Source organism: Balaenoptera ricei, chromosome 10 (assembly GCF_028023285.1).
Source record: "Balaenoptera ricei isolate mBalRic1 chromosome 10, mBalRic1.hap2, whole genome shotgun sequence".
In the NCBI taxonomy this organism is placed as follows: domain Eukaryota; kingdom Metazoa; phylum Chordata; class Mammalia; order Artiodactyla; family Balaenopteridae; genus Balaenoptera; species Balaenoptera ricei.
This window is the reverse complement of record NC_082648.1, coordinates 90274648-90418826: the sequence shown is the minus strand read 5'-3', so window position 1 is coordinate 90418826 and position 144179 is coordinate 90274648. Positions and strand designations below refer to the sequence as shown.

The 144179-nt window shown below is 46.2% G+C and overlaps 1 protein-coding gene across 1 annotated transcript; it reads left to right on the top strand.

Annotated features, from left to right (window-relative positions):
• Window positions 1-50219: 50219 nt before the first annotated feature.
• NUAK1 (NUAK family kinase 1) lies at window positions 50220-119525 on the top strand. Its single transcript, XM_059936812.1, has 7 exons — window positions 50220-51180; window positions 80553-80673; window positions 96571-96722; window positions 99318-99383; window positions 110083-110202; window positions 111991-112123; window positions 114933-119525. Exons 1-7 carry the CDS (start codon window positions 50926-50928, stop codon window positions 116084-116086), a joined length of 2001 nt encoding a protein of 666 aa, XP_059792795.1. The 5' UTR covers window positions 50220-50925; the 3' UTR covers window positions 116087-119525.
• The last annotated feature ends 24654 nt before the right edge of the window (window positions 119526-144179 follow it).

Genomic DNA, 144179 nt, shown 5'->3' with positions numbered 1-144179 from the left:
CAGAAAAGACAACACCAAGAGGGCCAAGTGGGCCTCCTTTTCTGTCTGTATTCACACCTCATCTTTCCCTGTCACATGTGACACCTAGAAGATTTTATACTGAAGCTGCCTGGCTGGCCCAGGGGTTCATACATAATGGCCTAGAGCGCTTATTCTTTCAACTCATTAATATTATTGTTTTATTGAAGTAGTGACTTGAGAATGCTAAGTCTGTTCTTTATGAACACTGGCTTGCTTCAAGACCAGGCATCTGGGTCTGGCTTGGAAAAGAACTTGAGCGTGAACTTCACAGACTACACACTCAGTTCCTCCTGGATTTGCTCGCTGGACTCCCCAGTGTATCGGGGAGTCAGTCCAAGAACTTGATAGGGTTTGGGTTCTGTTAGGCTTTTAAAAATTATTGTTGAATTCCCTGGCAGTCCAGTGGTTAGGACTTGGTGCTTTCACTGCCATGGCCTGGGTTCAATCCCTGGTTGGAGAACTAAGATCCTGCTAAGCAATGTGGCCAGAAAAAAAAAAAAAAAGAAATCGCTGGTGGTGATGTGATGGCCCCAGAAAAGAATAGAGGCTTTGGAATCAAGAGCTATAGCAACTCTTATCTGGGAGGATGATTTCATTTCTGTGTTCCTGCCCCACCATCACAGGGCATCAGAGCTAAAAATGAAATTATTTAGTCAATTGAATCAACAAATGGCACCTTCCATTCGTCCAGGCACCAGACCTGGAACTGGGGTGCAGCAGTGCACAAATAGAGATGACATATTTCTCCCGTCATTCCTTCAATGATTATTTACTGAGTGTACACTGAGGACCAGACCCCGGGTTGGGTGCAGGGAAGGCAGCGATTGATAAGACACAGTCTCTGCCTTATAACCTAGTGGATAAGAACATGAACTGGGGAGTTCAAATCCCAGATCTGCCCTCTCCATAGCTGGGCGACCTTGGGCAAGTTGATCCAACTCAGTGTTTTAGTTTCCATGTCTGTAAAGTAGGGATAATAGTAGGACCTACCTTATAGGGTTGTTGTTATTAAAATGACCTAAATGTTAGGTCTTTGGAATAGTATCTAGCAAGTGTTCAGTAAATGTTAGCTATTATTATTAGTAATAATTCCGTTGTTTATCTAATCAGGGAGACAAATAGGCCAAATCTTACAACGTGATACAATCTATAATGAATGAAGGGTTAAGGAAACATAGAGAACAATAAATTCTGACGGATTGAGAAAAAGTTTCATATGAAAGGGGATTTTCAGAGGCGGAAGTTGGGTTAGGAGGGAGTGGGGTGGAACCCTCAGCAAGGGGAACAAAGTGAGCAAAGACACAGATGTTTGGGAACTCATGATGTGCTTAAGGAGATCAAGAGTATTTGAGAAGGAATCATAGGAGGTGAGGTTGGACCAACTTTGTGGAAATAACCTGCACTCTGGAGCCAGGCGGACCTGAGTTCCAATCCTAATTGTGCTACTTACTGCCTGGATGCCTTCTGTTAAGTGATTGAAACTTTTGGGGTCCCTGCAAAAGGGTAATACTTTTGCCTGTGTCGTATAACCCGTGAGAGAAAAATGGTGTCACCAAATTGTCCCAAAGAATCTCTGTCTATTCTTTCCTTCTTGAATTCTGTGGAACTACAGACCAGTTCAGAGTTCTCCTCAATGATTTCCAAATAGCACCCCCCAAATCAAGCCTGTGTTCACAGAGTCCTTGTAGCCACCCAGAGATGTTGGCCACATTCTCCTTTTCTCTCCGGCTCTTGTTGAGTTGTCTGCTGCTGTTTGCACTGCTGCATCTGTGCCACTGGAGACTCTTAAAGTCTTGCAGTTATGTCAATAAACATCTTCCTTAATGACTTTCAATGCAGCCCCCTTGTTTCCGGGTCTCAGGCATGAGTCAGAGAGAGTTTGGGGACAGGACCTCGTGCCCAAAATCAACCCTCCCCCCATAACACTGGCCTATCACTCTGGACCCTCTCTGCTGTGCTTTCAGTCTCTTTCATTGTTCTTAAGCTGTGTGTGTGTGTCTGTGCACGCACACATTCACATGTACACACATCCTGAACCCATTTGGTGGCTTGGAAAAGCCCATAAATCCCTTCTCAGTGTCAAAGTCATAGATGCAGCTAATACTACTGTGGTTTGCTGCCTACACTCTAAATGAAAAATATGTTACATTTCAGTTCTAGGTTAGTGAAAATAAAGATGCATGTTTTTCTTCTCCAAATTTTTGGACTCCCTGAGTTCTATTTATAGGCACTTTGGGATATGTGGACCCCAGATGTCCCAGATATATATTATGCTGCATAATAAGCTACCTCACAACTTAGTGGCTTAAAGCAATACTGTTTTATTCTGCTGCTGCACATGGTATGAACTAGAATCACTTTGTGGTGACATTTGTCTTATGACTAGTCTGATCTGGAGGCTCCGAGAGCTTAAGAAGAAGTTATGAGTCCTCTTCAAAGGCTAGACCAAGAATTGGCATGGCATCACTTTCACTGTACTCTACTGTCAAATAGTCACAGGCCTTCCCAGAGTCAGGGGAGGTGAAATAGATCCCACATCTCAATGGGTGAAGTGTCAAAGGATTTATGGTTATCTTTCATCTGTCATACCAGGTGACAGTAAAATCTTTGCTTTTTAAAAATCTTTGCTTCTAAAGTGGTCTATTTCCTAGGGGGCTCCCTGGTCCCTCATGCAAATCAACTTCTGCCAGGCTAGCCCCATAGATCTGCTGAACAAGCCACACATGTCAACATGTTAGATTGAACAAGACTTAAGTGCCTTTGTTGCAACTCCCTTACATTCCTAGGACTATGCAAAGATCAAATGTGATAATACATGTCAAGTCCCCAGTATAGTAAGTAACTCATGGTCAGATAATGTCAATTCCATTCCCATTCCCTTTCTGTTTTGACAAAACAATAGCAAACACTCTCAGAATTCAGAGAAGGAAGGGTTCATTTCATGTGGGATATCAGGAAAGCTGCTGCAGGGCTTAACAATAATAACTAATATTTATTTGGTGCCTTCTTTATGCCACATCTTGTGCTAAGTGCCTTACAGGCTCATCTCATTTAATTGAATCTTCTCCGAGTCGATGAAGCAAGTATTCTTGTTTCCTCATTTTTCAGATGAGGAAACTTAGATTCAGAGACATTAAATAACCTGTCCAAATCACACAGTAATCAGTGATTGAGATGAAATTTGAATCCAGGCACTGTAATTATAGAACCATGCTTTAACCATCGTAATATATTAGTTTTCTATTGCTATGTCACAAATTATCCCAAAAGTTATCAGCTTAAAACAACAATGAATATTTAGTATCTCACACATTTTATGTAAGTAAGGAACTCAGGAGCTATTTACCTTGGGTGCTAAAGTTCTCTCATGAGGTTAAAATCAATGTGTCAGCTGGGGCTGTGGTTGTCTGAAGGCTTACTTGAAGCTGGAGGACCATGTTCTCAGATGGCTTGTGCACACGGCTGACAGGTCTGAGCTGGCTGTTGGCAGGAGACCTCAGCTCCTCACCATGTGGACCTCTCCAGAAGGTTGCTTATGTCCTCTCAACATGGTAGCTGACTTTCTACTGAGTGAATGTTCAAAGAGAGATCAAGGTAGAAATTGCAGTTTAAAAAAAATGGCCTAGGGCTTCCCTGGTGGCGCAGTGGTTGAGAATCTGCCTGCCAATGCAGGGGACACGGGTTCGAGCCCTGGTCTGGGAAGATCCCACATGCCGCGGAGCAACTAGGCCCGTGAGCCACAACTACTGAGCCTGCACGTCTGGAGCCTGTGCTCCGCAACAAGAGAGGCCGCAGTAGTGAGAGGCCCACGCACGCGATGAAGAGTGGCCCCCGCTCGTTGCAACTAGAGAAAGCCCTCGCACAGAAACGAAGACCCAACACAGCCAAAAATTAATTAATTAATTAAAAAAAAAAATGGGCTAGACTCAAAAGTCACACACCCTTTCCAAAAAAATTCTTTCGGTAACATAGGTCAGCCCTACTCAGTGTGGACGGGAACTGCACAAAGGTGTGAATACCAGAATATGAAGGTCATTGGGGACCATCTTGGAGGCTGGCTACTACAATGTGCTCTTCAACACAGAGAAGGTATTCAATAAGATATTTCACATCTTTGGAATGGTATTGATGGAAGTGTTAGATTTTTGAGTTGGATCTAGAAGGCTGGACATGTTAATAGAACTGATAGGAAGTATGAGTCAATCCTTTCTCTTTGCTTCTTCACCCCTAATCATTACGTCATTGTTAACTGATATCGTCAATATTGTTGTCATCATTATCATCATCATCAGCATCATGGTCATCATTCTAGGGAGGTCCTCGACTACCTTCACAGCTATTTACAATCTATGATTTTAAAGATAGGGACAGATGTATATAGAGGCCACACGTGTATAAAGTTAAATCTATACTGTACAATGCAAAGCAGCGGTTATTTTGGTGGAGTGGGATGGGTGAATTGTGCGCTATAGCAAAGACCTACTCATTTGCCTTCTGGAAAGCCAGTCTCTGTTGAGGCCTAGAAAAGGAGGGACTTGGTATCTTAGCTGAGGGCTCTGAAGGAAATATCTTAGCAAACCAAAGTGGGCTGGCCCCAAATGCCCTTGCTGTATGTTCCCTTGGCACTCTGAATCTGTAATTTCTCGTGTAACAGGATGTTACATTTGACTTTTGGTGTTTTGGCAAAGTACCCAAGGTTGAGACCATCTGTGTAGTACATACTAATAGATTGTGAAATCAGTTTTTGTTTAAAACAATTCTTAGCTCATCACCCACATGAGCTAAGACACATGGAAGACAAACAATGGGGTGGGAGTGGGGATCAAGGAAGAGAGACTGGAGAGTGAGTAGTCAGAGTGGGGAGAAGAAGGGGCATGCTTCTCTCTCCTTCCTTGGAACCAGATGCAGAGGACTTCTGAGAATCACTTGGAAAAGTCCCTGGCATTAAAGGGACTTAGTGACTGGTGCACAACTACCCCTGGAGGGTCTAGAGAGAAAGTCAGACTGGAATTGACTTGATGAGAAAGAGAAAGAAAGGGACTTCCCTGGTGGCGCAGTGGTTGGGAATCTGCCTGCCAATGCAGGGAACACGGGTTCGAGCCCTGGTCCGGGAAGATCCCACATGCTGCGGAGCAGCTAAGCCTGTGCACCACAACTACTGAGCCTGCATGCCACAACTACTGAAGCCCACGTGCCTAGAGCCCATGCTCTGCAACAAGAGAAGCCACTGCAATGAGAAGCTCATGCACCGCAACGAAGAGTAGCCCCCACTCGCTGCAACTAGAGAAAGCCTGCACGCAGCAACAAAGACCCAATGCAGCCAAAAACAAACAAACAAACAAATAAATAAATAAAAAAGAAAGAGGAAGAAGGGCCACGCTGGTATGAACAGTCCTCCCAATGGCAGTGGGAGCCTGAGTATTGTCCCGAGAAGGAGGAGCCAGACTTGACTTATCTTGAGAGGGGTCTCCATCCAAGAGATCCCTCGTGAGGCACAAGGTGACTCCAATAGAGTGTCTGAATAGGACAGATGGCTGGAAGTGAGGGGTTGAGAGGTCAGCTGGGGAAGGCATGGCCCATATCAGGGAATTACAGGAGGCCAATTCCATCAATGGCAGAAGGGAGTGGGGAGGAAGTCCTTGTGGGAGAAAGAACCAGTGTTTGCACATCTGCATTAATGAGGACATTCGACCAGTACAGATGACCCTGGCTCCATACGACCGTCTCACCTTCTTTACGTCTCTCACCTCTCCTTCCTGCCAGTGAAACAGTGGGTGGGGAAGAAGGGCAAGGATCAGCAAAGGAGCCCATTCCATCCCTTTCCCTATTGCAGCTTCCCAGCCTGAGCCAGTACCAAGATGAGGCTGGGGGAGGACTTTTTAACTGGATGAAAGATTGGAACTTTGCCATTAGACTAAGTGGGACTTTATAAATTACCCAGAACGTGAGATTATTCTTTAATATCTGAGAGTGGCCAGAATAAATATAGGATCCATTGAAGATACCTAAGATTTCCAAGGAATAGGAAGATAGAGCAGGTTTGAAGAGGCAGTGATGAGAAAATCAAGTTGCTTTTGACAGATTTCAGTTCATTCAGGAATCTGGTTACCTTTTAAAAGATGGTTCTTTTCTGCTGCTGTTTAAGCTCTATGAGGGCAAGAGTGCATGTTAGTCTCCTTCACTGTGGGATTCCTAGCACCAAGGACAGTGTGTAGCTCACAGCAGGTGTTCAGCAAAATTTTGTTTAATTGCACTGAATGGAGTTGAACTCAGGGTGTGGGCAAGAGTTGGGTGAATGCGATGCCAAATCTAGTGATTCAGTGGGAGAGAAAGAAACCACCTTTCCCCCATTTAGGATCCAGCGAGGAATGTATGATACGATGGCAAGAGCGCCATATTGCAAGCCCTGGGTTCTAGGCCTGATTCTGCTGCCAGCAGGCTGGTTACCTTGGGCATGTCACTAGAACTCTCTGGGCTTCAGTTTTCTGATCTGGAAAATGAAGAGGTCAGTTGGATTGGCAATTAGATTCCAAACAAGGCTGTACATGAGAATCATTTGGGGTGCTCTGTAAACACAGATTCCTGGACCCTCTCCTATCCTTGTTCCAACTGAGGGTGGTGGTATCTAGAATAGGGTTCCAGATTCTGAAGGGTTTCCTAGATAATTCTGATATACCAGTCAGCTTTGGAACCACTAGCTAAGATGATTGCTAAGGTCTGTTCAAGCTATAAGGGGTCCAAATCGCTTACCTTATCTGAAAAATGGGAAGATTCTTAGTATCTGCCCCAAGGTTGGTATGAGATTTAGATGAAATAATACATGGAAAGAGTTGAGAGCAGCTTCTGGCACATGCTACCTACTTAGTAAATCATATCTCATGAACTATAAAAACAGAGGTTTGCCAGTAGAGTAGAACTGTCAACTTTAAAATGGGTTTTAAGCCCACAAATACAATGCCAAATCTTTTCCTGTTTTCCTTTTATTTTCTTACACATTTCTAGCCTGTGCCATACCCTTTCTCCCTCTCATGTGTTTGTAATTATTTTCTCTTTAAAATGTTTTCTCATCCCATCCAGCCACATCCCACGCTTGTAGTGTGTTTTGCCTTACACTGAAATTATGGACATTGCTCACTAATTTTCCAGTTCTCAGGGCAAACTCCCACCGGTACCTCCACCCCAGTGTCCCTGAAATGCAGTGTCTTAGAAAGTCCCTGGCATGCGAGGCAAGTCTTCTGTAAGTTGAACAAGAACCGAGGGCAGTGGGTAACTTTGCTTTCACGGTCAAGTCCTGATGGACGGAGGGGTGGCTGTTGTCCCGCTGAATGTTGATCTTGGTCGTGCTCAGCTTCCCGGCTGGTTTTCATTGCATCCTGACTTGGCCCAAGCCAAACATTTTGTGCTGGGCCAGCAGTTGTGAAATCCACAGCAGATCCAGTGGTATTGTGTGTCTATTTTTAGACGCCGTGTCCTCAGGGCCACAGAGAATGGGGGTTCTGTGGTATTTTGCTGCTTCTCTTGGGCCTTGCTGTCAGGGACCTGACCTCATTTTTCTCTCACCATCGGTAACTGACTGCAGAACCACCTCTGGATTTCTCCAGAACCATCTCAGACTTTCTCCCTGCACCTTCCCACGACTGAGCTGCAAGTACACTGCCCGACTTCTTGGACGGAAATTAATTCTGGCCTAAGGCACTGCTCCAATACGGTTTTCTATAGCTGAAGAGGATAGGCCAAAGGCCAGCATATCCTAAATCCCTGCAGGTCCCTTGCTTTTGATGAGCTGTTAAGGAAGGGGACGATTGGAATTGTAGAGAGTGGGGTTGGGTAGGCTTATTCCAAGGTTTGTCAAATCCAGTACAATGCAGGTGGTGGAGAAGGTGGCTCTCACCCACTCCCTCTGTTATCACCCCTTGACTTACTATCACTGTAGCACTTAGCCAATCGCACTGTTAGTTGCTTGAGAATTTGTCTGGATTTGCTAGGAGCTTATAAACCACTATGGTCCAGGCACTTGGTGGGAACTCAGGCAATATCTGTTGAGTGAATTTGGAATAAACTACATGAGGAGTGGGTCTCATCGACCATTTATTTCCCATTTCACACAGGATTTGGGGATGGTAGGGACTCTATCCTATCTGTGAACGAATGAATTTCAGCATCTATGGCTTTGGAGTCTGCCAGGTGTGGTTTCAAATGCTGGTTCCACAGCTGTGTGGCCAAAATCGATCAGTTTCCTTTCTGAGCCTCACTTCCTTATCTGCATAATGGAGCTAACAGTATCCGCCACACAGAGCTTATCTTGAGGGTTGGATGAGCTAATGTACCAGTTGATGAAAAAATTCGGTAGAGAGAGACCCTTAGAACTGATGGTGACTCTGGGAGAAATTAAAATAGAGACAACAGAGCTGGAGGGGAGACAGTAGGAAGAGAGGCAAAGATACAGTGAGAGCCAGTGAAGGGTATAGAATGTATCCATTTCCCTCAGCTGGTAACCATTACTGGTTGCATGGTCCACCCTCTCTCTCTGGATCAGAGACTTAGAGGTCCAGCTAGGGAGACTGGAGAAGGCACCTGCCTCACTCCACTGGGGGAGTCCCTGCTGGAAGTGATTCTGGGACAGGACGCAGGTCACTGGGTCCAGTGGAATCCCAGGACATTGGGAGGCTGAGCACAAACTCAAATGCCCCGCCCAGATCTGGAAGATCAGTCCTGGTGACACCAAAGTAAATGGGTTCTTCAGACTGTGACTTCTTCAAAATTCTTAATGTCTATGGTTAGTGTTTGAAATATGTTATATGGAATATTTGGCTGTTCAGAAGTCTAAGATAGTACCATGCGATGATAGGGCTTCTCTTATATTTTTTGTATCCTCAGAGGTTCTACAAAAAGGAATTAGGGAGGGGAGAGAAGCATGTCACTTCAGAAATATTTTTAAAAATTCCTAATTACCCAGGAAAGCTAATACAATAAAGTTAACACATGTATCAAATCGATCAGTGTCTAACACCTTCTAGATATTCAAGAACTATTACTTTTTCTTCTCCTCTGTGGCATTAAAAGGTGGTAAAAAAAAAATCAAGTCACAATAAAAGGAAGGAGCCCCAAACCCCCAATTCCAAATCTAAATCCATTTTTTAAAAATGTTGCAGAATTATAACTGAGGAACAGCTCCTATTAGTCTCATGGCAGAAAGTAACAGAGCGGTAACTGAACCACACGATGGCTCTAAAAGCTTCTGCTCAATGGTGGCTCTGTCACATCTGCCCACATTCCATTTGCCAAAGCAAGTTTATGGCCAAGCCCAACATCAATGGAAGCACCAAAAGCTGTGTGGCAATGGGCAGGGATGTTTAATCTGCTTACGAGAAAGGCAGTGACTGATTGGAACAGTAACAGGATCCACTGTCATGACTTTGGAGGTGGGACTTCCCTGGCGGTCTAGTGGTTAAGACTTCGCCTTCCAATGCAGGGGGTGCGGGTTTGATCCCTGGTTGGGGAGCTAAGATCCCACATGCCTTGCAGCCAAAAAACCAAAACATAAAACAGAAGCAATATTGTAACAAACTCAGTAAAGACTTTAAAAATGGTCCACATTAAAAAACAAAACAAAACAAAACAAAAAAACTTAGCACTTCTCTGGTGGTGCAGTGGTTAAGAATCTGCCTGCCAATGCAGGGGACACAGGTTTGATCCCTGGCCCGGGAAGATCCCACATGCTGTGGAGCAACTAAGCCCGTGCGCCACAACTACTGAGCCTGTGCTCTAGAGCCCGTGAGCCACAACTACTGAAGCCCGAGCGCCTACAGCCTGCGCTCCGTAACAAGAGAAGCCACTGCAATGAGAAGCCCGCGCACCACAACGAAGAGTAGCCCCCGCTTGCCACAACTAGAGAAAGCCCGCGTGCAGCAACGAAGACCCAACACAGCCAAAAAATAAATTAATTAATAAATTAAAAAAAAACCTTGGGAAAAAAAAGACTTTGGAGGTGATTTGATTCAAGCACTTCACTTGACAGATGGAGAAACTGAGTCCCGGATTAAAGTAACTTGCTCGCAGTCACGTGGGTCACCAGTGGCAGAGTGAGGGCGAGGACCCAGGTCTCTTGTGTCCCAGTCTAGAGCTCGTCCCTGCGCCCCAGCTGCTGCCTTGAAGTTCCACTCTGGAGAGTGAGGTGAGACGTTCACAGTCCTCTGTTCCCTTCCGCTCACTCGCACAGTATGTTTCTCTGCACTGATTGCTGGATGGTGGTCAGGGCAAAAGAGAAAACTCTCCAGAATCATTATCTGAGCTGGTTTCTCCCAGGCATTTAGTGAGAACAGAGAGCAGGTTAGGGGTGATCAAACAAAGTCTAAGAAATTATAATTCTGGGGATCGTGGAATGGGGAAGACATCTGGAGTGGAGCCACGGGGCCACAGTCTACCCGCAGCCAGCAAGCAACATGAATGAGAAGTGAATTTTGGTTGCTGTAGACCACTGGAAGCTTGCGGCTGTCTGTTATGGAAGCCTGTCTTAGAGAAAGTGGGTTAGTACAGTCTCTAGCTTTGAAGTTCTGGTCTTCCTGCCTCCAGTGCAGGAGCCTCTTGGTCATTCCCCTCCGAACAGATGGCATGCCCATTCTAAAACCAGATCTGATTGTATCCATTGGGGCTCTTTTGGCTGCAAGTTCAAGAAAACACAACTCAACAGGCAAAAGACCAAAAAAAAAAAAAAAAAAGAAAAAAGAAAAAGGAGTTTAAAGTTTATTTAACTGAGAAGTCCAGGATAAATTTGGCCCAGCTTTACCCAGAGGTGCAATATTATCATGGGGACTCCATGTCTCTCCATCTCTTGACTCTGCTTTCCTGCTTTCTCATTTTTTGCTTTAGTTTCAGGCTTTCTATGGTAGCAAGATAGCTATTTTAACCACCTTCTCTAGGTTTAAACCCTTCTAGGTCCAATCTAGCCTAAAAAGGCACTCTTTTATCAATAGTGCTTGCACGAATCCCAAGAGTCACTTTGAGTGGAACAACTTGGGTGAATGTTCCTGAAACAATCCCTATGAAGTCAGGAGGATAGAATTATTGTGATAAGCTTACCTCTAAATCAATCACTGTGGCTTGGGGAATTCTGTGCTCTGACTGGCTGGGTTTGGGTCACATGCCCTCCCTCTACCTCTAAGAGTTGTAGACAGGTGGTTCTCCTAAAGAAATCTGAGCTACTATTGCCGGGAGAAAGGGGATGTCTGTTGGGAGGGAAATCAGCAAGTGAGCATTATACTCACTATGTCACTTGTACGACAGTGAAAAAAAAATTACCCCCCGTCTCCTATAATTTTCAGGACCAGATCCCAGCTTTTTGATCTGGTCCTCATTCACTTTGCTGACCTCGTCTTCCTCCCCATCTTCAGTAAATCCTTCCCTCTTGGCCAGGTTCACTTCCTCAGAAGTCAGGAGAGGTGCCTTGAAGCCAAATGAAGACGTGTCAAAGTAAGGTTAGGAATATTGGGTTTTTAAAAAAAAACAAAGTTTTGGTTAATTAACACTTTCAACACATGCATGAGAAGTTCAATGGGGATATAATCATTAGAGGATTTAGGATCAGAGGCCTGAATCTGGGGCCCTCTGTGATGGTGACGCCAAGGTGAATAGGCTTCCGACTACACTCTCAACCTCTGAACAGCCTCCCTCAGCTCTCCACAGCTTAAGAGGTCCTCAGCAGCCTTGCCAAACAGCTATTGTACCTGAAAAGCATGTGATTTTCCAAATGCTGTTTCCCAGGCGGAAATGCCTTTCCCCTGCCCCTTTCTTTTGCCTGCTTTAATTCATGCCCTTTAAATTTCAGCAACTGGTCCTTTAAAAGACCACACCTGCATCCCATAGTCCAAGGGCCCTTAATCTTTTAATGCCTTGGACCCCATTGCAAAAAAAGTTAGTGATATAGTGATCTATATGCTTCTTATTAATGTATTAGATAACAAGATCCAACAGCGAGTCTAATAACTACCATTGTTTTGATGTCGTGATGCATAAAAGTGTTATTTCAAGGTTTCTGCCACAAATGAAATGTGATATGAGAATATTTGGGATTATAATTCATGGTAAAGTCACAGGTACCACTCATGCCACTGTGGTTTGTTGCCTACACTCCTAATAGAAGGGCCTTCTTCATTCCAGTTAGAGGTTGGTGAAAATTAAGATAAAATTTTTTTCTTGTCCAAGTTCAGGGAGCCCCTAAATTCCATCGACAGACTGCAAGTTAATAACTCTGCCTTAGTCTGATTTAGATGGCCCTGACCTAAGATCTGGAAGCATTTTGTCTATGTCTCTGTATCATGTATCATGTCTCTATATCTTCTGCTCTCAAAGCTGGACCAAGACATACGGGCATCCTCAAGCAGCCCATAACCTGCCCTCCCAACATATACTTATAGGAGTGGTGGGGGTGATGGGGGAAGATGGAAAGAGGTTGGACCTCTGCTGGCAGCCCTCAGCCTCAGCTCCTGTTGCCAGCCCAAACTGGCATACTTCATCCAATAAAATCCCTTCCCTTCTTAGAGAGCAAATCTAGTGCTTCTAAATTGCTGTTTGCTGAGCTTGACCCTTGGAGGTCCAGTACTGGAAGAAGTGCTAGAAGCCTCTTTCTAAAGAGACAGTTTCTACACTTTCCTGGTATTCATAAAATCTTCCCTAAGGAGCCCAATGCCCACCTTTCCTCCCTGATTAGGGGAGTGGATGGGGAAGGGGGGCAGTTAAAAAGATGCTCAAGCCAGTCAGATTTTTCTTTATTTTCTTTGTTACAAATGTTTTACCACCTAGAGCAAGTGTTTAGCTGGGTCTCTCTCTTAATGTGGAGGAATGGTAATCACCGACTAGTTGACTGTAAGTTACCTGAGGACGGGACCCAGGGCTCTGTGTCCCAGTTTCTAGTATACATTAGACATTCAATATTTTGGGAAGAAAAACTTCTATAAAAAAAACAATGGTTAATAAAGTTTAAGATGTCAAGAATGAGAACCTAAAATACCTGATCCTTGCTCAGTCCTCAGGCTTTCATTCAAACATTTTTATTCATGAAACCAGTCTTTCTCCTTTATTGGACTTTCTTGCTCTCTCACCCTATACCATGTCCTAATTAAGCGATTTTGCTTTATAACCTGGCACCAGGAAATGACATGAACCACAGACCTCCCAAATGAACCCCTGCTCCCTATATTTTTTGGGTGAAAGGACTGACAGACTCTATGGAGAGGCCGAGAATACATTCATTTAACAACTGAAGAGAGAAGAGAATACAGGTTTTCATATATTTTCTTTCTTACCACCAAAGGTTAAAAAATAAAAATAAAAGGGCTGTGAAGCTTGTGCACGTTCTTATCACTGGGCCCTTTTGCTCGGGCCCTGAGGGCCTCCAGCCCAGTTGTATAGCCATTTGGATCAGATTTAATTTGGTGACTCTTTTGATGTGCCACTTGTATTCTAGGCAATCTATTGGTTTCTTCCTGGAGCCACCTGGCTCACCAGGTGACGTGGCTTTAGTTATAGAGTTTGGTTTATGGAGGTTTTGGGAGTCACAGATAGACCAGACTAGCAGGTAGACCAGAAGTCCTGGCAGGTGGTTGGTTTGTTCCTCAAGATATTAAAAAATTTGGGAATAAGAGGCCTATTTTTAGAAGATAGGATATTTTACATTAAAAAGTCTGAATTTCCTGCCTCTTTTGGAAAATTGGAAGGTCTGGCAATACTGGGTTCACTGTCTCATGTTCCAATACCTGGCTGGTGTTGAGTAGTAGCTGCTGCCACCACTGCCCACAGTAACCCTCTGCCTTCTATGTTTAAAACGCTTCAGGCTTCCCAGTGCTTTCAGGTTACAGACCAACAGTCTTTCCAGGGCCCACAAGGCCTGAATAGCCTGACTCCTGCCTACCTCCCTGTCCTCATCTTGTGCCAGGAATAATAACAGGAAACATACATATAGGGTTAAACGTATGCCAGGCTCTGACTGTCCTCAAGACAGCCCTGGGAGGGAGGTACTTTTACTGTCCTCACGTTACAGGTGAGGAAAGTGAGGCACAGAGAAGTCAAGTAACTTGTCAATAACACACAGCTAAGAAGAATCAGAGCTGGGATTCAAGCCAGGCAGCCAGCCCCTTGGAGTCGCCACTCCCAACCACTGCAGTGCCTCTCTTTGCATTCCAGTCACATAGTTCCCTCCATCACAGGCTTGTTCCATGGGTGTTGTTACCCTGCCTACCATGCTTTCCTGCCCTTCCCCAGCCTTCTGGATTTTTCCTCATCCTTCAGTTTCAACTCAAATGCCACTTCCTAAGGGACGCCTCTAGGTGTCTGAATCCTCAGAACTCATAGTTTTGGTTCCTTTCCTCTTGAGCAGTGCTCTCCGATAGAAGCTTCTATGATGATGGAAATGCTCTCTATTTGTGATGAGCAGTAAGGTAGCCACTAGCCCCATGGGCTGGTGTGACTGAAGAACTGAATTATTCATTTTGTTTACTTTTAATTAATTCAAAGTTGAATCAAAATAGCCACTTGTGGCAAGTGGCTACCATCTTGGTTGGCACAGCTTTGGATTGTTCACCTCATGTAGGAATTACACTCTCTCACCCCTGCTGGTTTGATCTGCGTGTCTCAGTCCCAGACCATAAGCTCCATGAGGGTAGACATGACTTCCTTTGCTTCCCACTGTATCCCTGACCCTATAGTCAGTGCCTGGCACATCCCAGATAATGCCTGAATGGACAAACTTTATAGTTCTCTTCTCTCCACCAGAGAAGAATGTGCTAAAGAAGGGCAGTCTGAAACCCCCAGGCAGAGGGTGACTTTGCAACAGTGTGGACGCTGGGGGCAAAGCTGCATTTGAACCCAGGCTCCAAATATGAGCTCTGTGAAAATGGAAATTTTCCATTAGGAAAATGGAGATGGTAATAATTGCTCTCTCAGAGGATTGTGAGGCATGCTTGAACAACTGCTGATAATAATAGTTAAGATTTCTTGGGAGTTTATTGCCATGTCTTCTAAGAGTTTTCTACGTATCATTTCACTTGGTCCTTTCAGTGAGCTGAGGCACGGAGGGGCCGGGTGACATGGGGACAGGGGGGTGTGGCACGGTGGTGCAGGCTTGTTTGAGCTCACCTGTTCCCCTCCCCAGCACTCCCTCTTAATCATCAGGTAAGAAGCCCCAGCTCTTGGTGAAAATCCTAGTGTTTACCTGTTGTCCACCTCCCCGCCCCCATCCTTGTGCCCTCCTCCCCCTCCCTCACCCCCCACCAGCTTCTCCCTGGTCCAGCTGCAGCAGTGAAGCCCCCCTGGTGGTGTGAGCCCCTTCTGGGGGCAGCTCTGGGGTCCAGGTGGCTGAGCCCAGCAGAGCAGGAGGGCTCCTCCCTCACAATGGCCCCAGAGGCCCTGGGGCTGGGGACAGGCAGGGTGCCAGCTGTTAGTGAATGGGCTGGCGCCCCGGCCAATCTCTCTGCTGCCCCTGGTGCTGCCCCCGACCTTGAGTGGCTCTACTGGCCGCTGTGAGCCTGGTCCAGCTGTGAGAGGTCAGCCCCTCTATCCTCGGGCAGGGTGGTTTCCATTTAGGCTTGTTGGAGGCTCCTTTCTGAGGGATTCAGACTGGGAGGCTGAGAAGGGGGTGGGAGGTGGAGTTGGAGGGAGTGGGGAGGAGGCAGGAGAGAAGGGGAGGAGGGAATGAGTTTTGTGGGTGAGAGGTCAGCTCTGTCCAGAAACCAGGGCATTTTGGGATTTGTAACCTCTTGGGCAGCACTTTGCAACAAGACTAATGGTAATAATAATGAAAGTAACACTTATCAAGCACTTGAAACCCTTCAAAGCAATTGTTCTCTGATTTAATCTCATTTGACAGATGAGAGAACTAAGGAACCCAGAGGTTAAGTAACTTGCTCAAGGTCACACAGTAGTTGATAGAGCCAGGATTCCAACCCAAGTAATTGGACTTCAGAACCTAAGTCTTTATGAAATAATAAACCCAGATTACCTCATGTGCATGTTGGGAGACCCAAAGATTAGCTATCACGTATACCCTGTTCATGGCATAGCTGGAACCTCAGAAATCTAGAGAGGCGGAGTCTTGAGGATTGCCTCAAGGTCATACACGTGACCGGAGATGGAGCTGTGTAAGAACGTAGTCCTTAACTTCTACTTCAGTCACACGTTAAAAAAAGATCAGGACTCAACTATGCTAAAACAACCAGAATTCCACCTCCCCGGTGACTTCAAATAGAGACTCCAGTGAAATATTTCCAGAAAATGTACCACGAGATGCTCTGTGAAAGAAGAGTCCAGAGGTAGATGAAGTCTGGGCAGTGTCTTGCAGAGATTCACAGTGCATATTTGTTTACCAAAGGCAAACTCTCCATCACTTGATCATGGAGTTTTGGTAAAATGTTTGATTCAGTGGGACTTACAGAGAAGGACTAGCCACAGCTCAGGTTGGGAAGAAGGGGGTAGAATTCAGATAGAATTGGGAGGGCATATGGTATGGGGGAAAGGCCATGGACTTCAGAGTTGGGCAGACTTGGGTACAGATGTTTCGTGTACCACCTGTGTAATGTTGGGCAACTCCTTGGAGACTGTTATCTCCGTTGGATGAAAATGGCTCTCAGGTCTGTGTGACCAGTGATAGCTATTAATACTCTTAAAATAGTTAACAGCAGTTCCAAAAGTGTATTAAGAGAATGCAGATTTTTTTTTTTGGAATTAAGAGGCATTACTTGACAAAAGTTTCTGTGGCCAAATAAGTTAGAAAATGCAAGGGATGCAGATTTCTTTCTGCAGAACTTCTCGATGCCTTTAGTTGAGTTCTTCTTCAACTCCATCTCTAGTCCTATTTCTTAGGATTCCCAATTCTGATTTTTTAAAAAGGAACATGACTTTCCTATTTATGTTTTGATAACTACTTACCCTTTGGGTCCTCTAAGTCTTAAAGTACCTGGAATCTTTCGTGGTACTCTGAACGTTAACTGGTAAGGTATCCTGAGCTGAAGGGATGATTATATGTGTGTCACACCAGGTGTCATGGGGGACAAAACCAGCATTTACTGAGTGAGGGCTTACTATGTGCTGGTTAATTTACACACATAACCTTATTTATTTCTCACAAAAGTCATATGCCATTTTATTAACCCCATTTTATAGACTGGGAAACTGAGGCTCAGAAAGCTCAAATATTCAAGGCAACCTGTATAGTTTATGGCTCTGCTGGGCTTAAAATCTAACTTCAGGCTGACTCCAGAGTCCGCATGCTTGGAGAGGTGGTATGAGCGCGGACTTTAGGGATGTCAGAAAATAAAAAGTAACGAAATAGAGAAATGAGAAGCTTCTTGGGCAATGAAGTGTAAATAGAGGAGCCCTAGGGGGAAAAGTGAATTAGCTGGGCCACATGCTATTCTCTGGCTAAATGCTGGGGCTAGGGAGATAATTGAATAAATAAAGAGCTGGGTCAAGTTTCCTAAAGGTTGACAAGCCAATAAAATGACAGTCTTCATCCAGTTTAAGGGATGGAAAATGGGGCGTAATTGAAAGAAATTGGCTATTTCTGCCTTCTTTGGCTAAGCCCTGGACCTTACATGTGTTCAGTTTGGATCGATTGTGATTTTCCTGCCCTGTTCTAGTCTTTTTTTTTTTTTTTTTCTTTAATTTCTGAAAAATGATCTTGGAGCCAGTTTCTGAGAGATGACGTTTTCATTCTACATGGGGTTGCTTTAATAACTTAATATTACTTATTGTCATTTGCAATAATCCCTTGAATATTGGAAATAAAATCTTTAGGGGACAAAAAAGCTTGCCTTCTTTCTCTTTTGGGACTAATGATTGTTCTTCTTAGAAGAATGAAATGGAACTCGGGAGAACGAAGCCTAGAGAGGAAAAATGGAAAGTGAGCTAGAAGCCAAAGCATTTGGGGTCCACTTCTGGCAGAGCTAAGTCAGAGTTAGGACTAGAGGCACCACTTAGCTGTGTGACCCTAAGAAAGTCCTTTTACTTATCTGGGTGTCAATTTCCTCATTTGTCAAAGAGAGGGTTGAACCAGGTCATTTCTCGGATGCCTGCCAACTCTAATATTCCGTAACTACGAACTTCTTGTATCTGCACGGGATAAATAAACACATGGTACAAACTCAGGACTTCTGGTGAGATCAGTCTTGGGGTGCTGGGTCTGGGAGGCGTGTTGGGAGTGGCGGTCTGTGGGAAGACAAGATCTCCTTCATGATATCAACCTCAGAACATTAGAGGTGTTCCCCCAACTCTGTATGCTATGCCATACCTTGCAAAGACCAGGTGGCACAGTGGTTACAAGGTGTGAATCTCAGCCTGGCCATTTTGCTAGCTGGGTGACTTGGCCCAGTGACGTCACCATACTTTGAAAGAGTATCCCAGCGTTTGTGATATACAGATCAGCCTGGAAATCACTGGTGCCACTCAACTCTTTAGTGTTTTCCACCTCTAAAATGGTTTCCAGTCAGTTATTTTCTGAACCTGTGAAACTGAAATAATAGAACTTATAGACCATAGACTCGTAGTGAGGGTTAAGTGAGATCATGTGACTAGTGCCCTGCACACAGTAAGTGCTTAATAAGAAAGCAGTAGCACAAGGTAGGTGCCCAATTAATGCCTGTCTACTTAACGTGTGTGTATTAGCGCAGCTGCCTGCTCCTGTTTAACCCCAGGTCCTTTCTGTACCACACCCTCCCCCCCAAATGCCCTTCTCCCTCGATGCTGTCCCTGTTGCCCGCTCTGCTTTCTCCTTTGAGCCTTTATTCCAGAGCAGCTGCCTCTTTCTGGGCACCTGCCTGTTGGCCTGGTCGTTTGGCAGGGCCAGGGTTGTTTGGCAGAACCCCGCATGCTCCGGTTCTAGGTCCTCATTGTCTGAGACTAGAATTCTGAAAGTCAGGTTTTCTTTTAAATAAAACAAAGTGTTTCCTCTTTATTATGAGAGCAATTAAGCTTTTAACTGATCATCTGGAAAATGGGAGAAGAAGAAAAACTTAAATCTTCATCAGCCTAAAACTGACAGCCAAATGTAGTGACTGTAATATCATATTTTCTCACTTTCTTTCTGTCTACATGAAATGTGTTTGAACATAATTGGGACCATATAGTATATATAATTGTGTGCCCTTATTTTTCCTATAACATTATAATAAGCATTTAAGCTATTATCACAAACTCTTCTTAAGTGCACTTAGTAAAGGGCATCTAATACTCCATCAAGAGTGGTGGCCCATCATTTCTTTAACTATTTCCTTTTTGTTCATTTAGGAGATGTCTGTTGAGGGCTTACTCTGGGTCAGGCACTTTGTGAACCATTAGACATTTAGGTTGTGTTCATTTTTCTAATAGTGTACATAGTCCTGGGATGAACAATGTTCTACATAATAAATTCTTTTTCAAGTTTGAGATGATCTTCTTAGGCTAGGTTTCTAGAAGGTGGGGACAGTTGGCTGTAGTTAGTGGAAAAAAATCATAGGTCTCTGAGTCAGACAACTGGGGCAGTATCCCAGCTCCATCCTTCAGTAGCTGGATGACTCTGGACAGGTACATTCCCTCTCAGAGCTTTGGTTTCTCATCTCTACTATATGGGTTAGAACACATAACCTATCCTTATTGTAAGGATTCAGAGGTAAGTACTGAAATAACGCCTGGTATGTAGTTAGTATTGAACAACAATCACCACAACAAAATATATCGTGTTATTGAGTTTGAGGGTACGAACATTTGGGGCATTCTATAGGCTTTATAGGTCAAGGCATCTCTTATTTACTCTTCCCAGCTGTCATCTCATTTCAGCTAACCCTGGGCCTGGGAAGATCTTAACTAGGCTCCTCTCTCTCTTCGTGTACCTAGGAACACCTCTCTGTGAGCCCATAGGGAAGGAAGTGGGCTTTGAGGTCTAATCTACAGAGAACCAAATTCTCTGCCCCTCAAACTGTCTCCCCAACTGGCCTCCCTTGGTGCCAATATCTTCACCGTGACGGGGACTTCTCTGGCCCAGAGGCAAGAGCTCTGGCCTTACTACAAGAGGGTGCAGTCTGCAATCTGTCTCTGCCCTGGAAGGTCCCAGGAAGGAGCCTCTCTGAATCCAGCCTCCTCTAGCCTGCTGAAGCCAATGCTCCCTTCCTTCCCCCCAAAGGTGAGAGAAACCAAAGGGGTGCATGTAGGCCCCACCGGTCCGTATCCTGTCAGTTGAGTCTGACGAGGTTTCGCTGCAGAATCCCTTCACCTGCTCAGGCACCCAGCCTTCCACTCAGGTCCAGCTGACTTTCACCCTGTAGAACTCTTCCCCAGCATTGCCAGATCTTCTGATTTTTAAAAGATAAGCTCAAACGTCTGGGTTTAAAAACACAAAATAATCTCCCAAGTTTGAAATGTTAGCAAACCCTTATTTTTCCTTCAAGACCCTTTCCAGCTCTCACCTCTTCTGGGGGGTCGTCCCTTGTCCTCCGGTCTCCTCTGTGCCACCCACGCCCTCTGCTTCTCTCTACCATCCTCATATCTCATCACCTTGTGTAACCTCTCGTGGGATGCTTCCCCGTCCATCTCTCACACTTGACCCTGAGTTATTGAGGGTGACCACCTGGTCTGACTCATTCACTTTCCCTGGGCCCAGCACAGGGCCACGTACAGAGAGATACTCAATAGGTTTCTAGAATGAATCGATGAGTCGGCGACTGATGAAGACCTGAAGCAAGCAGATGTTATCTTATGAGGCAGAACTTGCAAACCCAAGGACCAGGTTGGTAGAAACAACAACAAAAATCCTTGAAGCTGGCTGCATTTAAGACAACAGGCACCTGGCTGTTTGTAATGCGAACCATCTACCTTCTGCCCTGTTATGTGGGTTAAGCACACTGCCCCACGAAACACACCGGGGGCCACTATTCTGCCATCCTGACACATCCCTATGTGGCGATGGATTATACATTATGCTCTGTAAACCAGCTATGCGCAAGTGCAAAGCTGAGAAAAAGAAACAGTATACAAATGACATAGGTTGCTAGAGTAGCCAGGATATTGGTGAAGTTCTTGCCATTAAAAATGTATTATGGGGACTTCCCTGGTGGTGCAGTGGTTAAGAATCCGCCTGCCAATGCAGGGGACATGGGGTCGATCCCTGGTCTGAGAAGATCCCACATGCCGCGGAGCAACTAAGCCCGTGCACCACAACTACTGAGCCTGCGCTCTAGAGCCTGCGAGCCACAACTACTGAGCCCGCATGCTACAACTACTGAAGCCTGCGCGCCTAGAGCCCATGCTCCACAACAAGAGAAGCCACTGCAATGAGAAGCCCGCACACTGCAACAAAGAGTAGGCCCTGCTCGCTGCAACTAGAGAAAGCCTGTGCGCAGCAACGAAGACACAACGCAGCCAAAAAGAAATAAAAAAATAAATTTAAAAAATGAATTATGGTTATAATGAAAAGTTTGTTTAGTTGGAAAGAATTTTGGTAGTGAAACATGCAGAAAGGTACAAAGAATATTACAGCAAACATTCATGTAGCTGCCACTTTGAACTGCTGTTGACATTTTATCTTTTTTTCCCTCAAATCTTTTTATATGAATGAAATTTTAAAATTACAGATACAGTGAAAATTCTCTTCTGCCTTCTTTCTCGGTCTACCTCCTCTACCTCCTTCTTCTCCCCACCTTACCCTCCTCACACACCACAGGCGCCGATATCCCTCGTTTGGTGGGTCTCCTTCCCACCTTTTTTACAGTTGGCAATGTCGTTTAGAATAATAAATAAAAATGAGAGAACAAAATCATTTTGCCTTTCTCTGTCCAATACCTATTCTTTTAGATACCAGGATGAGAGGCTTAAAAATCTCAGTTTTGGGGACTAGAATATTCTAGTAGACATCACTAGGAAGAGCATGGTTCTTAGACCTAAGAGATGCTGTATAAGCAGTGTGGTATGTTCAATGGGATTAAATGTGTCCAGTGCAACCAGAGAAATGACGATATATTTAAAGTTTACAACATGGTGGGTACTTTATTATTTTTTATTATTTTTTATTTTTTTGTCTGCACCATGCAGCATGCGGGATCTTAGTTCCCCGACCAGGGATCGAACCCATGCCCCTGCAGTGGAAGTGCAGAGTCCTAACCACAAAACCCCAGGTAAGTCCCTGGTGGGTACTTTAAATATGTAATCTCATTCAATCTTTCCAGAAGCCTGTGAGGAAAGTATTTCATCCCCATTTTACAGAGAAAGCCGAGGCTTAAGGATGTGACGAGATAGCCCATGCAACTCCACTAACAATCATAGCTGGCTCTGAACCCAGGTCTGTCTGACTTTAATGCTCCTGTAGATGGCAGCTGAGTGACACAGGCTGTGAACGGATTCAGGCCTACTGGCCAAGGTTCTTGTTCTCATTAAATAGAACTTCCACTTGGTTCTCTGTTTTCTTTCACTCACTCAGAATTTTTCTGAAAATTTCTCTCCTTAGGGCAACATTTTCCATCACAGAAGGTGATTTGTTTTGGAAATATTTGAGTAAAAACAGCTCTGTATTTCTTGCTTTCCAGAGAATGGAAAAACACATGCTATTCAGTTGTGTTTTGAATAGCTACTTTGAGAAACAACACGCAGACATTCACATAAATTATTTCTTGTTTGTTAATCACCCCAAATGCCATCCACAATGTTTCCAATGAACAGCTGGGAATGTGAGTTAAGAAACTGAGTGATTTCTTAACATATTTACTTTCCTTATGAAATCTGTATCCTTTGCTTTAGAAAGATAAATGTGTTTGTGATTTCTCAACTTGGAGTTATTTAACATTTTCCAAGGACCATCGGACTTCCAGGTGATTTTGAGGGGCATTCAAGTAGACATGGGATCTTCAACTTAAAAATCTCATAAGACAGGCAGAGGTATAGAAAAATATATGAACGAATAAATGGCTAGTATTTTGCAGTTAAGAAAGTGTTCACATACAGTATTTCGTCCACCATCCTGGAGGGTGGGGGAGCAGACTCTTATTCCCATTTTACAGAAGAGGCAGGTGGGACGCTCAGAGCTTGAGTATCTGGATTAGGTAACGTGACCGGTGAGGGGCAGAATTACCCCTTCACCCAAGGTCTCCTGAGTCGCGGAGCCATGCTCATCCCCCAGGGAGACAGAGTGATGCGGTTTGAGTCTTGATTCTGACGCTTACCAGACAATGTGCTCTGAACTTCACGTCTTCAACTGTAGAAGGAAGAACTAGGAAGCCTATAACCAGAGGGATGGGAGAAGAGTCAGTGAGCTAAGGAGAGACTTGAAAGAAGATGTCTTAGGTCAGGCTCACCAAGTAGTCTATGCAAAAGGGGAGTCAATAGGAGCATCCTGGGGTGTCTCATGAAAACCAAGTATGAGCTCTCTTTCTTTTTCTCTCCTCCTTCGTTGCTTTTCTTCAATCCCCAACCCCTCCCACCCCAATGGCTTCTCATATCTGCTTTTCACTCTGCCAGTCTCTTTTCTTCTTCCTTTCCTCCCTTAGGCTTTCTTGGTTTCTCTGGACACGGGACATGCAGTAGCTACCTCAGCTCTTACCTGTCCTCTTGGTTCAAACACCAAGAGAGAAGAACCAGAATTTCTGAGTACCACTTACACATTTTAAAAAGACAAGATCTAATTGGCTTAGCTGGGGTCAGGGTTCCTGGAGAGGAGCCATGGGGCCATGGGGCCATGGGTCAAGTGGTCAACAAGCATTTAATAATCCCTTAAGTACAGGCAGTGTGCTTACTGCCATGACCTGATCAGATTTTTAAAACCATTGTTAATCGAGTGTTTCTGTAAGTCAGGGATTGTGCCTTGCACCAATTTCATTTCATCGTCACAGCAACCCTTTGAGGGAGACATTATTACCCCCATTTTTTTTAACATATGAGGAAATTGAGGCTCAGAGAGATGGAACCATTTTCCTAAGACACATAGGTAATAAGAGCCAGAGGTAAGATTTGAACTCAGGTCTATCTGACTCCAGAGTAGGCAAGTGTAACCACCAGGAAGTATTGCATGTAAGATATTTATTGCTTCCCTGAAGGTAAGGAATGACTGAAGGAATGAGTGACTCAATCACCATTATTTGAAAGATGTACTAGAACAGGGGAAGGTCATGTTTCCTTCCCAAGCTTTTGTGGAGGCTCGTATGCTCTGATTCACATAAGGGTCATTCTTGGGTCCCAGTGTAAAGTATTTTTTTGAGCCTGTCATGGTACTTATCTGTTGGCTCGCCAACCTTCTCCTCCTTCAATCCCATCCCCAACTCAAGTAACAACCAGACCCCCGAAGGCACCTTGCCCTCCATCCTGCACTAAAGTTCCAACTTGCATCTTTTGCTCCTCAGTACAAAATAATTGACAACATAGGACTTACTCAACAGAACTAAGCCTTTCTCAGACCCTTGTATGATGGGAAGTCTTGGAGGTTTAGGTGAGACATTTGTTTCGTGACCACAGGGCAATCTAAATAGGCCTGGATGTTCATGGTTTCAGCTACTGAACCATCCCCAGACCCCTTTATGGAGCTTTGCTTGGGGCAGTAGCGGCAACCTGGTTTAAGCGGTAATAAAACCCTGGAGAAAACTCTTGTCTTAGCAGCTGATCAGAGAAGAATTCCTTTTGGGGAAAGGACCTATATATTTGTGAAAACTGATGAAACTACTTGTTGTGAGACCCCCTGAAGCTCATACCAAGATTATTAGGAACTCACCAAATTCAAGGGTGGCTCTCTTTTCCAGGCTGGGCCCAACATTTGGATCTTTTAAAATAAGTAACAAAGAAGAAGCTTCTGGACACTGGAAGATGTGACAACCACTCAAAGATTGTTCTCCTGCCCATCAGTATCAATTTGACCAACATTTGGCTATTACCATGCCACTTCAGTCCTCAGCTTGGGACGCGTGTTCCTTTGTGACTTGTCTGAAGAGATGTCCCAGTCTGGGTAGGGGCATATCCAGAGTTTTTTCCACAAATGGATAGATATCTGCTTCAAAGGGGGAGATGATATTTTTATAAAGTCTCCTGGGGAAAATACTATTGGAGGGATGATATCAGATAATAACTCCCAAACCTCAATTAAGGTAGCATTAATGGTTCCCTCTTAGCCTTTTAAAATGAACATTAAACAAAAAGAATGGCCCAATGATTGAATGACTATTACTTGTAGGCGTGTTCCAAGTACTATATGTACCATTTCATTTGATAATGCAAAATATATTTTTCTGAGAAACATGCACACAGATCTTAGTGTGACTCACTGGAGGCAAAGGGAACTAGTTAAATATATTTTCATTCCCCCCCCCCCCAAAAAAAAATAGAAGGGAAAAAATCTTAAAATGTATGTTGAGTTTGAAGAGGTTCGGTCAGGAAATAAAAAAAAACATGCTGGGTATTTCTAATACAGGGAATTTAATACGGGGTATTGTTATAAAGATCTTGAAAGGGCTAGAAAAACAGAAATGAGAAGGAGATGGGAAGGAGAAAAAAGGGAGGACACCTGGGCACCCAGAGTTGCTGGTGTCTTTGGCAGGAACCACTGCCTCCCTGGGGAGGTTGTTGCAGTGAGATCTAAGTCAGTTAAAGTGGTGCCTCCTTGGCCTGGCCTGGGACTGCTGAAATAGAGTTGCTTCTGCCAGAGTGGTTGAAGTCCAGACTCACCTAACTGCTGCAGCAATTCCACCTGTCAGGGTGCCAGAGCAGGAAGCTTCTCGCCAGTGCAATACCTCTCTCTTGACAAGGTGTTCTAAGTGAAGTGTTGGTTTTTATGTCTGGCTCCCCTAAGCTCACTTGAGCTCCTTGAAGGGATTGACTTCACTTTATGTGTGGTCTCATTCTTTTTAGTAACTGAGTTTTCACCTGGGCACATGGCTGCCCAGAATAAAGATTTCATTTCCCAGCATTCCTTGCAGCAAATATGGCCATGTGATCAAGTTATGACCAATGGGATATGACTGGAAGTGAGGGGGGAGGTCTGCCTGCCTTCCCCTCGCTCTTTCTCCTTTCCACTGGCTGGAATGCGGACATGGTGGTAAACCATTTTGGACCATGTAGATGAAGACAACATCTCTGTATTAGTTTTCTGGAGCTGCTGTAACAAAGTACCCCAAACTTAGTAGCTTAAGAAACAGAAATTTATTGCTTTGCCTTTCTGGAGGCTAGAAATCCAAAATCAAAGTGTCAGCAGAGTTAGTTTCTCCTGAGGGGTGTGAGAGAGGATCTATTTCATGTCTCTAGACTGGCTTCTGTTGGTTTGCTGGCAATCTTTGGCATTCTTTGTCTTGGAGAAGCATCACCCCAATCTTTGCCTTTGTGGCTTTCTCCCTGTGTGCATTTCTGTGTCCAAATTTCCCCTTTTTATAAGGACACCAGTCAAATTGGATTAGGGACCCACCCTACTCTGGGATAAGCTCATCTAAACTTAACAAATTACATCTGCGATGACCCTATTTTTCCAAATAAAGTCACATTCTGAGGCACTGGGGGTGAGGACTTCCATGTATAAAATTTGGAGGGGACACAATTCAGCCCATAACCACCTCACAGTGGATGCTGTGCTGTGATTACCTTTTAGGACTGAAGGGTTTCTACCCACAACTGCCAGCCCCCGGCTTTCAGCCCTTGCTGAGACGTGCCCTCAGCTGAAGAGTCTTCTGCTCCAAGGTCACACACCTTCCCCGGGGACAGACAGTAACCAATGACCAGTCTCTGTGTGTGTGTGTATAAAGGCCCAGCCCCATTACCTCAACTTGGACAACCCTGAAAAGCCATTGCAGCTACAGGGCACCGCAAAGGGTCGGCCGAGGCCTTGGTCGTGACTGTTTCACAGCCCCAGTCCCCCCTCTGCTCATCCAGCCTTTTCCACAGGTGTTCATCCTGCATGCTAACCTCCATTTCTGAGTCTGTTTCCTGAAGAGTTCAAATGGCAACACACCCTAAAGAACCCAAAGCAGAGAAGAATCCTGTGTCCCTGGCCCCAGGGAGCAGCCCTATCAACCTCTACTGTTTACTGTGATATGAGAAAGAAAGAGACTGCTCCTTCATTTAATCCTGAGCTATTTGCAGCCTCTCTCACTGCAGCAGAACCTGTGTCCCAAGAACTTGTTGAGGCGCAGGGGGTGGTATGCACTGAGCAGGTGATTGTGCTTAGTGAGCTCTGATGATCTCTCCAGCCTGGAATTTCCAAGATCCCCAGATTCTGTGAACACTGCGGAGTGGGCAGTGGTCCACAAATCTGTGCATCGCACGGGAAATTAAAAAATGCTTGTTTTGGAGGTTGCATCCAAGACCTCTAGCGTCTTTGCGGTGGGGCTCAGGTGGTTGTGCTGTTGCCAGCTGGGCAGCCATCTGCAGATGACCTTTGGGGTGCACTGGTGTGGGGAAACTCATTGAGTTTTGCTTAGGGGACTTCTTCCAGCTCTGAGTGTCTCTCTTCCCAGCTCTGTTATTTTGCCGGGCTTCAATTTCTCCGTCTCTAGCACAGAACTGAGTTATTTGCAAGTCCCTTGCTCTGCCTACTTCAGAAGGTTGCACGAGGCCAAATTGAGCCCAGATGAAGGGCTTTGAAAGGTCAGTAGTGCTGTGCAAATACACAAGGTGAGATGATCATGATTGGTATTGACATTAAAAGGCTGTTTTTGGTCACAGGTTGTGCAAACCAATGCTTGACAGATGGTGTTCCGCTAATGCTCCCAGGAGTCTTGTTACTGGGGGATTTTCCACTGAATGCAGTTTTCTTTCAAAAGTTTTGTTTTGAAACCAGAGAGCCAGTGAGGAGCGTTGGTTAATCCTGGATGTGGGCTGAGCAACTCATGCTGAGCATGGGGCAGGCCCTTCAGCTAGGCCTGGACCTTTGCGTGACCTGGGAAGAGAAGCTCTTTCAGTCCCTAGGACAGCTGGCTGCTGTTGATCCAATGTGAGCTGCAGGCTTATTGCAGTTTCCAGAAGTCTCTGGGCTGAGTTGAGCCAAACTCTCTGCCTTTGTCTTTTTTTTTTTTTTTTAATTGAAGTCTATTTGATTTACAATATCGTGTTAGTTTCAGGTGTACAGTGCAGTGATTCAGTTATATATATATTCTTTTTTTCAGATTCTTTTCCCTTATAGGTTATTACAAAATATTGAGTATAGTTCCCTGTGCTATACAGTAGGTCCTTGTTGGTTATCTATTTTATATATAGTAGTGTGTATATGTTAATCCCAATGTCCTGTTTTATCCCTCCCCCCAACCCCCTCTCTGCCTTCGTCTTTTTTTTTTTTAAATTATTTTTATTTATTTGTTTTTGGCTGCATTGGGAAGCTGTGCGGGGGCTTTCTCTAGTTGCGGCGAGGGGAGCTACTCTTCGTTGCGGTGCGTGGGCTTCTCATTGTGGTGACTTCTCTTGTTGTGGAGCACGGGCTCTAGGTGCACAGGCTTCAGTAGTTGCAGCCCATGGGCTCAGAAGTTGTGGCTCGTGGGCCCTAGAGCGCAGGCTCAGTTTTTGTGGTGCATGTGGGATCTTCCCAGACCAGGGCTTGAACCCATGTCCCCTGCATTGGCAGGCAGATTCTTAACCACTGCGCCACCAGGGAAGTCCCTCTGCTTTCGTTTTGATATGCATTCTTTGGGGCAAGGGTATGTGAGGGACAGGGGACTGGGAGGGGGAGGGAGGGAAAGGAGAGGGAGATCATAGCACACTGGAGCTGGAGGGGACCTTAGAGCCATCTAATCCACTCTCTTCCTATTGCCCGTCATGACACAAGGTTCAGAGAGGTTTATCTTGCCTAATAACGTCACACAGCAAATTAGGAGACAGCTGGGTGCAGAACACAGGATTTTAAACTTCTAGGCCTGGGGCTGTTCCCCACCCACAGAGACTGTTGACTGCAGCTTCCTGGAAGGTTCCGCAGAGCTGGGGAGTGGGGTGGAGTGCGGACTCATTTGCTTGGACCCAATTTCCCATCTCAATAGCTGGTTCCTACCTCTGATGTTGCTAGATCCTTGTTAGATTAGCTTCTCAGAGGCAGCCATGGGCAGTGACCTGGCTGGCCCTGTTGACCCGACTTTGAAATGCAGTAGAAAGTTGATTATGGTCTGGTGCGAGGGCAGTGTGACACCTCCTGCTTCCTGCTTCGCAACAGACTGCCCCAGCCACTACCTGAAAGTGCTCCACTGAAATGCCCTCTTTGGAGCGACCTTTATAAGATTCCTCTATTTAAAATGTAAATACCCCTGGGAGGCAACGCTTTCCCATCTGACCTGCTATTGTTGTCAGGGAGTCTCAGAGCTGGTCCTGAGAGAGAATTGAACTGGGTGCAGTGAGGGGGGTGGTAGGGTGACAGGCAGAATATGGAAGTGAGGACCGGGGCGTGGGAAACTCCTTTTTCTCACTGCACAGCTCTGGTGAGTGCTGGTGGGCTTTTGGGCCCAGTCCCTGCCTGGGTGAGGGCCATTTGCCCTTCTTGCCCAGTGATCTTGACCTGACTCCCCAATTCTGAGGACTGACTGGGAAGCCCGGGCTATCCGCAGAATTGGGCCCACCTTTGACTCCTCTCACAGGTGGGGAGCAGGGGATTTCAGGGTGGGCTCCACAGCTGAGCACAGGGGCTACAGGGGTACAAGGGCCCAGGCAGAGGGCTAGCGGACACTTCTGGCCACTTTGGGGGGCAAGGAAGGGCTCGTAATGGCCTTTCCTCTGCTCAAGCCCTCAAGGTACCCTTGGTGGGGAAGCAGGGGTGGGCTCAGAGCTCCATGATGGCCATGGGAAGTCTTGAGGAGGGGTCTTTGCAAAGGCAGGGGAGGTCCCTCTCTTCCTAGTGTTATTTCAGGGGAAACCAGAAGAAGCCCTGACCCCTAAATATGTCCACACCCCGCCCCCCCGCCCCACCATTGGCTCTGCCTTCTCACCAATGGAGCGGCATTTCTTTGAAAAAAGAAAGAACATTAAAAAAAAATTTGTCATGAATATTATAGAAAATCTAGAAATGCATAAAGAAAAAACAAAGACAATCATCTATAATCCTATTGCCCATAGACAAACACCGTGAACATTTTGGCTTGTGTCCTCCCAGTATTTGGCTATGAGTGTGTGTGTGTGTGTTTGCGTGTGTGCATCTGTAAATATATGCGTATGCATGGGTGTATATGTATACATGCGTGTGCGTGTATTCAAACGTGTGTGTAAATATGTATCTATGTGTGTATGTGTATACACGTGGTTGTGTGCATGTGTATATATGTGTATGTGTGAGCGTGTGTGTAGGGTCCAACAGAAATAGCCCTCTTCCCCATCTGACGTCTGAACTTCTTGGGAGAGTCTGAAGAGCTGGGACGGAAAGTCTATGAAGAGAAGAGAAGGGAGAATTACGGAGGTGCGGGCAGAGTTAAGGAGCAGACACGCAGTGGTGTGGCACTCTAAGGCTAGCAACAGCTGGAAGGACTTACCTCCCCTGTGGATGCCAGGAAGGCAGAGGGATTCCATTTAGAGAAGCTGTAGCCGTGGAGGGGGTTATAGGGCAGGATCCCTGGCCACAGAAGGATGCAGAAGTTGCTAGCCGTAGGGCACTTGTCATCCTCCGACCCTTGCTGGTGCCTCCCAATGGCTGCGCCCAACTGAAAGCCAGAAGTCAAGGGGAGTCAGCCTCCCTGGGTGAGAGAGAGAACAGAATGGATAGGCGTTGAGTGGCAGGTGCAAACAATAGGCAACAGAAACTTCCTCCCCTGGGGAGGAGTGAGTGAGGAGTGGCCAGAGGCTGACTTTGATGGTGGAGCTACTTCACAAGCAAGTAAGTCAGGAATGGGGGGAAAAGTCCTTCTTCCTCCCCTTCCCCTCCCCCAACTGTCTGTCTGTCTGTCTCTCTCTATCTGTTTACCTATCTAACTATCATGTCTATCTGTCTCTAAATTCTTCTAGGAGAAAACTGTAGGTGGTATGAAGTAGCAGCTAAGTTCAGGCTTTGAAACCAGACCACTTGGGTTGGTGTGCTGGCTGGACCACTTAAGAGCAGTGGGGGAAAAAAAAGCAGTGAGAGTTTGAGCTGGTTATCTCACCGCTCTGAGGCTCACTTTCTGCATCTCTCAATGGGACCAGTGGGAGGATGAGATGAGTGAATACATGTAAAATGTTTAGAACAGTGCCTGGAATATAGTAGGTGTCAGTTAGTTTGTAGCTGTGCCAACAGCCTATTGTATTAAGACCTAGTGAATAGTTGGGTAACGCTTCCTCATGCAAAGAAAAAAAAAGAGCCAGTCACCAGGTCATGGGAATGGGGGCGGGGCTGGGGTCGGCTTGCCCTGTCTCCAGTGTCTCACCCCACGTTAGATTCAGATTTCCCAGTCAGGGCCTCTAGAGGGTCTTTCTGGGCACTTCTATTCTAGTTCAAGCCTTTGAAAATGAAAATCCTCTGGGGGTAGGAGCTATTCTCACAGAGGTGCTAAGAGTTTCTCAGATCTTGGCAGGTAAGGAGGAGACATTAGTGGCTCAGACTGGAAAGGAGGGAAAGGGGAAGGGAAGGAGGAAAAGGAGGAGGAAAGTGCTGCAAAAGGTAGGAAGGAGCACGTGAGACACCAAGACCAGCTCTTCTGGACCAGGGTGCACTGGGTCCCTGTCCCCTGACCCCCCTGGCTGCCTTCCCACGGGTCTCTCCTGCCTGACATGCAGTGGGGCTCAGTGGTCTCAGCCAGGCCTGCCTCAAGGCCCTCTCTGCCCTTCTTAGGTAGCAAGTCACGAAAGGAGCCTCAGTTTCCTCACCTGTAAAATGGGAACAATAACCCTTCATTTGCTTGTAGTGAGGTTAAATGCAATACAATAATGCATCTGTGGAGCTTGCTTGAGTGCCTGGCACAAAACACGAAGGCAGCATATGGTCATGTAAAAGAAAACCAAAGGACCTGAATAGACATCTCTCCAAAGAAGGCATACAGATGAGCAATCTGCACATGAGAAGATGCTCAACATCATTATCATTAGGAAAATGCAACTTAAAACCACAATGAGATATCACCTCACACCCATTAGGATGGCTATTATTATTATTACTATTTTTTTTTTTTTTTTGTGGCCGTACTGCGTTTCTTGCGGGATCCTAGTTCCCCGACCAGAGATGGAACCCGTGCCCCCTGGAGTGGAAGCACAGAGTCCTAACCACTGGACTGCCAGGGAATTCCCTAGGATGGCTATTATTTAAAAAATGGAAAATGATAACTGTTGATGAGGATGTGGAGAAAATAGAACTTGTGCCCTGACAGTAGGAATGTGAAATGGTGCAGCCACTGTGGAAAACAATATGGTGGTCCCTCAAACAATTAAATGTAGAATTACCATTTGATTCAGCAATTCCATTTGTTTTTTGTTTTTTTTTTAATTTATTTTTGGCTGCGTTGGGTCTTAGTTGCTGTGTGCGAGCTTTCTCTAGTTGCGGCGAGCGGGGGCTACTCTTCGTTGCGCTGCACGGGCTTCTCATTGTGGTGGCTTCTCTTGTTGCAGAGCATGGGCTCTAGGTGCACAGGCTTCATTTGTTGTGGCTCACGGGCTCAGTAGTTGTGGCACATGGGCTCAGTAGTTGTGGCTCATGGGGTCTAGAGCGCAGGCTCAGTAGTTGTGGCGCACGGGCTTAGTTGCTCTGCGGCATGTGGGATCTTCCCGGACCAGGGCTCGAACCCATGTCCCTTGCATTGGCAGGTGGATTCTTAACCACTGCACCACCAGGGAAGCCCAGCAATTCCATTTCTGGGTACACACCCAAAAGAAATGAAAGCAGGATCACGAAGAGATATTTGTACACTCATGCTCATAGTAACATTATTCAAAGTAGCCAAAACGTGGAAGCAACAAAGTGTCCATTGATGGATGAAGGGATAAACAAAATGTGGTACAGATATAAGATGGAACATTATTCAGCCTCAAAAAAAGAATGAAATTCTGACAAAAGCTATAATACAAGTGAGCCTTGAAGACATTATGCTAAGTGAAATGAGCCAGCCACAAAAGGACAAATATTGTTTGATTCCACTTTTACCAGGAGCCTAGAGTAGTCAAAATCACAGACAAAACGTCGAATGGTGGTGGCTGGGGGGAGGGTGGAAGGGAAGTTAGTGTTTCATGGGTACAGAGTTTCAGTTTGGGAAGATGAAAAAATTCTGGAGATGGATGGTGGAATGATGGTTGCACAACAGTGTGAATGTACTTAATGCCACTGAACTGTACGCTTAGAAATGATTAAAATGGTAAATGTCATGCTATGCATATTTTGCCACAAAAAAGTAACCAAACCAAACCAAACCAAGGAAGTTACAATAACAACGTTATTGTTAACAACAATTACTGTTATCTTTCTGAAAGTGGATCTTGTTCCTTAACACTCTTGTCTTTCCCAGCCCAGCACAGTTCCAGGCTCTAATGAACAAAACTATTGGTAGTTATAAGATCATCTCCTTCTCTTGGTCTTCCTTCTCCATTTCCTTCTTCTGGAGGGCAGGTCCTGGGTCTTTTCCCCATTTATTTCCAGAGCCTAGCACAGTGCCTGCTTACTAGAATTTTTTTTTTTTCAATGAAAAAATGACAAAGGCTATTCCTAGGAAAAGACTTGTCTCTGTTCTCTCACTTATACTCCTAGAAATGCATCTTGAGGTTATTGATGTGGGTTATATAAAGGCAGCAGAGCCATTAAGAAGCTAATAAAATAGACAGTTCCTCTCTTCCAGAGGGATCAGAGCTATCTCAGTTTATTGAGATAGAACCTGATAGGTGAAAATCGAAAGCTTTGAGGCAGAGGAGCCAAGACTTGGTGAGAGAACAGCAAGGTTTCATCCCTTTATAGAAATGTTGAGTCCTTAATCACTAACCAGAAAAACAGACAAGTGTCCTTTCCAAGATTCAAGTCACTTCCAAAGAGACTGGCTTCATTCCCTCAGGAATAAGAGGCTTTCCTGGCACTTTGTTTTATTCATTGAACATTCCTTTGAAATGTTCTAATTTTGGGATACACAATAGTCATTTCTTGGTAGAGCAAGATTTATCTCAGGGTTTGAGAGCTAGTAGGTTAAAACCCTTGGAGACTGGAATGAAAGCCCTGTTTGCCTGTCTGGCTTATTTTCACAGAGTATTTGGAACCACTGTGGTCCTTTCTCATCTTGTAGACCATGTGACTCATCTTTGGAGTGAGAGGAAAAAAGGAAGAGGCAGAACTGGGGGTCTTTGACCTAATTGACAAGGGCAGCAGATGGGCTGCTTATTGCCTCACTTTGTCCTTAAGAGGGTCTGTGTGTGGTTACTGCAAATTTCACTACTCTTCTGTGCACACCAGGGTTGCCAATTGTGTTAGTTAGCTTTTGCTGTGTGACAAATGACTCTAAAACTTAGTGGTTTAAAACAATAGCCATTTATTCAGCTCCTGAGACTGGCTGTGACTGGCTGTTTCTCTTATCTGGGCCAGGTATGACTTACAGCTAGCTGTTGGGTTCACGCATCTGTGGTCAGCTGTGAGATGGCTTGGGGGCTGGCTGGTCTAGGGTGGCCACAGCTGGGCTGGCTCATCTCTGCTCCATGTGGCCTCCCATCCTCCAACAGGCTGGCCCAGCCCAGGCTTGTTCCTGTGGCAATTGTCCAAGGCCGAGAGAGAGATAGTAGAAATGGACAAGGTCCCTTGAGGTCCAGGCTTGGAATTGGCTGGACGTCACTTCCACTGCATTTTATTGGTCAGAGTGAATAATAAAGCCAGCCCAGATCCAAGGAGTGGGGAAATTGATTCAAGGAGGGGAATGATGGCAGGCCGTTTTTTGTAAACAATCTAACATTCTAACTTTCCAAGTTTGCTATCATCTGGGACATCAGGTGAATGGGAGAAATGCCATTAGTCATGCTCAGGAAATGCTGAATAAATAAATAAAAACATCTTATTAGGCAGAGAAGATAAAAGTAAGAATAAGATGCAGTCCTTGCCCTCAAGAAACTCAGAGCCAAGAGGGAAGACAGATGCATAAACAGATCATTCTGATACAGCGTGGTCAATGTGGCCTTAGCAGTTTGGATGGAGTATTGCAGACACCAATAAGACACCGGTCCCCCTTATCCAGCCTGGGAGTGGGGTATGGGGAAGCCAGAGGCAGTGAAGTAGTGTGGTTAAGAGTATAGTTTCCAGCCATCTTGCCCAAGTTGAAATCCAGTTCTGATGCTGGATGTGACCTTGGGCAAGTCACTTGACTTCTCTATACCTCAGTTTCCTCATCTTTAACATGCAGATGTTAAAAGCAGTGCTTACTTCATGGTGTTTGCATGAGTTTTAAATGAACTAATATTTGAAAAGCACTTATAACAGTGACTAGCATATAATAAGCATTGTGTGTTAGCTATTATTACTATCAATTATTTTTAATAATTAGTAGGTGTTAGCCAGATGGGGGCTTGCCAGAGGTCAGAGCATTCTAGATGTTGGGGGTCTGGTGAGACCCTACTGCATTCGCCTCCCTTTTAGCTGTGAACCAACTGAGAAATGAACACAGGAATCAGGTAGAGGTGAGAGGGTCAGTTTTATCCTGCTAAAGGTGAACGAGAGATCTCAGCTTGGCTTTGAGGATGGTGTGGTCTTCCTGGTCCTTTCTACAAAGCCGGCATATATTTAGTGTCCAACAGGTTATTATTTATGATTCCACCTTGATGTTAACTACCGGATTTCCTGGGCTATAACTGAATTTTGAATCTACTGGAAATAAAAATTCTGAGACCCTTTCTTGCTTGCCCTCCCACCCCCTTTTCTCTTTTTGTGCCTCCCTCCACAGAACCTGAATATGCCTGGCATTTGCTTTCCCAGCCTGCTTTGCAGCTAAATGTAACTATATGACAAAGTGCTGGTGGAGGGGGTGGGCTGGGAAGTATTTTCATCTCTCATAAAAGGAGAGACAGACATAGGAAGGGGCTTACACCACCCCAACGCTTCTTACTTTGAAAGCAATAGTATGAGAATGTGATGTCTGGAACTATGGCAGCCATCTGTGACCATGAGGTAATAACCCAAGGAAATTAAAAACAGAAAACCAATAAACTAAGAATGGAAGAGAAGAAGAATTGAAAGAGCCTGTGTCCTTGATGTCTTTGTTGAACTGCTGAGCCAACTCTGGAACAATGTGCCTCCAGTCTTCTTGTCATGCAAGGTAATAACATGTCTTCATTGTTTGTCACTTTTACTTCATTGTTTTGTTCCTTGTTGTTAAAAGCATTCTTATATAAATCCTCTCATTACAGGAGAAAGGTGCATTTTCACTAAGGCTGTTCAAAAGAATGTGCCACATACTAAAAGTTTCTTCCCAAAAAAGGTGCAGCAAGTGTACTCCCCCTTTATGGTGACTACTCTGAAATGGACACCATTCATTTTGGATTTATGTGTTTTAATGAATTAAAAAAAAATCAGTCTCATTTCTTTATAGTTACACACTTGGGTTTTAACTCAGCTTATTTCAATATTTACTTAGCACCATTGTATCAAGCATAGTAATAGCACTAGTGACACACAATGAAAAAGAGACCCAGACCCTGCCCAGTCCAGGGGGGGAGGATAAACAGATAAACAGATAGTTTCAAAAAATAGAAATTTCAATGATAATATGGAAGTACAAAGGAGGGGAAGCAGCCACATGGTTGGGGGAGATGATGGGGGTAGCAAATCAAACCAGGAACGAGAATATTTATTGAACACCTACTATGGGGTGTACAGAGTATATGAATGCGTGGCTTTTACCTTGAAGTCCCAGTTCTGGAATCCAGATCAGCTCATGAGAACTGCCTTCCTCCCTCATCTTTTCAACATCAGCAGATTAAGGTAGATTAATTTATAACTCCATAAATGACAGAGAGATGGGTGGGGGAAGCACAGCCAGCGTGGGCGCTAATCAACATACCTAGGATCAACTTATTAGGGTTTGCTTATCTGCATATAGCCGATCAGAGCAAAAGTGTGAACAGCAGCGCTCCAGTGAAACCAATCCCAGAAAAGGAGCCCGGGAACCATGAGCTTTCAAAGCTGGACGGCATTTGTTGACACGATGGGGGCTGTGTGGTGCCCCTCTGCATGCCCCTTCCCCACTGCCCTAAGGAACCCTTGGGAGACTTTCGTCAGAGGCTCTGAATCATGCTTTCATGAGAACTCTTGTACTGGATCCAACCCACACTGATGGCTGAGACAGTTGCTGAGATGAGAGGGAGAACGTCCATTCTTACAGGTGAGTGATTCCTACAGGTACCTTCCTGGACATTAAGGCACCGATAAGGCCTTTTATCCCAAAGGAATATATGTGTTTGCATTAAGGTGAAGGTTTAGTCTAGACAGTTTAGATAATTTTATATTGGAAGATCTTTTAATGTTAAGTAATCGTGTGTGTGTGTGTGTGTAATCTGAAAGGCGTCCTCTGATGGGTTTCTACTTATGACAGAGCCAGTGCAATGAACAAAGCCCAGCTCACTGTAGCCTTAAACCCCTGTAGCTCTGACAGGGTGCTTGTAAATGGGGACTATGCCAGATACTTCTAAAGTAATGAGGATGGAGTTTGTGGGGTCTACTGTCTCTGCAACTCTGTTGTTTATAGGTTTCACTCAAGAGGCCAGAGCCATAATCAAGGTTGGACTTTACAAATCCAGGAAAACATCCTTAGAGGACAAGATCATCCCTGGCCAACATTGCCACATGGGACTTATTTGCAAAAGGGAAGTTCTCCTTCACCTGCACTGACACTTCTTAAGCTCATCTGGCTATGCTTGAAATTCTGTAATTAGAGTTTCATTCTTTTGGCTAAAGTCAACCAGGCAATCTGCGCCTTGTTAAGTACATTGCTTGGAGAGTGAACTATTACATTTACTAGTCACAAAAGTGATGTTCTCATATTCCTTCCTCTCATTGGATGCCCTGAGCAACCCAGTAAGATAAGTTTGATGATTATACCTGTCTAATTGATGAGGAAACAGAAGCCCAAACAGAAGCCAAAATCTAAACCCTTGGCTTGAATTCCAAATTTCTATGGGTGATGTGGGCTCTTGGGTCTCACGTTGCTCATGTAAAACTTGGACACAATAATGTAATAACACAACTCTCCTGGACGTCATCGGGAAGACCAAATGAAGCATGCTGCTCTTTCGCTTGTTAGTTCCTTCATTCACATTTAGCAGGTGGGCCTTCGTAGTTCTGATCTGAGGGGCAGAGGGCTACCAAGATGCATGAGGAGAAATTGCTGTCCTGTCCCAACAGTAAAAAATAACAATATCTCCCTTTAATTGAGCCCTTATTATGTGCCAGATGCAAGGCACACTTCAATATAATCCTCCCTAAATTGTTTGTTAGGTATTGTTCCCATTTTGTAGATGCAGAAACTGAGGCCCAGAGAAACTAAGCAATTTGCCCAAGGTCACACAGCTAGCAATGGAGGGAGCTGGGATTTGACTCAGATCCAGAACTTTCATTCTCCATGTCCTACGTTGGACTTCCTCTGCTCCGTATTCCCTTCGACACTGGCTGGGCTTGTTTCAGGTAGATGCAGCTGGCCGCTCTGGAGCCACACGGTGAAATGGAGCTCTGACCAGCAGGTAGACCCAGGACCCAAGTAATCTGGTGAGAGCTGCTGGGACATTTTAGGTACTGGGGGCCGAGACTCTCTGGATGATCACTGTATCTTTCTGTGGGTGGGTGTGATGAAGCCGGCTGCTCCCCAGCTCCTGCCTCACAGGAGACCCTTTCCTCTCTTCATGAACTTCCTGGGGGGCTACCCATGGTCCACTCTTTGTCAGTGTGGGGATCTAGTCCCTCGGGCCAGAGGCCACTCATCACCCGCCACGTCTGATAGGAGTGGCTGGTCCTGCCGCTGAAGAGAAAGCCCGCTGGTAACGGGAGAAGGCCAGGGGTGAGAAGCAGAGTGTGAGTCTGGAAGGGGACTCACTGCTGGGTGAAAATACCCCAAGGACGCATTAACTTCCCTAAATGCCCTTCCAGCATAACAAAGGTGTGGAGAATCCTGTCAGCTACTCTTTTCAGAGAACGTCAAGGTGGCTGTTCTTTTTTAATACATTTATTTATTTTATTTATTTATTTTTGGCTGCGTTGGGTCTTCGTTGCTGCGCACGGGCTTTCTCTAGTTGTGGCGAGCGGGGGCTACTCTTCGTTGTGGTGCGCGGGCTTCTCATTGCGGTGGCTTCTCTTGTTGCGGAGCACAGGCTCTAGGCGCGCGGGCTTCATTAGTTGTGGCACGCAGGCTCAGTAGTTGTGGCGAACGGGCTTAGTTGCTCCGTGGTGTGTGGGATCTTCCCGGACCAGGGATCAAACCCGTGTCCCCTGCATTGGCAGGGGTATTATTAACCACTGTGCTACCAGGGAAGTCTGGAGGTGACTGTTCTTTTTGAAAGAGCAGGAGGCCAAGCTGAAGCCAGGGAGGGGTTCTTTGTCCTGCCCTTTTTTTCTGGCTCACTGTACTCTAATCTGGAGGCTGAAAGCTCCGTGCATTCCATTTCCTTATAAAAACGACATCGAGACCCTGCAACGAACCACGTAGAAAGTATTTCACAAGTGACTTTCACAAACATGCTCCCCACGTTTATTTTTCATTTTGACAATGTCCCTACGATGGAGTATTGTTATCTCCCATTTTACAGGTCACATGGCTAGTGGCAGACCTGGTCCTTTAACTCCATCTTCTATTCTCTTTCCATCACATCACTTCTCCCTGGGTTCTTCAAGTTCTTCGAGTCTGTCCTAGGAGCTCGTCAATTTTTCTGCCTGGTAGTATATATTTTAGGCTTTGATGCTCATATGGCCTCTGTTGAAACTACTCAATTCCGCTCTTACAGCTCAAAAGCAGCCATAGACATACATAAATAAATGGGCATGGCTGTGTTCCAAGAAATCTTTATTTATGGCATTGAAATCTGAATTTCATATAATTTGCAGATATCATAAAGCACTGCTCTTATTTTATTTTTCCAACCACTCAATAATGTGAAAATCAGACTTAGGTTGTGTAAGACACAAAAACAGGTGGTGCAGGTCCCTGCTCTATCTTTATTTGTAAAACTGGGGAGCACGCATGCCTCTCTCTTAGGCTTGTATGGATTAAATGAGATCATGCAGGGGATGCGCTTTGCACAGAGGACATCATCGCTCTTGTAACCCACCTGTAAGAGCATGAACTTCCCTGGGCTTCTGTTTCCCCATCTATAAAGAGGGAAGGGTTGGACACTTGCAGCCCTAGTAGTCTGTGAATTTCTACGAAATTGCTTCTAATTTAAAAAAAATTTTTGGCCGCACTGCACAGCATACGGGATCTTAGTTCCCCCACTGGGGATCGAACCTTCACCCTCTGCGGTGGAAGCACGGAGTCCTAACCATTGGACCACCAGGGTAGTCCCCTAAATTGCTTCTTGATAAAGAGCTTTGACTGCCTGCCTTCTCCTGTTCCTGAGGACATCCATGCCTCCTGGATCGCCCCTGAATTTCTCCACTCCACTTCCATTTTTGCCAAGTTTTTTTTTTTTTTTTTCCTCAGTCCTGGTCATTAGGTATTTTGTGTCTTGGCTTGCCCTGAAGTGAACTAGATTTCTTCTGCCTGTTTCATAGAGATTTTCGTGGGCAGAGACTCAGCCACTTGGTGGTGCTGTGGGAAAATGTTTCTTCTCATAAAGCCACCTGGAAGTTTCTCCCAGAGAATTTCAGGTTTCAAGGGAGGAACACCAAAAATGGCACTTCTGGGGAAAAAGAGGTGTGGTTCATACCTGGGCATGAGTTTTCTGCCTTGGTCCACATCCTGTTAATTTGGGCAGTCAGGGCTCTGAGTTCTGAGGTTTCAGGAATCCCAAGTGGGGTGCTTGCATTGGAGGGGCTATGGGAAGATAGATATGGGGAGACTCCCAATTCATCCGAATTCCTGGCTGTTTCCCAGATGTCCCCTCTTCTGTCTTGTTGGGGGAGGGAGTCAGTCTCTCTCCTCTCCAAACAAAACATGCAATTCTCTTTGGAGCCATTCAAATGGCCTTTATCTTTCAGTGAGCTGACTTTTTGTGATTTTTATAGAACTGCTGTTTGCGAGATGTGATGTTGCTTGGATACTAGCTGTGGTGGAGCCAAAATACCTGAGTTTGAGTCCTGGCTCCCCATTTGTGAGCTGCCAGAACTTAGATAAGGCACTCAATCTCTTAGCACATCAAGTGTACCTGGGAAAAGTAAAAATCTCTAATCCCAAGTAAAATATCGTTATGAGAATGAAAAGAAACCAGTCGTGTGAAGGCATTTTGTAAACTGTCAAGCAAGATACTGATGGGAGGTATTAGAAACTTCCCGAGGGCAGAGGACTCCATTGATTACTCTTGATCCCCACTCCTGGCACAAGGAGTGCATCTTACAGATGCTCAAGGAACATTTGCTGCATGAATAAATGAAACCAGTGGATGCAGAGATCATGAAGGCAAGGGGAGACTGGAAATGTGCCTGTTAAATTAAGGGTTTCAAAGGATGAGGCTGCAGAGGGAGCTGGAACAGCAGACCCTTGAGAGGAATTTGGGGCACCTGCCTCATCTGCTGGGAAGGCAGCTAACGCATCCCTCACCAGCTGGCTGCCTGGGCCGCCTGGCTCCGGTTGGGCCCAGCTGTCAGGCCCCGGGCTGTCTAAGGCCTGGGGAACTGCTCTAGAGCAGGTGGACCAAAGAACTTCTGCCATCACAGGCAGGCTGGTGACATGCCTGGAATGCCCTCCCTCTTGAGCCTGCTTTTAGAGCTTAAGTCCCTGGTGACAGTAAACATAATGGACGTAGGGCCTGACACTGAGCTGCCCTGGGTCTTGGTAGGGCAGAGCTGAGGGACCCATATCCCAGGGTTAGGAATACAAACAAAAACAGGACAGGTAAATATAGGCAATTATGTAGGATATCTAGAGCCCAGGACAATTTTTCCCTGACCTAACTTTTTTTGTTTGTTTGTTTGGGACAGAATTACTTGGGAAACTGTAATTGCTTTACATGGTTGTTATAGCTGATAGAATAAATTTAATAATATTATTAATTAAACAGTAAGATAGCAGCTCCCAGTTTGTCAGTGCTTACCACATGCCTATGTAGGTATTATGCTTAAACACTTCACAGACATCATCTTATTTAGTCATATAAGGTAAGCATTAACCCTGCAGGATCACATCACACAACTCTAAAAGGTAAGTATGACTATGATACCCATTTTACAGACGAGGAAACTGAGGTTTAATCTTTAATTACTTACCGGGGTCATGGAGCTAGCAGATGAGAGAGCTGGAACTCAAATTATTCACCCATCCATTCATTCATTCCACAAATAATTATTGAGCACCTATTATATACCAGGTACTGGGGATTCATGAGCAAGTAGTATAGATAAATATCTCTGCTTTGTCCAGACAGACACAACAAATAAGTAGATTGTATAATATTATACACTGGTCAATGCAATGGTGAAGAATAAAGGGGGTAAGGAGCACCAGTGGTGGGGTGAGGGAGAAGAGGGTGGGCTGCGATTTTAAACAGGATGATCAGGAAAGACCCCACTGGCAGAGTTACATCTGAGCAACAGTAGAAGGTGCTGCTGGGTTCCTGAGTTGTGTGGAAGTGAGTCAGAGAGTATAACTTTAATGCCTTTGAACTTTGCCCAATGGGGCAAATTGAAAAATTGGAGTCCAAGGAAGACTTCTACGGATTTACCTTTCTCTTAAGTTCATTCTTTCTTTCTGGGGGTATGCATTTCCAGAGGAAGAAATAAGAAGGTAAACTAGGGAGGAAGTAAAGGTAGTCAAATTCATCCATCCATCCATCCATCCGATGTTTATATGGCACACATTATCAGCCAGATCTATACTTCTATTAGAACGAAGAATAAAATCGAGCTCTGTACTGCTGGATACAATGGCCATTTGCCACATGTGGCTATTGAGTGCTTGAAATACGGCTGTATGACTGGGGAACTAAAATTTTAATTTCATGCAATTAACTAAAATCCAAATTATAAAACCTTGGAGCAGTGGAAAATATTTTTCTGTTAAATACAACTTTATTTTTTTGCTAGGGTTACCTTTCAGTTTAACCATTGCAAACTTAGCTCTGAATTAAGATTTACTGTAAGTGTAAATTATGCAAAAGAAGAATGTAAAATATCTCCTCAATAAGTTTTTACATTGAATACATCTTGATTGCATATTGAAATAATATTTGAACATACTAGGTTAAATAAAATATATGATTAAAATTAATTTCTCTTGTTTTTCTTTTTAACTCATTTTTAATGTGGCTGCTAGAAAAGTTTAAATGCTATACATGGCTCACATTATATTTCTATTGGACGGTGCTGTTCTAGACCTGACTACCCTGGAGCTCTCAGGCAACTGGGCAGAGCTGGGCACATAATCGAATAACTGTACTACCATGAGGTAAGCGCTGTAATAGACTCAGGAAGTGAGTGTTCTGGGGCGAGAGCCTTCAGTTCTGATTAGCACAGGATCAGAGGCAGAGTGATATCTTAAGCTAGGTGTCCGAGGTGAGTAGGAGTTTGTCATCTGGAGGACAGGAAAGGGGGTGTCCCAGGCACTGGGTGCAGCACGTATAAAGGTGGAGAGAAATGAAACAGTGAGAAGTACCCCAGAAACGATGGGCACTTGGTGGAAGGAGGTGGTGTGGATATGAATCAGGAGAGGGCCGTTAGGGTCAGACCTTGCAGGGAAAGAGAAGCCGGCATTACTCAGGAAGAGAAAGACACATGGCTGGGCCCCCGCGTGCCAGCCACTTTGCCAGATGCTTTCTCCTATATTAGCCTATATTAGCTCATTCGTTGACTCCACACAAACTTGTTGAGTACCTACTATGTGCTAGTCATTGTTCTGGATGCTGAATATACAGAGGGAACAAGACAAAGTCCCTGCTTTCAGAGACATGAAGGTCATAATATACAGGACAAGGAGGAAAGAGAAGAAACCAAGGTCAGAGAGGTCGAGTGACTTGGGCAAAGTCACACAGCTGGTGATAGGTAGGACCAGAATTCTGATCTGGGTCTTTCTGATGCTAATGCTGATGCTCTTATTACCCTGTCAAGCTGCCCTGTATGTTAGGGCAAGGAATTTGGACTTTGTCCTGAAGGCCATAGGAGATCAGTAGAGGAGGTAGATACAGGGTCAGATAGACGTTTGTTTTAGGAACAACATATGGTGACCACGTGGGGGAAGGATGGCAGAAAGGAGACTGACTAAAGAGCTATAGTCCTTGCTTTGTAGCTCTTGTAGGTGCCTCTCCTTAGCCCTTGTCAGAGTCACCTCCCCTGTCCCTCTCCAAATCACTTCCCTCCCTCTTCAAGCTTATTTTCAGTACATGGTTGCAGGGAGACTTTTCAAACCCAAATCTGATTATGTCACTGCTCTCATCAGATTGGTCAATGGCTTCCTGCCTGACTCAGAATAAAACCCAAAGTCCTCCCACCACTCCACAAAGCCCTAGAGGATTGGGTCCTCTGTTAACTCTCCAGCCTCAACTCCTACTCCTCTCCTCCTGTACCACTCTACTCGCAGTGACCTCCTCACTGTTCCATCAACATGCCAAGGATATTCCTGCCTCAGGGCCTTTGCACTTACTAGACCCTATGGCTGGGAGGGTCTTCCCCCTGATATCCATATCATTCCCCAGAGACCCAGATGGTATATTCTCTCTCTTCCTTGGAGCCTCTGCTCAAATGTCACCTTATCAGAAAGTCTTTTCCTTACTGCCCTCATCATTCTCTACCTCCTTACCTTGCTTTATTCTTCTTGCTAGCCCTTACCGTTACCAGACACGTAATACATTTATTTGTCTATCTATAAACCGAACGAAGGCAGAGGCTTCGTTTTTGTTCACTTCTGTATCCCGAGTACCTAGAATCATGGTGAGCCCATGGTAAGCACTTAGCTCACGTGACTGAGTGCATTCGCCCATGCAGGGAGCGAAATGTAGAGAATTCCTTGTATCTCCCCAACCTGCCCAGAACGCCCCATGTAACCTCAAGGAAACCCAAAGGCTCTTCCACTGTAGCCAGTTCTTCCCACATGACCCCAGTGCATCCCTGCATGTGACACGTGTACTCTCTTGACCTTCTGGCAGCCACTCTTTCCAGGGTGGTATGGTATTGTTTGCTCCTGCTGGAGTCCTGCCAGTGTTTTCCCTGTTGATGGGGAATTTATCACATTTCAGTTTCTTTTCTCGATAACAGAACCTTCCAACGAATCCCCGCTGTTGTATTCCCACAGGAAGCCGGTATCTTATTTTTCAGTATAAAGTTTAGGACAGAGAAAACAAAGCAAATGGAGCTGCTGCCAATCGTCCACTTGCCCCCATTCTCTTCACACGTGCATGAAGAAGGGAGGAAAAGAAGGAATGTGCCGGGAATGTAAAACTGAAATCTCCAAAAGGGATCGCAAATTGTCAGCCCCGAGGGGCATCTCGCCTGATGACAGGATTCCACAGAGAGGCGAAGGTACCTGCCCACAGTACCACCTCTGGGTACAGCAGGGGCCAGGAGCCCTGTCTCTTGTCCCGTTGGTTGTCTCCATACTCTGGTGGATACCCAGAGTGATGCTTTTTCCAACAGGACCCTTTTGTCCCCTCAGTCACCAAAGAGATGAGAAGAATGGAAAGTAGGATCTCAGTCTGGGTTATTTCAGTTGAATCCTTGTAATATCAATGGATTTTATTGAAAATTCTGTTTCCTGGTGTCATCTGTCAGCCCCCCTGAAAAGGTCTTCCCTTGTATCCTTTTATACACATAATGTAATACCAGTGGGAAGATGGCAAAAAATAATAACAACATTTATTGGATGCTATCTCGTGTCATCTTGTGTTGTTCTTAGTGCCTTTTTTTTTTTTTTTTTTTTTGCATTAACTCAATCAATCCTCAACAGAAACCCTTTGAGCTAGGTATTATTAGTGTCCCATTTTAAAGATGGGGAAACTGAGAAACAAAGAAGTTGCCCAAGATCACACAGTTTGAAAGTGGTAGAGCCAGGATTTGAACTCAGCTGGTTCTGATTCTGGAGCCTACACTCTTGACCACCATTTTTGCTGTTTCTCTAGCCACTTAGCTGGGAGACAAACACAGCTTCTGTTTTGATTTATGAGGAAATTTTAGTTTTTATTTTAAGCATATATTCCACTTTCAAATAGCCTGGGCTCTCCCAAGAAGTTTGGTGGCTGGAGGTCAGTTGAATGCTGTAAATTGTGTTTATTACCCACAGACTAGAAACTTCAGGAAGATGAGACTAGGCCTGTCTCGTTACAGTGTGTTCTCAGCCCCAGATGCCTGGTATGTAGTGAGAAAAAAAGAAATATTGTTGAATGACTAAATTTGTTTCTTACTAGTTTTATGACTATTGACTACTACTCTTGTTTGATCGCAGATACTTGTAACCTGGGAAAAATTAAAGGAAAAACTCCTGCTCCAAATAATAAGCTTTCTCCTTAAATAAGCAAGTGGACAGAGAACATAAAAGTGGCATTTTGGGTTCCAACTATTCAGATGGTTGTTATAATCTTCCATTTTGCTTTTTATATGTAAATACAGACAGTATAAGCTCTATGTATTAGTTAGGGTAGTACTAGCTGCCGTAACAAAGAAACCTTCTAATTTCAGGGGCTTAACACAATAGAAGTTTACTTCTCACTCATGCACCAGTCTAATATCCTGGTCAGAGGGTGACTTTATTCTTCAAGGTGATGCAGGGACACAGGCTTCTTTTATTTGCTGAATCCACCATCTTCTGGGGCCTTGGAGTCCTCTGCTTCCAGCTAGGCAAAGTGGGGAAGGTATACCCATTTTTCAACACCCTGGTCTAGAAGTAATGCACATCACTTTTGCTTATATCTCACTAGAGATAACCAGTCATATGGCCACACTGGGATGCAAAGGAGGCTGGGAAATATATCCCCAGCGGAGCAGCTGTGGAAGAAGAAGCATGAATATTTGGCGGGCATCTAGAAATCTGCCCCTGTGAAGAATAAGCGCCTGCCTGGGTTGCTTTTTATTGTAGGACGTCTACCAGACAACATAAGTTAGAAATGTCACAACCTTAGGTAACGTTCCAAAACCTCATCTAGAAAAATGGAAGACTCGTGTCAACCAAGGCATATGCATTCATTGACATGAGCTGGGATGTCAGGCAGCTTGGAACGGGGGTCAGAGCAAAGCCTGATCACAGGTAACTTAAGCTCTTTGAGACTCAGCGTTAACAGCCAAGTGGGGGGATCGTAACAGCCAAGTGGGGATCATAACACCCATCTTGCGGTTTTATGATGATTAGAGGTAATACATATAAAGGTCGTGGCAGACAGTAGATAAACCGTAACTGTTATTACTATGTTTTCTGAACAAAGATTTCGCAAGAGAGCAAACACTCTTTCTTTTAAATTGCTTTGAAAAAAGAAAGTGTAGTAAAGAACAAGTAGGGAGCCTTATGTAAATATAAGTTGTAGGACAGTGTGGATGTCATGCTTCCAACTGCTGATGTGACAACACTGGTCCCATATTCAGAATGAAGCCAGAAATCAGAGTCTAATTAGGCAGTATGATTAACCTGCTTGTAACTGCCTGAATTCTAGTAGGAGCACTAAGAAGACGAAAAATAAGTATAATATTAATAGCCATGACTTATTGAGTGTATACATTATGGCTCTTAATCCTCACACCAACCCCCTGGGACATACTGTTACCCCTGCCAATACCTCCTGTGTTATTACCATTGCCATTTTGCAGATGAGAGAACCGAGGGGCAGAGGAGGAAAAGAATTGTCCAAGATGCTCAGTTACGCGTGGTGGAACAGGGATTTGAACCCAGGCAGTCTGACTCCAGAACTCAAGTTCTTAACCAAGGAGCCTGGGATCTTGTTGGAGGAAATGCTTTATCTATGTGAAAACACTTGAGCACAATGCATGAGAACATTGTGCTGAAGTGTGGTTCAAATTATAAATGCTATAGGAATTCAGTCTGGAGAGGAACTCCCTGTGCTTGGGCATGACTGTGTGCCAGGCATTGTACTGTTTCCATCCTTCCCATTTAAGGAGAGGTAGCACAGCATATGTGGAAGAAGAACATACACTTTGGAACTGGACAGGTAGTGTTTAAATCCCGGCACTGCTATTTACAGCCTGTGTAATCCCAGGCAAATTACTTAACCTTTCTGATATGGTTTCCTCAACCGAAAACAGGGTTTCCTGTCATAAAATAGGTTTGGCACATGGTCGGTGTCATTCATGCAACAAATACTGATTAAGTCCCAGGCACTCGGGAGCATCTCTATCAGCCAGAATAAGCAACGTTATGCTGCTGTAATAAATAACCCCTATATCTCCCTGGTTTAACATGTGTTTAATATTTGCTCACACTACTTTTCCAAGGCAGGTTAACTGGGACAGCTCTGCCATCTTTACAGAGGCCCAGGCTGGATGACGGAGGCTCTATCTCTGTACTTCATGGTTGTCATGATAAGATTGCCAAGACTGAACTTGCAGGATTGTCAAGACATGGGCATTTGCCCATTGGTCCTTAAAAGTTTCTACCTAAAAGCAATGCACATCACTGCTCTCATTCCATTGGCCCACGCAAGTCATAAGGCCAAATCTAATTTCAAGAGGATGGGGTAGTAGATTCTTACCATGTCCCTGGGAAGGGAAAGAAAGACCCAGAAAATATTTGGTTAACAGTTTTAATTACCGCTACAGTCACGATCTGTTTATCTGTAAAACAGATCCACTAATCTATACTTTAAGAAGAAGGAACTGAAGCTCTGAGAGGTTGAGTCATTTGACCAAGGTCACACAGCCTATCCACTGGGAAGCCAGGCTCAGCCTGCATGTTACTCACTCTGACTTTTTCATCTACATACACAATGTCTACAGACTTTGTATAAAAGCAGAATAGTTGCAGGATCGGGGCAGGGAGGCCCTGCAAGCGTAGAGGACAGAATAAGAATTGAATAAACACGGCCTTTGTATTAAGCGATAACCAGTGTGCTCCTGGGGAAGGCAAGAAGGGACAGCGGGGTTTATGTCAAGCATCAGTAGAAGAGAAGTTTGGACAGAGAAGAATACCAAGCACGGGAGTGTGGCACAGAGAGGATATGATGACTGCGGTGTTATAGGCCATGACTCTGGCAGCAGGGAGGGGGTTTGCGGGGAGGACATGCTGTTGCTGGAGTCCGCGGTAAGGTGATAAGGGACAGACAGGAGCGAAGACAGCAGGAATGCAGAAGGGATGAACCTGAGAGCTGCAGAGGAAGGGCGAGCCCAGCTCACTGGTGAAAAAGTAAGAACCACCAAGCCATCTGCAGAACGCACCAGACATTCTTCATACCTCACTCTTCCCATCCTAGTCTGGTATACTGCACCATTTATAAAACAAATTACCTAAGGCTTCTTTTCCTCTTGCCTTCTTCTTCATTTCTCCTTGCTGCTTCTTAGAAGAGCGGGGCAGCCTGGCTGCAGACGTAGGCCCTTCCTGCCTGACCCTCACTTGTGGGGGGTAGAGTGCCTGGTACCATGTCCAGGATCTGGCCATTTCAGTTAAAGGAAAACTCTAAAGGCCCAAGGGGCCGAGAGGCCTGCAAGTCGCCTCTGGCTTCAGCAGACCCCAGGCCCTGCTCCATTCGAGGCCCCTGGTTTGCCCACCTCCAAAGGCAGCCTTGGCGGGCAGGGTGGGCACCCAGCTCTCCTCCTCTGTCAGCCGTCGCCCTCCTCTCTCTGGATGGTGTCGGAGGGCGGCAGTGCGGCGGCGGGCCCCAGATTCAGCCTCCTAGCCTCCCTCCCTCCCCGACTCCGCCTTTCTTTGGGGAGGGCGCGGGGCCGGGCGCAGCGCGCCCCTCTTGGGGTTTTCGGGGGCGCGCAGCTGCCCCGGGCGAGCAGCCCTTCCGCTGCCACGGCGGGGGTCTGCGAGGCGGGGGTGCCAGCCCCGGCGGGGCGGAGGGGGTGCGCACCGCGGCTGGGCAGGGGTGGCCGTGACTCACCGCCTGTAACCCAACACCCGCGCTGCTCCCCTCCCCCAGCCTCTCCCCCGTCTCCGGCCTGGCGGCCGCGGCGGCACCCAAAAGAAAATGAAGGGGCGCCCGAGCCCACGGCGCCCCCGGCCGGATCGCGAGAGGGCCGCGGCGGCCCTCGGCTCCGAGCGCTCTCGCCTGCCCGGCCCCGGGGCTCGGCGAGCCGCCGCCGCCGCCGCCAGGGCGCGAGCAGGAAGGGAGGCCGAGCGGCCGGAGCAGGAGCAGGAGTCGGAGGAGGCGGCGGCGGCGGCGGAGGGCCCGCGGTAGTTGCGGTGGGCGAGCCCGGGGAGGGGGCGCCCGGGCTGGGAATCCCCCGTCTCCCTCCCGGCCGAGCGAGGACAAAGCCCGCCGGCCGCCGCCGCCGCGGCCTAGGCGGCGCGGCACAAAGGGCGAGTCGCGACACGCACCCATCCCCCTCCCAGCTCGGGGTGGCCCCGGGTCCCGGGAGGTGGGGGAAGCCCCGGACGCCCCGCCCCTCGCCCCCCTCCCCCGGGGCCGGCCCGCGCTCGCCGCCTCCGCCCCCGCCCCGTCTGCGCGTCCTCCCGGGGAGGGGTCCGGGGGCGCGGCGCCCCACATAACACTCCCCCTCCTGCGCTCGGAGCCACCCCTCTCCCCTCCCTCCTGCGAACACCACCGCCTCCCCCGCCACCGCCGCCACCTCGCCCGACGCGCCGCAGCTCGCCGCGGCTGGTGGGCGGTGCGCGGATCGTGCGCGCCGGGGGCGCCAGATGTGCGGTCCCCGCCGCCGTCAGTGACCCAGCCGCAGCCCGGGCGGGAGCCGGCCGCCTACCCAATGCTGCGGGGGCGACCTTGAGCGCGCCCAGGTTTCCCTCGGCGGGGACCCAGACACCGCGAGCGCCGTGCCCTGTCCTGCCCTCTCCGGCCCGGCTCGCCCCGCGTTCGGACATGGAGGGGGCCGCTGCGCCCGCTGCCGGGGACGGCCCGGACTTGGGGCCGGGGGCTCCGGGCTCTCCCCCGGAGGCGGGGGCGGGGGCGACAGCAGCCCCCGCGGCGGCGGCCCCGGAGCCCAGGAAGCCGCACGGGGTGAAGCGGCATCACCACAAGCACAACTTGAAACACCGCTACGAGCTGCAGGAGACCCTGGGCAAAGGCACCTACGGCAAAGTCAAGAGGGCCACCGAGAGGTTTTCGGGCCGAGTGGTGAGTTGGGGGGAAACCCGGGGGGCTCGGGCTAGACGCGGCTGGGGACCCAGCGCGCGCGCGGCGGGGTCTGGGGCGCAGAGGAAGGTCTCTTGTCCGAGAGGGGGCTTCCCGGGAACCCCCAGACAGATTCCTCACTCTCCCCCCAGCTCCCCGTGGCTCAGGCGTGTCTTTCTCCCGAAACACTTGTTACATCCTGTCTGCGCATATTTTGGGGGTTTTGATCCCAGCAGCAAAGTAGTGTTTATGATTTGCAAACACTTTGCAACGTCGGGACCGTTGGGGTCTCCCTCGCGGGCACGCATTCATTCTTTGGAATGCCTTATTGCTTTAACTAGAGACAGAACCACAAACTCAGCTCGGAGCTGGTCCCCCAAGCCCCATGTCCTGTAGATGAATGAGACCCCCCTCCCCTGCATCCTCCCACTCCCCGTTACCGCGATGCTGCTGTCACTGCAAGGGAGGACGGACTCCTGCCTGTTTTTAAGAGAGAAGGTTAGGGGACAAAAGTAAAGGCTGCTGCATGCCTGAGGGTTGTGACAGTTTGTTGCTGGCTTCTGGGAGGACTGAAATGCCTAGGGCATGGACAGCCATACGGACGTTCAGTTGCCGACTCAATTGCATTTCAGGCCCTGGCTGCAGGGCTACTACATTGCTTAAGGGGTCTGCCCCAGCCTCCCCACTCTTTGTGACAGCTGAAACCCTGCCAGGGTCCCAAGACCATTTACACAGCCCCAAGTAGCGCCTTGAGTGCCTTGGGGTCTCTGCATTGTCCCAACCTCGGTGTGTTGTCATTTTCCTTTCTGCAGAACTGGCCCTTGAAATCCACACTTTTTGTGGCTGGAGGTTTGGGTTCAAAGTGACTGACTGTTGCAGAAAGATTTTGTGTGGTGTGTGGCAGGAAATTAACATGGTTCTTTGATTTGCAGCATATCAGATGGATTTTAATCAATTTGGGGCCAAAGTCAGGAACTAATTATGGGACTCCTTGTGTACACTTTTGGGGGCTGTTTCAGGGCCCAGGTTGCTTATAAACTTAACAAATGACCACAGGGAAAAAGCAAAATGGACTGTTGAATGAAGTGGTAGGTTAATGTTAGGATTTTTCTTTTGCATCTTTGCAGGGACAGTTCTGTGGACAAAATGGGGCATCAGTCAGAAAGTTCAGCCACCAAATTCTCAAATATTTGGTTACCTGGATAACTCCCTCATTCTAGGCATCACTCTTTGGGTTGATACGGCTTTATCCTATAGCCTAAAAAAAGTCTGTTATAGGTTAATTGGAAATTTGAGAGATTATACCTTGTATTTTTAAGCTGTCGCCTATCAACAAATTCTATAGCAAGCAAGTCGTTGAGAGGGCAGGTGCCATTTTTGTAGGTTGAAAAATTTCAAGAGGAGATGGTTGTAAAGATGACCTTTGAGGAGCACACTTGCAGGTCTGTGGAAGAGGAGGCTGAGAAACGTGCACTTCATTCATGCTTTTCGTTTGAGGTGATATTCCCCAGGCTGGATGTTGAATAAGCAAAAACTAAGCCTAGCTCCTTGCTCATGTTGTCTTAATAGCTGTTGAAGAATCGCGCTGGGAAGTTGGAAAGCGGAGTAATGAAAACCAGACGCAGTTGGAGCTGCAGGTTGAGGATGTGAGCTTGTGAGGGGTTGAGTGGTAAGGGTGTGTCTGGGATTTGTGAGGGGACAAAGATACCAGAAGCCTGGGGAGCTGCCACTAACTGCAAGAGTGAAAGCTTGTCTTATGGCAGACATCTTTCTGAGCTTTACTAGGGCCTCAGGTATTTGTCTTGCTGTCTGATCCACGGACTAGGGTAGAGTGAAAGGGATTGCATCAGTAGACGGGAGCCTGCCTTTCTCTTTTGGTGGGTGTCTTTCCCTTTATTTGCAGGAACTCTGAGCATTCCGTCGGGATTTAGTCGAGTGGCCACTAGGGGGCGCCCTGAGAACGGAAGAGGCTCATTTCACAGCCGCAAGATTTGAGTCCTGCTCTGGTATTGTCCAGCCCTAGTTCAGTTTCCCACTGTGCTATTCACTTCAGCTCCATCTCATGTTTTACTCAAAAATTATGCAAAGATTTTGAATCTGGTAGCATATCCACATCCAGAAACTGGCAATCCCCAGACTGCTTTCTACTTGATAGATAAACTTAGGATGTTAGCAAAATTATCTGGTGAAAACCCTGCATTAAGCAGATGGGAAAACCGAGGTTGGGTGAAGGGAAGGTCTTCCTTGGCCTCAAGTCCTTCCCCTGCTGAGCACACTGCTCACAGATGGTGTCAGAACTTAAGTGAGAAACAGGACTTGTCAGGTGGAAAATTCCCTGTGCCTGACTGGACAGAAAATAAAACAAACATCAAAAAAAATTGGTCAGCAAGTTGTTCTTGCCTGTACAGTGCTTGGTGACTCAGAATCTGTCAAGAGCCACAAGGAATTTTCATCTGAAGTGTGAACTTGGAGTTTTCTTCTGGTTCCAAGGACGCACTAAACATCCACAATTTGCTTTCGGGGTGCAGTTTAGGAGAATTCAGAGCACGCTGTCTCAATTCTACCTTTTAGGTCTTTGGGTAGAATTGTGAAGTGATGTTTTATTTTCTTTTGTACCCACGCCCTTCAGAGCACTTCCCAAGGGGAGCTGTGACTTTCAGCTCCTTTGCCAATGCAAGTGGCGGAAATCGGGTGCTGGGTGTCAGGCTCCATGAGAGGCTGTGAAATCAGCCCCCGCTGAGGCAGAGAAGTGTTCAAGAATAAGAATGTTGTGGCTTTTAATTGCACATCTGCAAGGGCCTTCTGAATCAAACAAAATACCATGCAGCATCAGCGCTCAGTGAAAGGCAGTTCCGTACAGAGTTGCAGAATCTGGAACTTGGAGTTGGCTGGTCCAGCCCCTGCGTGGTCCAGGCATCTTCCCCTCTTCATCCCAAATGTAGTCTTGCTGCAGCTGCCTGAGCACGTCCACGACAAAGGACTCAAAGTGGCTTCTTCCAGAGATTAACAAGCCCCACAAAGGAGGCACTCTTGCAGAAGGGCTAAGAGTCCTGGCTTACATTCAAGTCCTGACTGATCCCTGACTAGCCTTGTGACCTTGGGCAAGCTATGTAACTTTCAGAAACCTCCACTTCCTCATCTGTAAAATGGGCTAATATAGTACCAATTTCATGGACTATTTGTGAGAATTGAATAAAATAACCTATAGAAAACTTCAAAAAAGGGAAATTAGCAAATTTACTTTACTCTTTTAGCAGATGTTTTTTCTCATATCATTTGGACTTTCATTTAGATTTTAAGACCATCAGAGAGGCATGATGCATTGGACAATTAACTCACTCAGGGAGAGGAAGGAGAAATCATCAACTTTTCAGGTTAATTAGGGAAGTGCACCCATAGGAAGGCACGACAGTCAGCCAGATTCTGATAGGATCTGAACACATTTTTAAGACCTTGAATTTGGTCTTTGTTTATTGCACAACTTTTGTTTTGATACAGTTTCAGGCAGGGCTGTGTAGTGAGCCCCAATGTTATAACATGGCATTTTCTTTGAGCCAAACTCCCTGGACCCTCAGGCTGCACAGAGCATTGCCAAAAAATTCAAGGGCAAAAACAAACAACGTTTTGGGGAGAGGTGTTACGCGATCACCTCACTGTCAAGGGCTAAGTTCAGCTCTCCCTCTGCACCAGGTTAGCCCCTGTGAGCAGTACGTGACGTGGTGTGAGCAGGAATCAGGTCTCCGGGAGGGGTCTGGCATGGGAGTGGCAGGGCTGGTGGGCAAATCGTGCCCCCGGTTTGCCATGGTGCGTGGGTGATGGGGCATCCTTGCCCAGCAAAGGAACTGATTTGACTAAAAATGGGTGTTTTAAGCACTGACCCAAAGTTATTGATAGCCTGGTGCTGGAAAATTGCAGATCAGGGGTGCCAATTAGTAAGCTGGCCTGCTGAGCCAGGGGTGCATTGCTGTCGTACGCATGGTGTCTGAGGTGCCATGTTGCAGCTAAGGCCCAAACCCCGTTTCAGGGAGTAAGGGACTTTGGCAGACACGTGGTCCAAACTTCTCATCCTTGAGGTGGGAAGAATAAGGTACAGAGTTGTTAAGTGACTTTTCTGAGGTTGCACAGCTGGTGAGTGATGGGCTGGGTCTAAGAAACCTGATTCTTGGTTTGGTATTTTTCCATCACTCATTTAATAAATCTTTACTGGAGCAAGACATGAGCCTCACTCTTAAAGAGCTTATAATCTAGTAGCAAAGAGGAAATGTACTTACAACTATTGAACTAATTCTGCTCAGTTTAACAAAGATTTATTACCATCTGCCATATGCTTCTCACCATGTTAAATTCTGGGACATACACATGGATAAGACCCGAGGAACTTACAGTCTGGTGGAAGAGACAGAGTGAGCAGTTGCTAGGCCATGGGTACCTCTTCTATACAGGAATTGATTACTTCTGGAGATTTTCAAGTTGGAGTGTAGCTCATTGAAGATCAGTTCATTAAATTGAGTTCCATGCTAGACGGGAGCACCCCCTCCTGTATTGCTGCTGCCGCCGCTGTTATCACTACCAGCGGATATTTTTGAGAGTTTGTGGTGTGTCACGCTGTGCTAAGTGCTTTACAGACATCTTCTATTGTTTGATCGTCACCACGATCCTAAGAGGTGAGCACTCTTGTTAGACCCATTTAACCAGTGGGGAAAACAATGCTTGGGGAGGTTAACTTGCCCAGGATCAAACAGCTAGGCAGTGTCAGACAAGTTTATCTATTTTGAGACCCATTGCTGCTGGTGAAATGGAAAACCTTCTTTGTGATGCACAGCAGGTGACCTCTGGATTTGGGTGCGGTGTTTCACTCATGTGCCAGAAGATTAGCCATGGGGAGATTCTTCTCCTGGGGGGGTTTCTTGTTGTTCAGGAAGGGTATAGAGAGAGGGCATACTGTAGGATTAGGGAGGGCAAGGGCTGTTGAAGATGACCCTTGATTTGGGTTTCCGAAGACTGAAATATGGAAGCTTTCGGGCAGAGGGCAGATTCCAGGGTGAGCAGGCCAGATCTCTTGGAATGCAGGGTGTATGCTGGGACATAGTGGGAGGCAAGGTTGGTGATATGGGATGGGGGGAATAATAATAACATTTAATAATAGTAATGATAATAATAGCGGCTAATTCTTCTTGAGTGCTTGTAACGTGCCAGGTACATTTAACTAATTTAATTCTCGTGACAATCCTGCAATCGTCTCATTTCCCAGATGAAGAGATGGAGTCACAGAGAGGTTCGCTAACTGCCAGGGTCACACGCAGCAGCAGAGCCAGGGTCTGGACCCAGGCAGTGTGAATGCAGAGACCTTGGCCAGCTCCCTTCCTCTAGGTGGGCTGAGCTGGGCTCTGATCGCAGCGGGGCTCCGAGCCCATGGGTCTGGTGTGCCGGCTTGGAGCAGGGAGCCAGCCTGGAGGTTTTCGCAGGAGTTGAGCTATGAGAAGATAAGGATCAGCCCGGTGCTGGGGGAGCGAGACCTCTGCTTGTTGGGCCACGGGTCTGTTTCAATGAAGCAGGTCCAGGGAGCTCTCCTCCTGGGCACACACTTTGTTCTTTGTGCCTTCAGCAGCCTCAGGTTCTGGAATCCCTAGGGGGCCTTGGGAGGTCAGCTGGTTCACTTCCCGGCCCGCAGACAGAAATGCACCCACCCCACTCCAGGACGTCTGATCTCACTTCCTCCTGGGAAGCCGCAGGAGATAAGAATTGAGTTGAGGTGTCTAGTCTGCTGGGAAGCCCCTTCTAACCGTCTTGGACCTACTTTCTGTGCCTAGCAGTGTGCCGGGCACATAGTAGGTCCTGCGCAAAGGCTTGTAGGATGGCGCAGAAGGGAATACATTGAGCGAGGGACTGTTTTAGGAGGTGTGGAGGCTGGAGGTCACCACCCCTGACCTCAAGGAGCTTTCCGATTTGTGGGCAAGGAAAGACAATGGCTGGAAATGAATGGCGGGTTACGTAGCAGAGTCTGCAAAGCCAGGCAGACCCTTCCCTGCACGAATTCTCTTTCTGTTACATTTGCTCATGCGCTTGTTAGGGGGAGAGAGGCTTCCTGGCTGTGGCTTCCTGTCCTCAGTGGCTCCGCAGTCAGACAGCCTAAGTCTCATTTGTCTTTCCCACATGAAAGTCCTGGAGCATCTGTAAGTTATGATTTGTGAAGTATCTGCTTTAAAGCAGAATGCATTTATCATTCCGCTGGCCCAGACGCCACTGTACAGCGCAGGAATGAGAAGATCCCAGGCCCCGGCACAGGAGGGGCTGGGCCAGATGACCCACCGTGAGTGGAGTCTGGCTGTATTGATAAAATTCTCTGGAAGTGGTCCAGAAGCAGCCAGATGTTGACTTCACGGCGAGGCTCTCCGGTAAGCTGTTAACTGCATGTTAAACCGGGGCCGGGCTGAAGATTCCTCGTGATGAAGACACATCCTCCGCTGGGGTTGGTACCCCTTTTCCTTTCAATCTGGCAGTAAACCGGGTGTATTTCATGAGGGCTTCCTAAAGTGCCAAGGATAGTGGGAAGTTTCAGGGCAGAATATGACCTGCCATCGAGGTCCCGAGAACTTAGTTAGGGCGTGTGATGAACGCATCTGGAATAGTCTGAGAATGATGCAAGGGAGTATATAAATGAGGAGAAAGAAATCAAGGCTGTACAATCAGGCAGACTTGGGTTCCTATGCCCCCCTGTGGCTCGGCAGCTGGAGGATCCTGGGCAAGCCGCACGTTTCCTCTGAGCTTTTGTTTTCTCATCTTGAAAATGCGGCGACCAATATCCGACCAAGTGGGATTGCCATGAGAAGTAGGATTTGGAAGCTTCCAACGCAGATCCTGTGCATAGTATCTTGAAAACCAGAGCTAGTATTACTACCTTGTTGAGAAGTACTAGCATCGAGCACCTGGTGGCCTTCTTATACCAGGTCGTGGCTGTCCCTGCTTTAAACCCTCCCATGGGTTGCTGGGAACTTAAACTCTGAATCTGCCACATCTTTCAGGTCCTGACTGGCTGTCCAGACTCCCACTCCCTTGTCCTCCTGTCTTGGCCCTGTGTCGGTGTCCTTCAGAGCTTGTGGGTTTGATGCTTTGTCTGTATACAGCCTCCCCTCCCTCCCCCATTAGAAGGGAGGCAGGGTCACTGTCTGACCACGGCATCCTGGCCTGTAGCCGGGTGCCAGGCATACAGTAGGTGTTCAGTAAGAATGAATGAATGGATGAATGAATGCACGAACGAACAGCTGCATCGAGAGTGCATCAGCAGTCCTGAGAAGGGGGGGAAGGCCCCTTGGGCCCCCATCCTCCTGCTCTGGGTCACCCCTCTCCTTACCACCAAGTGGACCGCGGTGGAGGGCCCAGCGCGGCCAGGTGCGTCTCCACTGAGGCTCTGAACGGCTGGAGGGAGGAGGAGGGAAGCGGGTTCCCACCCCTGGCGGCTGCTCCCCGCGGTTCTTTGGAGCTCTGTGGCCTCCTTGGGTCACTCCCACACTTCCGGGAGTCACCCGCCCCCCATCTGAGAATCCCCGGTGATCAGCTCTGCAGAGTAGGCAAGCTGGAGACACAAAATGCATTTGCAAGATTTTCAAAACATTTTCTCCCTGGGCTGTAAATCAAGTACTTAAGGAATTGTAAACCGGCTGGAGTGCGGAGTTTAATGTATGTCTGGAAAAAACACCATCGTGATTTGCCTTTTAAACTCGAGAAAAGAATGCCACTTCGCTTACTTTCATTAGAGGTATTGAGAGGCAGCTGGAGATTTCCAGTGGGAGGGTGCTAAGAGGCTGCTGCGGTAGGTTCCCTCCTTCCCTGGAAGGGGAGGGGAAGGGCGGTGTCCAGATGGCTCAGGGCGCAACTTGCAACTCTGTGGCCAAAGGGAGTTTAAAAAAAGGGAGCTGCTTCTTTGTCAGTGTTTCCTTAAGTCCCCAATTCCCTCTCGCTGGTGTCATGCTCCTTGTAGTTCACGTGGCTCGAAAGCCACGAAAGCAGCTGATGGGTGCAGGTTGGAAGGAATCCTTGCTGGCTGTTGTCATTTCATTGTGAGTTGGGCTCAGTTCATGTATGATTCACCCCAGCTGCCAGTGACACTCACAGGAAGGTGGAAGGGAAGTGGACGATCCAATCCAGGAATCCAAAAGGGAGTGTGGGGTGGTTCTGAGCCTGTCTCTGGAGCCAGGCGCCTGGGTTTGAGACCCTGCTCCAACCTCCTGTGTAAATTTGAGATGGCCAGCTTGACTCAGTTTCTCCATCTGTGAAATGGGAGTGGTTGTGAGGATAAATGAGTTGTACGTCAAGTTCTTAGAAAAGTGTGTGGGCCACAGAGAGTGTTATCCTTGGAAGGAGCCCTCTTGGGAAAGGCAGGATGGGGTCTCAGCTGTCTTTGTACCTTGGGCAGCCTGGGCACAGGTTATCACAGAGTAGGTGCCCAGGTGTTGAAGCCCCTTTCTTCACCTGTAAATCGAGGGGCCAAGACAAAAGGCTCTCCGAGGTCCCTGCCAGCGCATAGGAAGAGAATCCTGGGATTCGCTGAATGCAGCTGGTGAAATGTAGACTTCATTTCCTACTGCCTGGTTTTTGGCGGGAGGTCTTGTTGCGGGAAGGGGAAGTATCTTCAGCTCCCAAAACCTTTTTCAGATTGTTAGGTGCAGGCTTTGTCACGCGTAGGGAGAGTCTGCATTTCCATTCAGCTCAAGGCAGACATTGCTTTTTAAGCATGTCTATGAAGTGAGTTCTGGCCTAGGCTCTATGTGAGTTAGACCATTCTCATTTTCAAAGAACCTAATCAGTTTTCTCATCTATAAAGTGGGATGATAATAGAACCTGCCTCCTGGGTTGTCAGAGACAGTGCCGAGAACTGTGCCTGACACGCAGCCAGTTCTCAGTAAAAATTAGCTGTTATTATTTGGGATTCAGAGGAAGGCAAACTCATATATTCTGCTGGGTTGCTTGGAGGGATCTTCACTCATTCCTTAGCTACTTCGAGTTTAGGGGACTTTGCTTTTGGTCCCAGTGAGGCTGGAGGCCTGCGGCTGCCTCTGCTGTCCATCGTGCATTTGGGTCTCCCAGTGCTTTTAGCAGCGACGGGGGGCGTTCAGCATCCAGGGAGCTCCTTCAACCTGGGGACAGCTGGATGGAGGCGAGACTCCGGGGAAGAGGAGAAGACTAAGCAGGGGGCCCTCTCCCCAGTGGAAGGCATGTTTTTGGCATCCTCACTTAAAAGGAAGAATTGACCAGTATGTTTACTAGTCTTTCATCCTTAAAGATGAAATCGCTCTATCAGGCTCACCTCTGTGGAGCACTTTATATTCACCCGGCCTTGGGGTGGGTGTGTTGCCTGCATCATCTCACTGAGTTCTGGGTCGTTCTTAGACGCCCCCCGTCCCAATGAGAGAGATGCTCTCACAACCCCCATTTTCCTGCAGAGGGAACTGAGGCCCCAGGGACACACTATTTGTGACCTGGGGATGATGGCAGGAATGAAACTCACGTCCGTCTGAGCTCTCGGCTGCGACCCTAGACGGCTTCCAAGGAGGAGTAGAAATAGCTGTCATTTTTCCTTCTGCCTCTCCCAGGTTGCACGTTTAAACACATTTATTCAAATATTTGCTGAGCTCCACCGCTGTGCCAGGCCCTGTGTGGGCACCAGGGAGGTGGCGGGGTGGGGCTGGGCAACAGCAACAGGGAACAGCCTCTGCCCCGAAGGAGCTCAGCCACCTCTTGGTTCTAGAACGAGCAGCTACCCCTTGTCATTTCTGGATCCCCAGCCTCTGTGGTCCACGCTTACCCCTCCTTGCTGGTCCATTTAAGGACACTGATTCCCTATCGTATTTTTTTTTCTTGGTGTGCTTTAGTCTCTTAGAATTTCATCCCTTACATCAAGTACATTCATTATGCAGCCATGACTTTCTCAGTATCAATTAGAAGAGAAGACAGCAAACTTTGAGAAGCTCTCAGTGGTCCTTGATGTAATGCTACTACCTTGTCTAGCTCTTGGTAGATTAGAAAGTGAATTATTTCTCCAACTAGCAGAAACTGTGGGAGGGAAGAGGCTGATACTCGGGGTGATCTGGTGAGCTCAGAGCCCAGCACGTGAATGTATTTGGGTGGAAAGGCAGGGCAGTGATGCACCTGCTCCAGGGAGAACCCCGCTTTGCATCTTCCTTGTGGTTAATTGATATCTGTTTCCCAGGCAGAATCAAATGGAATGCTCGCGGAAGGAACCAGTGTGTGAGTGGGTGTGCAGGCAGCTCGTGGCAGAAATCCTGGAGAGGGGAGGAATGAAGTGGAACTGTCCACTGAGTCGTATCCACCTTCTTGAATATGTAGGGAGGTCCAGAGCGGAAGGAGGATCCTTTCCCTAATGGTTGTAATAGCAGGAAACATTTATTGAGTGGCGCGTGTGAGCCAGGCACTATTCTAACTACTTTACGTGCTGCCTCTCCTTTGAGCCTGTATTATTAGTACATTCATTTTGTAGACCAGGAAGGAGAGACTTAGAGAGGTCACAAGACTTGCCCAAAGTCACAGAGCTGGGATCTAGGGCTGGGCTGTCTGACTTCAGGGTCAAGGTTGTAATCACTGGACTCCATGGCCTCTCATGGACATGGATCCTTGGAGACTTCTGCAGCTTCCTGCTTGGGTCCTTCACCCACACGCTGCGGGGTGGACTCCCACTGAACCCAGACTTACCGCTCAGAGAAGCTGTGTCCAGGCTTGTGAAAATAGCAATTGGAGGAACTTGGTTCCATGAAGCCAATTATTCCGTGTCTTACTCGTTTATGTCCCCCCTGTGCCTGGTTCTGTGCCTGGTGCACAAGAAGAAGGCACTTCGTGTTTGTGGAATGGCTGTGGAGTGTTACGAGTCTGGGGATGTTGTCAGGAGGCTTGGGGGCCAGTCCCACCATCGCCACAACTTGAGCTGTGTGACCTTGGGCGAATTACGTCCCTTCTGTGGCTTCAACTAATTTCTCTGTGAGATGAGAGCTCTGGGACTGATTTGGAGCTTACTTTCCAGCCCCATCCAGTTTCTGCATTTAGTGAGTCTTCAGGTCTTGTCCCCAAATTGCTTCAAAGTGGCAGTCACCAACTCTTCCCTTGTTTGTCCTCCTTCACTGGAAGGCAGGCTCTTCCAAGGCATGGATTTTCACCAGTTTTGTTTACTGGTGTTATCTCAAGTGCCTAGCATGGTGCCTGGCAAATCGGTATTGGTGACCTGCCTGCATGCATGCCTGAATGAATGATTGCAGTCTCTCTCTTGCTGATGAAATCTCAGCATAGAAAAAATTCTGGGGCTAAAGCCTAAGAAGAAAATTAAGGAGCAAAAGTACCATTTTCCAAGAAAAACACCATCTTTTATAAAGGCAAGATGCAGCCGAGACGGGGAAAGTTTATTATCTCTGCTAGCCGAGGGATTAGGGAGTCAGGCAGGATTCCTCGATTTTTCATCATCTGGTGATGCTTTTTGCAAACCACAGAGAAAACAAAACAAAAACAAAAACTCTCCCATTCCTTCCCCCCACCGCCCCAGCGCCTCCTTTAACTTCAAGCTGAAAAAGCACTTGCTGCTTGAAACAGCTCACGAAGGAAAATATTATAACAAATATTTTGCATTTCTCTGGTGGCGGCACAGTCTGAATTCCTTTCAGCCCCACAATGAGTTCTAATTTTATGAAATGTTTGGATTAGCCACCAATTTTCCGGTGGAATTTAGGAGGCTTGTATCCGTACTTATGCTTGAAGCGAAGAAATCTCGTAAAATCCATGCAGGGCCCAGTGGGACGTTGTAGCCAAGGACAAAATGACCATCAGCGGAACGGCGGGGAAGAGAGAGATCTCTCTGGCAGCTGTGGGCAGGCTTTGTGGATGGTGGTGTGTTCTTGAACCACAGTCTCTGGGGCTTGGCCGGGCTGCATACCACTTCCAACTGATCATGGCCTATAAAAATTCCAGCCCAAGTACAATGCCTTGTACCTGACCTTGTTCTTTCAATTCCCAGAGCCAGAGAACGTTAGGGCATCTGGTAATTGGGTGAGAGGCATTTGATAACACATGGTGCTCTACCCGCCTTCCTCACCCTCATAGCACTGAGTGCCTTGTGTTATAAATTCCAGTCTACTAATCTCTTTCCGCCCCTAGACTGGTGTTGTCTCATGCGGACACACGTGCCTATTAAAGTTAACATTAATTACAGTGAAATAAAATTAAAAACTTAAGTTCCTTGGGCATACTAGCCACATGTTAAGTGCTGGATAACCCTATGGGGCTAGTGGCAGCCATCGGACAATGCAGGAAAGATCATTTCCATCATCACAGAAAGTTCTAAAGGGTGGCGCTGCTCTAGAGGCCGAGTTTAATGACAGCAGGGACATGCGCCACACGTTTCCTTGCTTTATTAGCTCCGTTCACAGCACTTGTCACCATCTTTAATTATCTCTAAGCAACCTCATTCATCATCTTCTCTGCATCTCCAGTGTCTAGAACAGTGCCTGGTATATAGTAAGCACGGTGAAGATATTTAGAATAAATGAATGAAGTTGTCTGTCTGATTTAGCATTGCTTTGCATGTGCCTGCCACCTTCAAAACAACTGACTGACTACTTATTGAGTTGTAACTCTTGAATGGATTCATCTGATATTCGTTGAGCACGTACTATGTGCAAGCCTCTCAGGCTATGATGGTGGGCAAATGGGCATGACCCTCTAGTTAAGGAGCTTAGCCAGTCTAAGGGCTCTTAGATTTGTGGGGACATGGGAGTCTCCTGGGTGTGCCAGTTAAAATGCACCATCTTTGGCACCCACCCCAGAGAGCCTGGTCCAGCAGGGCTGGGGTGGGACTTAGGGAGACCTGGGAATCTTCAGCATTTTAACCAGATAACACAAGGGAAGGTGATGGGGTTGGTCCATGGTCTGTCCTTGGGAAACACAGTAATGGAAAGCTCGTTGTATTCATCTGAGGATATACCACCCCACTTTCTTCAGTCCACACCTTCTTTTGTGATAACTGGAGGGCCCTAAGACCCCCACGCCTTTATATTGGAGCCGTAGTTTGAGGTCTCTTTGCCTGTTATTTTCCCATGGAGTAATAATAATAGCAAACAATTGCATAGCAGGAATCGTGCCAGGCGGTAGTCTAAGCACGTTGAATCACTGACCTAATTCATCCTCATGGTAACCCTAAGAGAGGCACAGCACTGTCATCCCCATTTTACAGTGGATAAACTGAGGCACAGAAAATTAAGTCGCTGGCCCACATTTGCACTACTGGAAGGGGAATGCCAACGTGGAAGTGCTGCAGGGCTGCTGCTGTCAGTCACTGGACCTTGAGCTGCTGCCCCCCAAATGCCGAATGTGCCTTTATATCCTTTTCTGCCAGGTGCTCAGAATCAGAGTCAGGTATATTTACGAAATGCCTATTTAGGGGATTAACACGTGTGGGCCTTAGGAGCTCTGTTGATCTACAAATGCCCATCCCTGGCCTCAAAGAGCATAATTCATTCAGACATTCCCTTGGGCCTACTGTGCCTCAACCCTGTGCTGCCAGGTGTAAGAGGCTTGCAGCTAACAGGAGAGACACAGGCAGAGGCAGGGACTTCCCGAGAAAGTGCCACATCCAGGTTAGGTCTTCCTCTCCACAGGAAAAGCAAAGCAAATCTTACAAGCTAGGTGTTCCCTCATTTTGCTGCTTGTGACTCTCCATTCTTTGCATAGTTTTGCTGTAGAATAATATGCCTACTTCACCAGTAGGGGTTCTGAGTGTGTGTATTTTGTATGTGTGATGGAGGGGATCCAACATAAGGAAAGATGTGCCTCCCTCCCGTCCTTTTCTTCCCCACCTAGCAAGGCAGGAAGCCCCTTAGAGTTGGGAGACGCCCAGAACTCCTGACCCACTTGGGAGAACCTTGAAAGAAGGGGAGCGAAGGGAGAGGAGAGAACATTTGTAGAATAATCACCCTCCATGAGGCCGTTTACGTGCATCATCTTATGTCACAGCAGCTCTGTCATGAAGGGACCATTATTCCCACTTTGCAGTGAAAAAAGTTGATGCTCAGAAAGGGTAACTGATTTGCTCAAGTAAGCAAGGTAGCGCCAGAGTTAAAAACTCAGGTCTGTCTGACCCCCCTGTGGGCTCTTCTGGCTACACCGCTTGTTCCCAGTCCCGGCGGAGCATTAGGATCACCTAGGGACCTTTTAGCAGCTCTCTGCGGATGGGGCCCGGGCAGCACCATCTTGAAACAGACGCCTGGGTGCACGGCTGGAGCTGAGACCATGATGGAGCTTGCTGATGACAGAGGCCCAAGGGTCTGCACTCCTGAAGGTGTCCCATCCATGCCTGGTCCACCTGGGACCTTGCCCACAGCAAGGTGAGGCCCCTCCCCTATGTGGCTCCCAGCGTGCTTCCTCCAGGGAGGGCTGGTGTGTCCAGAGCCATCCCACTGGACCTGAGCCGGGGACCTTTTGCTCTGTTGCATCAGAGGCTGCCTGTAAATCAGCAGCTGGCTTGTTTTCTTGTTAGGCTCCAGTTGTAGTGACTTTTGTGTGTCTGTTTATTTCAGGGAAATAATTCCATCCTGCAAAATCGATTCCCTGGGGGCTACAGAAGTACATTTGGAGGGACTTCTTTTACTGGGGTGACCCGAAATGTTCTCTTTCAAAAGAGGCTACAGCTGTTCCTTTTCTCCCAAGCCCTGTCTCACTTTGCCCTCTGACACCATCCTCTCAACCTCGTATTTTGAAGGTCTCACTGCAGGGTTCTTACTTACACACATTTCTGCATGTGGCCTATTTGTTAATAATAATAATTTAAAAAGGGGCTTTGCAGTATGTACTGTATGTTGGACAGTATTGGGCATTTTTTGTATGTTGTCTCATTGCATTTTGCCTTTTCTTGGCAGTGATGAGAATAAACACGTCTGAAATCTGGGGATCTTTATCCTCAAATGGAGGAAGTTACAATTATACCATGATTTGCTGGCGTTTTGGGAGGATGAGGTGCTCCATGGACTAGAGGCTGCCATATTGGGGCAGTTGGCTTGGCTGGGATGGCGGTGGGGAGTTGGCTAGTAAAACAGAGGAGGGTAGGAGAAGGAGAGAGCAGCCCAGCGGCCCCTAGGGTTCAACGTGACATGAGCCCAGTCAAGAAAGTGGAGAATTCTTGTTACTCTGATGCATTGGGTAAGTGGAAATACTAAAGGGTTATAATAGAGAGCTCTAAATATAGTTTTCCAGGTAATTGAAGCTCGCTTATTTACAAGCCAATCTTTTAAAAAATTGTAGCCATTTCTTATGGAAATCTTTCTCAGTTGGATGCACACTTTCTTGCTTTCTTAAAACAAGGTAACTTGAAGGTAGTTAAACCTTTTCTCGAAGTCTTTTTGGGAACTTCTAAATGGTTCTCAGTACTGTATTTTGGAGTTCTCATGTCTGCTATTTATAGCTTGTCTATCTACTCCTTCATCAGCTTCCATGCCTTTTTGTGACCCTTTTCAAATGATAACATTTTTCTTTTCCCTCTAGCAAAAATAATGCATGCTCAATACTGAAAACTCACAAGACACAGAAAAGTTAAAGATGAAAGGTAAAAGCCAGTCGTCCTGTCTTGATTCCACCAGGGAGGCTGTCTCCAGTGGCTTTCTAGTTCCGTATTTCCACTTCCCGACAGCTTTGCCATGACAAGCTTGTTAGAATTGTGTTAGCAGGAAAACATTGGGTGACCATCTTCAGGGGCTCAGTGGATGGATTCTATGCCATTTCTTGGGGTGGCTTTTCTAAGAGTTCGTTTCCTTTCTCGTACAGCCTTCAGAGCTGAATGGGCCCTGACAATGAATCTAATGAGATTCCGTTTTCTCTTGTAAAAGAATGAGCCATTTTGGGGAGAGTTGGGCTGGCCAGGCTCACTCAGTTAGTATGTGACTGAGCTGAGTCTCTTGATTCAAGGTCCCATTGGGTGGGTGCATTTCCCATTTTGCCACATCTTCCCTGTGTTCCTGAGGGACAAGTGACTTTGGAATAAAGGAGCTATTGCTATACTTGGAAAACTAAAACCAAGAGAAAACCTACCTTCACCTCAATCATCTAGGTTGCTCAAGTGACAGATTTTTTGACTTCTTTTCTGAGGGAGTAAGAAACAGAATGTGGCCTCCTCTTCAGCATGCCAGCCAGACCCTCTGTCCTTTGGAACATCAGTCTTAGATTAATACCGAGATGGACTCAGAAACACACTTGAAAGCAACTTGCATTATTATCCGTACATAGCTTACATTTTATGACCTGCTTAAAGATGCAGGGAGCATAAATCTGGGGGAGGACCGTCTTATTTACTTGTTCTTCTTTTCTGCAGATGGGATGCTTGCATCAGAGCCTGGCTGGCTTCAGATGTCTGCTCCAGGATATTTTAGCTGAACTGTATGAGTCCATTAAACAAATGTAAGAGTTTTTGGGAAAGGAGGGCTGTGTCTCAAACCAAATGTTTTACATGGAGAACATCTGGGGAATATTGGTATTTGTGTGTACAGTACATCAGAAAGCAGCTTGGCGGGGTTCAGCTGGGATGTTTCTGGCCTGCGGTTGCTGGATTTGACAGTTGTGTTGTAAGGGAATGGTTCTTATGAAGTGTTGCCATAAAGGCAAGGCTTGGTCCAGGAAGGGGTGTCCTCGTTTAGCTGTGCACTCAAATTGCTCTGATTAGCTCCCCAGCCAGATCGCCCACGACATTTGAATAGTCTGATATCTGAGCTAGTTTTCCCCAGGGTTTAAACAATGGAGAAAAGAAGCATCACGGTGCCAGGACTTGGGGTGTTTCTCCTTTACCCTGTGGTTGCATGGATTTCACGACACTTGGAAACAGGTGTGGCCCAGTGGAAGTAGTATTGGCCACAGAATCCAAGTACCTGGGTTGGAACTTGGGGTGTTGCCGTTATGACCTGTGGGGACTCGGAGAGTTCCTTTCTGCAGGATCAGTTTCTTTCTCCTGCAAAATAAATAGCTTGTCTCATGGGTGGTAGGGAGAGTAAAATAAAGTGAGATGGCGCTGTATACACCAGGGGAGGGGGGTCATTTACACACCTTGGTATTGCATACACGGGTTTGCGGTCTCACCCGCAAGTATAGAATCAACATGGACCAGAGTGGAATTGGGAATCTGACATCAGCAACTTGTAGATTTGGGCCCAGGTTGGTGGTAGTGGGTGGATGGGTGAGCATTCTTATAAAAATTATGACTGATGAGATTCAGCATGTTTGATTCAGTTCAACTCAACACGTGTTTATTGAATGTCTGTTATGGGACCAGACTCTTCCCTAGTTGTTGGGGACGCAGGGATGCATGAGGGTTCCTATCCTGCCGTCTCTGCTTCCTATTCCTGGTATTGACCGTGAATGACTCTCCCTCTTGTTAGATTATGTGTTGACTGTGATTTAGGTAGTACAGACAACGACTGGCATATTAGTCTGCTTGGGCTGCTGTAACAATACCATGGCCTACGTGGCTTAAATGACAGAAATTAATTTTCTCACAGTTCTGGAGGCTGGAAGTCTAAGATCAAGGTGCTGGCAGGGTTGGTTTCTGGTGAGACCTCTCTTCCTGGCTTGCAAATGGCTGCCTTCTCCCTGTGGCCTCACATGGCTTTTCCTCAGTGAGCACGTGCTCCTGGGGTCTCTTCCTCTCCCTCCAAGGACTTCAGTCCTGTTGGATCAGGACCCCACCCTTATGACCTCATTCAACCTTAGTCATCTCCTTAAAGGCCCTGCCTCCAAATAGTCACATTGGGAGTTAAGGCTTCAACATTTGAATTTGCTGGGGGGAGGGGAAGACAATTCAGTTTATAACAACTGGTAATATTTTATAGGGTAGAACATTATTTGGCAGGGAATATCGTTGGACTTCCTGTACCTTTCTTGCAAGATCGGTCAAAACAACCTGACTGAACCCCCAGTCAGCCAGAAAAAAAGGCCAAATTCCACAATAATTTACTATGTCTTTATTGGGGTGAGAGAGGAAATTATTGTAAGAATTAATCTGGATGGGTCCTGAAGATGGTGTTTCAACTAGTACCAGTCAAGTGAAGTAGTCAGAGGCCCATCTTATGGAGGGGATGTTGGAGTGTAAGGCACATGACATGAGTGAGCAAAGAGGACAGGGGAGATTCTCTCCTGGCTCTTGTCAGGGATGGGAAAATTCATACTCTGGGCAAAGTGAGACTCAATTCTGCTCTTAGGAGCATGAGGGAGACTTGGGGGTGGAAATGGGGGAATGAGGCATGGAAGGACTTCTACATCAGTTTCTGCCTGTGATCTCACAAAAGAGCACTTTGCTGGGAAGGGTCTCAGAGTCCTAGGAAGAACATCTCCTTGGCCAAACTGTAGGTCATGTGTCTACCCATTGGCATGGGGAGGGTGAAGTATCTTGACTGGCAGTCTCTTTAACAGTGGGGTAGGGGTGGTCCCCAGTGCAACAATGTCAGGGCGCTCCTACTAGTAGAAGGATGAATGGGTGCAGGGCAGGGAGAGCCTGTCCATTGCCCTCTCCATGGGATTGTAAGCAACTTGAAGGGTAGGTCCATGATCTGCAGGACCTTGATCAGTACCTTATCTAGAGCAGATTTCCCAGGATTGCTTGCTGGAGATTTGACTCACTGTTGCATCATTTTAGGGATGCGCTTCCCAGACCCTCTGGTATGATTCTGACTTTTGTTCAGCTGTGTTGCCTGGCCCCGCAGAGAGCAGCAAGGAACACCAGTGGATGTGCTTTTGAGGATGGGAGTGATTTGAATAAGAAAAGACTTAGGGTGGGGACAAGGCTGTGCAGTGTGGCTTCGGTGGCGCCTGCATCTCCAGAGACTCCGATTCAGCTTTTTTTATAGACACCCACTAAATGCCAGGCACTGTGCTACTTGCTTTGTCAGTGTTGGTACCGAGCTTCAGAGTGTGGTCTTTGGGTTTATCGAGACCCAGCTCTCCTGTTCATTAGTTTTGTGCCCTAGGGCAAGTTACTTCACCTTCCTCAGACTCAGTTTAAATTCACTGAGAAAGCAGAAATAATGTTTTAGTAAGAATTTCATGAATGAGCTGTTGAGAGGTTTAACAGGATGGTGCCCAGTGCCTGGCACACAGTAAGGGCTTGATAACTGGTAATTATCATGATTACCACTAGCTATTGTCGTGAATTCTCTCCCAGCCCTTCTGGAGTGGGCACTATTATTGCTCCATTTTAAAGATGAGCAAGTTCAGGCTCAATGATTTTGGGACAAGCAGGGATTCAACACTTGAGAGTTTAGCAAGGTCAAAGAAGACTCAGTGGCAGGGGGTTGGGGGCTAGGCTGGGTGGAATTAGATGCCCTATTATTGTTGTATGGTTTTATAAAGGTCCTTCTTAATACTTGGGGGCCATCCCAGCAACAGCTCTTTGGCATATACAGAACACCAGTTACCTGCTAGGCACTGGAGATGTTGCAGTGAATAAAACAGAAATGGTCTCTGTGTGAATGAAGCCTATAAGTAATGGTGAGCAAGGTTATGAAAGGGGACCTATATGTGCGTTTCGGGGGCTCATTGCAGGGGGTGGGTGCGGAGGAGGGGGTCAGCTGGAGAAGTTAGTTGCAGACAGTAGGGTGTGGGGGGATCCGGGCAGAGGAAATGACAAGCACAAATGTCCAGGGGCATGGACACACCCAGGCTGCTCCTTAAGTCCCTGTAATGACCACAGACCCCTGCCCCAATCTCCCTGAGGGTAGGCATTGGGTGATGGGTGTGGGTGAGGCCCATGGAGGCAACCGGCCTGATGGGGTGGCAGGAAATGCCCACCTGGGACTGAGCATGCACCTTGGGGGTTGGGCTGGCAGAGCTGGGTGGGAGCTGTGCCTTTGTAGCCGGAGGTGCTTCTGTGACAACATCCCTGGCAGCAGGTTGGTGGGGCAGTAATTAGCGGGCTGACAAGCATCCAAATGGATTGTACTGGGGGGGGGGGCGGGGGGAGGATGGGGGGGAGTGGAGGGGGAGGGGGGGTCCAGCGGGGCGGGGGAGGGGCTGTGGAGCAGGGATAATGGACACTGAGAGCTGAGAGCTTCCCCTGGAAGGAAAAGAAGCTGCTGCTTGTGAGGAGATGATGAATGAGGCCTCTGGGGGGGGGGGGTGGGGCAGGGACAGACCGCATCCCGGGCTCTTATTCCTTCCCTGTCTGATCTGTTTTTTTTTTTTTTTTAACATCTTTATTAGGGTATAATTGCTTTACAATGGTGTGTCAGTTTCTGCTTTATAACAAAGTGAATCAGTTATACATATACACATGTCCCCATATCTCTTCCCTCTCTGAACTGCTGTTCTTTGCGCTCTAATTGCTATACGCCCGTTTTCCGCCTAAGAGGGATTCTGTCAGGATAAAAACAACCTCTGAGGACTCTTCTCTTTCACTTATCTTTAAAATCACCCATGGTTAAAATTTAAAATTTAAAGCCATGCCCTTTAATTTGTGTGTGTGTGTTATATGTTTCCTACCATCTTAAGAAATTAAAAAAATTTTTTTTTTCTTTGTTCTGCTCACCTGGCTCAGCTAAACTCAGTTGGCTAATTTCCTTTCCCTTTGGAAAGCTAATGTTTCTTTGGTCTTTTGTGTCCCTTTTTCATTGGTTCCCAAGGTCAGTGATTCAGTGGCCGCCTGAAGTTAATATTTAAAAGCAATGTTTTCAGTGAATTAAGAAATAATGGGATAAGAACCACCCAGGTATGCCTACTCATGCGTGATATCAAATCAGGCTTTAGATATTGGAACAAGGTTCGGACTGAATTGGACTGAAAAGTGTCCCCAGCAGGTCTGTGTGAGGACAGCCCCCTGGCGTCAGATGGAAATGAAATCACACATCGTGCTGTGAAACGGGTCCTGTATTGCCAGCACGCTTAGGAGTGGCCGTCACCTCCGCCCCACGCCCCCCTCTCAGTTTATTAATAATGCAGCAGTTCTGGGGACTTTGCTGTGCTGGGCCCTGCCTCACATGTAGATGTGAATTTAAACCCTTTTTTTTTTGGTGGCAGTTTCAGTCCTGCTGCTAGCTGTGGTTTGGAATTTGGTTAGGAATCCCCACCCAGGGTATGATGTATCCAGGAGTGGAGTGGGAATCAGGACCCTTGTTGCCGTTCCTGTGCTGCTGTTAGCTTCGTGAACTTGGGCCTGTACTTTAATCTCCCTGGGACTCGGTTTCCTCATCTGTAAAACGAGGGGGCTGGCATAGAACATTCTGGGGCCCTTGTAGCTCTAACATCTGCCGGTGATAATGTTGCTGGTTATGCCTTCTCGCCCTTCATCATATACACAATCTGATACGATCCCCACAGCAACCTCGTGGGGTCGGTGCTCTTGTCACCTTATTTGCAGATGAGGAAACTGAGGCTGTGACATGTTTGTCCGAGTACCTCCCTGTGCAGGGGGCACCTGGGCCAAGTTCCTGTGACTGATGACAGGGCCAAGGGGCTGAGGCTGGCTTTCTTAGCAGTTCTGGCTGGGGCTCTGCTGGGCTTGGAGCTTGATAAATCAAAGTTGCACAATCCTAAGCTTATTCAAGCTGTGGTGTAAACAGTGTCAGGGTGATCAGATGCTACTACTTGAGGCTGTCCAACTTAGAAGTAACCTCAGCCCTCTGGTCTGGTCTGTCCTCTCCCCAGAACTATTGAAACCTGGAAGAAGAGCCGTTGAACTTTAGATTTCTGAGTTGGTGTTGCATTTGGCTTTCAGGAATGCGAAGAGTCCAAAAATAAACCCCTGCTTGGCCACTCGAGTCCCAGCTGAACAAGCCTTGCGTTTTCAGTATTTTTGTGACGCTGGTGTTGCCTGTGTAGCATCTCTTGTGCTACTGGAGACCATTTCCTGCAGGGGGCCTTGGGATCGTTTCTTAGAGATTTCCAGCGGATCCCCGTAAGAGGGGGCTCCTCACAGCCCCGGCTAGACCCTCTCTCACAGAGCAGGCAGGATGGGGGGCTCCAGAGCTCACTTCTTCTCTCCTCCTCTGGACACATTCACTTTGACCAGGCGTGGGATCTCCAGGTGGCCTGCAGAGCATGAAGTAACCCATGAGCAGCCAGCTTCTGTGGCCTCCGGGCTTCCACAGGCCTGCCTCGGGCTAGGATGAGGCAGATGTCCTCTGGGAACAAACCTTCCCTTTCCCAGGGGCAAATTAATGCAGGTCACTGAGTCCCTTCAAGGAAGTAGCTTGTTTTAAATTCCCCTCTTTATAGATGGGCAGTTCATGAATTTTCCTTTATCTAGCATTTAATATGACTGCACAGTATTTAAGTTACGGAAGGAGTGCCATCCGGCCACATTGACTGTTGTTTAAGGTCAAACTTCAGGGTGCAGCAGAATCACCGGGGAAGCTTGTAAAAAGTGCCCATCCCAGCTTGTCCTCATCCTCGAATTCAATAGGTCTGGGGTGGGCCCTGGAATCTGCATTATGGCAGTCAGCGTCCCCCTTTCCTCCCCAGACGGAGGATCTGATGCAGGTGGTACGCCAACCAGCCTTTGGCAAAGTGCTGTCTCCTGGAATCTAACTGCGCGCTCGGGGTGGGCTTGTCGCTTGCTCTATCGTTGCTGCTGGCGCTAACTTTCCATCGGTTCCTGCCCGGTCAGCCCTGACCACTTTCTCCTGTTTACAAACCTCAGCGCCATACAGGGAGTGTAGATCTGCCTGCAGTTTCTTAGTCATTAATTCCACTTCCCTTGTGGCATCGACACATGCAATAATGACATTCTTCGCTCAGCCCTTGAAGGGGGCAGGTCCAGAACAAGGGGTGACTGTATCTGTAGATAAAAACATCCCAGGCCCTTCTGAGGACCTCCTGAGTGGGCCCTGGCCCCGTCAAATAAAAATCTGCTTTGCTGTTTCAATTCTGGAGATAGAACACATTTTTCATGGCAGGAGAAAAAAAAAATCAGGGTCATCTGAGGAAACACCATCTCTTATGGGGAGTTTTGGGAAATCGAGGATTGAGAGCTGATTTACACAGGATTACATGTTCAGAACCTCTTACAAGGTTAAAAGGCTGGTGGTGGCGAATGGTAGGATGCTGTTCTTTGAAGAAAAAGGTCTTTCTTCTGTATGCTGTGCTCGCTGGCATCAGGAGGCCTCTCCTCAGAGCCTGCTGATACAACTCTTGGCTTCCAACCTGCTTCTGTCTGAAGAAACATTCACGCATCGACATGGATCAACAGGCCGGAGAGGAAGAGGCCCACGGGCCCCGCGGTGGAGCTACCTTGGATTCCCATGGGGCTGGTGCATCATGGCAACTTGCTGGAGTGTTGTCCTGAGTTGGCCAGACTCCTCACAAAGAGCTGGGGGTCATTTAATGAATTAGGGGCTTTGGCTGCAAGGTGGACTCCTGGCTGGTGTCACCGTGGTGATGGCCGGGCACAGCCTTTCTAAGTGAAAGCCGTTTGGTGATCCTGGGGAGCTTTGGACCCGTGGGGCCCATGTGGAGCTGTGCCTTGCCTTGAACTCTGACCGTCAACCAGGCCAGAGCAGGAACGCCCTACGCTGGCCTCCAACTTGACTTGGCTAACCATTCATTTCCACTGCAAGTGGCCTCTGGGCCCCTTGGTAAGAAAAGATCCCCTGAGCTGCCTCTGACTCAGTGCCTTGCAGCTCCCGTGGAGCGGTGGAACGTGGCCGGGTGTGAGATCACACCTGTGAATGGCAGGGAAGCTGCCAGCTCCTGTTGCCGGGATTAGAACTCAAACTTGTTCTCACTAAGTGATGCTAATGCCGTGTTTATGGCCCTGTTTCTTCCCTGCTGCTCAGTCCCCAGCTCCTGACCTCCCAGGACCTCACATGGGACCCTGTAAAAAACTTCATCTGCTTGGAGGGGGCCCATCACACTGGGCTTTGGAGACTGTTTGGGATCCTTTGAGAGTTTCTGTCACCTGCCATGTTTGCCGTCCGTCCCAACTTTATCCACAGCCTCCAGAATCAGCAGCCTCTGGGCTCAGCCCGCCTGGGTTCAAGTCCTCGCTCCATCTCTTACAGGCAGCGTGACTTTGGGCAACGTTTATCTCCTCGGTGCCTTGGTGCCCCTGTACAATGGGGTTGTAGTTAGGACTAAATGAGATAAAGTCCACTGGCACCTGGTTAACACATAATAAATATTAGTTACTGTTATTATTAAGAATATCGCCGCTGCTTTAAAAATGTTGATATGTTAGCCCAAAGACAAAGCACTAATATCTTGTTACTCAAAGTGTGGTCCCTGGGCTGACATCACTGGTGCATCACCTGGGAGTTTGCTAGAAATCCAGAATCCCAGGCCCCACTTTAGACCTTTGGATTCAGAATCTTCATTTTGACCAGATACCCAGGACCCCTTTGAGAGGCACTGTTCTGGAACCCTCTCTTTAGGCTGACAGATGTCAGTCAATGAGCATCATGGGAGGTGGCTGTGGAGGGAAGAGGGTAGTGATTCTTTTGGTTGGAGCCTCAAATACACACAGTCTGCCCGGAATTTTCTCCACTCCCCAAAGCAGCCCAGGAAGATGGCTGACTGCCCTGCTCTGTGTAGGCATGCAGACTGGATATTAATTTTAACCTGTTCTTGCCTCAGTACAAATGTGGGGACGGGGAGGATGTGTGTGGGAGGAATGGGGAGGGGAGAGGCCCGTGTGATGATGCGCTGTGGGCTTGTCACCCCTTTAAGTGTGGCCCAAGACCCTGTATCGCTGTGTCGTTCTGACAGGCCTCGTTATAGTCACTGCCATTCAGTGAACACCTGAGGGCCAGGCACTGTACTTACTTCTCCTCCTTACAACAGCCCCAAGAGTTAGGACTTGCTGACCCCATTTTACAGATGAGGAAAGTGAGACCTGTGAGGTTCAGGTTTGCCTGAGGTCATCCAGCCAGCAAAAGCCTGAGCTTTCATCATACTGCTCTGCTCCCCATAGCCCTGCCTAGATCCCCGAGCTCTTAACATTCGCAACGGCTACTGTGGAAAAGGAAGCCCAGCAGGCTGCAGAGCAGGTAGTTTTGGGTGATTATTCAAAAAAGGAAAAACGACCACTGCCGAAGAGAAGGCTGTTATATTTAACGAGGGATCAGCATTGGCTGGGCTGTTCGCCTCTTAAACAGTCAGGCACCGCAGGGCAGAATTTGCAGGTCCACAGCCATAAGGTTTAATCATTAAACGATAGGGTGGCCTCATTTATAAGGCACACGGTGATGTCTAGACTTGGGAACACTTAGGAAAGGGGCTGGGCTGTGCGTCGGGCTTAAACACCTGAGTTCCCAGCTTCAGTCATTTTGAAGGCAGAGTGAAATCTCTCCAACTCCTGCAGGAACAAACGACTTTTTTTTTGGAGGGTGTATGATTTCAGACATTTGGTAATCTCTTCCTGCTGGGCCCTTTCCTTACCTCTGTCTTTCTTTGCAGATGTGGGTGAAGATTGAGGAAAACTGGGGGGGAGGTTTGCTCCATAATATCGGGCATCTCTGTGTATCTCTTTGGTAGCCTTTGGCCACGAGGGTAATTACGTAATTATTGTGTGAGTTTTGCTTATTGCCCTTGTCCCCTTGTTCCCCCCCCCCCCCCCCCCTTGAGGGCTGGGGCAGAATCATGTTGCATCATGGTATCTCAGCACTGTGCTTGGTACCAGGTGGGCGCTCAAAAGGATTAAGTCAGTGAACAGTCAAAATCCAGAAAGACTGAAGTCGATACCGTGAGTCAGACTTTTGTCTCTAAGTGGGAACATTTGATTCTCCTGTTCACCTGGCAACTATTGGAAGGAGAAAGGGGAAATGGTCCTGAGGTTGCTTTTCAGGTTCCAGTTGTTCATCCTCCTGTCTGGTCTCAGACTCAGGAGCCACGGATGCTCATGTGGGCTCAGCTGTTCTGAGCTTCCAGACAATTCTGATGAGGGTACAATTTAAAGACCCAGGAGAGAGATTCTCCTGCCCTTTTTGCACTTTGGGAACAAATGTGGTCTCCATTCCCTAGACCTTCACTTGCTACCCCACGAGGAAGCAGGAGGAATTCAAGTTTGTTCTCGGGTTGGAGAAAAGGAAGGAAGGCCCTATTTTGGGGGTATTCTCTCTGGGTTAAATGTGGCTGACATTTATTAAGCCCTTATCCTGGGCCAGCCATGTTCTAAGCCATTTAATCCTCATAGGGACCTGTGAGGCAGGTCCTATATTTTCCTGCTTGACAGATGAGGAAACTGGAGCACAGAGAGGTTTTGCAACCTGCTCAAGGTCACACAGCTGGTGAGTGGTTTTAGCCAGGACTCAAGGCCATGTCCTTAACCATCATGCCATGCTGCCTCACCGTGTGCTGGCTCAGTTTATCCTTCAACTTCACAAAGGAGGCACTGCATTACATTACAAGAGCTGCATTTATAGATCTCGTTCTCCTTTTTAAACAACTCTTCAAAAATGTGACAACCATTTTTAGCTATCTGGGTCCTATGGAAACATCCTGGGAACTGGATTTGGCCTCAGGCTGAATACGCAGCAAACAAAGAAGCAGGGTAATTTCAGATGGTGTGGGAAAGGTATAGGGAGAGTATAAGGCCAGGAGTGTCCTTTTCAGGTAGAGGGGTCAGGGAAGGCCTCCCTAAGGGACCGTGGAGCTGAAACTTGAATGATAAGGATGTAAAGATCCGCGGTGTGTAAAGCACTTATCACAGTGTCTGTACCATATATTAAGTGCGTCGTGAATGCCGCTATTATTTCTATCCTTATTGCTTTCGTGGTTGGCCATTCATTGGATCTATGACCTTGGGTGAGTCATCTCCCGCTCTTGGGAGTTGAACTGAATGTCTTCCCTCTGGCCTTGACAGTTGCACAGTTCTAAGTGATTTCTAGCATTTGTCTCCCACCATGCCTTTGAAATAGGGGGCAGAATGAGCCCTCTTTTACACTTTCAATAGAAGATTCATTGTCGGAAGAGGGAAGCTTTTGTGGAGGGACAACCACCATGGCTATTAACATTTATGGAGCCCTTTTAGTTTCCTCAGTGCCGAGTGGGGTGTGATTAGAATGTGGGCACTTTCCTTTTCACACTGGGCTGGAAACATCCCTCTGGCAAATACACCGTGGGACCGTTGGCCTCTCGCTCCATGGTTGGGGGGATTGACACGTCCACTTATTTTCTCACCCCCCAGAATGTCACTACCCTCCCCTGACATTGGATGGTGAAAGAATTTACTTCTATTGTCATTTGACAATAGGGCCTCCCCAAGGCCAAGTTCAGCCTGCTGTATAATCAAAGGGGTAGTTTCACCACTCGGCCCATCTTTAGTTCCTGGAGGAATGTAGGAGTTGGTCCAAGAGCCACCCACATCCTCCACGGTCCTCCAGAGCAAGCTCCCAGGATCGCAGGCCCTGCTCAGATAAAATAAAGCCTTCAAGTCATGTCTTTACATTTGACGTAAGCAAAGGCAGGCATTTCTTGCTGCATCCTGAATGGGGCTGTCGTGAGGGCCTGGGGGAGCTGGGGGGCCTGGCACCCTGGTGAAAGGGGGCCTTGAAGCTGGAAGCTCATTCATCTCTGTGCAGCCTCCTTGTCTCCAGCCACGTGGTCCACCCACACTCTAGGGAGGGTGCTACCTGCCCCTGGGTTTACAGCAGGGCGTCCTGTGTTTCCTGTTTGCTTTCCCCATTCCTCGATTGCCCACGTTAAGTAGGATGCCAAAGAAATCCTAAGTCATCTTCTTGATGTGCCTGTCTTGGTGGTGCTGTTTGATCGGAGTGGTCCCTCCGTTTTTGCTCCAATTCTACTATCACTTCCCTGGTCTGACCTCTCATCCACCTAATAACATCAACCCCTGCTCCCCTGCCCTTCTTCCCTCCTTCCCCCTTCCCTCTCTATGTACCTGCCTCCCTGCCCACACTCAGTGTTTTCTCAGGCCTGCCACGCACCAGGCATGGTTTTAAGCGCTGTAGAGAAAGCAGTGAACAAGATCCCCACTAGTGTAGGGTCAGGTAATGACACCAATACTGATTTAATGACAGCTGGGGAAAGGTCTGCAAAGGAGAAATCCGGGGACCTGCTAGTTGATTTAACCAGCAAAGAGCAAAACCAAGAATAATAAGAGCTTCCTAGGTCTTGTGGTGTCACAGATGGACTGGTTGTATTTTAGAAACATTTCCATGTATAGCGCTGCACGGGGATCTGGTGCCCAGTCGGAAACTGCAGACGCTCACAGGTGTGAGTGCGTTCCTGCTGCAGCCGCCCATGCTTGACCCTGCGATAGGCAAGGTGTGGCCCTGGGCTGCTGCTTGACCCTGTGATAGGCAAGGTGTGGCCCTGGGCTGCTGCTAACAAGGACTTTTTCCTCCAGAGCGCTTCGTGCCTTTGCAATCCGAGGTGTGGTTTTACTTCCTTTCATCCAGGAAAGGTTGCTAAGGTGAGGGTTGAGGTCACAAGAGGACCAGTTTGGAGGGAACTAAGCAGGCTTTCAGAGCTGGCAGCAAATCGATTGGCAGGTTTCCTTGTTACCCATGGATAACCCCCTCCGCCATCGTAGTTTTTGCCCCCCTTAGAGCCAAGGCGGATTAAATTACCAACCAACTTGTTTATGAGCGGAGATGAATTCATTGGCAAACATATTTCTTCCTTATTAGATTCCCATTGTCCTTTAATGTCTTTTTATTTATGTGTTTCTTTTGAGTAATTGCTCTGCGCCTTGGCCCTGGCAACTCTCTGCAGTTTGGATTTGCAGACAACATTGGCACGGAGCTTTTGGAATCAACTGGGGCTGGGCAGGGAGTCTAGCTTAACTTCCTTGGTTTTACTCTGATTTTTCTCAAGCAGGGCCTTTTGGTCGTATCACTTGCTATCAAAGGTGCCTTAGTGAGAGGAAGGATGTAGGAAGGATTTGGCTTCTGAGCAATTGCATCAGCATAGCATAAGCTGGAGTCTTAAAACCCAAGGTTTGAGCAGAACTGGCCTTGAGACAGGCCACGCAATAAAGCCTTTTCTATCCATCACTGCGGCAGCTGCATGGTGGGGCTGAGTGATGCTAATTTCACCTCTCCATGTTTAGTCATCGACACCCTGTAAACCAAGCTCTCCTTTTTTCTTTTTTCAAAGGATCAGGATTCCTAGAGTAAATGAATCTGGCTGTGTGAAGCAGCCCTCTGCTTTGTGGAAAAAAAAAAAAAAAAAAAGCCACCATCCCAAACCCAGGCTGTTAAAACCTGATGTTTTCTGTTGTCTGGAGAAGGGTGTTTTTGCTATAAATGAAAGATGTGACGGGGGTATTTTGAAGCTTTGTTTTGGTTATTGTCGGTTCTGCCAACAAGTAACATCTGTATTTATTTTCCAAACTCTCCCAATGGCTGATTTGCATCTGTTTAGTTCTCTGAGTAACATTTCATTTCCTGACTTTATAGGTTGCTATAAAATCCATTCGTAAGGACAAAATTAAGGATGAACAAGACATGGTTCACATCAGACGAGAGATTGAGATCATGTCATCCCTCAACCATCCTCATATCATCAGTATTTATGAAGGTCAGTGATTTTTTTTTCACCCCCGTATCAGTTACCATTTCTCATACCATGGGGCCTGCCAAGATTTTTAGGTAATTGCCCTTCTGGGCAGGAGCCAAGTATTTTTCCTCATGATGCAAAAATAGCCGGGTGTTATCTCTTATTTGGTTACCTTGAGTGCAACCAGACACATGTAGCACAGCGCACTTTGGTCATAAAATAGCTCTGGCTGGTGCCTTCTTCTATCTTCCCAGTTTCTTGGTGGTTGCTAAGCAACCCACCTTATTGAAAACCAGTATGTGAGACAGCCATGGTTTCTGGAAAATGGCAGTTTTCTGGGTGGCCAAGTAACGGTGGATCTATTGTAAATGTCATTCCCCAAAGCTGGTGCTTCAGGGGTGGTGTCATGAGTTATTCAAAGTTAGCCTTTCTGAGTTAGGAATTAACTTCCAGCAGGTCCAAGAAATGCCAAGAAAGAAGAGGGATCTGTTGGTGTGACAGATTCTTTGCAAATGCAGTTCAAGTTGTTGGTGTTTGTAGAAGGACAGGGAGGGGAAAAGCTTATAAAGGTGCTCATGCTTCAACTCTTTAGTTCCTCGTGGGAAGAAATGGAGAGTATAAACTTCCCAGTCTATCATTTAAAAAAATATCCTTTAAAAAATTACACAAGCAACATGTGTTTATTGCAGAAATGATTGAAATACAACTGTTAAAATTTTTAAAATAATTTCTGTTCTCTCAGTTTGATAAATGGCTCTTTATACATATTTATATTTTTAATCTACTTTTCTATATCTGTATGTGGTTTTTATCCAGAGTTAGATCATACTGTTTATACTGGGTTTTAGCTTGATTTTTTTTCATTTTTTATACCATGCATCTCTTCTTATATCAATAAATATTCCACTATAAGGACATTTTAAAAGGCTTTATAGTGTTCCATTTACGGACATACCATAATTTATTGGATCTATTTTCTTTTGTCAAATATATAAATTGTTTTAAATTTCTGGTTATTATAAACAGGGCTTTAAAGACTCTCCTTGTACATCATGTTTACATTCATTTCTGATTATTTTCTTGTGAAAAATCCCTAGTCTTGGATTTACTGAGTCAAAACATTTCTGTAGAATATTTTTTAATAGATGGTTGAGTCAGAAAAATAAACCTATTTTTAATTTCTGGTCTGTTCATCATAACTTATACAGTAAGGGCTAAGAGGAAACCAGATGGTGACCCTAAAGTTTTTCTGATATTTCAGTTTTCCTTCTTCTGGTTCCCTGCTGGTTTTTGCTATGCTTTTTTTCCACTGCTATTTCTATTTTTGCTCCTCATGTAGAAGTAAATGCTGGTAATATCTTTTATCTTGATTTTTCTAAAGCTCATTTTTGGGACCCTTGGAGATAGGATTTTTAAGGGAAATTTGCATTTATTCAGTCACTTATTCATTCCACAAACATCTCTTGCGGTGAGTCTCAAACTGCAGTCCCTGGGCCAGCAGCATCACCATAAATTGGGATTGTTAGAAATGCAGAGTCCCAGGCCCTGCCCAGGACCTGCCGTAGATATGTAAACAATATATTCTGGGACCAAGGAGGCCCAAGCTTAGAAGTTTTCATGGAAATATATGGCATCCAAGCTGGGCCTTGAAGGAGTTTTTTGGAGGAAGAACTGACAAAAGTAGAATTCCAGGCTGATAAAACAAATCTGAATATGCCTGGTAATTGATGGGAATTTCCAGAAGTGAGAAGTGAGTTGAGATACAAAATGCAGGATGAGAGTGAGTTTTATTAAATGTGGAGTGTTTTTGCTCTGTGTGGCCCGGTTGCCATGGAAACCTGAAGGCCATCATGCATGGTGTGGACCAGTGTGGGTCACGTGCTCTGTGTGCAGTTCTGTGAGATTTCTTAGCCTAGAGCTGGAGGCTTCTTTCCCAGGAAGCAGAGTTTTAATCCAGCATGAAGTTTCCAGTTCTTTATTTGGGAGACGGTCTGTGGTCACAGAAGTCTGGCATCAAGAAGCCTACTTCTGGGGCTTCCCTGGTGGCACAGCGGTTGGGAATCTGCCTGCCAATGCAGGGGACACGGGTTCGAGCCCTAGTCTGGGAAGATCCCACATGCCGCGGAGCAACTGGGCCCGTGAGCCACAACTACTGAGCCTGCGCATCTGGAGCCTGTGCTCCGCAACGGGAGAGGCCGCGACAGTGAGAGGCCCGCGCACCGCGATGAGGAGTGGCCCCCGCTTGCCGCAACTGGAGAAAGCCCTTGCACAGAAACGAAGACCCAACACAGCCATAAATAAATAAATAAATAAATTTTAAAATGGTCCACATCAAAAAAATCTTTAAAAAAAAAGAAGCCTACTTCGTTACTAGCATCATGCCCTCCTTGACCTTGGGAATCCTTCAGGCTGAATGGGGAGCAGGAGTCTGTCCCCCTTCCAAGGGAAGGCCAGAGATGAACCTCAATGGAAGAGCATCCTATTATCAAAGTCAAGGCCTTAGTCCAGCCCCTGCTGGAGGCTTCAAGAAGAGAAGCCCTTCCTTGTAACTTTAAAGATGGGTATCAGCATGAATTAAAGTTCTTTGGGTGACTAGAAATAACTTTCACCAAGGCCTCAGGTGAGAGCTTGGGCTTCAATTCATAAAACCCTTAGAACTGGTTTTAGGGAGTCAGGGAAGAGCTTGAGTTCTCACACCAGACATGAGACTTTGAGCAGGATGGTGGGCCTTTCAGTGCCTCAATGGCTGCACCTATAAAATGGGGATAACAATTCTACCCCCTCCTAGGGTTTATCAGTAGGATTAAATGAGATGATACATATACTGGTAAGCTCAAAAAGGTCATTGTTATGAAGACCCCATAATCATCCTAAGTAGTTCTTAATCTGGGGTCCATTGACAGGGTATTTCATGAGTGAGCTACAGGGGGTCTGTAAATCCTCTGAAATTAAGTATGTAACTATGTTGTCTAAGCCACTAGCTACAGATGGATATTAAAATTAATTGAAATAAAAATTCAGCTCCTCAGACACTTTAGCCACATTTCAAGTGGCTCAACGGCCACATTTGGCTAGTGGCTGCCATATTGGACAGCATCGTAGTTGTGGAAACTGAGGCTCTGGAAGGTTCATGACTCCCTGGGTGTGTTTGTTTGCTAGGGCTGCTACCACAGACTAGGGGGCTTAAACAATAGAAATTTATTTTTTCTTGGATTTGGAGGCTTGAAAGTCCAAGACTAAGGTGTCAGTAGAGTTGGTTTCTTCTAAGGCCTCTCTCCTTGGCTTGTAGATTGCCATCTTCTCCCTGTGTCTTCACATCTGTATGTGTCTGTGTCTAAATTTTTCCTTCTTAGAAGGACACTAATCATTTTGGCTTAGGGCCCACCCTAATGACCTCATTTTAACTTGATTACATCTTTAAAAACTATCTCCAAATAGGATTGCATTCTGAGGAACTAGGTGTTAGGACTTCAACATAGGGTTTTTTGTTTGTTTGTTTGTTTTTTTCTTTTTTGCAGTGGGACCAGGAATATTCAGCTTATAATACTGGGTATGCTGGCTAGTTGGTGGCCCTGGCACACAGGTCTTCTTACCCCACTTGTTTTTTTCTTCTGCCAGGCCTCAGCCCTGTATTTCTGACCTTGTGTCTTGTTTTGCTGGCTCTGCAGCCCACCACTGTGCCCCAGGCATTCCCCCTCAGTCTGGCCTTTTCCCTCCTTTTCAACCCTGGGGTGTGGCAGGGGCAGTGCAGAGGTAGCAATGGTGGTGGGAACTGAGTCTGTGAGTTAATACCCTGGTCCCTCTGTAGCTCACAAAGTGAAAGGCGAACCTTCTCCCTGGAAGCTGATTGGTCGTTTGATGGGCCAATCAGGAGCCTTAGCTGAGTGCAGAGATGTGTTAATTTTCTGAGTGAAAAATCAGTGCCCAGGCATCTAATTGGCTGTTTGGACATTAGCTAAGTGAACTTTACAATTTCTTCTTCAACAAGGACCTTTGTGATTTAAAAGACACACACACACACACACACACACACACACACACACACACCCATCCTAGCAAAAGCAGCAGTAGCAGTAACAATAATAGCAGCAACATGACAAAGCAATGTTGCGCCTAACCCTGTACGTTTAGGACCTTTGGGGTTTCATGTGGGGAATGCACCATTTTGGACTGTACAATCAGGTGATATTGAAATAGCTAGTTCCAGAGGAATAATTCATTCATTAAAAAAACTAAGTGCCTACTATGTGCCAGGCTCTGTTCTAGGTACTAGGAATGCAAAGGTGAACAAGACAGGCTCTGGGCTATGGAGCTGAAATTTAGTGAATAGACAAGCGAACAGATAAGTGACTTTTGAGCTGAGACCTGAATAGAATGAGAAGTGAGCCCTTCGAAGACCTGGGCATTCCAGGCAGAGGGAACAGTATGTGCAGATGCTCAGAGGAGGGAAGCAGCTTGTGTTGTGAGAAGTGACAGAGGGTCTCTGAGACTGAGGGACTGAATAGGGTGGCAGGAGAGAGGAAATTGGAGAGGGCCAGATTTTGACCACATTGGCTAAAGGAAAGAGTATGGATTTTTTACACCAGGAGTAGGGGGATGCCACTGGTTTTGAGGAGGGAAGTAACATTTTTAAATTAACACTTGAAAATAATACTAATAATAGCTTGGAGTTATTGAGTGTTTACCCTGTGCTAGGATATGTGTATGTATGATCTCATTTAATCCTTATATCCATGAAAGATGAATTGTTAAGATCCCTATTTTATGGTAAGGAAAATTCAGCTTGGTGGCTAAGTGCATTTTCCAAGGTTATACCAACTACTAGTAACTGGTAAATCTGAGAGTTGAATTTAGCAACACTCTGAAGCTTCTGCTGCTGATACTAACCAGGTATTTGGTGGTCTGCAGCGACCCCTAATTGGGGGCAAGCCTTGTCCTAAACCCTGTGATACAGATAATTCCTGGCCTTCATAGAGGTTACTGTCTTAAATATGTGAGAGTATTAAATCCCAGCTTGGTGGGTATTTTAGAGAATATTTCTGCATACATCTCAGGAAGAAGCTTGGGTCCCCAGTCCAGTAAATTCATAGGTCAAGTGTTTTCTAAGCTGCAGTTCATGGAAATGTAAGTTATTTGTATAATATTCACAGTACCTGCAGGCTCATAAAATCTGCAGCTTCACTGAATCAGTGCTGCTGTTCACCAGATCTCAAAAATAATTCCTTTTAAATGTTTCTTTCTCAAACCAGATCCTGGGGTTGCTCTCCTATTGACATGTAGGTGAAGGTGATTGACCCTCAAATTTGTCAACTCTGTGTAAATACACAAACCATAACTGGCTTCTAATGCTAAGTAAATAAAAGAGGATAGACATACACCTTCTAGCGTGTGATGCTAAGGGTAACCTAATCGAGAGAGAAAAGGAAGAAAGAAATCTCTGGCACCATCTTGGGATGGACCCCTGTTTTCAGTCAAAGGAATTCCATTCTCTCAGCAGGGAGGTAATTGACAATAAGGAAAGAACAGCTGAAAAGGAAGTGCCCCAGAGCTTTCAACTTGGTTGCCTAGGATGGAAGAGATAAAAACGGTTTTTGCCTGGGGTTCTGATTTCAGGACCCAAGTTCAAACATCAAAGGCACATTGTCTCACCCCCATTTCCCCTTTGGAAGCCCAGGAGACTCAATCTGCAAAACCACGAACCAGCATCTTGCTGCACAACACTTCAGGGAAACAGCACAGTCCAGCATGTAAAAGCAAAAAGGTGGGGAGTGGGGGAGATTGGGCCGGTGCCTTCACTTTTATGCTCTTGGTTTTTTTTGTTCCTGGAAATCTCTTTTCTTGGCCCTGCAAGATTACATCTCTCTCTCTCGGCCCTTTTTTGCATTGTGATATGCTGGACTGGCCAGACCTTTCATCACATCCCCTGTCTTAGGTAAGGGTGAGCCTGGCTTTCTGGGACAAAGTAGGATGGCTATTTGGCATTTGTCAGCTGTGATCTTTTGCCTTTGGGAGGGTCTCTCAAACTTCAAAAACACAGTAGCAAGCAAATGTGTTTCTTTTAATAATCATGTGAGTTTCATGCCCTGGCTCCTTGAGCCTTAAACCTGCTGCCCATGAGAAGACGTAAAAGAGTCTATATTCTACTGAATTCTCCGAACTCCTACTGTGGAGACATTTTGGATGAGTTTACTATCAGTTAAAAGCTCCTCCCAGCTTCTTAGAAGTATACATTACAATATACTTTTTTAAGCTACCTGTGCCTTATGAGATTCCGATAGATCTTTCTGGAAGGGGATATAGTTCTTGCCTCTTGGTGAAAATCACTGCTTTAAAAATCTAGGTTCTGATGACGGGCATTCCCGCCTTCTCCTCCCTTGCAACTTGCGGCCAGAGGCAATGGGGCCAGTGCAAGATGTTTCCACAGAACCCAGCAGAGGTCCTGGAGTGAGAAACTTTTGCTGCCCCTGGAAGAGAACCCCTTGAGGATGGCAGGATCCTGATAAACTGCCGAATAATACACTTGAGCGCGATTCTCAGAGGGTGACCCAGGACCAGCAGCGTCAGCATGTCCTGGGCCCCATCCCAGACCCACTGCATCAGAAACCCTGCAAGTGGACCTGATGTTCTGTGTAATAACCAGCCCTCCAGGTGACTCTGATGCACTCAAGTTTGAGAAGCACCATATTAGAAAAACCCCTGCTCAGTAGGTTAGAGACTAAAGCAGGGCTTCATTGCGAGCATCAGTGATTTGGAAATACCTACAATGGAAGCGGTTAACATTTTTCTTCTCTGGCTCAAGTGACTTAATCCAGGGTTTTCAGGCAGCAGGCAAATCCTCATTTAGGCTCTTTCGAAGCCAAGGGATAGCTGATTTGATCTAACAAGGTCTGTGGGTCACTAATACTACCCCGTGTTCTTATTCATTTGCTTACTTAATCATTCAGTCATTCATTTTACAAAGATGTATTGAGCACCTATACTCCAGGTACTGGTCTAGCAGGGTGAATATGTATGCATTGTCCAAATGGGCTTAGATTTGAATGAATCAGTTGCTTTGCCAATTGCTACTGTGTGACCTTGGGGTAGTGACTTAACCTCTCTGAGGCTTGGTTCCCTTAGCTATAAAATGGGGTCAATAGCTAGCTACTTTATAGATAAGATTGTGAGGATTAATTAAGATAATGAATAAAATGGCTAAGCATGGTCCCAGGTTCATGCTCAATAAACCGTACTGATCATTCTTGATGTGATGTTAGTTAGAGATCTGAGAGGTCCTTTCTGGCTGGAATAGAAACTTCTGTTGGGAGGTGGTAGCAGAGAAGGTTGAGACCAGATTGTCCATTTCAGTGATTCTGAACTCTGGATGCACATTAGAATCTCATGGGGCGTTTGCAAGAAGAAATGCTGATGCCTGGGCCTCACCCCTAGGGATTTCAATTTAATTGGCCAGTCTGAGAAAGATGGGCTTGATACTCCAACCAGGAGGAAGTGAGCCCTGCTCTAGAAACTTGTCTTGGTCCGATCGTTTGTCATCAGTGGATTCCAGAGCAGAACATGTGTCTGGCAGCTGTCACCAGTGAGCCGTGGGCGATACCTTTGGGCTTGGGTTTCCTTCCTCAGCCATTTGGTTGCTGCCCTCGTCAGGGACTCAGAGCCCCGTGAAACAGTTTGTTGAACTTGGCAAAGTGGTGTATTATGCTTGTGTTTACTCTCCTGAACCCATGGCGAATTGCTGAGCATTTTAACACACTCCCTCTGCTGTCAGATTCACAAGTTCCACATGAAGTCTCTTCAGACTGCATCCAAATGAAGGACCCACCCCCTGTTAATCACACAGCTCCAGAGAGTTTTCTTCACTTATAATCAGACAAACAAGCTCTTGGGCTGTGAATCTGTCCAGTCACGTTTCTAATGAGTTTCCTATGAAGTTAGCTATTTGACCTTCGAGTGTATTATTTTCATTGTTTTCATTTGATTACACCCAAGTCATTTTTCTAGAGGCTGGAGATTAGAAATAAAACAACCCAACACGAATGCTACTCCCTGGCTGTCCTGCCTCGCCCTCTTGGGTTTCCTGGAATTCAATATTTTCTAGTGCCTCAAATAACACCACTTGTACTTGAAGCTAATTTTTAAAGAAAAAAAAAGGAACTGTATTGCCATGTAACTTAGGGTCTTTTGAAATGAACTGGGATGGCTCTGTTAATTTGCCGAGGCTGCAAATTAGGAAGGCTCATGGAGTGTAGAACGGGGGGTCTCTACAATGACCATACCCTACAGAGGAGATTTGGATATTGAAAGGGGGATTGGAGCAGATGATCTCTAACTTCTAGCTTGCAGAGTTTGAGGTTTTTTTGATTTGGGAATTTGTGCTCCGCCCCCTCCAGTGACTTCTGACAGTGGGTTCATCTGGTAGGTATGGCTCCAAGATTGACATCTGTGCTTTGGAACACCACTGGGGCCTGAAGAATGGACCGCAGTCAAGAGAACCAGGCTTGCGGAGTCCTTTGATGTCTTTGAGTGTTAGTTCACTCTTTCCTCTGTTCTCCTACCCCTCTCCCATCCCTCAAGGGCACAAATGCAATCTCAAGTGTGGATTCTGCCAATGCAGATCCACAATAATCCTGGATTTGATCCAGGCATGTCTTCGTTTGTTCTTCTTTCTTAAACTAAGATTTGCTGCCTAATAATAACAGCTGACACTTACATGTCTGCTTACTGCTGCGTGCTGGGGTAATCCTCACAATGAGGATAGAAGCTTCATTTTAACAGAGAGAGAAACTGAGGCAACAGAAAGGTTAAGTAACTTGCCAAGGTCACTCAGATGGGTAAATGGCAGGACCTGGATTTGCACCCAGGTAGCCTGGCTTCAAACCCAGGTAGCCTGGCTTCGAGAGTCAAGCTCTTAAGCTCTGCACTCTGCTGCCCAACGAAGCAGACTAGAATTTAGGGTTGACAAGATAGTCCTGAGCCATACCTCAGGGTCAAGCAGTGGCTAGAACCAGAGGTGTGATGACCACAAGTTTGTCTTTTCCACCCTAAGTGATAAGGGTGGGATGAAACCATATAACAAAGCCACCTGTGGGGATTTTCAGGAGAGGGAGACTAAGGCTGTTTTCACAGAGGGTGGGATTTCTGTCCCTTCACTGTGCAAATTGGGGGAGCATGCTTTTTTCCAGAAGTTCACTGTGGAGGAGGGTGGAGTCCAATGGTTGGTCCTACATGGCGCCCTGATTCCTTCTCCCACACAGCCCCTCTATCCTGGTCATGTCCCCTGCCCTCCTAGTATTTGCTATTGGTCTCCCCAGATAGCACTAATAAATGGTACTTGGCCAGCCTTTGACATCTGCTCTTCCTAGGGTAGCTTATACACTTTCTTTCATTTCGTCCGCCTTCTGTGGAGTCCACTGCTGGCGGTGGTTGGCCTGCTTGACTCTGGTTCTCCTTGGGCATGCCAACCGACATCCAGAAAGAGTTTTGGTTTAAGAAAAGACAATGAGTGAACTAAAGAGCCTTTCATTGTCCAAACCAGGAAACACATTGAGTCAACTCTGACCAACTCACTGATGATGGGAGAGCTGCCAGTCTAGGTTAATTTTCTCACTCTCACTGCCCTGGGCTTTCAGACTTAAGGGGTTAGAGGACCATTTTATGAAGCTCTGAGCCCATGAGGTGTCTGAAATTTAGTTCTGGGGAGGGAACTCTTAAAGTATGAATCTTGTATTGACTAAATGACCCAATTAGGCTGCAGACAATTCTTGCCAAGGAAAGATCACTCCATTTCTGAAATGAAAAAGAAAATGACTTTCTGGGAGGATCCTCCTGAACTTTAGTAAAAGAGCACCCTGAGGCGTGGAATGGTACTTCTCTCTGAGGGTTTAGGAAAGTAATAAAAATGCTGCTATTGTGAGGAGGCCCTGCCATGGAGCGAATGGCAGCATCCTGGAACTGATTTAGGAGATGGGGTCGATGGAAGGCAAAGGCATGAAGAGAATTCTGACTGGTCCATTCTAGGCTCTTGGCCTTTCACTTAAAACGAGCAGACGAGTCTTCCTCTCTTGAGGTTACATGTTAAGCAGAAAGAGAGCCTCCATTTTTTATAACCTGCTTCTCATGGAACGTCCTGTTAATTGATTCTCACCCTCTCCCTCCCCAAGCCCATTTTCTTCCTAAATGGCCTCGTATTTGGCTCTCAATGACCAGTGGATGGTTGAAATCCCAAGATCTCCTTACTCATTGGCGTCTCTCCCAGGTCAGGCCACTGTTTTTATCGTATGCATTTTCTCAAGTTATACAAGTTGTGTTATTAACCCCAAGGGAGGGAATGGTTAGGAGTTGGGTAATTAGCGTGGTTGTGAAAGCCAGACAATCAGAAGGCAGAACTGGACTGTCAAACTGAACATCTGATGAAATTCAGAATTAATTGGGAGAAGTAGCTGTTACTATAGCAGCCAATTCCCACTCTCCCTTGAAATGGAAAATAAACGGAAAACAAGAAGAATAATTCAAGTTGGTATCCGGGAAGAAGGCCCTTCTGCGGAACAGTAGAAGAAAAAGGAGAGAGTCTGGATAGTTTAGGATATGCCGAGACAACGGTAAAACCAGCTTGTGTGAACATAACCCAAGGTGTTTTTGATGGTTCGGTTCCACGCCTGTTTTCTCTAGGAATCTCCTCAGGCCCACTCAGGCTGCCTCACCCATCGTTCTCGCTGCTCATCTGGGGACTTAAAGTCTGTATCCCACAGGTTAGCATTTGATTTATTTTATAAGTACCAGTTTTATACAACTAGAGAGCAACTCCTTGAGAACAAAGACCGTCTTATGCTACATTTGTATCTCCTTTAACACATAGCAAAATGTTCAGATAAATGCTTCAGATAGGCTGATAAACAAGCATTGTCAGAAAAGGGAGTGATGTTGGTTCTCTTTAATGAAGGAGAATCTTTACTGAGTATTAGGCAAGGAGAGTAAACCTATGATGGAGGAAAGTGGTGGGGAGTCACGGCAAGAACATAAGCTTTCAAGTCGCCCACATTTGGGATCAGATCCTTACTGGTTATCTGCTCAACAGACATGCATACAGAGGAGCGTCAAAAGACACACACAAGAACGTTCATAGCAGCATGATTCGTAATGACCCTCACCTGGAAACAACCCAAATGCCTCTCGCCAGTAGAATGGATAAGTAAGCATGCCACACTCACAAATTGGAGTACTCTGCAGAAACGAGGATGGACGATCTTTGACTACATGGAACGGCATGGATTATTCTTACAAATATAATGTTGAACGAATGAAGCCAGATGCAAAAGAATATACTGTATGCTGCATGATTCCATTTTTAGAAAACTCAAAATCCAAAACTAATCTATGACATTGGCTTATATACATATCCTTGGGGAGATGGTTAGTGACCGAAGAGGACGTGCGGGGCGCTGGCCACATTGTTTCTAGATCTGAGCGCTGGTCCTCTGTTTAAGACGTAGGGATGATGTTAATGTCTCACAGGATTGTTAGTAGTGGATGTGGCAATCCATGGCATGCGGTAATTGCTCAGTAAGTGGTAACGACGGTGGTTATGAATCAGCCTTCTAGGAGAGGAGAGATCACTGTCTGGGGAGGCTCTTGGGGTGATGCGAGCCCTGCACTCTTTCATGGGTCCAGGATCCTGGATGCTACCCTGTCCCTTGTTCCATCTGTTTACTGTTCTTGGCGACGTTTGGTCGCGTGTCTGTCAAGCTCCTCGTGGGCGTTCAAGGCCTCTGTGTTTCGTTCACAGTCTGTTGCTTCTTTCTCTTGTCTTAGTCCCTGGCACCTGCCCGCTCTGGTGGTCCTGCTAACGGCGCTCCTGTCCCCCCTTCACTCATGTTGCTCCTTCTGCCGGGCTGACCTTTCCTCCCCTTCTCACCCTGGTAAAGATTTCTTCCAGTATCCCCAGTGCCACGCACGTCATGGGTGCTTCATAAAGTTTTTGTGGCTCTACTAAAAACCTGGGTATGCACCACATGGACCTGGCCCCTGCGCTGTGGGCTGACTCAAGTTGAGCTCAGTTTCTATTCAGGGGTTTAATTTTCCTGGTAGGCTTGGCATGTCAAGGGCCATAGTTTTCCCTACCATTCTGGAGCCACCGGGCTTCTGGGTAGAACTGTCTGGCCAAGAGACACAGGCTTTCAGTTTTCAGAAAGGAAACCCTTCCCAACTGGTGGAAAATAAGCTTTTGCTTAGTGACTAATAACAAAAACACAGACAAGATTTCTGGGCTTATAAATAACCAGTTGTAAAAGTGCCCAAGGGAAGCAGCCCTTTTTGCCAGAAGAATGGCTGAGTGTTCCTGTCACCTGGCGGATAGGGACCTCACCGCGGGCAAGGAGTTGTGGGCCGGGGGTGCGGAAGCCGGTCATTCTTCAGGACGAATTCCCAAGGCCTTGCTGTTATACCTTATAAATCCTGGGCTATTCTGGAAAAATCATAGTTGATCTCTAAGGTTCTTCCTGCTCGAAAATCCTGTGATTCTGCGGAGCCACAGCACGTTTTAAAGAGTGATGCCGTCCGGGAGAGGAAAGTCTTAGGGTTTTGTTTGCCAGAGCTGCCTAAGAGGCAGATGAAGTAATTATGAGAATAGCTCCCATTGACTGAGCAGTGGCCAGGGCACCGTGCTCAGGGTGCTAGGCCCATGAGCTCACTGAATCCCCCCATTATCGTGTGAGGAAGTTGTTAGCCTCATTTGACTGAGGGAGAGACTGAGCTTCAGAGGGGTTGATGTATATGGATAGCAGTATAGGGGCTAAGAGGGTGGAGGGTGCCATCGGACCGTGGGCCCAGGCCTCGAGCTTGCTTTGTGGCCGTGGCAGTTATTAACCTTGCTGTACCCGGGCTTTCTCATCTGTAGAACAGAGATACTCATAGGACCAAAGCCATATGAAATAATTCGTGCAAAATGCCATGGGTACAGTGCCTGCACATAGTAGGCCTTCAGTAAATGCTGCTGTTATTAGGAAGGGCTCAGGAAGCTTCATGTATAATACCGCATGGCCTCCTGGATGAATCACTGATGCCCCAAGTCTAGAAATGTTGTTTGCATTTAGCTAATTTAGGGTTGCAATCAGGGCCTTGACCCTGACTCCAGCTGCTTCCTGCTGGAGGACTGGGGGTGGGATCTCAGAGCCAGGCCTGGCCCCGTGGACAGTTCTCTTGCCCGGCTGCCCACCAGCCCTACCAGCAACAGTGAGGCTATCGCCTCGTCCATCCATTGTTTCCCAAACTGGCTCCCAGTTAGTTCAGTAGGAGTACTGCAGTGGCCAAATCGCCCTGCAAAACTCAGAGTTAAAGAAACTAGGTTCTCCAAGGGGTGATCATGTATTAGCATTTTCCAAATATTTTACCTATGTTTTACCATGGAACCCTTCTTTTCCTCCAGAATGTCTTGTGGGACTGGTGTTCCATGAAACATGCATTGGGAACTGTTCCCCAGCCCCCTCTCCAAATGCAGTCAGCAAAGAGGCAAGAGTGAACAGAGGGGAGATCATTCAGAAGGGGGTGGCCGGGGACGTGAGACAGGTGGACAGGGTCAGGCTCTGTTTTAGAGGTAGGACCAGCAGGACTTACTGATGGAGGCTGTTTAGTAAAATATTTGACATATTGAACTGTGTCGAACTGAATTGTGTTTACATCTCCTTGATACCAAGTTAGCGGGTTGGAAAGGGATACATCTGGTCACTGAAACGGTCCTTTTGTCTGCGTGCAGCCAGTGACCCACACCTTCTGATGGTCACTGAAGGGGCCAGTGGCTTTGACCTCCTTCAAGGATGCAGCAGACCAGACTCTTTGGGGGTGTGAGGCTCCTTGTTTATTTCCCCGTCAAAGTACTTTCCCTCTTCCTCCTCCTCCCTGCCCCCACTGGTTTTTAAAATTAGAAAACCCGCTGCCCTCTCCAGGGCCTATCACTCTATCATTTTTAGAGGCTGAGCCGTGCATCTTGAGGCAGCTTTTCCAGTTTCCAAAGTTTATTGTTAATGAAAAGCGCACAACAGGCTGAAATCCCTGGCAAGAGCCAAAGCTGCAGGGTACACCGAGGCCAGCAGATGCAGGAGCAGCCAATTTTTATCTGGCTGTTCCCTCTCCTCCTCCTCCCTGCCCTCCTCCTTCTCCCTTCGTTTTATCAGAGAGGTTTGGCGGGACTTGAAGGAGCCAACAAGGAACTGGAGGAGCCTGAGCTTCTAGCAGCCAGTGACAAGGTATGGGAGGACAGGGAACCCAGGCTGGGAGCGCGTTCCAGTTCATCGAGTGTGTCTGGCTCAGTGCTAGGCCCTGGGGTCCCATAGTAGTGATACCAACAATAATAACTAACATTATTGAGTGTATGCCCTAAGTACAAGCCTTGTTGTAAGCATTTAACATACCTGATATCAATAAATCCTCCCAACAATTCTAGGAAGTACTTACTGATATTATTCACATTTTACCATTGACTAAAGTGTGAGGCACAGAGAGGGTAAGCAACTCCCCCAGAGTCACACAGCAAGTAAGAGGGAGGTCTAGGAATCTACTTAGGAGTGTCTGATTCCAAAACTACAGTTTTTACATCTCCAGGTCCAGGCTCACAGTCCCGGCAGAGGAAATAAATATGTAAATCAACAAATATATCCACACAGTTTGAAAGTGCTGTGTTGCAAGTATCCATTATGAGAGGTAGAAGGGAGGCAACATGGGCATCAGATTTGAGTTCATCCTTGACTGATGAGTTGGAGTGTCCCTGGCAGGTAAGACAGGTGGGAGTAAAGGCAGAGGGCAGAGCATGGAGGTGGGAAACAGCAATGTGTTTGTGTGTGATTGGGAGAAACAGTGAACAGTCTGGCATCAGTGGGCATAGGGGGCCTGACAGGCTGTGGTAGAAGCCGACGAGATGGAGGGAGGTAGGTAGGGGTCCTTCAGGGAAGGAGGGTCTTGGGTACCCTACCAATGTTTTTATACCACATCCCTTGGAAGGATGGATTTCAACACAATTATTATTTTGTCTTTGCTCAAAGGACGTCTTATGTGACAGCCCCAACTATAAAGCAGATAGCAGTGGAGTGGCTTTGGCTGAGGTGGAGCTGAGGACCTAGAGCCCGTCCTTCATGATCTCCCCTGACCTACCCCCATGGGCATCTGCCTGGAGCTCCTAGGACTCAGTCGAGCAGAGTTTGAGCATTACTGCTAGAGAATATCAGGTCTGGGGAGACAGAAGCATTTAGTGCCATGTAGTTATTTAGTATAATGATCCAGAATGCATTTATGAAGTTTTGAATTCCCTCATTTAATAAATATTAATTGAGCCCCTTTGCCAAAAGGCATTGAGTGCTGGGGATACATCAGTGAATGAAATAAACCAACCCTCATTTAGATTCTAGTGAGGTAGACAGAATAAATGCACAGACTAGATATGTAATAGGGCTAAAAGGGGTCCATAGGACATGTAGGACGTGGTGGCCACATTTGGAACTTTGAGTTTTATTTTGAGTGAGATGGAAAGTCTGGAAGGTTTTGAGCAAAGAGACGACAAGTTTCACCACCCGTTTTGGGGTCTGGGTAGCTGGTCCATATCAAATGGTTAATAAATGGTAGTCGTGTTTGTTGTTCCCCACCTACAGGGAGGCAGTTCTGGTGGGAGGGTCTTGCGAGAAATGAACCTGGTTAAGGGAGTAGTGGGGTCCTCAGAAGAGAGAGGCACATTCCCCGTAATGTAACAGACGCAAGTCCAGTAACAGCAGCGATGATGTCATTGCCCACCTGGCTGGGAAACTTGCCCATCTCCTCGTGACGCTGTGGACTGATTTGTTTGTCCAGCGACATCTCTGTTGTCCCCTCTCGCACGGTCTGTAGTCATTACTGAGCTTGTCAGTTGAACAGGGTGTTTGTGTATCGCCGTTCCCCCCGCAGTGTTCGAGAACAAAGATAAGATTGTGATCATCATGGAGTACGCCAGCAAAGGGGAGCTGTACGACTACATCAGCGAGCGGCGGCGCCTTAGCGAGAGGGAGACCAGACACTTCTTCCGGCAGATCGTCTCCGCCGTGCACTATTGTCACAAGGTACGGCTGGCCCCACCACAGCTTTGGTCACAGACGGTTTTCATGGCACCACGTGATTCTGTTCATATTATGAAGGTGACATCTGTTCATAGTAGTATGTGTAGAGAATTCATAAACTAGAAAGAAGAAAATCACCATCACCCAGAATCCCAGAATCCAGGGATAACCCGCTATTGACATTTTTGTTTGTTGTTTTCCAATCTTCTTCCCCCTACTCCTCACATTTATTTTTCATTTAAATTTTTAATTTTGAATCGTTTTAGATTTACAGCAGAGTTTCCGAGATAGTACAGAGAGTTCCCATGTACCTCTCACTCAGTTTACCCTAATGCTAACATCTTACAGGACTGTAGTACACTTGCTAAAATGGAGACACCCACATTCGTTTATTGCTATTAACAATACTCCAGATTTTACTCGGATTTCGCCAGTTTTACACCAGTGACCTTTCTCCCTTCCAGGATGCAATCCACATGCAATCAATGTGGTACACATTGCATTTATTTTTACATTTCTGTCTTGCTTTTTCACTTAGGATTTTAATCTAAACATTTTCCTATGTTACTAAAAAGTCTCTGGAATTATTGTGATTGTTGGACACTTAGGCTGGTTCTAATTTCTGGTTATTAGAAATAGCGATTGACATCTTTATACATTAACCTTTTATCTCTCATTTGAATAATTTACTAAAGAGAAATTCCAGAAGTGCAATTAGCGGGCCATAGGTTCTGAACCTTTCTATGCCCTGGTTTCTTTTCCTTGCATAGGTTATATCCACAGAGGTTACATACACACATGTACAATTTTATTGCAACACAACTAATGGGATGTGCTCTTAATCCAGCCAGTTTAGCTACCCTTGGTCTCTGGAGAAGGGAATGAAGTACACAGATAGTTCCAAGCCATACTTCAACCAATTATTATTTATCATTTTAGTCCTGATTTCCATCCCATTCATACTTTCCCCCAGAACTGTCACACCTGGAACAGTCCTTCACTTTGAGGACAGTAGTGATTTGAATCCAACATGCCATCCAAAATAGAGTCAGCTTCTTCATTTAAATGATTGCAACACGGGGCCTTCTGGTTTGTTAAATATTCTGGTTAATTGAGAACGACTCTGGAATGATCATCTTCTAATTACTTACAATCTAAAACCCTTAACCCATGTGGACATTATTTGACTTCTCTCTGCTGACTCGAAAGGCACTGATGATTCAGGTCGTACAGTGTTTTGTATTTTATCATCAGGCATCATCATAAAGCACCACAGATCCTGTTTTCATTATTTGAAGTGTGTGAAACTTGGATTTTGTATGAATGGGGCTTTAGTAGGCTCATTCCATCTTATGAAAACTGGGATTGCAACAGTGTAAACCAAACTACTCCCAATATTTAAAATTAAACAAAATCAGCTACCTTGCATTCCGTATCTTTCCTCCAGGAGCCCTGGTTTGTGCATTACTGAATCCCTGAAGGTTTGGGTTAGAAACAGTGGTAGAAATACATGTTTTCACCTCTCCAGTCAGTGTTTTTAGAGATACTAGGAACTGTCAAATAGAAAGGAAAATAAGCAATAAAGTACCAGCTGTGAACATGCAGATTCTGAACTAAAGAAATCCTGAATGAAAGACAAAGAATTCCTAGCCAGTTGGTTTTCTTGAAAGGGCAGCTTCAATTGCCAAGGTCCTTTATGCTGAATGATGTTAAAAATGTCCTCCCAGCCCCAATAGCTGGTTCTTTCAATTCCTCTTCCCCTGCTCACCCATCCCCTTAAAAGATCATTGGATTTTAAAAAGAATTGAGCAGGACAGTTGTTACTGCTGTATAGACCAACAGCCTATTGGTTAAGGACTTCTTTTCACCATTCAGCTGGCTGTCTGCTTGTCACTGGGCTCATCTGCCAGCTCTGCCAGCATTTGCTTGAATGGAAAGGTCCCGCAGTATGGCGGCGGCTTGCTTTGGTCTCAGTGGCCTCTCCCACCTTCACCCTTCACTCCACACTGAGTCCTGCCCAGCCGAGAGGAACCTTCCCTCCCAGCTGCTGAGGAAATAACCCTTGGGAATGCTTCTGTTATCCTCAGGACAGATCTGCATGGTTTCCTGGGTCAGAACAGATTGAGCCAGGCACTGGGGAGACAGGTAGACAGACAGACAAGCAAGGTCTGTGAGCCCCACATTCCGAGTCCCCAGCAGAGAAATCTGCTGCTTCCCTGGGAATCGCATCACAGACAGACAATGTTTGCCACTGCCTGGGACTATATGGCTTTCACACAGTGGAATTGCATTCTGACAAAGAATCCCCCCGCTGTTTTACAGACTCTGGGGGAGAATGGATTCCTGTCATTTTTCCCTTAACCACACAGCAAGTGACTAATGCTCTCCTGTCGCTGGTGCTGTGCTGGTCGCTGGCAGGGAGCTTCATGACAGTGAGAGAGGCCCTGAAGGATGGGGGCGAAGACCACCGGCGCTGACGCATTTCTTTAATCTGTCAAAGATTTCCCTTTGCTCACTCTCCTCCTTCCTCCCCCTCTCCCACTTTCTCTCTCATCCCAACTGCTCCCATTCAATTCCCTGCCTGTCTTCTCATTTCAGAATGGTGTGGTCCACCGGGACTTGAAGCTGGAAAATATACTGCTCGATGACAACTGTAATATTAAGGTAAAGCTCTTGCCTCATTGATTGATACGCCAGACCTGGGGATTACAGCTGGTTGAAGGCTTAAACTCTGCTCCAAGCTGCAGCCTACGAATAAGGCGGCCCCTTCCTTCCCGGCAGGCGGGTGGGGAGAATCACTGGGTTTGAGCCCTCAGTTCAGTTCCAACGGTTGAATTCATTCAACAAGCATTTATCGATCTCCAACTACATGCCAGACATTGTCCTAAAAGTTGACTAGAATACAGTCGCTGTCCTTGGGAAGCTCAGAGTCTGTAATTAGCACCATCAAAATACTTACAACAATAACCTAGTGCATTTGTATTTCATAGCATCCTTGCCCGGTATCAATTAACTTCAATCTTCATAGCAATCATGAGATAGATACTGTGATTTACATCATTTCACAGATAGGGAAACTGAGGCACAGAGACGTTAAGTAACTTTCCTGAGATAACACAGTGGTAAGTAGTGGAGCTGGGGTTTGAACCCATGTCTCTCTGACCCACTGAGCCCAAGTTTGAACCATTCTGCTGGAATTTGCCCGCAGGCCCGCAATTTATTATCTGTCCCTGCCACTTCTCTGTCACTTCCACCCCGTCTCCTACTTCTCCCTCCCAACTCCTCCCCACCACCCCCCTCACCCCCCCAGCTGTGGAATTGGGAAGCCGACTGAAATGGTGGCAGTGGTGGCTTTTGGGAAAGAACATGCCAGCAAGTGATGGGGCTGACTCTCACGGGGAGTATTATTGCGGGCTGCTGACGGAGCTAGAGAAAGCTCTCCTGGCCGACAGGGTTCAAGTGCCTCCTGCAGAGCACTCCGAATGGCCTTTTGATCATGGCTGCAAAGTAAGCAAATACGGTTTCAAAATAAACTGGAGCTTGCCGCATGGGTTTCATTATGAAATGGCCTTAGTACTCCCAGCACCAGGGGTCCCTCTCATTGGCCGCTGGTGACGTTAGTGCCTCATCCCTGGCCCCTGGACCAAGCATGGGAGTGACCTTGCATCATCCTCTTTTTTTGTTGTTGTTGCTCTCAGTTGAGGGAGTGCATCACAGGGAGACTGTTTCCTTGCTGGGACGGATGGAGTTGCTTTGGTGTTTGGATACTGGTTGCAGATCATGGTGGCAACCATTAGTCACCATTGTCCTTTGAGAGGCCCCTGGAAGCCACATCCGGGTGACCTCTTGTTTTTTGTGAGTGGTTGACCGTGATCACATATTTCTCTGTAGCCCACAGAGTAAGGAGGAAACAGTCGGTCAAATTAGTCTTTCTAGGAACAGGAAGTGAAATCTCAGGGTCTCTCTGTTTCTGGCAAAGTGGTTGGATTATTCCAGAAGGAGCAGTGGCTGCAGAGTTAGAAAATTCCATCCTGTGTGGTTTACTAGCTGTTTGACATTGGGAGAGCCACTTAACCCTGTTTCCTCAGCCATAAAATGGGGAGAGGGTAATGCCCATGGGCTTGTTTTGAGGACTGAACAAGATGCTCTGCCTTTAGCTTTATCTGAGCACTGTGCAGTGAGTCAAGGTTAAGAGCAGTGGCTTTGGAGTTGCATGGCCTGGGTTTGAAGTGCAACACTGCCCCTTACTAATGGCAGTGTTTCAGATTAATTATTCACATATCTAAGCCTCAGTTTCCTCATCTGTCTAGTAAGGGTGCCAGCCCCGTTCTTTGGGGATTGTTGTTTAGCTGTTCATTTTTAAATGAGTATTTGCTGAGTCGTTACTATGTGTCAGGCCCTGTGCCCAGTCCTGGACAGTCAGTGACAAACGTGAGGATTTTAGACAATATGTGGTCAAAGCACTTAGCACTTACCTATTAATATCCACGGCCCCAGCTGACAAAGGCTGGCCGTTGGGGAGGGAATTGAACAGGAAGTGAGCTCTCTGAAGGTGCCAGGGCGCGGTGGTCAGGCCATGGCTGGAGAATTAGGTTCTGGTCTGAGGGACACATTCTAAGAGTTTGTATCATCCACCCTGGTAACTTTCTCTGCAGATTCTTCCTGCCACCTGCCCCCGAACTGTCAAAACGAAATGTGGTCTTTACAAGGCCTGGAATGTGAGCCTCTCGCTTGGGGATCGGGTTCTGTGGTACAGCTTGACCTCACGGTCCCATGATGTAGTCCCAGAAGTGATAAGGCACATAGCTTCCTACAGAGTCATAGAATTCCCCGATGGAGGAGAAGAATGGTCACCATTCTGAAAGCAATTGTGCCGGCAACAATGGGTAGGAGCCTGGGAGAACGGCTCATTTGCATAAAGCAAAAGGGCAGTCATGTGGGGCCTCCCAGCTCCCAGGACCAAGTCCTTCATCCCAGGGTCCCTAACCATTAGGTAGGGAAATAACAGGTACATAGAACATTATAAAAAGTAAGGTTTTGGTCCTTTTTCCTTAGGATTCTTAATCCTTAAGAATGTCTACTCCTGGCGTTTACCAAGGTAAAAACACACACACACACACCCATCCACCCAAACCTTCCCTTTCTCTGACGCTGTTCCTTCCTTCTGCTTGTTCAAGGAATCCTATGAGGATCTGAGAATCCGAGAGCTTGAAAGAACCTTGAGGGTCATTTTCCAACCCCTTGTTTTAATGATTATGGCCCAGAAAGTCTAAGTTATGTGCCTGCCCAAGGTCGTACACAATGAATCAGTACGTCATTGTGTCTTTGTTTCCTTGGAATGCGGCACAATGCTTGCCACACGCGGTAAGTCGGTACTCTAAGCTGTTCGATTTTGGAGTGAAGGGATGACAGCCAGGATTAGAACTCACATGTTTGACTTCCAGGCAGATTCTCTTTATATCATCTCACACCCACTTCCAGGGTTTTTGAAAATGTGTTTCAGCTGCTGTTGGTCTGTCTTCCGGCTGCATATGCTCGGCTCTTCCTGACTCAGCATTTTGCTGGAAACATATTTAGAAAGGGCACTCGTAGCAAAGGCAGGCAGACACATGGCCACAAGCTGGCCTCCATGTCCAAGAGAGTCCATGTCATCAGTGTCTGCACTGGGGGACCACTGACTCTGAAGGTCTGTTACCAACCAGCAGAGCATGAGCAGTGAGGTGCTTCTCAAAATGTGGGTCCATGTTACATATTTCGAGGGTGGAGGGCATTTGCCCAGAAAGCCTATAAAAATGCTCCTGGTTGAAACTTGTCGCTGCAGTTTTGGTGTGAGCCATGGCTCTTGTTCCTCTCCCCTGCCCTGCCTGATGTTGATTTGCAAAGAGCACATCTGGCGCTGGGAATTATTTTTCTGGCCACTGCGCGAGGGTGTGGCTTCTAAAAATATTCACACAGTCGGTCGGCAGAAAGAATGAGAGCAATGTGCTTCTTTGGGTTGCATTCCGTACTTTGCGGAGAAGCATGTCTACCAAAATAGACACCCAGCACAGCATTAATTTGCAATTAATAAAAAACGGGCCAGATTCACATCCCACTCTCTGGGAGAATGGAATGCTGACAATTCCCATAGACAGCTCCTGTAAAAGTGCCTGACAATGAGAAGAGGGCCAGGCACCAGGGTCAGCAGACCTCCACAAAGAGGGCTGGGAATTTGGTGAGCTCCCAGGGCTCAGAGTAGAGGGACATAGGGGAAATGGCCCCTTGCCCCTGATGACAGTGGAAATGCCTGCTGCTGTGGATAAGAAGAGCAGCTTTGAATGGCCAGGGCTAAGTCAAGATGGAAACCCCGAGGCTTAACAAGACCAAGAAGGGCAGCTCAGGGTACGGGCCTCTGGGCTTTGATTATATGAATGTGAGGATGCTGCATTCATGCATTAATGAATCCATTCATTTGTTTGTTCATTTGTCCACTTATGTGTATGTGTGTGTATACATACATATCCATGAATGCCTGCATTCACTCTTCCATTCCTGTGCTTATCCATTCAGCAAATTGAATACCTCCCATGAGCACTATTTATTTGACCACAAATATTTACTAAGTTCCTACGGTATACCTGGCGTGGTGCTGGATGCTGGGAATTTAATAGTGAACCAGATGGCCAAGTCCTTGTCTTCTTGGAGCTCAGAATCCAGCTGTTGTTAAACCAGCAGTAATAATGAGCCATGAGAAGGATACAGAGGTGAATGAGGAAGTTAAGGTACCTGTCCTAATGGACTTAGAATTCCAGCTGGGGACACAAGCAATAAGAAAATATGTAGTGTAATTCTCTGGTGGTGATGAAAATCCATGCAGGATGAGGATGGGGAATGACAGGTGTTATTTTATCTAGGGGGTGGGGGATGGGGGGCAGTCAGAGAAGGTCCCTTGCCTAGTACACAACTCCTCAAATCCACCAGACTTTGTGGCCTTTGCACACACAGTTGCCTCTGCCTGGAATGCTCTTCCTACTGCTCTTTGCCTACCCCTCCTCAGAGTCTCAGCTTGAAGGCCTCTTCTTCCAGGAAGCCTTCCCTGATCCTCACCTCTTAGGCCCAGGTGGCTCTGCTGTGTGCCTCATAGTCCCTTTGTAATCTGTCGTGGAAGTGCTGAGGAGGAAGTGCTGGGTCTGAACTATGGGCAGATCAGAAGGCCTTTGCCGAGGCAGTGGCAATTGAACTGGGTTTTGAAGGATGGCTAGGAGTTTGATGGTAAGGAATGTGATGATGGCCTTCCAAGGGGAAGGAGCAGCAAGCACAGGAGCAGGGCAGGGCATGGAGGCTAGACAAGGAAAGTAACCTTTTTGGAGCCCCTGCTAGAAGCCAGAACCCTGTGGCAGACCTTCCACATGCCTTATTTCATTTGGTTCTCAGAATGTCTCCACTGGGGTGGGTCTGATTACCCCCATTTTACAGATGAGGAAGCTCCTGCAGCTAATAAGCAATGGGGTTGGCTACAAACCTAAGGTTATTTGACTCCAAAGACCAGGCACCTGATAAATTCTCTATTACACCCACCCAAATTTGCCCTGAATCCAACAGGGCATCCTCACACTCACAAGGGGAGGCCACTTTTTCATCCTTGCTTCAGCTGGCCTTACCTTGGATATATAGGCAGCCTGCAGACAGCTGCCCCTGGGGGAGACTCTCCAAGTGCTGATGGTGGCCACGGCCAGGTTGCCTGAGTCACCGTGGCCAGAGTAGCCATGCGGGGCTGCCAGGGTCGAATGGGCTGGGTGGTTGCATGTTCACATCCCCTGAGAGGCTGCTTCTTGGAGGTACCTTAGTGAAGAGCTTCCCCAGATGGCTTGGGGTCCGTTATTTCCCACCTCTCTCTAGAGGAGGTGTGACCTTAGATCTGACGATGCAAGCTGACCCCACTCACTTTTGCTCACCATTTCACTCCGTACCTTCACTTCCTGACAACCCGAGCGAGGCTGTCACGGGAAAGCCACAGCAATGAACTCCAGGGCCCGACAGAGCTGTGGAGTGTGTCTTTCTGGAGAGTGACACAGAAATCCCGTTTCCTCCTCAGCCACCCGAGAGCAATAACTCCCCTTTATGTGGAGCTTTACAGCCAGTGCATCTCTTCACCCACATCTCAGGCCAGCCACTTTCCTGCCCTGGGCCTCAGCTTCCTCATCTGCAAAATGGAGATAACAGTGGAACCCTGCTCATTGGGTTGGTGTGAGGATTTAATATACGCAGCGCTCACAGAACAGCGACTGGCATGTAGCAATGCTGCTGTTATTATTATTATCTCATTTAATCTGATTTTGCTTTTCACAACACCGTGTGGTCGAGGCTATTGCAATTCCCTTTTCCAACAGAGGAAACTGAGACTCAGGTGAAAGCAGTGATCGCTAACATTGACCGAAGGGCTACTATGTGTAAGGCGTAGTTTAAGGCACTTTCCATCTATCATTCATTTGATTTCGTATCCGCCCTGTGAGGTAGGTTACATTATAATCATCACCCACCCCCCCCCCCCCCGCCATTTTACAGTTGAAGGAGCACAGGTTCAGAGTGACTGACGTGCAGCGAATCCCCTGGGGACCGTGTGACAATGCAGACGCTGACTCAGTAGGTCTGGGGTGGGGCTCCCAGCTGGTGCTGATGCTGCTGGCGCAGCTGGTAGAAGGCGAGGCCCGGATTTGAACTCAAACCCTGCATCCCTTCCTTCTCCTGTCGCACAGTGCAGCCTCTCGTGCTGGACATGCTTGTTTCGGAAATGAATGATAGTCATGTCTCTTGGCTCTCTGGTGGGCACTGGCTCTGAGCAAACAATTGTTAAGTAGACCAAACCACCAGCATTCTCCTAACGGCTGTAGTTTATAGAGTCAGCCAGTACCAGGACTCTTCCAGGGGCTTTACGTGCATGTCTTCAATCCTCAGAACAGCGTTAGAGGTGGGTTCTATTATTATTCCCATTTTGCTGATGAGGAAATTGGTGGCAGTTCCCACCCATGATCTAGCAGTGCCAAGTCCAAGGTTAGCCCCAGGTGCTTCTGGCTCCACAACCTCTGATCTGTCCAGTGCACTTCCTCTCAGACACTGCAAATGACTGTCAGACCGTTGCTTTTATTATCATCAACATCAGCATCCTTTCCCAGTGGTTAATCATCAGCAAGCTGATCCTTCCTTTTTCTTTTTTTTTAATTAATTTTTATTGGAGTTAGTTGATTTACAATGTTGTGTTAGTTTCTGCTATACAGCAAAGTGACTCAGTTATACATATACATATATCAACTCTTTTTTAGATTCTTTTCCCATATAGGTCATTATGGGACCTAGTTTTTTTTTATTTTTATTTTTTATTTTTTAAACATCTTTATTGGAGTATAATTGCTTTACAATGGTGTGTTAGTTTCTGCTTTATAACAAAGTGAATCAGTTATACATATGTTCCCATATCTCTTCCGTCTTGCATCTCCCTCCCTCCCATCCTCCCTATCCCACCCCTCTAGGTGGTCACAAAGCACCGAGCTGATCTCCCTGTGCTATGTGGCTGCTTTCCACTAGCTATCTGTTTTACATTTGGTAGTGTATATATGTCCATGCCACTCTCTCACCCTTCCTTTTTCACTGGGTGAGCTCGCAGGGATTATTCACAGTGATCCGAGGTTAATCCCCTTTTTAAAAAATGGTGGTAAAATATATGTAACGTAAAGCTTACCATTTTTAGGTTTTCGGTCCAGTGGCATTAAGTACATTCACATTGTTGTGCAACCATCACCACCATCCATCTCCAGAACTTTTGCATCTTCCCAACCAGAAACTCTGTGCCCATTCACCACTAACTCCCCGTTCCCTCCTCCCCCAGCCCCTGGCAACCGCCCTTCTACCTTCTTCTGTCTTGATGAACTTGACTCCACTAAGTACCTCACATAAATGGAATTATATAATATTTATCTGTTTGTGTCTGGTTTGTTTCACTTAGCATAATGTCTTCAAAGTTCATCCATGTTGTAGTGAGGTTAATTCTTTTGAAATGTGAATAATCACTTCCCACTTTGTATAACTCTGATTTTCATCCAGCAGGGCACACCTCTAGAAAGGCTTGAAAACAACAGAAACTCCAGAAATTAAGGACATGAGTGTTGATATCCTTTTCAGAGTCCAGGCTGAACTGAATAGCCCAGTGTGAGGACAGAGGGTGGTTCTGAACGGGGCAGGGCAACAGTCCATCACCAGCAGGGTGGTTACCTTTCTCCAAAGGTTACCAGTGTGTCGGCAACACACAACTTTGAAGGCAAAGCTGGACGCCTCCTTGGTGGAGTCACCCTCGATACACGACTGATGTTCTGTTAATAGAGAATCGTACAGAACCCAGTGTTCACGTAGCTGTTCTGTCTGTGACCTTCAGCGGAGCTTCTTAAGTCCTCTAACCTTCAGTTGCTCCACTTACAGAGCGAGGGGCAGGATTAGTTCACCGCTTACGACTCTTCCAGGTTGGAACCATTTCTGGGATTCCTTTTTGTTTTATTATGTTTAAAATCATTATTTCCCAAATTTCCCAAATGTCTTTTCTTTTGTTCTCTTCATGGATTTTGCCTTTTCCTAGTATCTTCTGTGCTATTTCACTTTAATACTTTTATTTAGCGCAATTCACTTAAGAAATCATGTGTATTTGAAAAAGAAACCTTACATAATTACCTCCAATGGAAAACCAGTATTGTTTTGAGTATCACGAAGCTAATAAAGCTACCCAGGTGGATTTACAGGTGGGACATGTATTTGAGCTCCAACTTTGTAAAATGCTTAAAATAGTAATTGGCACATACTTTATGTCATTTAATTTTCACTATGACACCGTGGGGGTGGATACTATTCCTACCTCCATTTTACAGATGGGAAATTGAGGCTTTGAGAAGTTTTATAACCAGTGGCCATTTCCCGTCTTATAAGTGATATAAGCTGCATACGGCGTGGAATCTTCGAGCTGCAGCCCAAGTTTAAGTGGCTCAAGGATGGAGAACTGTGTGCGTGTGTGTGTGTGTGTGTGTGTGTGTGTGTGTGTTAATATTTCTTTTCCACTGAAGTGCCAAGAACATGGACTAATCTAGATTTCTATTAATCTTATGTCAGCAACAATGACAGTTTAACTGGGAGAGGCTGATAAAAATCGGTCTGTGAGGATGGGAGTGGGCCGTCACATAAACACACTTCTCAGAAGGGCTACAAAGAAAGCAAGGATGCCCAGACTCGGGGCACTCCTGGTGTGTGTGTGGGGATTTGCACGTGGTAGTGGCGGGTGCCTCTCACGTGTGTGTATGTGTGTGCCTGTGTTTGGAAGCTCACGCAGTGCCCCGGATGCCGCCGACGTTCACAGTGCTGTGTCGGTTCCTGCCTTAGCCGACTTCCCGGGATGTTCCAGGGCTGCAGCTGGTCCCTTCCTGTCCTGATTGACAGGGCACACTTCATAAAGCTTCCAACCAACTTCCTGCAAGCCAGTCAGGGGGCCTTGATAAGAAAGCGGAATTCAGGGCAATTAAGTGCAAGCTGAGCCCCGAGAATGCGTTTTCTGAGGGCGGTTGTGCGCCAGCTGCTTTGGGTGCCATTCCGTTCATTCAGGGGTGACTTTTACAAAGTAGCCTTCTTCTGGGCGCTGCATTCAAAACAGAGCCTCAGCTGGGCTGTGTGTGAATCACTCATCCTATTTATAAGCTTCAGGTGGAAATCAGTTTGGGGCAGGGCAGAAGTCTGCAGAGGCTCAGCGTGGAAGGCTGGCGTAGACTGGGTGAGATTTGCAGATTACCCAGGGGCAGTGCTGGGCAGTGGTTTGAACCTTTAGAGACACTCGGTTTGCATTGTTGCTTGCTAGGTAGCTCTCCTGAGACGAATAACCTAATTTCCCTAAACCTCAGTTTTCTCATCTGTTAAGTGGGTTTAAAAAAAATTATGATAGAATATCCATAACATAAAATTTACCATTTTAACCACTTTTAAATGTACCATGTCAGTGGCATGAAATACATTCACATGGTTGTGTAAATGGGATTTTAGATAGGATTAGATTAGAGAGTGTAAGGTGCTTAGAACCATGCCTGATAATTGGAGGTTGTTCTGTAAGTGGTAACTAAGTTTACTATTATTACTTTGTATTATCTACTAATTGTCTTGTGCTTTTCAAAATATAATGCCTATTCTGGTGACAGGTGTTTCTTGGGTGAGGGCAGGTGCTAAGCAGTGGATGTTACAGAGATGAGGGGCAGATGTGGAACCTGCCACCTGCCTCGGGGGACTCAGCCTAGTAGGCAAGGTGAATTTATATACATATAATATATATATTTGTATATACATATGTACATACCTATGTAAGTACATATGTAATATATATTATATGAATGTATGTGATATATGTGATGATATGTACATGTATAATATATACATTATACATATATATGTGATAATACATATATACGTGTAACATATATACATTATATGTATATATGAATAGGTGCACACACACACACAGAAGAGCGCTGCCATAAAGGATAGTAAAACACTTCAAGAAACCAAAGGAGAAGAGAGTGATTCCAAGGGGTGTGCGATACAAGAGAAGCAAGGTTAGGGAAAACATTTGCCTGGAACTTGCAGACAAAGATTCAAGGCACTTTTTCGTTCACCTTGATTAATTCTTTTTTTAAAAATCATTCTCACAATAATCCTGTGATCCAGAAGAGGATAGGGATCATGGGTTTCCATTTTCTGGTGGTAAACTGAGGCTCAGAGTAGCTAAGGGACCTGCTCCATGTCACACAGATGGCTAGTGGCAGAGTTTGGGCTGCAATGTGATGACTCAGAACCCGGTGCTGTGGGTCCATTTCATCTAGGGTCCCAAGGTGGGCAAAATACAGTTCTGATTGGTGCGTAGGTCTATAAAAGGTGGTGATGTCCAGTGAACAGGTAGGTACGTACACCACTGTGGATGAAGGCAGTGAGATTTTAGGTAGGCCACAGACGGACGGGTCTCAGGTTAATAGTTACACACTTCAGTGTTCATCAGAAACATCGAGCATGTGATTCTGTGGGTATTTCTCAGGACAAGTCTACACTGACGTGGAAATAGAGTCCTTGCAAGGAGTGATTTTCAGTAACAGAGCATGCAGTGGGTGCCAGGGACTGCAGTCGGGGAATCACTGGCCCAGTTGTGCCCACTGGTCCTTTCATGAAGGCTCAGGGCTGCAGAGAAAAGGGTGACCCAGCTGGCAGAGCCACGCAGGGGCGCCTCAGCTGCTTTGGTCCGCGCGGTGTGAGCTGAGCCAATGCAGACGCTGACTGTAATGCTAATAGGCTCCCTGGGTCTTGCTCCTCTTTGTAGATTGCCGACTTTGGGCTTTCCAACCTGTACCAGAAGGACAAGTTCTTGCAAACGTTCTGTGGGAGCCCGCTCTATGCCTCTCCCGAAATTGTCAACGGGAGGCCTTACCGAGGGCCAGAGGTGAGCAGCTTGCCTGGTGTGTGTGGTGGGGGGCTGGAGGGGAGAAAAGAACTGAACCTAGGAATACTTAAAACAGACAAACAAACATAAAAGCAAGCAAACAAAAAACCGTTTCCTTATATGATTATAAAAGCCATAATATACACACCTGGGAGAAAAATCCAGAACAGCCTAATAGAGAAAATAAAGTTGCCTGCAATCTCCCCACAAGAGATAACCACTTAATATATTTATGTGACTTCTTCTTAGGCTTTTTTTCCCAGTGTAGATCTTGTATTTCAAATAATTGAGGTCACTATATACGTGTATATCTCGCCTTTTATTACTAACTTAAAATTGTGACTTTTCTGAATTTGTTATTACTAAAAACATGGTTTTTTGTTGACATAATGTTTTGTTGTATGAATATACTGTAATTTATTTAATCACTTCCCTAGCGTTAGACAGATTGTTTTCAGTTTTTCCCTATTATAATAAAACAAGCAAAACAGAAAGCAAACAGCCTCACTCTGCAGTGACTCTTTTTGCGTGTATTTCTGACAGCATGTATTTCTGATCAAGGAAATACATTTTAATTGCATCTTCTGATTCATGAGAAATGCATTTCTCTGTGTGCCTAAAGCTTTCAGGGCCACTCTAAGACACAGGTATGTGAAAATATCATTTTGAAAATGGGAGAATTGTGACTGATTATTCATTTTTAAAGAGATAGTTCTATTTATAGAGAGATTCATCCACTCAGGATCCTTTAAGTAGCAGCCATTCAGTGGGTTGAAATGTTTCCTTCCAAATATTTATCTGTTTGAGAGTGTTTGGGGCAGGGCTAGAGGGTAAAGAGATGGATGTCAAGAGCCTCCATCACTTGCAGTGAGGAGAAAGTCTTTCCAGAACAAGAAGGTAAGGGAGGAGCCTAAGATCCAATTTACAACATTGCAGAAACTTGACACTGTAAATTTATCACAGATAATGAATGCTGCTTTGATCCTCGATGATCTGTTTCCGAGCTTACAAGCTGGCAGCCTGTGATCTGGCCAGCAAGAGTGCTTTATTTGGCCATCTTTCTAAAAAAAATTGAACAAACATTTAATAAATGGGAGATTTCACATAAAAGTCTGTTTTCTGACTTCTCTTGAAAAACCAAAGGATCTAGCAGTGCTGGGCCTATATTACTATGTGACAGCAGCTAGCCAGAGGAGGCTGCCTGTGTAAGATGGGTGAATGCCCTCTACAGTTTGTCTTCAAACCAACACTCCATGTGGTACCCCACTGTCTCTCCTTCTTTGTTCATGTTTGTTGTCTGCCTGGCTCTTGTAAGCATTTGAGTTTGCAACCCCTGATCCATTTGAAGAAGGTGCAGGATTCCTGCATTAGGAGTCAAGAACCTCATGTTCCAGTCTTACCTCCATCACTGGGATGGGGAGGGGCCTCTGGAGAAACCATTTAACTTCCTTGGGCCTCAGTATTCTCATCCGCCAAATAGGGCTGAAAATAATGCGGGACCCTACCTGTTTCACAAAATTATAGTGAGGATCAAAGAGTATCATCTATTCAAGAAAGTTCTTCTGTGGGTTGGGACCGTTGGTCTCAGTTTGCAACGAAAAGGTCAGGCTCTGAAACAGGCCCCAGGTGCACTGCATATCAGGTGTCAGGCTGTGGTGGGAACCTGTCTGCCAGGTGCTAAATTCCATTCCTGGGGTCGTTGAGGGTGGTTGCTCATGGTCTGTGATGCTAATGGTTTGGAAGGGAATCCGCTTCCCAGCTCCTATATGTCCCGTCTCTCTGCTCCAGGTGGACAGCTGGGCCCTGGGCGTGCTGCTTTACACTCTCGTTTATGGAACGATGCCCTTCGATGGTTTCGATCACAAAAACCTCATTCGGCAGATCAGCAGCGGAGAGTACCGGGAGCCCACGCAGCCCTCAGGTGTGTGCCCACGGAGGGTCAGCGGCTAAGCCGGGCGAGGCCAGCTCACACTTTCTGCTTTTGTGTCAGTGTCTGTAAGGAGACTCCTGCTTTTCCTCTTTCTTCTCCCCAGAGCTTTGCCTTCTGGCAGAGCTGGCTTATTAGGCCGCTTTCCCCAAACCTTCCCACTGTGATATTTCCAGAACAGTTGTTCTACTCTGCAGGCTAGGCGTCCTGTTTGCTTGCTGTGTGAACTTGGGCAAGGCCCTTACCCTGTTTAGATTTTGTTTCTCCACTGTAAATTCACATTTTGGAAAAGGTATTACGTGAAGTCCCTTCCGGTCCACGTAGACATAAAACCCCCTCAGTAGACTCTAAGGGTGGCAGCTGCTCTTTTGCACACCTTGCCCTGGCCGGGGGGTATGGCACATGGGTGCTGTTTCATGACCTGTTGCCACAGAACAAGTCTATCCCATCCCGCTCCCACACCCAAACAAACTCAGCAGTGTAAACAACATTTATTAGCCGTTATCTCTTGATTCCCTGGATTGGTTAGAGCTTTTCTGGCCTGCCTTGGGGTTTCTCCGACAGTTGCAATCAGACGGTAGCTGGAGTTGGGGCCGATTGTGGGGACACCTCGGGGCCCCTTTGTGTGGGGTCTCTCCCCATGAGCTACCTCCCCAGGCCTCTCTCTCTAGGAAGGAGCGTGGACTTCTTACATAGCAGGTCAGGGTTCGAAGACGGAGGAAGAAGCAGCTGCCAGGCCTTCTTAACGTCTGCTTGGAAGTCAGATGATGGCACTTCTGCCACGTTCTATTGGTCAAGGCGACCAAGGCCATAAGCTCCATCTCTTGATGGGAGAGCATTGTGTGGGTACAGAAGGGGTGTGTACAGGTGGCCGTATTTGGAATGTGGTTAACAGACACTTCGTATATTGCAGTACGCGCATCCTACATGTGTATATACACACACACAGTTGATTCTCATTATTTGCCACAGTTGTGTCCTATAACGTTGCTATGAACACTGAGTTTGTGAATAATGAAGCACTACTCATAGGGAAATACAGGGCTCGACTCCTGGGAGCCTCTGTTCACAACGTTTTTGTCAACTGATCAATCCATATCCTTGTTTTATGTATATTTCTGTTTAAAGACGCCTCATTTAAAATATATTGTTGATTGATGAACATCGAACTTACGGCCAACAGCACTTTAACTCATGCCTGAATGAGGCTGATCTGACTCATATGTTTTCTCTGTAAGGTACATCTCTGCCTTCTTGCCCTTAGAAATCCCCAGATAGCACTTCAGCACCACGCTTGGGGGCCATTTTAAACAGTGAAATCACCAATAAAAAGTGCAAATATGTGAAAAGCATGAACTAAACGGACTGTGAAAAGGACACTTGCTTACAGCATGAGAGCAGAAACAAGAAGGCAGTGCCTTGTCACCTGGTTCTGCTTCAGCTGGGAACACACATGTGCATTGGGGGGGGGCAATTCACATTTTTTGCCACTTTGTGGAAAGCACCTTGAGTATTGATTTGGGGGTTACAAATACATTTTAATGAGTAGGTGAATTTACAAATACAGAGTCTGTGAATAATGAGCATTGACTATTTTATATGTATAAATAGGTATAGATATGCAGATATCTATATCTATACATTTTTTCAATAAGCTAACCCGTGGTTTTTGTTTGTTTGTTTGTTTGTTTTTAGAAAATGCAGGGTGAACTCTATGGCAGCCTCTTTGCCTGACCAGCTAACTTGTGTCAGCACAGTTTCTGGTACACTACAGGGGTTCAGAAAATATTTATTGACCGAATGAATGAACATCCTGTTACTTTTCAGGGGTGCGGCTCACCCTTGGCTCCATTGCCAGGTCCCGGCCAGCTACTCATTAGCTACATAAGTAGCTGAGGGGAGGTGGCGCCTTCCCAGGATATAATTCAACCCCCATTTGGGGAGCACAGTTTGATCTTAAAAGGCAATTTATAAGCTGTGAGAGTCTGTTGGTTCCTGTGGCCTCCTCAACATCCCTTTGGGGCTTTCCCCTAATTCTTTGGCAGCAGAAATTGACAAATGGAGTTTTTCAGACAGGCGGTAAGCGGTTAGCAGATAGAGATCAGCTCTCTGATCTGGCAGCTTGGTAGGCTATGGCTTATGTCAGAGAGGGAGCACTGAGTGTGGGATTCAGAGCCTGGCCAAGGCCCGGGTCAGGCCAGCCTTGGGGACGGCCCCCCTCTCAATGCCCAGGCGTGCCAGGTATGAACACCTCTCCATCCTTCTCTGTCTCTCCCTCTCTGATGAGAAGCCTTTTCCTTGCCGTCTCAGCCCTAAATTTCCTTTTTGTGCTGACACATTTTCCTGGTGACCTGAGCGCTGTGTGTTTATATAAACCTAACTTTGGAGGACTAAAAGCCATGGTAATCTATACCTGTTTTCCCATTTAGTAAAACGATATCCACCAAAGGAATGGTGGGGCCCTGCTTGGGGTCGGGTCTGGATTCTTTCCTGGTTACCTGGCCTTCCCCATTTTATAAAGATCTGAGTTGATGGAAAGTCAGCAGTTTGACATTCCGTCAGTAGCGTGGAGAAACATGCCAGGCTGTGATAGCCCACTGGCCTGTGGCTCTGAGTCTTGATGACGCTTTCTGATGTACAGTCTGGAAGACTACGGCTTCCTGCTCCACAGTGTGGCTGCAGCAGGGCTCCGTTTGGATTTTTCCTCAAATGAGTGCGTCTCCTTTGCGCCCCCGGAGCGTCAGCTTCGGAAAGCCCACAACTCCCGTAAAATGTATTGTCCCTTCTGCTTCTTCTCCCATAGATGCCCGAGGCCTCATTCGGTGGATGCTGATGGTGAACCCCGACCGCCGGGCCACCATCGAGGACATTGCCAACCACTGGTGGGTGAACTGGGGCTACAAGAGCAGCGTCTGCGACTGCGATGGCCTTCACAGCGCCGAGTCCCCGCTCTTGGCCCGCATTATCGACTGGCACCACCGTTCCACAGGGCTGCAGGCTGAGGCTGAAGCCAAAATGAAGGGCTTGGCCAAACCCGGGGCCCCCGAGGTCATGCTGGAGCGGCAGCGGTCGCTGAAGAAGTCCAAGAAAGAGAACGACTTTGCTCAGTCCGGCCAGGACTCGGTGCCTGAGAGCCCATCCAAGCTGAGCTCCAAGCGGCCCAAAGGGATCCTGAAGAAGCGGAGCAACAGCGAGCATCGCTCTCACAGCACCGGCTTCATCGAAGGCGTCGTCAGCCCTGCCTTACCCCCCACGTTCAAGCTGGAGCAGGACTTGTGCCGGACTGCCGTGCCCCTGCCGAGCGCCCCCGAGGCGGAGGTGCCAGTTAAACTCAGCCCCAAACAGTCGGCCACGATGCCCAAGAAAGGCATCTTGAAAAAGACCCAGCAGAGAGAATCGGGTTACTACTCGTCCCCGGAACGCAGTGAGTCTTCGGAGCTGCTGGACGGTAACGATGGGCTGGGTGGCGGCATCCCCTCCCCGAGCCCCCCGGATCCGGCCAGGGTGACGTCCCACAGCCTCTCCTGCCACAGGAAGGGCATCTTGAAACACAGCAGCAAGTACTCAGAGGGCACCATGGACCCGGCCCTGGCCAGCCCCGAAATGCCCACACTGGAATCCTTGCTGGAGCCCGGCATCCCTGCCGAGGGCCTCTCCCGGAGCTACAGCCGGCCTTCCAGCGTCATCAGCGACGACAGCGTCCTGTCCAGCGACTCCTTCGACTTGCTCGACTTGCAGGAGAATCGCCCTGCCCGCCAGCGCATCCGCAGCTGCGTCTCTGCCGAAAACTTCCTCCAGATCCAGGACTTCGAGGGGCTCCAGAACCGGCCCCGGCCCCAGTACCTGAAGCGGTACCGGAACCGGCTGGGAGACAGCAGCTTCTCCCTCCTCACGGACATGGACGATGTGACTCAGGTCTACAAGAAAGCGCTGGAGATCTGTAACAAACTCAACTAGCTCCCCAGGGTGCAGGGGTGGGTCGGGGTGGGTACGAGGGGGGAGTGGGAGCGGTGACTGGGCTACGGACAGAGCTGGTTACCTCTTTGCTGGCCATGACAACAGACTGAGAAAGGATTGGTGCTGTCTTGCTTTGGCCAAATGTGCAGCCTTGAGCCAGTGCCTACGAGGGAGAAGTGGGCTCTTGGCCAGTCCTGCCAACTGCCAGTCAGAAGTGGGATCCTCATTGGCATTTGCTTTATGGCACCTCCTAGAGTCCAGGGGAGGTGGTGTTGGCCAGCACTTAAGGGGTGGGGAGGGAGCATATGGGAGAGGAAACGTTTCCCTAGAAGTCGTCCACGTGCTTCTGGAGGAGGGCAGGACAGACTGGGGCCATGTGCTCTGAGTGAACTCAGAGCTCGCTCCTTCTCTCCTCACATTAGCAGGCTTGGTCTGACTGCAGGGGGTGGGCACGTAGATTTCAACTGAGCTTGAATCGGTAATCGATGGATAAGGGCTGCTGGGTGTACTGGTTTGAGTAGCCCAGACAGTGGGAAGGAGTGCTGTGATTGAATAGTAATGGCTGCCGTGGGGATGGGAAGGGGTGCAGTAGCACTCGTGCTGTGTAGCTGCCATCCTTGACCTGGCTAAGCCCTGGGAGTGCTAGTGTAGATCCCGTGGGACCTACGTTATCTCTTTCATGCCACTGGTGTGGCATTTGTTAATTTGCTACTCTACCTTGAATGGAAGACAGGGCCTTGGTCAGAGAGAGAGTGCTCTGAACACTGCTACGGACTTAGAGTCAGCCCATGGTGATTTTTTGGCTTTTTGTTGTCTGCCTCTTCTTTCCTGGTGTCTGCCTGGCTCTTCAGCACAACCTCCAAGGGTAGACAGGGAAAAAGAGGTGGTGTCAGAGGTCAAAACTATGGTGTATCACAGAGCTCGGAACCCTCTGTGATCTTTTGCAGATGAGTGGAAGTTGATCCACACCAGCGAGGGGACAGCTTTTCAATTTCTTTAATGGCTCAATATTAACTGGAATGCTGCCTTGTGGGTTCTGACCTGCGTGAATGTTTTGAATTGGATGTGATACCGTCCCTAGTCCCCAAAGGAGTAACTCGCTCAACCATTTACCTTGTTTACTCATAGCAAACGGTTTCCCCATCCACTAAGTGTAGAATCCTCAGAGGTAGGCGAGTTTGCTTCTAGGGAGTTAGTGTGTAGGTGGGATATTTGGATGAGGAAAGGTAAGTCAGGCAGAAGGTGTTTCCCCCTACGAATCTAGGTATTCTGTGTCCTACCTGCCTAGAACTCCTAGGCTTTAGGGGAAACGTTCCAGCCACTCAGATGAGTAAGGTGCTTAAAGAGCAGAGGGGGTTGGGAGGAAGCAGACAGGAGAGGGAACACTTCCCTGGAAGTCCTCCAGATGGTTCTGGAGGAGGCAGAAAAGAGGTGTGACAGGACTCTTAGCTTGAAAAAGTAACATAGCTAACATAGTGTAACTTCTAGACACCCGGATTACAGGTGATCAGATGTCACGCCCACAGTGGGGCATCTTCAGATACCGAGTTTGGAATTAATGGTCTTATTTGGGAGTTTGGGACAACTTCAGATTCTACTGGCCCCAGCTAATTGAAACTCTTGTTTCAGGATGGCTGACTTCTGAAAGCCACCTAGACATTTAAGGAGAACTAGTCTTGGGGGTATTTTGGGGGAAACCAACAGATAATAGTTCATGGGGAGATGAGAAGGAATTCACCTTCAGGTACTAAGAACATTGATTAGAATGAAACTGCCCTTTTCCCTAAGGAGATGGCTCCATTTCTCCCCTTGTCACCAGCTCTGGGGTTTTGGCTTGTGCATCCCTTCGGGTTGAGCTGAGTAGTGTGATATGGGAAGCTTTTGGGGTTTCCTTTCCTTCAATTCCACCTCCTTCCTGAACTCCAAGATAGGTTCAAAGGGAAAAAAATTCTGTAGCTAGCAAACTGTGTATGGGGCGTGCGGGTGTGCGGAGGGCATTCTGCGATCTCTAAAGCTCCCTCCTTGTCTCATTTTACGCAACCTTTTCTGGACAGCCTGCACTGCCACGCTGCTGGTCCCTCATGCATGGCAACCAGCCTGGTTGGTAGCTGTCAGTATGACTTACATGTAACACCTACCTACTGGTTGGTGTATTTCCCTTTTGCCCAAGTGATTGTGTCTGTTTGGTGTTTTCCATCCTTACAATCTTCAAGTAAAAATGACACTATGAAATAAAGTCATTCTACCCGCACCCCCAAAACACATGTATGTTCTCTTTTGTCAATAGAACCAGACAGTGGATTGTGGTAAAGACAGTCCTCCACTCAGAGGAAGAGACCCTGAGTTGAATCCTGGTGTGCTGGTGGCCTCAGGCACCTGCAGCATTTCCGGGGCTGAGTTTTCCCTTCAGTGAGGGCTGGAGGGGTAGATTAGCTGGTCTCTCAGGCCTTGCCTAGTTCTGACATTCTGCTAACGTCGTCTGATTCTAGACGTGATGTTGACTCTGTCCTTTTAAGGAAAAACTTGGAATAGCGGGACAAGCCCTCAAAGCAGCTCCCTTGCTTCCTGATTAAGTCCTATCATCCCTTCCAGCCAATCCCAGCCAAGGAAATTATGCTTGATTCATTTCCATGGAATTACAAGTGAGAGACACTTTGATGACCTGGTGGACCAAGCAGGAGATTCAAGGTCAGCTCTCCTGGTCCTTTCCTTGCCTCTGTGGGCCTTTCAGTGTCTTAGTTTACACATCTGCCAAAGGAGTAGAATTATACTTCTTTTTACAGGTAAATTTCAAGGCATGATCAGTTTTCAGGAAGTGCTTCAAGACGCCAGGCAAAATGAAAATGCCAAGTACTCTCTGAATTTCCATCCCTGTTATAAGGTGCTGCTTCTGCAGATGACAAGGAGCATCTTTCAGGGTGGGACTCTGGTGAGTGTTGGCCACGCCTGCTGTCTTGAGTACAAATGTGAATGACTGACTGACTGCTTATTGCCAAACTGGAAATGTTCTGTAGGGATTTACTGGCATGGTATCATTCCTAGAAGAAAAAAAAAAAAAGAGAGAGAAACTTGACTGCACATTTTTTTTAATCCGTGTTGTGACTTTTATTTAATTTCTATTTTTTTTTTGGTAATAAAAAGTTGACTTTTTTATTTGAATTTGTCTTTTTTTATTTATTGGTCTGAAAGGCATTTCAAAGGTATTATAATAATATATTGGTGTAATTTAATCGGTGCAACATGCTTTATGGCTCCAGTCAAAATTGGTTTTCATTCATTTGATTGGTTTGAGCCCAGGACAGCCTACAGGGGAAAAAAAAAAAGCTGGATAACCACCCAAAGTGTTTGTATTTTCATTGGAAACTGATTTGTTTTTTGTTTTTGTTTTTGTTTCTGTTTTTATTTTTAAATTAAATAAATTGCCATGAACTGAACTGAACTGGGACCTTGCTTCTTTATTTGGTTGTTTTTCTCTTAGTTAAGAGAATGACAGAATGGGTATAAGTAACAGAAACCCACCTGTTAGCTTAAGCACAAAAAGGGAATTTCTTTGAAGCTCTCAGAAGAGAAAATGTAGCTGGCCGTGCAGGTGCAACCAGAAACTGGAAAAGTAGGACCCAGGCCCTCTTTTCTGCTCCTCCTTGCATGCCAGTTTCATTCTTCTCCTTCTGTAGCCTCACTTTCCCCTCCCTGGTTTTATGACCCACCTTGGCTTACCCCATAGCTTCCACATTTACATGTTCTCAGTTCTGGTTTCCAAAAAGTTGACCCTTTTCCCACAATCTGGACTAGAGATGGCATCAAAGGTTAACCCTCAGCCACGCTCGCTCCCCACACGTCAGTTTCCTCTGCCTGCCCGCTGCCTCGGCCTCCCTCTATCCCAAGGGCAGACAAAGCGATCATGTGGTTGCTCTGAGTCCAAATCATTGGGCCATATTTCCTAATGGGGAAGGCCACTGCTCTGCCTATAATAAAATGCCGTCCTTTGTCCCATTTGCCATTGTTTTTTGTGCGAACAGACCCTCAGGAAGCTCTTGGAAAGAGGGATGAGTAATAGGATAAGATTGAGGAGTTCCTGGATCCCAGTCACGATATCAAATGACATCCAATCCTACCCCTAGTCTCTAATATTAGAGAGTCATGCTGTGCACTGAATATCAGTGTTAGGGATCCACGCAAGAGAAGTCTGACTTTCCAACGAAAGTGCAACTTTCCAGTTTGGACATGATGATTGCTACTGAGTCAAATTTCTTCACCTCTTTGGGCCTCAGTTTTCTCATCTGACTCATGGGTATATTAATTGCTACCTTTGCCAAACTCTAACAGGGCTTTGAAGAAGGAAGGAGAGAATTTCTGTGAAGTTAGCCTGAGAGTAAAACTCATTATGAATGGGAAACTGTAGTCCTTTCTTTACAGGGCAGTATTCACTGACTTTTAAAATAGGACATTTAAGACAATCTGCCTGGTCTGAAGACTCTTAATTCTTGCTTTGGTCTCTACTGCTATTAGCAAATGGGCCTGTCAGTCGTGCAGGATAAGAGACTAAGGGGAAGTTCACCTATAAGTGAACCCCTTTGGTTAAATGCTGGAGAGGGTGTGGAGAAAAGGGAACCCTAGTACACCATTGGTGGGAATGTGAATTGGTACAGCCACTATGGAGAACAGTATGGAGGTTCCTTAAAAAATTAAAAATAGAGATACCATATGATCTAGCAATTTCACTTCTGGGCATATATCTGGAAAAGGTGAAAACTCTAATTTGAAAAGATATATGCACCCCAATGTTCACAGCAGCACTATTTACAATAGCCAAGACATGGAAGCAACCTAAGTGTCCATTGACAGATGAATGGATAAAGAAGATGTGACATATGTGTATATATATATACACACACACACACACACAATGGAATACTACTCAGCCATAAAAAGAATGAAATATTGCCATTTACAGCAACATGGATGGACCTAGAGATGATCATATTGAGTGAAGTAACTCAGAGAAATACTACATGATATCACTTTATGTGGAATCTAAAAAATAATAGAAACAGAAACAGACTCACAGACATAGAAAACAGACTTATGGCTCCCAAAGGGGAAAAGAGAGGGAGGGAGGGATAAGTTAGGAGTATAGGATTAATAGTACAAACTACTATATATAAAGTACAGAAAGGATTTACTGTATAGCACAGGGAACTATGTTCAATATCTTATAATAACCTAGAATGGAAAAGAATCTGGAAAAAAAAACTGAATCACTTTGCTGTATATCTGACACACAATACTGTAAATCAACTATATGTCAATAAAAAAGTAAATAAATAAAAAAATAAAAGCGAACCCCTTTAGAAAGACATAATTTGGCAGTCAGATAGGAGGAATAGCATATGCCTGTTCTAGAGGCTAGACCAAATGTGACATGTAAGGGGTAGAGAGGAAATAGGGGTGGCTGGATTGGCACAGCTGACATGTTGTCCACTGATAGGTCAGTGAGGTTAATGGGAAGTGGTCACTTTGAGGAAAATCAAGAGAATTAATATTTATTGAGCTTCTACATGGTGCTCACTTCATCCTGTTCAGTGGCAAGTGTTATAAACCCAACTCAGACCATGTTAGGTAATAAGACGAATTTACTGCTTCTTGCAACTGAGAAGTCCAAGATGTATGTCTCAGGCACAGCTGGATCCAGGAGTTCAAGTGATGCCCTTGGCCTCTTTTTCACTCACTCTCGCCGGATGTGGGCTTTATTCTTAGGCAGGCTCTCTCTGCATGGCAGCAAGAGAGCTCCCGGTAGTAACAGGGTTATGAGGTCTTCTTACTGTGTGATGCTAGAGTCAGAGAGAGATTCTTACTATCCTAGCATTTATGTGCCAAGAAAGGACTGTGATTGGCTTTTTGGGGTCATTTGTCTCCCTCTGGCCCAGTCACAGAGTCCAGGTGGAGCAATGATCCAATTGGCTAGCCTCGATCCTGTGCCTACCCTTGTGGCATACTTGAATGACAGCTCCCTCAGAATCACAGAGTTGGGGAGGGCAGCTGTCCCAAAAGAAGGGATGCAAGCCTGACAAAAAGTAACCCATGTTAGTTACAACTTTGGGACATTAATTTCCTCTTCTATAAAGTAGCATTAAATGATTCCTAACTTTCAGAGTTATTGTGAAGATTAAATAAATCACTTAATACAGGACTTGACACATACAAGATTTTTAATTTATATACAAAAGATCAGGAAAGACAATAATATACTATAGAAAGGAGATATATTTTGTTAGGAAGATTTTTAGCTGTAAAAATCAGGTATAACATCAGCAAATTCAGCTGAAACTGGTTTAAACACTACAGGGGTTTTATTAGCTCATATATTTGGAATTTTAGAAATATGGTGGATTTCATGGTTACTTAGGTCTAGGGGGAGAAATGAATGATAAACAAGTAAACAAAATCCCTCAAAATTACAGATTGTGTAAGTGCTATAAAGGAAATGGAGAGGGTGCAGAGTCAAGAATTAAGGGAGGAGATACCTCTTGTATAAAGGGTAGTCAGGGAAGGCAAACCTGAAGAGGTGACCCTTGGGGAGTGGTCTGAAGATGAAGAATTAGCTCTATGAAGAGTGAGCATTCCAGGTAGAGGGAACAGTACATGCAAAGGCCTTGATGTCTTCAAAACAGAGCTTTACAGGGTTAATATCTGGTCCATTTGTATATGACAACCATGGTCCAGGAAGTCTGGCGTTTTGCTAAACGTATGTGGCCACATTCTAACGTGAACTGGCTGTGATCATTTATGATTTTGTGTATCCTTAATTACAAGTGGCTGCTTCCTTTGACAGGTGGTCCCCAGATGAGACACATGCAATTTTAAAAGGAGAATATGTTTTCACTGCAGAAATTCACTGCTAATTTACTGAAATTTGTGGAGAGGATGTTTTTAATCCACAGAATCATGTGAAGTTTGGGGTATGGAAGTGGAGAAGGAGTGATGCCCTATAAAGACCAGAACGTGTGGTCTAAGGTTTTCATGTCCTAAAACCTGCCCCAGGCTATTGCAACTTTCTGGTTCCAGTAGGGAATTGTGTAGAAAATTAACAGTCAATTTTGTCTGAAAATGATGACAATTATTTTCCTATTGATGAAAATTTACACTGCCCATCTCTACCTGCCTGGGAATATCCACTGTATCTTCACCAGTAGTTTCCTCCATCCACTCCCTGAGCTAGTTTTCATTTCTGAATTAGTCTGGATGGGCTATGTTATGTTAAAGTAACAAACCCTGAAATGTCAGGGGCACAATATAGTAAACGACTATTTCCTACTCTCACCAAGTGCAATACAGTTTGGGCAGCTCTTCCCGTCATGCTGTCTCCATGCAGGCACTTTCATCCCGCGGTTCTTTCATCCTGTGGTCCTGCCTTCTTGGGGTCCTTCATTTCTGCCAATGAGGGTGAGAGAGGGCACAAGTCAGGGCCTTTTAAGGAGCAGGCCTGCACGTGGCGTCCATCATTTATGCTCAAATCCCGCTGGCCAGAACTCAGTCACCTGACCCCAACCTAACTTCCTGCATAGTCTTCAAGTCTATAGTACTTAACAAGTGAAAAGTAAAATGGAATCAGATGGACACATAACAATGCCTGTCACAGCTTCTGTCAGTTTACCGTGGGTTGGCGGGTGGTGGTCCCAGCATAAACAGAAATCATTACTGCTCATATTTACCAAGTGCTGACTGAGCTGCAGGCAGTATGCCTACCCTTTAATACATCACCTCTTTTAATGTTCCTTGTGTTCCCTTATCTCCAAGATGGGGAAACAGTGTTGGAAACATGCAGTAACTTGCCCAGGTCATCCAATGGTTAAATGTGGAGCTGGATTCAAATACAGGGTGGGCTGACCGGCTTTTGAACCTAAGATTTTAATTGCTCTGTTGTGCGCCTGGGATGATCCTTCTTCAAGTCAGCCTCCTTGATCATATGCCCCATCCTGTCACAATCCCTGTTCACGGAAGTGGCATTTTCCTGCAGGAGCTAAGCAGATAACATCAGCAATGAAGACACTGGCCCAAGTCTGTGCATTCTCCAAACAAACATGGACAGGAGAGCAACTGTCCCCCAGCACCCCATTGGTATCAGGTTCTAGAAGACCCAATCTCAGCAGATGGAGTTAACAGAGTTGATTCAGATTTCTTAATTACTCTAGAGTGAAATGGGTTGGAAGAGTCAGTCTTTCCCCATCCTGAGAACCTGCTGTGTCTTAGAACTCAGTAGATGGGACAGTAGGTCTTCAGTGGCTGGGTCCCTTCTGTCCAAAGCTGTGTATTCACATGTACCGCCCCCCCCAAGAGAGCTCTACAATTCTTTCCTGTGCTGGTGTGCCTCAGGGGACCCTGCTTCTAGAGAGCTGAGAGCACAAAGCAACTTCTTGGAGCTACATGAAAACACAGGATGTCAGGCTTGGCTGCATGGACCTGCCCGGAGTCAGGCACTGCAACAGCAACTTCTATCACACAAAACACAGAGCATCGCCATGTCTTCAAGGCCTACAGCAGGGCCATTATACAGGCATGGCCCCAGATTGGGCTTCCAGAGGAACACCTTGCTGTTAGGTGAAACTGAGGGTGGGGAACAGTTCATTTCAGAGGTAGCCGGAGAAAAAGAGCTCCCCAAAATAGCTATCCTGAGAAAGTTCTGCAAATTGGAACTTGTGAATCACTGAAGCTGAAAAACATCTGATTCAGCAGTGCCTAGGGTATTGCAGAAGCTTCAGCCATCAGACTTCGGAGTCTAGACAAAAGGATGTGTGCAAAGCAGAAAGCCAGATGCAGACCTCTGAACCAGGCCTGCTGGTTAGCTCCAAAGAGGCCATGGTTGTGGGTTTAACCCCTATGAAGTACAGGTGGTCCGTGGTAGTGGGTGCTGCTTAGGCTGACTTCTCATAAACACCATTTTGGGCATAATGATGATGAACCAAGAGGCATGGAGAAATGCCTCCCCTTTGAGAGAAACAACTCATAATCACATGGTAAGGTCTTTTTGGGATCCAGAATAGTGGTGGGTGGGAGGAGACAGGCAATTAACATACAAATAAATAACATGGCAGATGATGATAAGTCAATGGAAGAAATAAAGCAGGACAAGGAAATGGGGATGGGATGAGGAGCAGTATTTTTGGTAGAGTGGTCAGGGAAAACTTTATTGATTAGGTGACACTTACGCAGTAAGCCCTACAGCTCTGTATTGAAAAAGTCTTCAGCCAGAGGAAAGCAGCAAGGGCAAAGGCCTTGAGTAAGGAGTACACTTGAGGGGCTCAAGAAACAACAAAGACCCAGGTGTCTGGAGCAGAGGAAGCAGTAAGAAGAATGGCTAGAGATGATGTCAAAGAGGTAGGCGGGGCATCTTAAGCCACAGAACCCCACTGCGGAACATATGGAGAGATTTTTTTTCTTGCAGTTTGCAAGGTATGGTCTGAGGACTGCTAGAAATCCCCCAGAACTTCTGCAACTACATAGCTGCGTGAAGACAGATTTTCTTCTTATTTTTGTAAATTGATGGCTCTAGGGTTTACTGCATCCATCTTTAATCACAGTCTACCTTCCAATATTATGCCACTTGATATGTAACATTAAAACTTTCATTTCCCCCATTGTTCTTTATGATACTGTTTTCACACGTTTTACTTTTACATGTTTTAAAACCCACAATACATTATTACTGTTTTTGTTTTAAATTATCTTAGTTATCTTAAAAATTAAAAATCAGACCATATCTTTTATGTTTACCATAATTACATGTTTGCTGTGTTTTCACTCCTCTGTGTTCCAAGTTTCTCTCTGGTATCATTTTCCTTCTTTATGAAAAACTTTCATTAACATTTCTTCTAGTGATGATTAGCTGGTGACAACTTCTCTCAGCTTTTGTTTGTCTGAAAAAAAATCTTTATTTCAACTTTAGTTTGGAAAGATATTCTCTGGTTATAACATTTTAGGTGACAGTTTTTATCTTTTGTTCTTTAATCATTCCACTGTCTTCTGGTTTTCATAGTTTCTGATGAGAAGTCTGTGAAAATTTTCCTCTTTGTTCTCCATGTATGGTATGTCTTTTTTTCTGTGCAACACTTCATATTTTCTAGTTATCACTTTTTGTTTAGCGATTTGATTGTGATTTCTCTTGGTACGGTTTTCTTTGTGTTTATCCTTCTTTGGGTTCATTGACCTACTTACATCTATACGTTCATTGTTTTTGTCAAATTTTGGATTTTAAAATTGCCAGTATGTATTCAAATACTCTTTGTATTTATTCTTCTCTTTCTGGAACTCTAGTAACATAGGTTATACTGCTTGATATTGTTCACTTTTTTTTTTTTTTTTGACAATGAGGCTCTGTTGGCATTTTTTCTAGTCTTTTTTTCTTCCTCTGCTTTGTTTTGGATTTTTTTTTTGGAGGGGGGTATGTCTTCAAGTTCACTGATTTTTTCTTTGGTAGCATTTAATCTGCTCTTAAGTCCATCCAGTGAAATTTTCATATATTGTGATTTTCATCTCTAAAAGTTCTCTTGGGTACATATATGAATTCAGCAATATCTCTGTATTCTGGCTGGTAGGAGTTTGAATATTTCCAGCCCTGGGTGAGCTCAGAAGTTCTTTGGCCTGCTGCTCCCTGGCAAGTTCTTTATTATGTTATTTTTCTTCACTCAGCCTCATAGACTTTCTCCCTACACATTAGCAGATTAGTATTTAAAGACTCAAAGTGTCCCTCTGCAGATTTCTGGAGCTCTTTCTTTGCATAGTGCCCTCCTCTCCAGTACTCTGTGCCCCAAATCTAGCTGACTTGCCTTCTTGGTCTCCCTGATAGCTGTCACTTTCTCTGTTTGGGTTCCCCCTCCTTGTGATTCTCACCAGAAACTGCCCCCAGGTTAAATTGTTACCTCATTTTTTCCTTTCTTTTGGAGATCATAGTCCTATGTTGCATGTTGTCTAATGTCTGAAAACAACTGTTTAATATTTTTGTTCTGTCATGCAGTTTTTGTTTTTTTTTTAAACAGTGGGGCAAGGAGTATCCCACAGGAGTTTCTCCTTCATGGATAGAAGTAAAAGTTGAAGTTTAGTCATTTGCCCAATCACAGAAATAATTCATGGCTGAACTGGGTCTTAGCCTCAGATATGACAGACTTCAAAGCCTGTGCCATTCACTGTTATCAAAATCGTGTTCTCCTTCACCACCCCCATCCTCTTTTTAAAAACACATTCCAGAAAGAAGGCAGGTAAAAATCCAATCAGTGAAAGGCAAGTCAGTTATTCTGCTTACTGGTAATTCCAGTAAAAAGGATTAGTCAGGGAGTTTGCCATTATAGTTGGCTACTTCTCAGAGGTGCCCTGCCAAAGTGAGCTTTCACTTATTTTTTCCTTGTGAGTGAAGAATCTATTGGGACAGCTTTTCATTTATTTGTTCATTCGTTCATTCATTCTATCATTTATTCATCCATTCAAGATTATGGAACAGCTATCACATTCCAGGCACTAGGCTTTTCCTCACGTTGGGGAGCAAGAAGTAACTCCCAACAGGTTCTCTTTTGCTTTCTTCTTCCTCTCCTTGTTCACTCTCCCAAACCTTTAACATGATCATGTGGGAAAGGCCCAGATGGTGACATTTTCAGGATGTCTCCCAGGACTCTGGTGAAGCTTCTAGTGGTTAGGAGAGAAGTTAGGGTCTCCTTCCCTATTAAATGTCAATACCCCTGGGAGGAATCACACATCAAGCCACTAAACCTGAGCCAGCCATGAATGTTTTAGGAGAAATGTATTAAGTGCTGAGAATAAGAATGAAGAACAACATAGGCCTCTTGGGAAATGGGACAGGATGAGAAAGCAAGGGAATTCTCACAGGAAAGGTGGCAAGGATATACTCTGAAATTTTACCTCAAGCCGAGCCACTTAAGTACGTGTCTCTTGCCTTCTTTGGTCTGGGTGTCATAACAATAAAAAACTGAGTAATGTTTTGTAGGTTATAGTTTCCTCCTATACACATTTTCTCCTTGAGGCTGCCTCTCAATAGTCCCTGGAGGTAAACATTAATACTGCTGAGGAAATGGAAGCTAGGGAAGGGCAGTCATGGGCTCAAGTCATCCAGCTGGTAAATGCATGGCCTGAATCTGAACTCAGGCCATCTAACTCCAGGGCCTCTGATCCCAAAATCTGCTCTGTCATCTAAGCATGCAAAGTTGCTTGCTATGACCGAATAATCTGTCTTCATTACTCGTGCAATCAGTGGAGCATTTTGTATGTGCAACCCCTCCTCGGAGCACCAAGTTCTGTGCCAAAGGTCATCTGGGCTCTTGCATGCCATCCAGATGTTTGTTGCCAATCTTGGGAATAATTTCTTCCCCTTTATGACTGGTTGATTGGAATGGAAGTGAGAAGCAAGTCTGGCCAACGACTGCCCAGGAGACCAAGAAATGACAAACAAAAACATACAAAGATGTTCTCATCTTAAAGCTCTGCACTCCATTTGGGCAACTAAATTGGAAAGAGAGGAATTCTGAGGAAAGGCAGGAATTAAAGGATAGTCTATCACCAGGTTTGCTGCTGCTGGAAAACAAAATACAATGTATTGGGTTGGCCAAAAAGTTCATTTGGGTTTTTCTGTAACATCTTACAGAAAAACCCAAATGAACTTTTTGGCCAACCCAATATTTGCATGGTGAGGTTGCAGAGCTGTTTCTAAGAGAGGCTTAAGCAGGCCTTAAATGAAGGCTAGATGGGTTAATGAAATAAACGTATTTCCTGCTTCTCCATGATTTATAATTCTAAGGCTGCACCACACAGTAATTCAATGAGGCTGAAATGGCAAGAATGTCTGGCAGATATTTTGGGAATATGATACTTGGCTCATTGCGGTGGTTCAATTTCAGTATCTGAATATGAGTGAGATACAAAGGGACATCAGAAACAAGGTTTTTTTCTTTTCTCTTTCAGCCTCTACTGCCTCAAACATGGCCCACGCCTTCTCAACTTTATTCATGTCAATATAATAGGATATTTACTGAAGGCTTCCTGAAGCTTATGGTCTATTGAGAATGATGAGGTATTCACTGGCTGCCAGTCATGGCCCTCACAGTTAGGAAGTTTATGCTTCAGTTCGTGGTTTTTTCTTTCCCTCCTGGTGTAACAAGAGACGTTAGCTTTGTCCCCTAAGTAATACTGGGATTGCTCCTCTGCCGTTTTCCAGGGCCCCCAGAACTGTTTGAATCCTCTTCCTTCTGTGTGTGGATGTGGGCCAGTGAGGCAGGAGAGATAGAGAACTGTATTAATCTTAGGAGAAGATGTTTCCTTTCCATTCTAGTAGCTTTTTTTGACTACAAACTCTGTGCCACTTACGGTTCCGAGGTGGAAATCTGCCCTTTTTGTCACTTCTGCATGTTCTGCATCACTTTGGGGAATAGTCCCGCCCAAAGCAATGTAACTCCAGTGGGGCATCACCCAGCTGTCATTGCCTTCTACACTGCAGGGGTAAGCTCTTTACCCATTCTATCTACTTGGAATTCCTGTTCTCCTGAACCCAGTGAGTGGTCCTGGATTTACTCCAAAACACAAACAAGGCCAATTAGTGCCATTTGGGTGATCAGGTGTGAATGTTGGGAGAGAAGGGTTTGTGTTCTTTTACTTTTCTTTCTGGAATTATCATGAGAATGATGTAAACCTAGAGATATTAATGGTGGCAGTTTTATAACCAAGTGATAAGAAAGATGGCCTGAGAATGAAGCCAAGTGAGAAAAAAAAAAAAAAAAAAGAACTAAGAAAGTAAATGAAATGTGCACTGTAGCATTGTTTGAGCTTCTGGGTTCAGCTGTTCCTAAAGCAAACACTAACCCAAGACTACAGTTATGAGAGTTAGTCCCTTTTTTGGGGGTGCTTAATTAGTTTGATTTGGATTGCTGTCACTTGCAACCAAAGAATTCTTGACTGATAGAGTTTCTGAGCATAACCTGGGAGATAAAGCCAAAGGGAACTCTTAGTGGTACAGTGGTGATCAAGACAGATTTGGCCTCTGCCCTCATGTTGTTCATGGTCCAAGGGGCTGTCATTTCAATGGCTATATCAGTCAGAGTTCTTAGCTTCAAACATTAGAAACAAGTTCTGGTTCTTTTATGCAGAAATGGAAATTATTAAAGGCTATTTAGTAAACACAGAACCTTCAAGAGGGCCAGACATTGAGACTGCAAGTGCAGAAACAGTTCTGTTGTAGACTTCGTTAGGTGGAGACTCCCCGGCCAGCCCCAGTGGTCACAGACATTGTCCCTTGCCCTGCCAACATCTGACAGGGTGATGCTGGGGACAGGCCATTAATGATACAGTATTTGTCACAGACGCCACTGAAAATTGGAGGTACCTGCCACTGCCCTTCCTAGAATAGACTACATGTGGGGTCTGCCTGTGGGTCAAAGCTGGGCATGGGTTTGTCTAATTGGTGGGGATTGGGTCACATGCCTGTACCCTAGGGGCAAGGGAAGTGACTATCTGATTTCTACAGTAACCTCTACCGTGCTCTAAGCCTCATAAGATGGGGACTTCTTTGGACAAAGGATGAGCGTTCAAAGATGTTAGGCAGCCAGGATAACAAATATCCACAGTGTTGACATATTAAGGAAGGTTAAGTTTGAACATACAGCATCTTCAGCCCCAGCTACAAGAACTGTGGTGTATGCTGCATGGGAAGACCCAGGTTGGACAGACTTTGCAAAACAGGCTCATATGGCATATTTCTTCAAAAACCCAAGCAATGAATGCTGCTTCTCTTTTGTTTGCAAGTTATCTTTTGGTAGAATAATAATAATAATAATAATAATAATAATAATAATAATGGTGATGATGATGATGATACCAAATCAACTTCTAGTTTAGGATAGGATAACAATTTTCACTTTTTCTGCTCCAGGTTCTAACTCCATTGAGAAACCCAGGCCTTAGCTTTATTGATGATCAGGCAAAATTAGAGACTACAGCTTGGCCCTTAGGCCATATGGGGCTTTTTTTGCTCCTTATCTTCAGGTGAACTTGTCTAGCTGTGAGAGGCAGAGAAGCCTCCTCCACATGGGGTACCTCACCTGAGACCAAGGGAAGAAGCTGGGACTCCTGTGGATGGGTGTTGAGCAAGAGAGTGACCCCAAAAGGCCTTGGGTGACCTTGCCCTGTGCCCCTTTTCTGGTCTCACCAGCTAGACAATCAATCACTCTGTGCCACAGGAGAGAGTGGTGAAGAGAAGGATGAGATGTGCCCCTCTTCCTAATATTCCCTCTGTTAAGTAGAAAAGGAGTTCCTCTCCCTTTGTCAGAACAAAAGGAATAAACACTCTCCTAGTACTGCCATTAATTGGGGTCTTCCTCTGTGTCAGACACGCTACTGAGCATTTTACAAAAATTATCTCATTAAATTTTCATGAAAACCCTATGAAATAACATAAGAGCTACCATTTAGTGTTTATGCCAGAAATTTTTCTAAGCCCTTGGCATCTATTAATCAATTCATTCCTCATCAGCTTTAGGCAGGGTGCTGGTACGAAACAGGATAACTTGAGATTTTAATAAAAGGACAATTTCCGAAGTAGCGAGGGATAGTGAGGGTGATGTGAGGAAGGGGGCGGGTCCTCTTCTCTGGAAGGGTAGGAGCTGTCATCAGGGGAAGCAGCAGCCCGAGGGGACTGTCGGGAAAGTTAGTCTCCGGCCGGCAGTCTTTCAGCCTCCTCTCAGCTGCCCAAGGACCGCTTCCTTACTGAGAGAGAAAGGGCGCACCCCACCTGCGCTGGGCCTACCACTTTGTGTGGGATTATCTTTCCCTGCTTCAGGCACGATGAGTGATCTTTTGTCTAACAGCATGTGTGTCACATGGCACCCAGCCAGCCCCACTGTTGTAGCTGTCCTTCCTTCCACGGTGGCACAGAGGAGTGCACGTAGGCCAAATGCCCTGCATCAGCCACTGGGAGAGACCTGCCAGCCAGGAGGGACCCACACCCACTATTGGAAGCTGATCTTGTCCTGTCTCTTTTCTGTGTCAGTAAAGCTTTGCTCCAACCAGTACTTGACTGCGTTGTGTTCTTCTTGGCAACTCTGGCACCAAGATGCAGTGGGCAGAGATGTTTAGAACCCTTCCCTGGGACTGGCAACCTGGGCACCATACTCTGCTCCACACTGACCCTGCAGGGAGGGAACTTGGAAATGGCCACGTCACTCTTCTCCCTTCCTCTCATCTGCCAGCTCGCCCCCTCAGCCGAGCTTCAACCGGAGCCAGCGGGCAGGGATATCTGTTGATGTGATTGTCACCTTCCAAGGGCTCAGCACAGATGGCCAAAGGTGGAGAGTACATCTGGACGGGCACATGGCAGATCCTCAGCAGAGGCATATGCTATTACTGCCCCTATTTCCTAGACCAGGAAACCAAAGCTCAGAGAGGTTAGATAATGAGCCCAAGGTTATATCAGTAAGAAGTGGCAAAGACAGGCGGCAATTCAGTCCCTCTCACTGTAAAGCTTGCACTCACCACTGTCATTCTGGCGCTGGGGCCTTTGGCTGTACCTTACTGCCTCTGAAAAGAGATCCACAGGCTTGTGTGCTAGGCTGGAGGATGGGGATTGACATCGATTGGATTTCTACTTTGCACTGTATTAGGCGATTTACTTGCAACAGGCCTATTGAGACAGGTATTACTGCTTTCATTCTATGTGTGAAGAATCTGAGCCTCAGAGAGGTTAAGTAACTTGCTTGAGCCCACACAGCTGGTTAAGGTACTAACCTAAGTCTGTTGGATTCCTGAGCCCATGATCTTTCCACTGTTTCATGGGGCAGAAGCCCCATGAAACCAGGAAGGAGAGGAAGGGGGGAAGGAGAGAGAGAGGAAGGGGTTGTTGCGTAAGATGTTTGGGAATGGTAGGTAGGAACAGAGGAGAATTCAGGTGGCGGCAACCCTCTTGGGCCTGGGAAGCATAAGGCATGTGGGCAGGCATCCCGGAGTGCCATCTGGAATTCCATAAAGTCCCCAAGCCTTTATCTCTGCAAAATCAGGACAGCAGGCCTGTGCTGGGCTGTGGCTTTACAGGGAAGCCTAAGAGCCTCGTGCTTTGGAAGCAGAGGCCAACGTGTATGATTCCGCAGCAGATGGGGACTTAAAAATCCCAGGTCGGACTGGGCACAGCCAGCAGGATCTGACTCCTTAGCGGTGCTGTCAGTATGTTTGAGACGCTTCTTCTCCTCCCTCTCGTGACTGCACTTTCCACTCCCTCTGAGTTCCTCCGCACTCCCTTGTCTTTGCTTTCACTGTTTTTGGCTTTAACTTTTGTTTTCTCAAGGTCCCTCTGCTTCCTCCCGGGACCGGGGGATGCATGTTCACTGTGATATTCTTTAGGCCTTTCCAATGCAATGCATTCAAATTAAAACCGTTTTTTCCCACCCATCAAACCTGCTTTTCTTCCTCCCTGGTTTCCCATTTTGCTTAATGGCACCAGATAAGAAGGATGGAAACTGGGAAGAACCAGCCTTGCTTTCTGCCTGGCTTCTCCTCCCCACCCGCCTCCCGACCTCCGTCTACCAGTTGGTTTCTCCATCACTCTCCATGCCGTCTGCTTCCACTGCCAGGCCCCCGGTTTTCACCCTCATTCTCTCCCACACCAGTTGATTTCCCTGACTGCTTTCTTCCTTCCCCACTCCCTCGTGCACAGTGCCACCGAGTCGTCTTTCTAAAATGCAGATCAGACCTCACTTGAAAACATTTTCTAGGAGAGATCAACAGTCTTAGTGTTACTGAGCAGGGGCTTGCTGTCTGATGTGCAAAGAAGCCAATATTATGGCGTCGGCTTTTGAGAAAAGAAAGAGCTGTATTGCGAGGTCGACTGGTAAGGAGACAGAAGGCAAAGCTCTCAAACCTAACTCCCCGATCCAGTGTCCAGGGCGAAATTTAAACAGTCAGGGGAATTTCAAACTTGGAGGCTGATTGGCTAGTCTCCAATCCGTCCGTATTAGCTATTCGGGCTGCTGGAGGCCAGAATTTCCTTATTGAAGCACTTCTCGCTTCGTAAAGGGCTCTGGTGGCAGCATTTCTATTCTTTGAGCTCCGTAGACTGAAGATTCCCAGGTCATCCTGGAAACCCGGCCTCCCGTCTTGCACATGTGCAGTGCTGTCTCTGTAAAATAACTCGAGGTTTGACTAATCAATCAACCCATTTAAGGATGCAAACTCCGTTTAAGCTGGTCAATGTTTTACTGCTGTTTCATTAGCAAAGGGAGAAATTTGAGGCATGGCAGAGTGGGTTGGGGGGCGAGGGGGTGATGGGCAGAATTACAGCCCCCATAAGATTCCAGCCCTAATGGCAGAGGGACTTCATAGATGTGATTTCGGTTAGAATCGGTTGATGTTAAGGTAGGAAGATGGGCCCAGGTGGGCCCAGAATAGTCACATGAACCCTTCACAGCAGGAGAAAGCAGAAGGGAAAGTCAAAGAGATTGGGAGTACGAAAAGAATTCAATAGCCATTGCTGGCTTGTAGATAGAGGAGACCACAGGTCAGGGAAACGGGTACCTCAGTCCCACAGAAGCAAGGAATCGAACTGTCAACCTCTCAATGAGCTTGCAAGTGGGTTCTTCCCCAGAGCTTCCAGAAAGGAATGCAGCTCCGTCAACACCTTGATTGCAGTCTCCTGAGCCCCTGAGTAGAGAGTTCAGCCATGTCAGGTCAGACATCTGAACTACAGAGCTATGAGGGAACAACTGGGTGTTGCTTTAAGCTCCTAAATTTGGTGTACTTTGTTCTGGCAGCCCTAGCAAACTAACATGACCAGGAGACTAATTCCGAGGGAGATGCGCATGTGCTGAACGCCTGCTGCTGACCAGGCACTGTGGCAAGTCCTTCCCACTGCTGTGCCAGGGACAGGGCTCTGAGTTGCAAGCAACGGAAAGAAACTCTAGCTGATCTGAGCAGAAAAGGAATTTATGAAAGAATATGGGGCAGCTCTGAGAATCTCCAGGAAGTCTGGGAAACAAGTCTTGGAAAACGGAAAGCTTGCGGATATAAAGGAAGCAAGGTGTCCAGAATTCAGCCAAAATTGGGCCACAGAGCCTGTTTGCTGAGAAGACTGTAGCGGCCATGGCTGAACACTGCCCTCATACTGGCTTTGCCACCACAGCCAGGTCTGACCTCCGGCCACTGGGCACTGCTGCCCTAGAAAATGCAATGGCCCTGGTCAGAGCTGCTAAAATGAATTCTCCCCCTTCCCTGCTTCCGAGGATCCTTATTTTGAGATTTGAGATCCTGGGCAGGTGTGTCTGATTGTTCTGACCTGGGTCATAGGCCTAGAAGTTTCAGATGCTGGGAAGCCACAAAATGACTCACAATTAATGACAAATTATCCTACATCGACTCATTTCATCCACATAATAACCCAGCAGGGGGTTACTATTATCCTTATTTAATAGGTGAGGGAACTGAGGCCCTGGGGAGGTGAAACTGCTTTCTTGAGTCCTGAGCTTGCACTGGGCAGAGCTAAAACTTGAAGCCAGGCCACCAAAGTCTTGAGCCCATCACTTGGGTTCTCCCCACTGTGACTTCAGCTGGGTGAAAGTCAAGGTTCTGATCCCTTCCGAGGAAAGAAGAGGCAGGTGCATACCATTTGGTCCTTGGTCCAGAGGACTCTGGGTAGATAGACTGAATGTGGGCAGAAATGTATGTGGCCAGATACAGTTCTGACCCATTGGCTTGTGAGGCCTGGGCATGGCAGAAATTTATTCTCCCTGTTTGGTGAAATATGCCTTCTAACATCTGTTCTGAGTCAGTCCTCCTTGGTTGTTGTTGATTGTGTGATACGGCCTGCCCTCTCTCAACCTCAAATATAGACAAGGGATGTCTGAGGCCCTTCTGGTGAGAACCCCATGGGGAAGCCTCACCCTTCTGTCTGTCTTGCCCACCCACACCAGATGCCAGCTCTCCTGTCCCCTTTGCTGTCTTTCTCCACCTGGCATTGCCAGGAAATGGGACGGAGCCCTGAGAATCCCACTCACCCAGGAACAGCCAGCAGTCACAGCATTCCGTGGGTCACGGGACCCACCTGGTGCGTTCAGCACCCCAGGCACCACCTAGCATCCTTACCTTATCCTTTCTTCTCCTGCCCCACATTCTCTTAGCTCTGAGCCAGGCCAACACCAGAAAGAACAACAACAAAAACCTCCTGTCATTTGGAGCCTATTTCCCGACTCGGGGTTTTGGAAGTAGGACCAGGCACAGGACAGTGATTAAAAAAAGGTTTGAGGGGCTTCCCTGGTGGCGCAGTGGTTGAGAATCTGCCTGCTAATGCGGGGGACACGGGTTCGAGCCCTGGTCTGGGAAGACCCCACATGTCGCGGAGCAACTAGGCCCGTGAGCCACAACTACTGAGCCTGCGCGTCTGGAGCCTGTGCTCCGCAACAAGAGAGGCCGCGATAGTGAGAGGCCCGCACACCGCAATGAAGAGTGGCCCCCGCTTGCCGCAACTAGAGAAAGCCCTCGCACAGAAACGAAGACCCAACACAGCAATCAATCAATAAATCTAAAAAAAACCCCAGAAAGATGAGAATCCTTGGGCGGAGAAATAGATGCCGTCTACTGCAAAAAAAAAAAAAAAAAAAAAAAAAAAAAAAAGATTTGAGTTACTATACTGGTGTGAGGGCCAGGCTAAATGGAAACAGCTAAGCTCAGACACCCGAGAGGGAACCCCAATTCAAAAGTGCTTCGGATGATTCCCCCTATAAAAGTTATCTTTGAGGTTGACTAGTGGCACTGACAAGGACTGGTTCATTTAGGCATTTATTTATGATAAATATTCAATATAAACCTATATATTCAATACAGATATTAATATACATACAATATCCAAATATATATGAAATAAAGATTCAATATATAAACACGATATTTGGTGACACCTAGGACTACGCAGTAGAGCACAGGAATAAAGCACAAGGATTGCTGAATACCTGCCGTGTGCCAAGCACTCAACACACGTGATCTCAGTCTCTAGTTACATCAGCTGCTATTTTACAGATGAGAAAACGGAGGCTGAGCGCATGAGCTAATATGAGGGAGATTGTTTTCATACCTTGTAAAGCACAGTGGATACATGATTAAAATTACTGCTATTATGATTAATCATTATAATTCGCCATAGTAATGACTGTGAAATATAGAGGGTCAATGGTAACGGATGCTCTCTGGACCATAGTATATTGGGGTGACAGCCAGGAGGGATAAGATAATAGACCGGGTTCTTTATCCAAAACCCACTTCCCGTATCTATTTAGACACACCCTGTCCTAGGTACTTTGTTCACATAGCTCATCCAATCCTAACAACTATACCCTAAGAGAGCCTATTATTATCCCCATTTTACAATCAAAGAACCTGAAACTTAGGAAGAGACTAGAAACACTAAGAAATTATTCAAGGTCCCATCACCCGTGGGGATTGAACCCTTGTACTCAGACTCTGGAGTCGGCTTGCTTTGCTGCTAAAGCATATAGTCTCCCAGCTAATTGCTAGCCTTTACCACCTGAGGGTGTAGGATTCCCAGATTTCACTAACAAAAATATAGCATGCACAATTAAATTTGAATTTCAGATACACCAGAAATAAATTTTTAGTATGAGCAAATCTCATGCACTATGGCCATGTAATAGACATGCAAAGTCTGTTAAAATACCTAGCACGTAGTTTGTGCTCAAAAACCCTATTTTCCTTCTCCTAGGGCAGACACTGCTAGCTGCCTACCCAAATTCCTGTTAACTTTCTCTCCTCAGTAACAAACAGTAATTTCCAGCTGGGCACACCATCTAGAATAAGAGATGATGTTTCCTGGCTTCCCTTACTGAGCCCTTATATCTAGGTGTGACCAAGTGACTAAGTTATATCAAATGAAATGTAATCACAAGCATTGTTTGGTGCTTCTGGAAAGTTTCCTTAAAAGGGAGGGGACGAACTGTTTTTCCTTCCCTTTGATCTTTCACATTTCCCCCTTCATTTGGCCTGTAATGCAGATGAAATGACAGGCACTGTGGCATTCATATTGGACCATGATGTGACCTTGAGGCCTAAGCCATAGGGTGAGGTCAGTGGAGCAGAAAGACAGATGCCCGTGTTCCCAGTGACTATGCGTTCACCATATTTGCCCTCGACTGTTTACCTCGAGACATCTTTTATGTGTATATTTACTTCTTTCTTATGAAGGTCCATCTGTGTTAGTAACAGTCAAATGCAATTCATAACTGATATGCATCTATTCAGTAAACATTTAATGAGCATCTATAAGCTAGACATTGTTCTGGCTTCTGGAAATAAAAGGATGACAACATGTAGCTCATGGTCTTGTCAATTTCTCTTTGTTTGAAATTTAGATCAGAGCTAGGAGAAACCTCAGCAACTACTAAAGTCAACCCACTTGTTTTATTTAGGTAGTATCTGTGCTACATTTCCCCTCATGGTCCGAGAATTTTGGAAGTCACACCTCTCAGCTCATAGCACATTGTCATAATTAGTCCCTGCAAAACCTCTCTCTTGTTTTATTTTTTCCTTCCTTTGTCCTAACACCCATGTCCATTCTCTCTCCCTTCAATAGGTACTCATTCTAATGTGATATATCCTTACGTATGGGTGTGTCCTTGAGAGATACTGCTGGTGTATGTGTTTTTAATTTTCACAAATAGTATTATGCTATAAATCTTATTCTTTCCTTATTTTCTCACACAATACATTTTTTTAAAAAAAACACACAAATATTGTTATCAATAATAAAGCTACTGAGTGAAGTTTAAGATTTCTCTGCAAAATTTTTTTATTGTGGTGGTTCTTAGAATAGATCCCACTAAGGATGAATAGTTAGAATATTGTGCTCAAAAGTTTGTTTTCAATTTTGGCATATGTCTTTTTTCCCCCTCTTTTTGGTTCAATTTATTTTTTGAATATGTAAGACACATAGTTCAAAAGATAAAACCAAATTAAAAGTTGAACTCAGAGATGTCTCCTTTCCATCCGTACCCCTCCATCCTATTTCTGGTCCTCATACTTGTAAGAGTAACTATTATTACTGGTTTCTGGTTTATGCTTCTGGCAAAATTTCTTTTTGGCAAAAGTAAACACATATACATGTACATGTATATATATTCTTATTTCTCTTTCTTATTTCGTGAAATATAGTACATGTATAAACAGTGTTCTGTACCTTGTTTTCTTTCACTTAATAATATACCCTGGAGTTACTCCAAATCAGTATATAGAGCTCTTCGGTTTTTTTGGCTGCACCTCACGACCCGCCACCCCCCGCCCCCGGCAGTGGAAGCACAGAGACTTAACCACTGGACAGCCAGGGAAGTCTCAATTTTTTGTTCTTTTTAGAGTTGCATAGAAACCCATTGTGACAATGTACAATAGTTCTTCAACCAGTTTTCTGTTGTTGGAAATTTAGGTTGCTTCCATTTTTTATTGTTACAGACAATGCCACAATGAATAACCCTGGGTATATATTGTATTTATGGAGGTGCGTTTTCAGTGTAGATTCCTAGCAATGGACTTATTTGTCAAAGGACAAATGCTCTATCCCTTTATGAGATATTTTCAAATCCCCTCCATAGCGATTGCATGCTTTATGTGATGAAATGCATGGGATGCCAGTTAATCCACAGTACTGCCAATAGAGTGAAATCATACCCGTATATTTGTAGCAATCTAATAGGTGAGAAATGGTATCTTACTATAGATTTAATTGGCTTTTTTTTTTTCTTGTTATGAGTGAGGCTGTAGGTGTTTTCTGTGTTTCTGGCTGCTTGCTTATTTTGCATGTTAATACTGCCCCTTTGAAGTCTATCCACGCTGCTCTAGGGATGTATACTTTGTCGATTCTCTTTGTAGCATTGTGTTCCATAGACCACATTCATTATGTTTGACTTGTAATTTCCCCTGGCGCCAACCATTACCATAAAGCATTACTGTGAACCAGAATTTCTCTGGGATATACATACCCAGGAGGACTTAGACACATTTAATTTCACTCAGGGCTGACAGATTGCTTTTGGAAATGTCTGAAATGTTTACCTTTCCACCAACATGGCATAGAGTTTTTACTTTTTGAATTTACTCATTTTACAGATAAGGCAATGAGACCTAGATCAGGGGTGGGAGGGTCACAAAGTTTGCCAGTAAGAGCCAGGATTTGAGACCTGGTCTTTCAAGTCCATATTAATCATTGTTTGCTAATGCCTTATTCTATAAAAAAATGTATTAATTCAACAAACATTTTTGGAGTGCTTACTGCATGGCAAGAAAGATGCTGGGCACTAGAGATACAAAGAGGAGGTTATAGTCTTGGGAGGGGAGATCAGTAAATAAGCAAATGGCCACAGTCAGGATTTATGTTTCCATCTGCAAATGAGCACGTGTCACATGGATGATCTGTGTGAACTGGCCAAGCCAGCCTTTCTTCCTACTCTTGTCCAAGTCAGAGCAGGATGAAGGAGGCTGGTGGTTTTGTTCTTTTGTCTTCTCTAGATTCCCTTGCTGGTCACATGAACATTTTATGAGGTTCTCTGGGAATGTTTCCATATCTAGAAATGTTGGCCAACTCACCGGCCATAGTAAGAAGCTCTTTGGAAAGTTCAATCCACATATAGTTAGAAAAAAGAAATACATTTGTACCGGCACATCTTCCTCTGGCAATGTCTTTAGGACTGTGAATTTAGAAAAATTGAGCTTTTTCTTTTACAGGTTTGTCCAACTTGGCTCCCATAATTTCCCACCTTCATTAGAAGCAACACGATGGGCTGGAGTAGGGTCTCACACTTTTCAATGCCTGGGGGCTTTTTTCCAATTCCTTTTCTCTCTGTGTTTTAAAAGATATTGTCTTCTGAACAGACTGTTTGTTAAATAATAACCAATTTTCTTTTTCTGCTATTTATGATTCAGATGTATAAGTATTTCTGATTATAATATAATAAAATCACATTTTAGGAATTCTTATGATAGCCCTGATAGCCAATCAGGGCTTCTAATCAGTATTTAGTAAGTAGTGCTGGTATACTTGGTCTCCAGGACGGGACTGACAGACCTCAATAATACCTAAGAACTTTTCTGGTTCCATATTTCTGATTTTGTCTATCTGTCATCTATCTATCTATCTATCTATCTATCTATCTATCTATCTATCTGTCATCTTTCTTTCTATTTATCTATCTATCTAGGCTTACATCTCAGGAATCCCTTTGATGCACCTAGGATTATTATTAAATAAATTCAGCAGATTCAGTTGACGGGATCTCAGACAAAATCCAAGTATAGTATCTTGGTTAAAACTTTGGTCTGTGAAGTCAGACTATCTGTGTTTGAATCCCAGACCTGCCATTTGTTCCTTGATGGCTGTATGACCTTGAGCATACAAGGTCATATGTATCTCTAAACCTCTGTTTATTCGTCTGTGATTTATCTCTAATAGTCATTCCTCTTATGAATATTATGGGGCTATTATGTGGATTTAAAGAGATAAGAAGTGAAAAGTGCCTGGTAGCACATAATACATGCCAACTTGTTATGATGGTGATGAAGAAGATGATGAGGATGACGGCGATGATGAAGGAGAAGACAATGCCTTTAGAAGTTTTGTTTTAATTTTTACCTATGTTGCTGCCCTCACCACTATCATGTAATTTGCATTTCCAAGCTGCCCATTAAATTCTCCAAACCTCACACTGCTTGTGCCCTTGAAAGTATTGGGGTCTTTGGGCTGCACATTTCACCACCAAGTTTACTTGATGGATTTAACATTCATGGCTTTGGTCTAGATCAGTGATTTTCAACTGGGATGACTTTTTTTCCCCTCCAGGGGATATTTGTCAATGTCTGGAGACATTTTTCGTTGTCACAAGGGAGGCCAGGGATGTTGTTACACATCTACAATGTGCAGGAATGCCTCTACAATAAAGAATCATCTGCTCCAAAATGTCACTTGTGCCAAGGTTAAGAAACCCTGGCTTAGATATAATGGGGGAGGCAGTCACTGCATCTGTTTTAGGGCAGGACAAGGGGTGAGACTTTTCCTTCAGTGCCCTGGGGATGATGTGAACTTTAGTGTGGCAGACAGTGGCTCTGGCAGCCAGAGACTCCTATCAGAGATACTTCACAGGCTCCTGGAGGGAGGCGGGGAGCTGCCAAGGAGGCTCGAGTCTCCTTTGCTTCCCAAAACACAGGCCTCCCTAAGACCTTCAGTTCAGGCCTCATCACCAAGGTGGAGTCATGTGAGCTTGAGACTAACGGCCTTCAGATATTGAGTAGCTACTGTGTGCCATGCATGGCTTTAAGCCCTTGGAATACATGTATTATTCAATTAAATGCTCTATTAGTTGGGACTTTTGCAACAGGTGACATTTTAAACTTGTTTCATCAAAATAAAGATAATTTATTTATTTGCATTGGAAAAGTCTTGGCTTCAGGTATGGCTAGATCCAGGGATTCAGAAAATGTCATCGAATCCTACTCTTATTTTCTCCATCTCTTGGATCTGCTTCTCAATCAGGCTGCCTACTGTGACAACATGTCTTCTAGAAGTTCCAGTTTTATTATAATCTACCCACTTCACAATCTGAAGAGGTTCTCTCTTCCTGATAAAGTTCTCAGAATGAGAATAGGTTCACATGTTCACATGTTGGTTTCTGAACAACTCGCTGTGGCTATGGGAATTTCATGCTCAAATCATTCAGGTCTCTGTCAAATGCCGAACTTGGACCTGAGGGTGAGGTCAGCTTCACAACATGGGCTGAGACTGGAGGCAGGTGGTTCTGCAAAGAAACTCAGGAGCCTATATCCAGAAGGGGGCATGGATGCTGAGCCTGCAGAAGAAGAGATGATGCATCCATTTCACAGATGAGGAAACTGAGGCTAACTTAGACCAAGAGGTTAAGTCACTTGCCCAAGTCACAGCCAGTAAATAGAGCCACCAAGCTTCTGACTCAGGTCTCCCTAACTCCAAAGCCCCCGCCCTGCCTGCTACATACTGCTGAAGGCATGCTGTACTGCATGCTTCTTTCTGTGCCCTCTCCTCATCACGCTCTCTGGCTACTTCTGGTTCTGAGATCCTACTTATACTCCCAGGAGGTCTTTACATATGCATTAATCATGCTCTCCTCCCTCCACCCTTATTAATAGGGCTTTGTGGTTTTAGGGACCACCTTGCATTCACTATCTTGTTTCAGCTTGTCCTCACAATAATGCAGGGAGGTAAACAGAGCTCAGATTATTAACTCAACTGTTACTGATGTGACAACCACAGCCCAGGGGACCTGAGCAGAGAGGCCCATTGATGATGGTGGCGTGCAGTGAGTGCCTAATAATGGCATCACAACCTTGAACATTAATGGTCCCCCTACAAAGTGTTCCCCCCTATTTGTCCCTCAAAAAGCAGCAGGAGGTGAGTTAGCTCTGGATCAGATGGCAGACTCGTGGGCGTCCTAATACTAACCCTGGAATAGACAGATTCCCACCAGGTTACCCAGTTAGGTCAGAGCTGCCGGGAGGTGGGAGAGCAGAATGAATGCTCCAAGTGGGCAACGTGGTCCTGAGAAGAAGGGAAGAGAAAGGAGAAGTGAGAGGAGGGGAGGGGAGGGGAAAGGGCTTCCCTTCAACCTCACCTATCAGGTTAAGTGCCCCCTTCTTCCCTGGGGGGAGGTGGGAGAGGGGCCGGAGAAGCTGAGAGTGTTACTCCAGGGGAGGGAAAGGAAGTTTCCCCTTCAAGGGTCAGAATTGCTTGCTGATGCAGAGGTCTGGGCTCTGAGATTCATGGAAGGTTCTAGGGAAGCTGCCTTGCCCTAGCCCTCAAATTGTTCACATACCACAGATGTTTGAGGGAAAGAGTTGGTGGGGGGATTGAGGAGGGAGGAGAGGGGAAAACACAGAGTCACTATAACCACTAAAATCCTATCCTTTTACCCAGCGTGGTGCAGTGGTTAGCTGCACGGGCTTTGCAGTCCGACAAATGTGGATTTAAATTCCAGCTCTGCCTTTTACTGTGGGATACAGAACACATCCTGTAACCTCTCTGCATTGTATCGTCCTCATC

Excerpts from the sequence above, each read along its gene's own strand:
- NUAK1 (XM_059936812.1), top strand. The coding sequence starts at position 50,926 with ATGGAGGGGGCCGCTGCGCCCGCTGCCGGGGACGGCCCGGACTTGGGG. Across the intron at positions 96,723-99,317 it reads CCGTGCACTATTGTCACAAG|AATGGTGTGGTCCACCGGGA; the intron begins GTACGGCTGGCC and ends TTCTCATTTCAG. Across the intron at positions 99,384-110,082 it reads ATGACAACTGTAATATTAAG|ATTGCCGACTTTGGGCTTTC; the intron begins GTAAAGCTCTTG and ends TCCTCTTTGTAG.